This window comes from Lampetra fluviatilis, chromosome 27, assembly GCF_964198595.1.
Source record: "Lampetra fluviatilis chromosome 27, kcLamFluv1.1, whole genome shotgun sequence".
Taxonomy (NCBI): domain Eukaryota; kingdom Metazoa; phylum Chordata; class Hyperoartia; order Petromyzontiformes; family Petromyzontidae; genus Lampetra; species Lampetra fluviatilis.
In genome coordinates, this window is record NC_136301.1 from 12,953,915 (window position 1) to 13,098,093 (window position 144,179).

Sequence of the window (144,179 nt, forward strand, 5' to 3'; positions counted from 1 at the left end):
GAAACTTCCAATGGGCGGCCGATGGCGGGTCATAGAATTCTGCCATTTCAGCACAAGCGTCCTTAAGCGTCATTTTCTTACTCACCGGGATGGAGCGGAACACGGCCAAGGAAGCATCATCAAGCAGCGCTGGCAAGGTTTCCAATGCCTCCGATTCCGACCATCGCACAGATCGGAAGGCGGACTCGAACCGCCACGTGATAGCGTTCCAGTCACCACCGGCCACAAATTCTTTAATGGTCGGAAAGCGATGGCTCCGACCCCCGCTGTCGACCTTGGGCGGGCTTGCTCCCGCCACCCCCGCGGCGCGCGGCTTGTTTAAAATGGTGGCCGCAGGCGCAACACGAGGCTCGTTTAAAATGGTGGCCGCAGGCGCAACACGCGGTTTGTTTAAAATGGCGGCCGCAGGCGCAACACGCAGCTCGTTCAAAATGGCGGCTCCTTCCCGCGCAGCAGGCGTAGTGGCAGCTGTTCTGATGGCGACCCCCTGCTGGAGGCCAAGGTCGTCCGCGTACGGCCCCGTCTCTCGAGGTCGTCCCATAGTCACGGATGACGCGACCACCGTGAGGAGATTCAACATCACCGCCGGGAGAGATTCAATCTGGTCCGCAACATGTCGCCAACCCTCTTCGGCAGGCGGAGTGGCTTCCACGCCGGCACGTCCTGTCGGTGCGGCGCCGGGGAGAGCAGCAGGCGTGAGCAGCGGCACAGCTGCATCTTGTAGCTCGTCATCTCCGGTGTCAACGTCGGCGTCCATCAGCGGATCCGGTGAGTTCCTTTTCTTGAGGTGCTTGGACATCGTTGATGATGATCCAAGCGGTCTCAAAAATCACTTCTGACACCAGTGTAATAACTGATCCAGACACGACTTGACTTTTGGTGAGTTTATTCGGTTACTCCTTCCAGCCTTTCTCCGCTCCACACTCCCCACTCCTCTCTCCACTCCCAACCCGCTGCTGGCTGGCAGCATGAAGGGGAGAGGCAGAGAGGCTGCTACAACCGCCACGTGGCTTAGTTCGGACCACCCGTCTGCGTGGCCTCACCCGTTCAGACCCTGGCACGAAGACCACGTGTCCGCTCTCTCCACCCCTCTTATACCCTGGGTCACGTGATACCCCCAGCCAATCCACAGCCACCACGTTAGAACCTTCCAGGGCGCTGTTCAGCCCTCGGGGCTCTGCCCCTGGCTTGACTCCGCATTGGCTGTGGCTGAGCTGACAGCCCATCACCCACGCCCTGGTATATCGTCACATTACAAATATGCTATTATGCTTTACAGCTTCTTAAATTTATTTAGGAAAATTAACCAAAGCTTATGGATGCACAAATAGAAGCCTACACGAAAATCTTGGAAGACATTGAGACTACAAATCGAGTCTTTTTTTCCCTTGATGCACCTGCCAGTACTGGGAAGACCTTTTTTTCAAACTGCTCCTTGCTAAGGCTCGCCAGAGAGAGAGATAATTGCTCTAGCTGTGGTATCATCAGGGATTGCTGTGTAAGTCGATGTGTGTGTGTCAGTCGATGTGTCTGTTTCAGTCCATATGTGTGTGCGTTTAGGTCCATGTTTGTGTGTAAGTCGATATGTGTGTGTAAGTCCAAGTGTGCGTGTCAGTCCATGTGTGTGTGTCAGTCGCTGTGTGTGTGTTAGTCGATTTGTGTGCATGGCTCCATGTGAGTAAGTCACTGTGTGTGTGTCTATGTGTGTCAGTCAATGTGCGTGTGTACGTCAATGTGTGTGTGTAAGTCCATGTGTGTGCGTGGCTCCATGTGTGTGTCTTAGTCGATATGTGTGTGTGTGTGAAAGTCCATATGTGTGCTTTGGTCAATGTGTGTGTGAGTCGCTGTACGTGTGTACGTCGATTTGCGTGTGTAACTCGATGTGTGTGTAGTTAAAGTCGATGTCTTTGTGTGTGTGGCTCAATGTCTGTGTGTGTGTGTAGGTCGATGTGTGTGTCTGTCTTTTTCGCCCGGGCAACGCCGGGTCCTGACCGCTAGTAACATATAAAAATTAATGTTTAAAAATACTTTTTTTATTTTTTGGGATATAATATAGTATTGTCATCAGTATGACATAAGTATACCAAGTTTGCAGTCGATACCACATTGGGAAGTGGGTTAAAACTGAGTTACAAGATTTGAGGATACAACAACAGTGAGTTAAATAAAAGCGTGTAAAACATAATTATGACCGTCATTGTGGAGGATATAATCAAGCTAATCATGTCTCCTTCACTTATCCATCTCTCGACATAATACAGTTATTTTTTACACATCCCATCAGCCACCCTGCCTTCTTGATGTTCGTGTATCATTGGTTCAACACACGCACACCTCTGTACTGGTTTCAACATTCCGTGTCTCATTAGCAGGGTTGCACTCCCTTGAACCAATCCTGACCTGTTAGATAATTATAGGCAAGGCCTGATTTCCATATTCAGTGTCTCGTCAGCAATCAGGCTTGCTTGAACCAATCGTGGAAATGGACTGCCACATGTTTATAAGGGCCATCACTGGGGGTTCTCGTTTTACGCGGACCTCTATTGTGACGCACAACACAGGACACACTCGGGGCACACACGGGGAGCGCACACACACGGGGTACATACACACACGGGGTACACACACGGTACACACGGAGTACACACACACGGGGTACACACACACACGGTATACACACGGGGTACACACACACACGCGGGGTACACACAAGGTACACACGGGGTACACACACACGTGATACACACACACACGTGACACACACGCGGGGTACACACACGGTACACACGGGGTACACACACACACGGGGTACACACACACACGGGGTACACACACACACGGGGTACACACACACACGGTACACACACGTGACACACACGCGGGATACACACACGGTACACACGGGGTACACGCACACACGGGACACACACACACGGGGTACACACACACACGCGGGGTACACACACGGTATACACGGAGTACACACACACACGGGACACACACGCCTGAGTCCACGAGAAAGAGGAGGCGGGCCCTGCGCGTGGTCATTCAGTCTCGTGACGTCACGTCTCTAAACACGTGACGTCACGTCCCTAAACACGTGACGTCACGTCCGCCCGCACGCCATCGCTGCCGTGATGATGGCCGCGCTTCTGCGGGGACGCGGCGCCCGGGAGGAGGCAGAGGAGGAGGATGCGGGGGACGCCAACGGCGGATTCAGAACCCCCACGGCGGCCGAGTCCGCCCCGAACCCTTCCGCGCCAACGGCGGCTTCATCCGCGGCGTGGCGCGCCGAGAGCGTCGGGTTCACGGAGCAGCAGGGCGCGGGGGCCGCGGGGGCCGCGGGGGGCAGGAGTCGAAGGGCGGGTGAGGGGAGGGCACGAGTGTGAGGTGGTGGTAGTGGTCTGGGGGGCTTGTGGTGTATGTGAGGTGTGTGTGGGGTGTACGTAGGGGGTAAGGAGTAGTGTGTGTAGTGGGTGTGTTGTGTGTAGGGGGTTAGGAAGAGTGTGTGCGTGTGGCGTGTGTAGGGGTGAGGAGAACTGTACGTGTGGTTTGTGTGTAGGGGGTGTGTGAGGGTGTGTTTGAGGTGTGGACCTGTGTGTGTAGGGTGTGTGTAGTGCCCGGGGGTCAGCAGGCGTGTGTGGTGTATGTGTGGAGAGTGCACTGGTGTGCCGGGCTGTGCGCACGCCGGGCTGTGCGCACGCCGGGCTGTGCGCACGCCGGGCTGTGCGCACGCCGGGCTGTGCGCACGCCGGGCTGTGCGCACGCCGGGCTGTGCGCACGCCGGGCTGTGCGCACGCCGGGCTGTGCGCACGCCGGGCTGTGCGCACGCCGGGCTGTGCGCACGCCGGGCTGTGCGCACGCCGGGCTGTGCGCACGCCGGGCTGTGCGCACGCCGGGCTGTGCGCACGCCGGGCTGTGCGCACGCCGGGCTGTGCGCACGCCGGGCTGTGCGCACGCCGGGCTGTGCGCACGCCGGGCTGTGCGCACGCCGGGCTGTGCGCACGCCGGGCTGTGCGCACGCCGGGCTGTGCGCACGCCGGGCTGTGCGCACGCCGGGCTGTGCGCACGCCGGGCTGTGCGCACGCCGGGCTGTGCGCACGCCGGGCTGTGCGCACGCCGGGCTGTGCGCACGCCGGGCTGTGCGCACGCCGGGCTGTGCGCACGCCGGGCTGTGCGCACGCCGGGCTGTGCGCACGCCGGGCTGTGCGCACGCCGGGCTGTGCGCACGCCGGGCTGTGCGCACGCCGGGCTGTGCGCACGCCGGGCTGTGCGCACGCCGGGCTGTGCGCACGCCGGGCTGTGCGCACGCCGGGCTGTGCGCACGCCGGGCTGTGCGCCGAGTGTGGAGTGCACAAGGGTAAGGCAGATTGTGTGTGTGGTGTGTAAGGTTAAGTGTGCGTGAGATGTATGTATGGTGTATGTGGTGTGCGGTTTGTTTGGGAGGCATGTTGTGTGTGGAGTGTATGATGTGTGTGGTGTGTTATGTTCGTGGTGTCTGTGTGGAGTGAGGGGCGGTATTGTAGCGCTTAGCGTGCTGCGCTACGAACCCAGTAATCCAGAGTTCGATTCTCACTCACGTCCAACACCGGTGACATTCATTTTAATTGGTCATGGGCCTCGCCTCGGTCGACTCGGCCTCTGAGTAATTGGTGCAATGTCTAAACATCGCCACTAAGGAGACAAAGGCGGCCGGGCGTTGTGCTGGTTACCCCAACCCCTTTGCTGTTCCGGCATGCATAGGCGCTCACGAATTGGGCCTGTCCCAAAAGGGATCTTTAGTGTGTAGACTGTGGTGTGTATGGAGTGAGTGTTATGTATATCAACCGTATGGCGGGACCCCAGGGTCCCATAAGCCCCCGGCTCTCGCATAAACATAATGTAAACAAAAACTTTGCTCTTTTTCACCAATGGGTTTGAAGGATGGTGGCAAGTGTTGTTAAACTTTGCCTTTAAAACTTAAAACTACTTACCTGCAGTACCTCTATTTAAAAACACTATCGAAAAAATTATTTACACCCCTCAGTCAATTATCGTGTTTCTCAGTGTGGATTTGTGACCACACTTTGTAAACAGTACATAACATAGTACGCGTTTTCAATGCGCTGTTCATATTGTAACACGCGTTTATACCAATGTTACTCTACAGAGTAGTGGGTCGTTGCTCCTCTTATCCGCATTGATACGAGCGGTATGTGGGGACTTTGGCTTAACATAAAAAACCTATCTGCACAGATGCATACGGACAAGAGAAGTATTATCAAGCAGGAGGAATTAACGGTACAATGCATCTCATCTGTTAAATATCTGCAGGTAATAGGATTGTCATAGATTGATCCTGGCAGCAGACATTGGTAGGTCACAAATTATAATGAAGATAAGAGAGCTGTTTCACTGTGTTATGCATACTGTTATGACAAATAAAGGACTTAAGTCATGTAGGCAGTTTGAGCAACTTTGGATAAGACTTATGATCCTGCCCATACCCGAGCATGGAGTGCAGCATTCGTCCTCGCTACGCTTGGACAACAAGACACAGAATGATCCGTGTCAGGCGGGTCGCGGCGTTTATGTGCGCGGTGGTGGGACGGAGTCGCCAAAAATAAATTAATTACGATTTTGACTTCCGTTTATTCCGGACCCCGACGTCCCGCCATAAGGTTCATATGATGTAGATGGTGTGTGTGTTGTGTATAATGTATATGGCGTGTATGCATACAATGTGTGTATGTTGTGTGTGCGTGTTTATATTTGTGGATCGTAGAGTGTATGATGTATGTGATATGTATGCCATTTGTGGTGTGTATAGTTTATATATAGTGTGTGGTGTGTACGCTACGTGGAAGATGTACATGGTGTGTATCTGTATAGTGTATACAGTATGGGGTGTATGGTGGGTATGTCGTGCATGGTGTGTAATATATGATGTGTGTGAAGTGTCTTGTGTGGCTTGTGCATGCGGTGTGTATGTTAAATGTGGTGTGTGTGTGTATTTGGTTTGTGGTGCGTCTCATGTGTACATTGTATAGAGTGTGTGTGGTGTTTATTTTGTGTACAGTATTGTGTATGTTATGTGTAGTGTGTGGAGGATATTGTGTGTCTTATGTATGTTATGTGGTACATATGGAGTGTATCGTGTATGTGTTGTGTATGTTATATGTGGAGGGTATAGCATGTGTGTGTATTGTTTATGTGGTGTGTATGTTATATGTGGAGGGTATAATATGTGTATGTATTGTTTATGTGGTGTGTCTCGTGTATTTAGTGTCATGTATGTAGTGCATACACGTCGTGTGCCGCGTGTGTACAGTGTGGAGCGTACACGTGTGCCGCGTGTGTACAGTGTGGAGCGTACACGATGTGTGCCGCGTGCGCACGATGTGGCGTGTGCCCAGGTGTGCTGTGCTTCCTGGCGGAGGAGCTGGCACGTGGGTACCAGCTGGAGCGGAACGAGGCCTCGTACAGCGAGCGCAGGCAGCGCGTCTACACCTTCCTACGCATCCCGCGGGAGCTTGAGAAGGTGTGCGCCCTGTGTATGTGTGTGTAAGAGGGTGTGCGCACCGTGTGTGTGTAGATGTAAGAGGGTGCGCCCCACATATGTCGAGGTGTAAGACGGTGTGTTCGCCGTGTGGGTGTAGGTGAAAGAGGGTGTCCACCGTTTGTGTGTAGGTGAAAAAGGGTGTCCACCGTGTGTGTAGGTGTAAGAGAGGGTGCGCCCCGTGTGTTTGTAGGTTTAAGAGGGTGTGCGCCCCATGTGTGTAGGTGTAAGAGGGTGTATGCCCCCTTTTATTGTGTGTGGGAGAGGGTGTAAGAGGGTATGTGGTTGAAGACTGGTCCCAGCGTTGTCAAGGTCAGCCTCTTTTGAGGGGGCTCGTGAAATTGGAGGCAGCACAGAGCGCCAGGTAGAAAATATGCAGCTGGCCTGGAACAAGCCCCGTGGTGACATCATCGCTACTTAGCGGCAGCTCCTGTTGTTGTTGCTGCACCGTGTGTGAGAAGGTGTGCACACTCGCTGTGCATGTAGAGTGTGTATGTGCATATAGGTGTATGTTCTTGTCCGTGCGTGTCTCTCCGCGTGTGCAGCTCATGGCGTTTGGCTCGTGTCTTTGTCTTGACGCGTTCCTCTTCGTCTTCACGCTGCTGCCGCTGAGAATCGGCCTGGCACTGCTGAGGTTGTGCACCGTCCCGTGCCGGCCACATGGGTACCACCGCACATCATGCCGGACCATACAAAACCACCACACACCATCATATGCCACCCCATACACCACCTACACATCATTATGTATGTATGTTCAACTTTTTTCACACCACACGTAGCCAACTGTGCTATATTTCATATTCACCACACGCCATATTAACCGTTATCTCGAAAGACAAAGATCCCCCGTATAGGCTTAACAGACTCGAGGCAAATGCTGTTAGCGAGCACCTAAGAAGGCCGGCACGGCACACTTGGGGGTGGGTGGCCAGCACCACACCCGGCCTCCTTTGTCGTCCAAGTGGCAATGTTTACACATTGCACCAGGTACACATCAGAAGTTGAGTGTACCTGTTATTGGTTGTGAGGGGGAATGCAACTCGGGTCACTGGGTTCTTAGTGCAGAGCACTAACCGCTACACTTCCTCTCTCTACACCACCGCATACACTGCACCAAACACTGTACCATACAGGCCATCATACATCACCCACACATCACTATACATCACATGCCATATTCACCATTTTCCAGAAAGACAAGATCAATTGCTGTTAACGAGGACTTATGTATGCCGGCACGGCACACGAGGATGTAGGCGGCCAGCACTATGCACGGCCTTCTTTGTCTCCCCAGTACTGATGTTTACACACCGCACTAGATACCAATTTTAAGGCTCAGTTGACCTAGAGGAGGCTCAGGACCAGTTCAGATAATTATCAGTGAAGTTGGCTGTGAGTGGGAATCAAATTCAAGTCGCCGGATTTGTAGCACAGTGCGCTACCTGCTGTACCACCGGTCCCCACAATAATACACACAGTCATACCACCACAGCACACCATATACCATCACAAACCAGAATGCACCATACCCTACATCACACCACGGTGTGTGCGTGTGTGCATGTGTACGTGCGCAGGCGTAAGCGTTGGCTGGAGCCAGCACAGGTGTGCGATATACTCAAGGGAGTCATAATGGCCGGTTGCTACGTTTTGATGCAGCACATAGACTACTCGATGACATACCACCTCATCCGCGGGCAATCGGTCATCAAGCTCTACATCATCTACAACATGCTCGAGGTGCATGTGCACACCGCACACACTGTCACACACCACACCACCATACACACCCCATCATACACCGTCACACACTACACCACTATACACTGTCACACACCACACCATCATACACTGCACCACTATACGCCGTCACACACTAAACTACCATACATGCACCACACGTACCACAGCACCACCATACACTGTAACACACCACTAGAGGCCGACCGAAACTGAATTTCTGGCTTCGGCCGAAACAGAAACTATGCCGAAAGAGGCCATTTGTCAACTTTCGGCGCCGAAACCGAATTTCAGTCGGCCTCTAGCCGTGTCACAGACTCGCACACACACCAAAGCCTCCTCCTGCTGTGTGGAACCCATGTGGAGGAGGAGGTGGGGGTAGGATGGGGTGGTGGGAGGGTTGAATTGGATCATTGGAGGGGTGGGTGGGTTGATGTGTGTGTGGCTGGTGGGTGTATGAGCGAGTGAGTGTGCACGCGCGCGGCGCATATGCACACTGTTGGCATCAGCACGCTGCTATAATCTGCTCAGTCTGCTGTGCGTGCGCGCGTCTGTGCTGTGCGTGCGCCCGCGTGTGTGTGTGTGTGTTGTGTGTGCCTCGAGCTTGCCTGTGAGAGCCCAGCCTCTGAGCCGCTCAAACAAAAGTGCTCCTGGTGGACTGCTGCTGCTGATGCGAGTGCTGGCTACGCATGTGCTGCTGCTGCTCGTTAGTTTGGTGGTTTTGGGGGGGAAGTTATTTTTTTCTTATTCTTCTCCGTCGTCTGTCTTATCCCCCCTCACCCCCATCCTTGCTTGAGTGTGCACTGCTTGCGATCGCCGGAGAGAATGAGAAGCGTCTGCCATCAACCACCGCCGCCGCCGCTGCTGCCCGGAGTCGCATGCGCGTGCGCGCGTGTAGTTTAGAGGCCGACCGAAACAGAATTTCTGGTTTCGGACGAAACCGAAAGTAAACCGAAAGTTAAAAATGTACTTTCGGCCGAAACCGAAACTCTGCCGAAAAAGGCCATTTGCCAACTTTCGGCACCGAAACCGAAACCGAATTTTGGTCGGCTTCTACACACCACACTAGACCACAATACACTGCACCACCACACACCGTAACACACCACACATGCACCACACGTATCACCACACCACCTTACACTGTCCCGCACCATGCCACCATACACGCACCATACGTACCACCACACCACACGGATCACCACACCGCCATACACCACTCCGCTATACAGTCAGACACCGCACGACACTACCATACACGCACCACATGTATCACCACACGTATCACCACACCACCATAAACGCACCACACACCACCACACGTACCACCACACAACACGTACCACCACACCACCATACACTGTCACACACCACACCACCATACACGCACCACACGTACCTCTACACCATCATATACCACACCACCATACACTGTCACATACCATACTACCATACATGCACCACACCTACCACAACACCACCATACACCGCACTACCATACGCCGTCACACACCACACCACAATACGTGTAGTAGCATCGCGCTGGCTGCTGGCAGAAAAGGGGAACTGCGTCGTACGGCAGTCCTGACGTCAGCAGGCCAGGATATACACGATAGGGGGATCTAGGGGACACGTCACAGAAGGGGCCCACCAGGAACCCGCTAGTAGGTTCCAGAAAGGGGGCGTGGCCGGGGGCGTGGCCGGGGGCGGAGCGAGGCCACGCAGAGAGTGTAAGAGGGGCCCCTGTAGGGGACCTCGGGGCTGTTGTTGGAGTGGGATTCTTGTCGCGCTGCTGAAGTCCTTCGTCACCATTCTTCTCGTCGTCTTCACCATTCTTCTCGTCGTCGTCTCCGTCTCTACCATCTCGGGGTGCCACTAGTCATTCAGCCTACCAACTGTCCTGGCTGAGTGGCATCGCCAATAATAGATGGACTAAATATTAAGTGTGTTAATCCGGATGGTAATCATTAATAAAGAAGTGCCTCCAAGTCTTATCATCTCCATGTTAGTCACTACAGGTGCACCACACGTACCACCATACCACATGTACCAACACTTGGTGGTGAACTGCAGTGGTGGTGCACACCGGGTACACACTGAGTGCTGTGTGTAGGGAGTGGTGGCGTTGTGGTTAGCACACTGCGCTATTAACTTGGCGACCTGAGTTCAATTCCTGCGCATGGTCAAAACTAGTGACGGTTATCTGAACCGATGCTGGACCTCGCCTGGTTTGACCCAGCCTCAAATGGATTCCTGGTGCAGTGTGTAGTAAATATCGCCATTGGGGAGACAAATGCTACCGGGTGTGGTGCTGGCCACCCACGCCCTCTTGCACCGTCCCGGCCTTCGTAGGTGCTTGCTGACAGAACTTGCCCCGACAGTCTTAAAGGCTGCACGGGGGGTTGGGGGGGGTGGTCTTTGTCTTTGGTGGTGGTGAGTGCGGTGGGTGGTTGTTAGCGTAGCTCAAGCGATGATCCCGTTAGAGAGGAGATTGTCTCCGCGTGGCCACGGATCTCCTCTCCCTATCACCACGCAACACAGGGCCAGCGCTGGTGGGGAGCGGTGGCGCCGCGGTTAGTGTTCAGAGTGTGGGCTACACGGGATCCGTCTCTGTTGTGTCCGTGTGTAGGTGGCAGACCGCCTCTTCTCGTCGTTCGGCCAGGACATCCTGGACGCGCTCTACTGGACAGCGACGGAGCCACGTGCACCAACCCGCCACCGCCTGGGCCTCGTGCCTCACCTCTTCATGGCCGTGCTCTACGTCTGTATCCTTGCCCACCTCTTCGCCCACCTCTTCGCCCACCTCTTCGCCCACCTCTTCGCCCACCTCTTCGCCCACCTCTTCGCCCACCTCCTCAACCTCATGGTCAACAGCGTTTCAACACCATCAACCGTGTCATCAAACCTCATCAACATATCATCACTAACACCTTGGTAACACCTCCACATGGCTCTCGGTTATACCTCCTACACTTCTTTATCGACCTCGACCTCTCCACCACCACTACTGCCACCACTACCGTCATTAGCACCACCACTACCACCACCATCACCACTGCCATCACCGCCACCACTACTTCCATCACCACCACTACTGTCATGACTACCACCACTAGCATTGCCGACATCACCACCACCATTACCACCACTATCACCACTAGCACTACTACCATCACCGCTATCACCACCATCATCCTCGTCTTTGTTGCCACCATCTTTGTGACGGGGTAGGGGTGTTGGGGATGATCACGTCTCAATAACCCTTGACCCCTGACCTGCAACCTGGAAGTCCTGCACTCTATCCTGGTGCTGGTGCAGGCCACGACGCTGAACGTCGCCTTCAATTCCCACAACAAATCCCTACTCACCATCATGATGTCCAACAACGTACGGCAACACACGGGGGGACACACGGGTAGACACGGGTAGACACATGGGGGAACACACGGGGGGACACGCGGGGGTCACACGGGGGGACATGGGGAGACACACGGGGAGACACGGGGACACAAAGGAGGAGACCTAAAGAGGGTAACACAAAGGAGGAAACGCACAGGGAGAGACAGGATCACACAGTGTGCGTGCGTGTGTCTCTGTAGGAGTTGACACGTGCATATGTGTGTGTGTGAGTGCGTTTGCAGTTTGTGGAGCTCAAGGGAAGCGTGTTCAAGAAGTTTGAGAAGAACAACCTCTTCCAGATGTCTAACAGTGGTGAGTAGGTCCCAGCAGGGCCAGGCAGAGCCAAGCAAACGACACTGTCCCCGTGTAGGATGCAAAGGTTGGGCTTTGCATCCTACACGGGGACAGTGGGGTGAGGGGGGCGACAGCGATTAGTGCTCATCGCAAAGCCTGATAATCACGAGTAAGGAACCACATGAGATGCATGAGACTCACGTGGGATACGCAGTACAGACAAGTTACAGCGTACACACACAGTACACACGCAGCACGCACGCGGCACACATGCAATACACACACAGGACACACACCGCACACACATGGCAATGGAGAGACATGAACACTGAAATATAGGGATATAGGCACGTTGACACACAGCACACGCACATAGCTCGACATGGAGACACGTGGACATGTGTGGTGACACACACAACACGTGGGACTCACGTGGGGGACTCTGACCCCATCCCTCTTTCGCCTCCCAGACATCCGTGAGCGGTTCCACAATGCCGTGCTACTTTTGGTTGTCTGTCTGCGCAACATGGAACAGTTCTCTTGGAACCCGGGTGAGGCCATCATCTCCTCCACCTCAACAACATCAACAACATCATCACCAGCAGCAGCAACAACATCGCCACATCACCGCAATCGAGTCGTTTGAGATGCTTCTCATTTTGTTCTCACGTCTCCTGTGTTTCCGTGTCCCTCTCTCCCCACGTCCCCATGTCTCCCATGTCCCCATGTCTCCATGTCCCTCTCTCCCCACGGCCCCCTGTCTCCCATGTCCCCTTGTTTCCCGTGTCCCTCTCTCCCCACGTCCCCCTGTCTCCGTGTCCCCATGTCTCTGTGTCCCTCTCTCCCCACGTCCTCCTGTCTCCCATCTCTCCATGTCTCCGTGTCCCCTCTATCCCCACGCCCCCCTGTCTCCCATCTCCCCATGTCTCCGTGTCCCTCTCTCCCCACGTCCCCCTGTCTCCGTGTCTCCCCTGTCCCTCTCTCCCCACGTCACTGTGTCTGCCGCGTCCTCTTCTCTCCCATGTTTCCTGCATCCTCGTGTCTCCCGCATCTCCGTGTCTCCATGTCCCTCTCTCATGTCCCCGCGTCTCCCGTGTCTACGTGTCCCCCGTAGATCACCTGTGGGTGTTGGTCCCGGACGTCGCGATGGTCGTCGTTTCTGAGGTGGTGGTGGACTTTGTGAAGCACGCGTTCATCACCAAGTTCAACGACATCACCGACGAGGTGGCATCACCACCATCACTACCATCACCACCGTCCTGTCGTCTACGCTTCCAGTCTCCACTGTCCTTGTCTGTGCCTCCCTCGCTTTGCTGTGCCCAGTCTCACTCTCTCGCTCTGTCTCTCTTCTCGCTCCCCTTCACTGGAACCAACTCCCACTGCAGCATACAGAGCAATCATCTCCACTCACCTGCTTCTCTTTCTCGTCTCTTCTCCCCTAGCCCATCCTACTACTACGACCAGGCCTACCTCTACCCCGATCACTACCCCTATCACTACCCCAACCCCTGTCACTACCCCTACTGCAACCACTCCTTAACCACTCCCACCTATCCTGTCACCATAACTACAACACCACTTTGAATACCCCACTTTTTTTACCGATATCATCTTATGTACAATTTCATTATTGTTGTGCCTTGGATTAAGGTGTAGTATAAATCTATATAAGATAAGACCACCATCACCATCAACACTATCACTGCCATCACCATCATCACTGCTATCAGTTAATTGAATGTTAAATTCTCAGAACTGGAACTCATCCAAGTTCAGTGCGGATTCACAGTCATTGTAATCAGGGGTTTTAGAGCAGTCACTGGTGCCTCGGCTGAGGCTATCAACCCTTCATGAAACTGAGAGTGAGAGAAGGCTGTTGTAATTCATTGTTGGTGGTGAATATAATTATGTGGTGGCAGTGATGGCGATGATGGTGGTGATGGTGATGCCTATGATTTTTCAGGTGTACAGTGAGTACAGGGCGAGTTTGGCCTTTGACTTGGTGAGCAGCCGTCAGCGATATGTGAGTAACATCATCATCGTCATCATCACAACCATCATCACCATCACTATCACGACTACCTTTACCACCATCATTACCATCACTGCCTTCACCTTCACCATTGCTACCACCATTATCTTCCCCATCATTACTATCATTATCACCATTGGCACATCATCATTTTCACCAACGCTATTTTCACCACTTTTACTATCACCACTATCAGATCATCACTACCATTACTTCCATCCTCACCATTACCATCATCACCATCGTCGTCGTTGCCGTCATGTGGTGTATGTGGTGGGTATTGTATGTAGTGTGTATTGTATATGGTGTGTGTGGTGTGTAATGTTTGTGGTTTGTGTGGTGTTTAGGCTCACACTGATCACAGTGACTCAGTGTCTCGGCGAATGGGATTCATCCCTCTTCCTCTGGCAGTGGTGGTAAGACTTTCACACAGACTCACTCACACACAACAACAACAGCCCTCATTCGCCACTAAGTGATGGTGACATCAAGACAGCGCCTGTGCACCTTCACGCCACGTGAAGCGTCGAAGGCTCGCTCACAGGAGGTCATGGAAAAGACCCAGGTGCCATGGGTTGACTGAGATGACTGGCAGAGGGCACCACCTGTGCCTCGTACGGAGCCAATTTGTGCTGTGTTTTAGCCGCCGGGCACTCCGCTCGTTATGTGAGCGTTGCTCCTCTGCCCTCCGCTGTTGTTGGAGGGTGACTGTCCCCAACTTCCCAGTAGCGTCTTTTATGAGCCTCCTGCATAGAGGCCAATCTTGACACCGCTGGTAACAATCATTGGCAAGTCTACTCGGTTCCACATCCTCCTGTACTACATCAGCCCATCTCTTTTCTAGCTTATGCTGTGCCCGTTTAGCCCCCTCGATCCGGTCAAACGAAAGTTGCTTGGGAATGTGGTGGATGGGCATGCGGGCTACATGACCCAGCCAACACAGCCTTGCCTGCCGGAGAACCTCACTGATGGGACATTCTGGTTAAAGCCAGGATAGATCATAGGGAGGCCAGCCTGAATGTTTCTAACTGGTGCAGATATTCAAAGGGATCCATGTTTCGCAAGCATAGAGAAGGGAGGGCATAACTTTGGCCGAGAAGACCCGCAGCTTCGTGTGGAGTAATAGACCAGGTAGCGTCCACACAGCGTTACACTGATCAAAATATAATGCTGCTCGACTGATTCGGAGTAAGACCTCTGCTGCCAAACCAGAACGAGTCATGAGTACACTGCCCAGGTACAGAAACTTCTCCATTCTCTCCGCAGCTGTCCCATCACTCATGGGAGAGTGGAGGCGGTGGAGGCAAGTGCTTTGTTTTTGTGGGGCTGATGGTGAGGCCTTTCCAGGTTGTGTGGGGGAACGGAGTGCAGTAGTTGGCTCATCTAGCTACGAACCGAGTAACCCGCTTACGCCCGATAACAGCATAGAAGATCTGAACCATCCCTGCACCTCCCCTGGGTCGACTCGGCCTTAATTGAGTACCTGGTGAAGTGTGTGGGTGACAAAGGCGAACGGGCGTGGTGTTGGCCACCCACCCCCTCGTGTGCCGTGCCGGACTTCATAGGGGCTACTCACTAACAGCGCTTGCCCCAACAGTCTGCGTGGGCTACACGGGAGTCTTTGTCAGTGTGTGTACTGTGTGTGTGCTGTGTGTGTGCAGCTCATCCGTGTGGTGAGTAACTCGGTGAGGATTCAGGGAGCCCTGGCGTACGCCACCGCGCTGCTCATCTTCCTCGGGTACGCATAACGCACATTGTGTGATATGCGTGCCTGTTGTGTTTTGGGTTTTGTATGTGTGTTTGTCTTTGTTGTGTGTATGTGAGTTGTGTCTGTATTGTATGTGTACGTGTGTGTTGTGTATGTGTGTGTGTTATGTGTGTGTTACGTGTGTGTTACGGTAGTGTAGTGGCTAGCGCGCTGCGCTACGAACCCGGCGACCTGCGTTTGATACCTGGTCATGACCAACAATAGTGACGATTATCTAAACCAGTCCAGGGCCTCTCCTAGGTCTACTCAGCCTCAAATGAGAACTTAGTGTCATGTGTAAACATCGCCACTGGGGAGACAAAGTCGGCCGGGCGTGGTGCTGCCCACCCACCCCCTCATGCACCGTACCGGCCTTCATAGGTGCTCGCTAACAGCACTTGCCCCTACAGTCTGTTAAGACTATATGGCGGATCTTTGTTGTGTGTGTGTGTTGTATGTTGTGTGTGTTTTGTATGTATGTAGTGTTTGTGTGTGGTTTTTCTGTGTTGTATGTTGTGTGTGTTTTGTATGTATGCGTGTTGTGTCTGTGTTGTGTTTGTGTGTTGTATGTATGTGTGTTCTGTGTGTTTGTGTGTTGTGTTTGTGTGTTGTTTGTGTGTTGTATGTGTGTGTTGTATGTGTGTGTTGTATGTGTGTTGTGTTTGTGTGTTGTATGTTGTGTGTGTGTGCGGTGTGCAGGCTGCTGACCCTGAAGGTGCTCACGAGTGTGGTGCTGCTGGGGAAGTCGTGTCGCTATGTCCGCAGCGCCAAACTGGAGCACAAGCTCCGCACGCCATGCACCCCGCAGCGCACGCCACACCAGCAGCACCAGCAGCGGGGCACTCACCACGCCGACTCACCCGGTGAGACTCACCACATCACCTGATGAGACTCCTCATGCTGCCTTACCTGGTGATACTCACACCATCACCACCACCAGGGCCCTCACCACACCGCCTCACCTGGTGAGACTCCTCACACAATCCAGCCTGATTAAGACTCAGATGGATTGGAGGCAGGCCAGCCTAAATGTTTCTGACCAGCGAATTTATTCCATTAAGGGGTCCACGTTTCGCAAGCATAGAGAAGGGAGAGCATGGCTATGGCCGAGGAGACCCGAGGCTTCGTGTGGAGTCACACCAGGTCGCTCTACTGAATCGGAGTGAGACCTCTGCTGTCAAACCAGAGCTGGTCATAAGCACGTTGCCCAGGTATGGAAAACTCTCCACTCTCTCCACAACTGCCCCACCTCTTAGAGGCACGCTCCAGATTCAGCAGCAATGCCTCCAACTCCTCCTCTGAGTGAGCAGCAATCACCAAATCATCATCATACGTAAGATGGTTGACCAATAGGGAGCCATCCCTTGACCGCACCCGGGCATCGATCAGCATCTCATTGTATCTGTTCCAGATGGAGATTCCTCCGGTACAGCCATAGAAGGCTTCACGAACTACGTGGTCAAAAAACATGTTAAATAATGTGGGAGCCAGAGGGACATCACTGTCGCATTCCCAAGGTGAACAGGGAATGGCTTCGACTCCTGGCCACGTCGTTTTACCCGGGCCTGCCCGACCTTCATGAAGGTCCTTAATGATTGTCAAGAACTTTGAAAGCACCAACAACAACCCAGACTCACACGATCAAGGCACTCACGACATCACCTCACCTGATGAGACTCATACCACCACCACCAGGGCTCTCACCACACCGCCTCTCCCCATGTCTCACACGCTCTGTGTCTCCCCCTATGCCCCCCCCCAGGCCCAACGTCTCCGCCCCCCACCTCCTCCTCCGTGAGCCCCCCCCTCCCGTTCATGCGGGAGCCATCTCGGTCGCCCTCGTCCCCAGGCGAGTCCCAGGCTTGGGCCCGCTCCCCACGCACGTGCTCACGGGGGGCCGACAAGAGGAGGGCCGCCGGGGTCCAGGAGGGGTCCCCCAGGGGGGAGGGGGAGTCCCCTCAGGGGGGGGGTACCATGGAGACCCCCCACCGCAGGGAGGAGGAACCTAAGACTGACCTGCTGGAGATAGACCGCTTCACCATCTGTGGCAACCGCATAGACTAGCGATGGATAAATACACACACTTATACACGCACACATACACGCACACATACACACTCAGAGAAATACATACATACACATGTACACATACACGTGTGCACATATGCACACACAATTTGTGGCAACTGCAGACTAGCAGCGGATAAACACACATCATGCCTACACATACTCATATACACACATAGATAACTCAATACATACAATCTAGATTTGAAGTTTTCGTGACTGCAGGGATCCATACTCTTTGGTTCTTTCGGTAAAGTCATGTAGGTATAAAATAAATTAAATCACGACGTTTCGGGCGCAACACAAGCATCCGTCATTAGGTGGGACAACCACAGCAAGAAACAATTGCTGAAGTGGGCAAAAGGGCTGCTGTAACAAGAGGCTATATAGGTAAGAGAGGGGGGGGGAGGAGCCAGGGAGGAGAGACAAGAGAGGGGGTAGGGGGAGTGAAGAGCAGCTAGAAGGGATTAAAGGGCGAGCAACGACAAAATGTGGGGGGGGGGAAGTGGGCGGGGCTGGGAGTGGGAGGTTGAAGAGAAACTGGAGATGCGGATATGAAGGCAACACCATGAAGCATTTAAGGTTTTACCTGGTTAATAACATCCTTCCAATGATTGCTCAATTTGTATCCATCTTCTCGGTTGAAGTTATGTCTATGTTTATATATCTGGATGGCTTCATGAACAAACCTTTGATAGTAGCCCGAAGGTTTGCAGAGCACCTTGGTCTCGGAAAAAACTATATCATGAGAGCCCACAGCATTGTAGCAATGGTCAGCCACGTCGTGATTTAATTTATTTTATTTTATACCTACGTGACTTTACCAAAAGAACCAAAGAGTATCAATACATACACAATACAAAAACGCCCACCATTCGCCACTAAGTGGCGGTGACGTCACCGCTGTACCTGTGCCAGGCCAGGTGCATGCAACACATTCACACGCACACTAATACACAACTTTAAAGCGCTTCAGTGTGAGATTTTCATTTATTTATATATTGCCAATGCGAATCATCGTCATCGGAATGATCCTGTACATTTCTCCTGCTTAGACCGCACGGAAGAGAAACGTGTGGTGCCTGGGTGCGTGTGGGAACGTGGCCGCTCAGTCAGTATATGAGGGGGTCCCCAGGGGGATCGGTGAAAATGGGGTCCCTATGAAGGGTTCAGTGTGAAGGGGATACCTATGGGAGGGGTAGTCGATGGAAATGGGGGTGCCTAATGGAGAGGTCTGTATCGGGTCGCGGGGATCTCATCATCTGGCAAGACCCCTGTGTATGGTGCTGTGGGGGGTTAATCATGGTGACTGGGCAGGAGCTGTAGGTAGCGCTCTTTGTGGGGCTACTGGTGGCGCTACTCGTGGCGCTATCGGTAGTGGTGGTTGTGATTGTGGTGCTGTCATTGGGCCCAACCTCACCAGCAATAACTTCACCAGCACCGGCCTTACCATCAGTGTGGCTGGCAAGGGAAGTGAGACAGAGGCAGCAAGCGAATGCTAGTGAGTGTGAGCGAGTGTGGGGAGTGGTAGTGTCGCTGTTAGCACTGCACTTTGAACCCGGTGAACCAAGTGTGATTTACGCTCACAGACAACACCAGTGACGATTATTTGAATTGGTCCTGGGCCTCCCCTAGGTCGACTTAGTCTCAAATGAGTACCTTGTGCGGTGTGAACATTTCCACTGGGGAGACAAAGGCGGTCAGGCGTAGTGCTGGCCTCCCACCCCTTTGTGTCGTGGCAGCCTTCATAGGTGTTCACTAACAGCACTTGCCCCAAAAACACTGTTGAGGCCACATGGGGGATCTTTATTGTGAGCATGAGTGAATGAGTGTGAGCGAGCGTGAGTGAGACCGCGAGTTTATTTAACCGAAGCCTCTGTGTGTTAACTGCGGCAGAAATAAAAACACGAGATGGCATCAACGGTGTCTTATATCTCTCCTGTCATACCAGCACAGCACCACTGATGATGCTGGTGTCTGGTGGAGTTGGAGGAGATGAATTCATGAGTACTGCACACACGGATTGATTTCTCACTGAATATGTAACTAGCTGCTACGCACGGGTTGGTTAGAGTCTGCCACCTTGACAACTGTAGACCAAACCCGGACACGGTTCTCAACCCAGGTCTATCAAAACTGCAGTATCCTGTATTCCAGTCCGACACAATGTAATGCTGTGCAACACAAAACAGGTACCAAATCCCATTACAAATCAATTACTGCCGCCCGAACAACAATTCCACTTTTCCGGACTGTGGGTCAAACCCGGGCAGGTGGCTACCCCAATGGTTACAGCCTATATCAATGTTGGCCCAACGTTGGAATGTCGTGGTTTTTTATGTTTATTTTATTTTTATTACTGAAAGAACCAAGATCAAGTCTACGTTATAGACTGCCAGTACGCTCACTCGGGTTAAAAACCAGGCTACAGTCTATATCATAGACTGCCAGTACACTCACCGATGTTAAGAACTAGGCTACAGTCTACATTATAGACTGCCAGTACGCTCACCGAGGTTAAGAACCAGGCTACATTCTACATTATAGACTGCCAGTACACTCACCCAGCTTAATAACCATTGCTACAGTCTATATTATAGCCTGATGGTACACTCACCAAACGTAATAACCAGGCTACAGTCTACATTATAGACTGCCAGTACACTCACTCCGACTAAGAACCAGCCGACAGTCTAAATTAGTGTTATTTTTTATTCACTTTATTATTTTTCTATCTACGTGACTTTACCAATAGAACCAAAGAATACGTTCAGGGACGTGCGGTCAGGGGAGGCAGGGGAGGCAGAGCCTCACCTGTCATACTCCTGTAATAATCCTTCCAGAGACGGCTTCGGAATCGGTCCTTTTATTTCCACTCCACAATACACTTTGCTCACTCACTCTCCGTTGCTGGCAGACAACGGAGAGAGGACAGACTACGCACTGAGTCCCCACCGCGCACGTGGCAACCCCAGCCCCCGTCCGCGCGTGACCCTGCTCTTGTCAGTTTCAGTCTGCTCCCGATCGTTCCCCTCCACTCGCTCTTAATACCTTCGTCACGTGGTTCCCCCAGCCAATCGTACATTGACAGCTTCGACCATTCTCGATGGTTCCCTGTCAATCCCGGGACCACGCCCCTCATCCGGCTCCCCAATGGCTGGGGCCCCGAATGGCTAGGCCAATCACTCCTGATGACCTGTCGTGATGACGCATGGGCCATGGTCCCTATCTCAACCCTTATTGGCTACAAGCAGGACCGGCAAGCCAATCCCCACGTGAACCCTCTATGGCTGTTATTACACTCTAATGAAAATTTCTGTACGATTCCAATCATTTTTATAGTCAAAATCGCCAAATTTACGGAGCTCCACTGTAAATACAGGAAGGGACGAGAGGTGAGGCAGCACCGAGCTCAGTCTCCCCTCTGATTGCGCAACCCCTCGGTAACCCCTCAGTAACTGGATGGAGTGTGGGCAATAAGCACGTGCCTGTTACTATCTCAGTATGTCACCAATGTAATGTTTGTAGACCGCTTCATTTCATGTCCTCGCCTTCCATTCTCTAGGTAACTTATTTCACGTATGTGTATAAAGATATTTAGGCTCGTTAGTCTCGTCATGAAACTGCAATGAAAAAGCACCAGGGGAGGCAGCTATCACATCTGCCTCACTGAGGGGGATGTGTCTAACACGCCCCCTCAGTGAGGCCACGCCCCCCTTCTTGAGGTCACGCCCCCCTTTGTGTGAATCTGGCTCTGACACTAGCCAGTGCCTCCCCAGCCATTGACCTCACCACACGTCACTGAATACGTTGGAATGTGGTTTCCTTGGACTCCCCAGACAGGTCCCAGATGTAACTGACGGTGAACTCTGTTTCCTGTTTCAGAATCAGAATCTTTATACCGTTTACCCCCCCCCGCCTCCCATGTTGCCCAGACAACCAACGGCCCCTGCCGACACCCACATCAACAACAGCTGCCGTTCGCCACTAAGTGGCAGTCACCTCACCATGACGCTTGTGCCAGACCAGGTGCACTTTGAGGCCACGTGAAGTGTCGAAGGCCCATTGGTAGTAGGTCACGGGATAGACCCAACAGGTGCCATGGGTTGACTGACTGAGATGACTGGCAGCGCAACCCACAGCAACTCATGGCCCCTGGGCCTCAGCGGACATCGGTGGCACCTACACAAGCAGAATCTTGGCGGCCACGATTTATTTACACGGCCAATGTGAGTGCATTACTTTATAACCTCATGAACAAAGGTTACCAAGAAACTAGCAGTGTTTGCCACGTGAAGAAACTGGAACTGTTAAAGCAGTGGTGGTGGTCAACAGAGCACAAAGGCACTCCATAAATATAAAATAAGATATCACAACAAATGATAATAGACACCGACATCAGCAGACGGCAACAATCCCCGTTATGGCTGACAGAAAACTAATACAAATCCCCAACTGAGAAGAATTCAAATATTACAAACTCACCGACTTCCACAATATTTGGCGCTCGTGTAGTGACTGTCCTTGTCACTGTGTGGTGCTGGGACTTACGAAGTCACGGCCGGTAATGTCATTACGGGCAGCCCGGGTTGCGGGCTGCAGTACCAACACTAGCGGTGGTTGGGTGAGCGCTGGTTCGCGTGGAGGCACCGCGAGCAGCGTGCGGTGCCGGCTCCCAGTGAGGGAGCGAGAGCGAGCTTCAGCCAGCCAGGGTTACCCTGGGGCATGATACTCTGGATGACCTGTTGTCACGTGGCCGGACGATACTGGAGGGGGGCCACCGGTGGATGGGGGCCGAGGGGCGGTCACGTGGTCCCGAAGAGCTCTCGGGAACGTTCGAGAGGGAGCTCGAGAAGCCTGGAAGGTGGGCGGGGCTAAGGGCGGAGCCAGCCCCAGCCCGGGGGCACATAACGAGAGCCCCGTGAGGAGCTCGGGGTTCTTCAAGTGTTGGTGTTGGAAGATCCACGTGGGGGAGAAGAAGCCTCTAGCCACGCGGTCCGGGACCCAGCTCGTGGTCCGGACCGGGATAGCGAACCGTGTCTAGTTCTGCCGTAGCGTGGTTAGATGGGCATTTGAGATCCGAGCGTAGGTTGTGTAATGTTAAATACGTTTATGTGAATAAATAGTGTTGCTCCCAAGATGACGTCTGCGACTCAGTTGGACTCACTCCACTAGTAACTGGGTATGTCTGCAGAATATCACCGGGTTAAATCCATCACCAGGTGAGATCGCTGGTCGTGGCTTTCTCGTGGTGGATCGTGCAGTTGTGCCGGTGAAACCCCCAGAATGGCAGAAGATCCCAGTGCTTGGTGGACTGCCCACCACCGCACTAAAGCCAGCGCCACCTCAGGTGGTACCCACAAGGTTGCTCTTAAAAGGTCGCACTCATTACACACAAAGTGTTTGCCACAAATTAACAACAATACCTTGCTGATCTCGTCAAGGAGTATAAACAATCACGAGACCGGTCATCCTCGCAGCAGCTTTTGGCTAGCCCACAAACAAAGACGGTCACCGCACCACGCGTTTGCAGTTGCGCTTCTGTGGCCGTCTGGAACGCTCTTCCGAAGTTAGGAAGACAATAGAGCGATTCACTTTTCAATCCAAATTGAAAACTCATACGTTTAGAACTGATTTTTGGATTTAGTTTGTCGTCCTTTCCCCGCACCTCCGATTTGCGTGGTTGGCTACGCACTGTGCGAAATAAGTTCAACATACACACGTGAACTCACCATCATCATATACCCACCATCATCATATACCCACGATTATCATAACCACCAGCAGCACCATCATCATATACCCTGGAGCATCATCATCATATACCCACCATCAACATCATATATCCACCATCATCATAAACCCAGCAGCTGCCATTAGTCATTAAGTTGCCGTGTTAGGGGCGGGGCATTTAAACAAAACAGCTATCTCATGTGGAGCTCGAAGCAGGTCCGTAAGTCAAATGCCAAATATCATTGTGGCGGTCACGAAAATGATTTTCCAGCACATTCACCTTTACAAACTTTTTCTAGAATATTTGTCACGAGGACCTGAAGGGTTGATGAGCGACGGGGTTTTATCTTATCTTAATGTAATTTTTTGTCTGTCTGTCCGTCTGGCTGTCCGTGTATCCGTCTGTGGACGCAACTTTAGAAGGATTTGGCTCGCAAACCGTGGGGTTTACGGTTAAAAAAAGTAGCCAAGTACCACGCTATAAGCCCCGTGGTGAGCCAGCGCTATTCCGTTTCGCCATCCGTCAACTTTAAAGAAGCAATGTAGTGCAAATGTTTTTATTATGTAATTATTTCCTCACGCCGCTCCGCGAGCGCCAAAGCTGCCCGGGGTTGCCCCGAGCAACGCACACGCATCATCGGTGGAGGGGGGGGGGATTTTTCATTCGCGTTAAAAATGCAAAAAAAACACAAAAAGCTGAGGTAAATTCTTCACAGTGTTATGTCCTCTTCTCCCCCCATCCCAATGCGTGCAGTTACTACTATAGAGTCGGTAGATACTAATGTTATAGCGCTTAGATAGTATTATTGTAGCGTGGGTGGGGGGATGGTGGGGGGGTAGCGGCCCAGCCCCCAGCCTGTCAAGGTGCCACCTCGGCCGGCTGGGCAATTAGGTGAGGCCGGGGGCTCTGCACGGGACTAGGCATCACCACGGCAATGTTAAGTCAGTACTATTTTTTTGCTTCTTTCGCTAAACTCACATAGATAGAAAACTAATATTTAAAAAAATCTGTTTGGTAAAATTTAAATAATAATGTTTGTCTGTAAACAACTAATATTTTCAAATTAAGTTGGTAAATATTCAAATAATAATGTCTGCGTCTAAGTCCTTGTGTGCGTGTGAGTCGACTTGTGTGATTGCGACGATGTGTGTGTGTGTACGTCCGTGTGTGTGTATAAGTCGATGTGTGTGTGTGCAAGTCCATATGTGTGTGCGTGAGTCGATATGTGTGTGTCAGTCGATGTGTGTGTGTAAGTCGATCTGTTTGTGTGTGCGTCCATGTGTGTGTGTACGTTCATGTGTGTATGTGTAAGTTGATGTGTGCAGGTCGATGTGTGTGTGCGTGAGTCGATTTATGTATGTGTGTCAGTCGATGTGTGTGTGTGGTGTGTGTGTGTAAACAACTAACATTTAAAAATCAAGTTAGTCAATTTTTTAAAATATATTGTGTGCGTGTAAATAGATGTGTGTTTGTAAGTGGATGTGTGTGTGCGTCGGTCGATGTGTGTGTGTAAGTTCATGTGTGTGTGTGTGAGTCCATGTGTGTGTGCGATTCCATTAGTGTGTGTGTGCATTGATGTGGGTGTGTAAGTCGCTGTGTGTTTAAAGTCGATGTGTGTGCGTGGATCCATGTATGTATGTGTAAATCCATTTGTTTGTGTGTGTGTAAGTCGAGATCTGTGTGTGTGAGTCGATATGTGTGTGTGTGAGTCAATGTGTGCACGTAAGTCCATATGTGTGTGTGTAAGTCGATGTGTGTGCGTGTGTGAGTCACTGTGTGTGTAGTGATAGCAGGAACCACCACAGTGGCTATGCACTGCTACAGTTAAAGCAGGAATCCCCACAGTGGGTATGCACTGCTACAGTTAAAGCAGGTACCACTACAGTCAGTATGCACTGCTGTAGTGATAGCAGGTACCACCACAGTCAATATGCTCTGCTGTAGTGATAGCAGGTTCTACCACAGACAGTATGCACTTCTGCAGTGATAGCAGGTTCCTCCACAGTCGGTATGCAAAGCTGCAGTGATAGCAGGTACCACCACAATTGGTATGCACTGCTGTAGTGATAGTAGATACTGCTGTCGAGTTGGTAGATACTACTATAAAGTTAGTTGATACTAAAACAGTCAGTATATACCACTACGGTCAGTAAATACTGCTACAGTCAGTAGATACTACTGTAGTGACATTGGGGATGTCACTGTACGGTGCCGGCCCAGAAGGGTCGTGACGTTCGATGTTCCTACATCGTGGACAGCACCGTGTGGGTGGCTGTGTGTAATACCAGCCCTAGCGGGGCTTGGCGAGCACTGGGATAGTGGGGGCACCACGCACAACGTGTGGTGGGGGCTCCCACGAGGGGGAGGGGGTGAATGTCAGCCCAGGAGCAGGGTTGCCCCGGGCCATGGCACTCTGGTCGACCCCGTAGACTCGTGATCTGGAATGTCCATACAGGGGGCCCCAGGTGGGGGGACTCGGGGGTGATCACGTGTCCAGAGAGAGCTCTTGAAAAGGATCGAGAGGGAACGAGAATGTTCGGGAAGGCGGGGCCGAGGGTGGAGCGGCCCCGACCGGAGAGGGATATAAGGTGGATTCCTGAGAGGGACCGGGGTCTCTCTTCGTTCTACAAGCTGGAAGTTCCGCGTCTCAAGCTGGAAGCGCCTCGTCCTATGGGGGACCACGTGGCCAGAGACCCGAGCAAGGGACCGACCCTTCATAGCAGTAACTCCCCTGTATAGTGTAGTTAGCTGGGTGGTCACCACCCTAGGTTAAATCTGGTAAAGGGGCAGTTACCCCATTTGTGTTACAATAAAGGTGCTGCTATAAAGTTAGTAGTTACTACTATAGTCACTGGATACTACTATAAGGTCAGCAGATACTACTATACAGTTAGTAGTTACTACTATAGAGTCGGTAGATACTACTGTAGGGCCAGTAGATACTACTACAGTCAGTAGTTACTACTAGTCAGTAGATAGTACTGTAGGGCCAGTAGATACTACTACTATGGTCAGTCGTTACTACAGTCAGTGAATACTACTATACAGTCAGTAGCTACTACTGGCTCAGGAGATACTACTGTACAGTCAGCAGATACTACTGCAGAGTCAATAGATACTACTTACTCTGTTGTATGTAGGTGTGTCGGTATATATACCTACGCGGGGATTTCTGTTGGTGGAGAAATGGACAAACGGCCCACCGGGCTTTCACAATAGCTTAGTATATGTGTATGTATATGTAAGATTTTTAAGAGAAGTTTTGAAATTTATTTTTCGCCCGGTCAACGCCGGGTACTTCCCGTTAGTTTTATATATTAGGATGCAGAGTCGGTTGAATTCACCTGTGAAGGCCAGCGCGTACGTAGGTACCCCAAATAAACACAAAACATTCGGGTACCACAACATATTCGGAACCTTCAGTGGACGTATATTTTGTATGCATACATGTCCACATGATAAGCCACATCGTTGCGCTATCATTTGAGGCCAGGTTGCTACTGAAAAATAGGTTATTAGCTCAGTGGGCTTTACCTGTTAATATATAAAAATATAGTTTAGTTTGATTTGTATATATATTTTAAAGTGATTTGTTAACATACTCCTAGGTTTTTTCGGTAAAGTCACGTAGGTAAAATAAATAAAGAAATAATAGAAATTATAATAGAAGTAAAAAAATAAATCACGGCGTTTCGGAGGCAACACAAGTCTCCGTCATCAGGTGGGACCGTCACAGCTAAATTTACTATATCAAGTGAGGAAAAATCCAAGAGACAAGCCCTTAAATACAAGTTAAGGGGGGGGGGCTTATCTGAATGTGGTTGCCGGGGAGTGGCGGGGAGTGGCGGGGGGTGGCGGGAGGTGGCGGGGCTAAAAGGGGAACAAATGAGCACATCGGCTCAGGGTTGTGGCCGGTGTTAGCTGATAGTAAGCATAAAAGTACTGGTAAACGCTGGGGATGTCAACACTCGGTAAAGTAGAATATTACCTGTCAAATAAGATGGTACAAATATGTGTAGTTAAATCTATTTTTACATGGTTACTAACAGCCTAACGACAAAAACCAACAAGATCATCACGAGTGCGACTTCCCTAATCGACCCAACCTAACGTCCCTCTCTAAAACTCTCGGCTGCTAGACCTCCCAGACTCTATGGTCTTCCCAAGATCCATAAAGAAGGTGTGGGGGTCGCTAGCCCCCGAGATCCCTCCCTCGATAATGCTAACGGCCGGGCTAACATCATCAATCGCCCCCCCGCTGCTAAGCGAACCGCTGCTAGGTTCCTCACCCATGGTGTGGGAGCCGTCGCCCGAGGATTCCCCTCCACCGCGGGTCCGCGTAGCAGGCATGGTTAATTACGTACGCGCACACCCACACACAGCTCCACACGCGATACCCACTCTTGCGCCGCTTTGCGCCGCCCTGGCCGCTCACGTTACGATCGCGCACCTGGGGTACGCCGATTACGCACGCCGAGAGCTTACGCAAGTAACGAGCACACGTAAGCGGGGCACACGCCGACACAACGACTCAAGTTGCCGTCGCCGTGTGCGCGAGACAAACCGTACAACAATGCGCAGCCGATTACGCGCTCGAGCCGCGGGGTTGGGGGTCAGGGGCCCACCACCGCGCCGCACTTTACGCAAGTAACGAGCACACGCAAGCTCGCCCAAAGCTAACAGCTTCACTGCGCACCGCGGTTTCGCACACGCGAGCGGGGCGCACGCCGACACGACGACTCGTCCCCTCCCGCACTCGCGCGTGCACATCAACACAAGTATCGTACCAGGACGATTCTCCTCTCACACGGCTGCGTAGGCACGCCAACACACAAAAGTGCTCTCCCCGGGCGTTAACACACACACCTCCGTACCCGCACAATCGTACAGAGACCACGGCCTTTACGCATACAACGACCACACACCCGCGAATGCAGTGCACGCTAATACCACGTTCAAAAACACCCAACAACACGGTTTTGTTACTACGCTCGAGATTTTATTAGCCCTTGTTAACCCACCGAGCCACCCGTGTGTGTGTGCGGGCCAGCAAGGCGCTTCTAACCCACTCTCTGGTGGCGTGCAGCCCTATTCTATGCTGCGCTCTCTGTTAAACCGCTTTCCTACTCGTCCTTACCCCGAACTAACCCTCTCCTACGGATCCTACTCTCCGCTCTGAGGTGTTGTAAGGCGCGTAATACGATACCGTCTGTAGTTCTTGATGACCTTGCGGCGCTCAGATCGTCCTGCAGACAATCTAGCGGCTCGCCCGATGACTCCCTCGTCGCTGACTCCGTGTCAAAACTCCAGAAGAAGAGAGTTCCCTACTGCCCCTGCGTTTTCTTTTAAACTATTCACATCAAAGGCTAGGCGCCCCCGTCCCGACCGCCTTGGTCTCTCAACCAATCCTGAGCCTAGGATTTCCCGCTCTTTTGCGATCCCGCCGGCCTTTGACCTTTCGACCAATCAGTCGCCCCGGGTCCTGATCCCAGCTATCTGCCCTGCTGACCCGTGTTTGTGTTTGTGTTTGTATGCGTTTCTAACTGCGGGGCTCTCTGAGCTCGCCGTGGTCGTGCGATCTCAAATCCGCCCACGGCGCCGCAGTGTTACTTGGCCTGGGAAGGGTCCTGTCCAATTCCCTGGCCCTGAGAAACCGTGGGGTAACCCCCCGAGGGGGCCCTCGGGTGAAAACTCAGGGTAGGTGACCCGACCACGAGGCCCTACGTGGGTGCGGGTGCGTGCTTATGTGGGGGGGGTGATGGAGGGCAGTGCGGTGGTGGAAGCCGGGCGGCTCCCTGGCTCGGCAGAGCGGCCCCGTCGCTGTGGCACCACATAGCCCCCCGGGGTGTCAGTCCCCGTCCCGGGTTGACTGGAGCACCTCGCCTGGGTTGCCCCCACGAGGTATCGCCGCGGGGTCCGCGGGATTCGCCCGGCCCTTGTGGCTGGTCTCGGGGGTGGCGGCTCCGTCTCCTGGGGCTCCGGCGGTGGTCTCCTCCTCCATTCCAACGGCTCCCCTCGGCCTCTGGCACCTGCGGGCTGGGGAACAAACTCAGAGGCGGTGGGGTTTAAGGGTCGCCGTCCTCGTCGCCCCCGGCCCCGCCCGGGGCCCCTCGGAGCCCGGGGCTCCGTGGGGCCCATATACTGCGCGAGGCCCCCGGGCACGGGGGGTGGGGGGACCCCGGGGTTTCGGGGTACTTGTGTAGTGGCGATACGCGCTGGGGTAGCGATCAGGTGCCAGCGCGTCGGGATTGGATGTGTGTGTGGTGACGCGCGCTGACGGTGAGGGATCAGGGGTCAGCGCGGGATCGTGTGTTGTGTGGTGCTGATTGGCTGGGTGCCGGTGACGCGCTGGTGTGGGAGTGATCGGGTGGCAGCGCGGCGTGATTGGGTGATGAGTGGAAACACGCGCTGGGGGAAAGCGGATCGTAGAGATAGCGCGTCGTGATTGGTTCACTAAGGAGCGATGCTCACATCGAGGTCCGCATCCGCTCCGTCTCCCGGGAGGAGGGACTATATAAGGTGATGCGCACAGGCGCACGGGGAGAGTGTAACCAGCGAAGACTGAAGACGGAGAGGAAGAGACAGGGCCCTGCGGTACCCAGTCCCGCTGTCCTGTGAGGACCCGGACTCGGTGTAACCCAGAGGCGGAGTGTAGGGGGAGCATGCAGTGTCAGCATGCGGAGTGGGTAGCCAGAGAGCTAGAGTCTACACGAGACGAGTGATGTGTGTAGCCAGAGAGCTAGAGTCTACACGAGACGAGTGACGTGTGTAGCCAGAGAGCTAGAGTCTACACGAGATGAGTGGAGTGTGTAGCCAGAGGCATAGGGTCTACACGAGACGAGTGATGTGTGTAGCTAGAGGCCTAGAGTCTACACGAGTTAAGTAAAGAGTATAGCCAGAGGCAGAGAGTCTACACGAGTAAAGTGTGTCGTCGGAAGAATAGAGACCACACGTTGTATTGTGACAAGTCAAGATTTAATAAAAAGTGTGTTACCCGTCAAGAAGTTTCCTGCCGTCATTTCCGATACTTCACTTGGACGGCGGGGCTCCCCCCCTCGGGGGCTGCTCGCCACGGCTTCAGTCGGCGGATGTTGACCACCATCTCCCGGCCCCTCTCTCCTCCCTGAATCAGCACCGTCCATGGTGAGATCTGCCGTCTCACAATCCAGGGTCCTCGCCAGTAGGTGGTCAGCTTCCCCACCTGTCCGGCACCGACGCGGGGAGTGTACAGCCACACCTCGGAGCCCGCAGTGTAGAAGGGGGGCTCCATACGGGGTCGGGCGCCCTGCTCTTGCCGCTGGTGCGCGGCCTCTCCGTGCGGGTAGGCTCGGCCCCTGGCCCCTCGCAGGGTCTCCAGCAAGTGCTCCACGGGGTGGCTCCCTTCCTCCCGTTGCGGCGGAGGGACACCGAACAGCAGATCTGCGGGCAGGCGAGACTCGCGACCAAACATCATTAGGAACAGGGTCTGTCCTGTAGATGTGTGAACGGCGGTGGTGTAGGCGAACAGGGCATAGGGGAGGTGTTCGTCCCAGTCCTGTTGATTCACGGCTGCCATGCGTGTAAGCTTCCCGGCCAGAGTCTGGTTCATCCTCTCTACCATCCCGTTCGCCTGGGGGTGATACGTCGTGGTTCGGTCCTTCTGGATCCCGAACTCTTGGCACAGCGCCTGGAATAGTTCGGCCTCGAATTCACTACCCTGGTCGGTAATGACTCGTTCGGGGATCCCGCACTTAAGTACGTAGTTTTCCACGAAGGCCCGGGCCACTACGAGGGCTGTTTTATCCGGGATAGCCACCGCCACGAGGTAGCGGGTGAAGTACTCCACCTCTACGAGAATATATCGGTTGCCCCGGTGGGATTGTGGAAAGGGCCCCTGCAGGTCGATTCCGACCAACTGATTCGTCCGACTGACTCGGAACGGCCTCAGGGGTACCTGGTACCTCGCCGGCTTTTGCCCACACTGCTGACAGGCTCGGCAGCCCTGCACCCAGGCGGCCACATCTTGCGCCAATTTAGGCCAGAGATACTGGCGACGCAGAGTCTCACGGGTGCGCCGTTCCCCATCATGGCCCCCGAGCGGGTGGTCGTGTACCAGTCGTAGTAGTTGGGGTCGCACATGGGCGGGAACGCAGATGCACCCCGGCTGCCCAGCGTCGGCCAGTTCCCTCACCACCCCGTTTTCTACACACAACCGGGCATACAAACCGCTCCAGGGCCCTGGTAGTGCATCCTTCTTCTCTCGCAGTGTCGCCTCCACCGCCGCCAGATCCGGATCCCGCTGGTGGGTTTGTCGCAGCTGCTCGTCGTCCAAGCCCGGGAAGGCGCAGCCGACATCCTCTTGGATCCGCCCGGTTGGGGTGGGATGATCCGTCTGTCCCCGGGCTCCTTCTGCAGGGGTTCCTGCGGCGCACACCGCACTCTCTCTTGGGGGGGGAAGTTTAGTTTCCGCGCGCTCCTTGGGTTCTGCTGCCTGGCGGCAGCGTCCCCCCGTGAAACACGGGCAGGCGTCTCCCTCCCTCGTCTCAGCGCGCACCGCGGGCCGTCTTGACAAGGCGTCCGCGTTCGCGTGTGTCCGCCCCGCTCGGTACTCGATCTGCAGGTTGTACTCCTGCAGCTGCGCCAGCCATCGAGCCATCTGCCCCTGCGGTTCCTTGAATGTAAGGAGGAACTGCAGTGCATAATGATCGGTGCGCACACGACATCTCCTGCCATACAAGTACGGTCGGAACTGTTTACACGCGAAAATCACGGCATACAGTTCCTGACGGGTTACGAATAGTTCAGCTCGGCCCCGCTCAGGGTCCGACTGGCGTACGCGATGACCCGCTCCGTCCCACCCTGCACTTGCGACAGCACCGCGCCCAGCCCACTGCTGCAGGCGTCAGTGTCCAGAATAAAATCGGTGGTGAAATCTGGGAAAGCCAAGGTGGGGGTGTGGGTGAGGTGGTCTTTGAGTGTGGTGAAAGCCGTCTGACAGGCCTCCGACCACTGATAGGGGTTCTTAGGGGAGGTGAGTTGGGTGAGGGGGCGTGCAATCTCACTGAATCCCTTTACAAATCGACGGTAATAAGTGGCGAGTCCCAAGAATGACCTGATCTCCGTCAGGTTCCTCGGCCGCGGCCAATCCACTACGGCACGCACCTTCTCGGGATCGGTGCTCACCCTTGCCTCGCTGACTCGGTGTCCGAGGTACCCCACCTCGCGCTGCGCAATGTAACACTTACGCGGCTTGAGCTTGAGATGGGCTGCTCGCAGTCGCTGGAATACTTCCTGCAGCCTGGACCAGTGTTCGGACAGCGACCTACTGAACACTATTACGTCGTCCAGGTAAATCAGGCACTGTTCCCACTGTAAGCCCCCCATCACCAACTCCATCAACCGCTGGAACGTCGCGGGCGCGTTAGTGAGTCCGAACGGCAACACTCGAAACTCAAACAGGCCCATCGGGGTGGTGAATGCTGTTTTTGGCCGATCCTCCTCCGTCATCTCCACCTGCCAGTAACCGGACGCCAGATCGAGGGTGGAAAAATACCGCGCTCCTGCGAGACTGTCGAAGGTGTCGTCGATGCGGGGTATGGGGAAGGCATCGCCGAGCGTGACTGCATTTAGTTTACGGTAATCGACGCAGAACCGGGTTGACCCATCCTTTTTCGTTACTAGTACCACTGGGGCTGACCAGGGGCTCGCCGAGGGCTGAATTATGTTATCGCGTAGCATATCCGTGACTGCCTCTTTGATATGGGTCCATTCAGGCGCGCCCACTCGGTATGCGGGGAGTTTGATGGGTCGGGCTGCACCTGTGTCAATTTGGTGCTTGACCAGGTCGGTCCGGCCCACGTCCGAATCGTGCTCACTGAACACGTCGGCGTACTCCCGCAATAACCCGCGCAGCTGATCGGCCTCCCCCTTAGGTAAGGCTGCCCAAGGCACATGTAACGCATCCTGCAGTGGAACAATCTCGGCTCGGGGGGTCGGGCCGACCCGCCAGGCTAGATCCTGGCTGTCCTCGGGGCGGCCAGGGTCCTCCGCCCAGAGTGCGAACACCGAGTCGTTCGAGTGGCGAGCGTGCAGGGGGTGTACGGTGGCTACCGGGGTGCGTCGTCGTATCATTGCCGGGGTACTGTGTGGGTTAAACACACGTATAAACAGCCGGCCCCCATCTGCGTTTACCAGTGTGGCTGACCCTACCACCCCGTATCGCGATGCCAACTCCGGGTGAGGAGTCAGCATTACCTCGCCCGATGGTCGGTGGGTTGGGTCGGTGGAGAGGGTTGCCACTGGCACCAGCATCTCGGCGAGAGGTCCAATGGTGACGGCCGACACCAGCGTAGCGGCCACGGGTGTGAAGCGTGGGCGATTCGGCTCCTGTCCTAGGAACGGAATCCGCTCCCCGCTGCCCTCCTCCGTAGCGCATCGTTGCCGGGGCTGTACGTTAAGTCCCAACTTTTCCAGGAGGTCCGTTCTTGCAATGCACTCGTGGCACAACACACTCGACACGTAGAATTCCTGTGTGCACACCTGGTTTCCTAGACGGACCTCGAGGGAGACCTTCCCCAGCAACCCCATCCCGGCTCCGCTTGCCGTGTGCAGCACGCGATCCGGGGCCTGCAGACAGCCCACGTCCACCCCGAGCATGCTGCAGTGCGCGGCGCTCATGAGAGAGGCCACGGCGCCCGTGTCCAGTAGGATCCGGGTGCGCTGCCCGTTCACCTGGCCTTCCACCAGCGACGTGGCTCCCGTTATCCCTGCCACCAGCTCCCGCAGCCAATCGCCCGAGGTCCCCGCGCCCTTGGGTGTTGTCGTTGTAACCTGTTTATGGATCACTCGCTCGCCATTATTCTCATTATCGTCTATTTGTATCGGGACCGCGTCGATTGCACCCCTAGTTGGTCCGCTCACTAGGAGGCGTTGGAGTTTAACCCCCCACGCCTGCCTAGCTCGGGTAATTTCAGGACAGTCTCTCACTAGATGCCCTCGGCGATCGCACATATAACATGCCCGGGGAGGGGGGGCGGCTCCGTAGTGGGCCCCCTGCCCACTCCCTCCCCCCCCATTACGCCGCTGTCCACCCTCCGCCTCTAGTCGGGCTACCCTCCCAGATAACCCTCCCACCGTGGCGCGTAGGTCCCCCATTTCGGATCGGATGGTCTCAACGGAGGATTGCAGTTGGGTCATATTTTTATTCGTTTCCTCGCGTACCTGGGTTACCCTCTCACCTACTTGGTTTACCTTGTTGTCTATCTGGGTTACCTGGCCGGAGACATCCTTTATACCCGTTTGTATACCGGCAACCCATCCCGGGATTGTTTCGTGGGACACTGGAGGCTCTCTTTCCCGGCCCCTTACCGTCCTCGCGAGCTCCTGTTCCTCCTCCTCGTCTTCCGAGAGCAGGCTCGCAATGGCGCGCTCTCGTCCCAGCCCCCGGAGCTGCGCGCGTTCGCTGTGAATTCTTTCACACTTACGTGCGCGCTCGACAAGGGCGTTAAAGGGAAGACGTGGGCAGCTCATGTCTGGCTGCCACCACGCCGTGCGAGACAGGTACCGCTGGATTTTCTCGGCGGCCAGTTCCTCAATAACATCAGTTGCGTACCCCGGGCGTGCGATCTTTGTTAACTCGCGCACATCCTCGGCGTAATCACGTAGATCCTCGCCAGGTTGACGATGGCGCGCCTCTAAGGCCGATTTTGCTTCCTCCTCGTCACGCGTGCCAAAACGCTGATCGAGTCGGCGCATCAGCTCCTCTAGCTGTTGTCTGTCCGCTCGCGGGTAACGCTTCTACAAAATCGGCTGCCCGCCCATCAAGATTCATATTAAGTTGACGTACTGCCTGCGCGTCCGTCCATCCATTAATTTCCTTGGCCCCTAAGAGATTGCGGGCGAATGCCTTCCACGAAGGGGCCCCCCGGCCGGTAAATATTAGTCTTATTTTAGCGTGAGGTAACGCGGGGGTCCGTACCGCTTCTGACACCAATCTGTGGGGGTCGCTAGCCCCCGAGATCCCTCCCTCGATAATGCTAACGGCCGGGCTAACATCATCAATCGCCCCCCCGCTGCTAAGCGAACCGCTGCTAGGTTCCTCACCCATGGTGTGGGAGCCGTCGCCCGAGGATTCCCCTCCACCGCGGGTCCGCGTAGCAGGCATGGTTAATTACGTACGCGCACACCCACACACAGCTCCACACGCGATACCCACTCTTGCGCCGCTCTGCGCCGCGCTGGCCGCTCACGTTACGATCGCGCACCTGGGGTACGCCGATTACGCACGCCGAGAGCTTACGCAAGTAACGAGCACACGTAAGCGGGGCACACGCCGACACAACGACTCAAGTTGCCACCGCCGTGCGCGCGAGACAAACCGTACAACAATGCGCAGCCGATTACGCGCTCGAGCCGCGGGGTTGGGGGTCAGGGGCCCACCACCGCGCCGCACTTTACGCAAGTAACGAGCACACGCAAGCGGGGCACACGCCGACACAACGACTCAAGCCGCCGCCGCCGTGCGCGCGAGACAAACCGTACAACAATGCGCAGCCGATTACGCGCTCGAGCCGCAGGGTTGGGGGTCAGGGGCCCACCACCGCGCCACACTTTACGCAAGTAACGAGCACACGCAAGCGGGGCACACGCCGACACAACGACTCAAGCCGCCGCCGCCGTGCGCGCGAGACAAACCGTTCAACAATGCGCAGCCGATTACGCGCTCGAGCCGCGGGGTTGGGGGTCAGGGGCCCACCACCGCGCCGCACTTTACGCAAGTAACGTGCACACGCAAGCTCGCCCAAAGCTAACAGCTTCACTGCGCACCGCGGTTTCGCACACGCGAGCGGGGCGCACGCCGACACGACGACTCGTCCCCTCCCGCACTCGCGCGTGCACGTCAACACAAGTATCGTACCAGGACGATTCTCCTCTCACACGGCTGCGTAGGCACGCCAACACACAAAAGTGCTCTCCCCGGGCGTTAACACACACACCTCCGTACCCGCACAATCGTACAGAGACCACGGCCTTTACGCATACAACGACCACACACCCGCGAATGCAGTGCACGCTAATACCACGTTCAAAAACACCCAACAACACGGTTTTGTTACTACGCTCGAGATTTTATTAGCTCTTGTTAACCCACCGAGCCACCCGTGTGTGTGTGCGGGCCAGCAAGGCGCTTCTAACCCACTCTCTGGTGGCGTGCAGCCCTATTCTATGCTGCGCTCTCTGTTAAACCGCTTTCCTACTCGTCCTTACCCCGAACTAACCCTCTCCTACGGATCCTACTCTCCGCTCTGAGGTGTTGTAAGGCGCGTAATACGATACCGTCTGTAGTTCTTGGTGACCTTGCGGCGCTCAGATCGTCCTGCAGACAATCTAGCGGCTCGCCCGATGACTCCCTCGTCGCTGACTCCGTGTCAAAACTCCAGAAGAAGAGTGTTCCCTACTGCCCCTGCGTTTTCTTTTAAACTATTCACATCAAAGGCTAGGCGCCCCCGTCCCGACCGCCTTGGTCTCTCGACCAATCCTGAGCCTAGGATTTCCCGCTCTTTTGCGATCCCGCCGGCCTTTGACCTTTCGACCAATCAGTCGCCCCGGGTCCTGATCCCAGCTATCTGCCCTGCTGACCCGTGTTTGTGTTTGTATGCGTTTCTAACTGCGGGGCTCTCTGAGCTCGCCGTGGTCGTGCGATCTCAAATCCGCCCACGGCGCCGCAGTGTTACTTGGCCTGGGAAGGGTCCTGTCCAATTCCCTGGCCCTGAGAAACCGTGGGGTAACCCCCCGAGGGGGCCCTCGGGTGAAAACTCAGGGTAGGTGACCCGACCACGAGGCCCTACGTGGGTGCGGGTGCGTGCTTATGTGGGGGGGGTGATGGGGGGCAGTGCGGTGGTGGAAGCCGGGCGGCTCCCTGGCTCGGCAGAGCGGCCCCGTCGCTGTGGCACCACAAAGGCACCCCGCTACGACCCATCGTGTCGACGATTAACTCCCCTACCTACAAACTAGCCCGTTTTCTATCAGATACTCTACTTCCCTTCACAGGCAAGACCTCTTCGGCAGTACTCAACTCAACCCAATTGGTCTCTTTGGTCAAGGACATGGTACTATCTCCTGACAATATCTTCGTCAGTTTTGATATGGTATCTCTGTTTACCAAAGTTCCAGTGCCTGACACCCTAACAATAATTGAGTACTTGGTCCAACATGGATTGAATTCAGATGTACCTGCGCTGGTCAGGCATTGCCTGACCAACACTTATTTTACCTGGAATGGCACCTTCTACAAACAGAATGAGGGTACCCCTATGGGCTCCCCCTTGTCACAAGTGATAGCCAATGTGTTCATGGAAAAGTTTGAATAAGATGCCATCCAGACGTCCACCCTACGTCCTTCCCTGTGGAAGAGGTATGTAGATGACACTTTCGTCATTTTGCCACATGGCCTCTCAGCATTGAACCATTTTCTGGACCACATCAATTCCAAACACCCATCCATCAGATTCACCATGGAAGTGGAGAAAGATGGCAAACTACCATTATTAGATGTTCTGTTTGAGAGGAGACCTGATGGATCCTTGGGACATTCTGTCTACAGGAAAACCACCCACACAGATTCCTACTTGAAACCTTATTCCCACCACTACCCAGCTCAAAATAATTATCTCATCAAAACACTATACCACAGAGCTCATGGCATATCTGACCAACACCACCTGGCCAGTGAATGAAAACATGTACATTGGGCCCTAAAGATGAACGGATACTCTGACCGCACTATTCGCCAAGCTGTTTCTCCCACCATACAGAAACAACCACTTGAAACTCCGATCAAAACTATCACGTTACCATACATATGTAGGGGTGTTAGAGAAAGAGCCGTTATGCATGGCAGCTTATGGGAAACAAACACAGTGGGCGGGGCTATGTGAGTGCACGGGGGGGGTGCTCTCAACGACGTCCGCACCAGGCAGCCCGGGGCCCCACCCCTCAGCGGGGGTTGAGTATAAAGGGGGATGTGTCAGAGGGCTCGGGGCAGAATGTTAAAGCTAAACCAGTGAAGACCGAAGATCGTCTAGCTAGAGCCCTGGACTCCCCTGGGTCGCCGCCCTTGTCAGGGCCGCGCAGGACCGAGCCAGCGGCGTGGTCCCGAGAACCAGAGCTAGTGCTCTGGGACTCCGGGTACCGTAGCCCGACTTACCAGTGTCGGGCCAGACAGCCTCCCCTAGCCCGTTAGTGGAGGACTAGGAGGTAGGTCAGAGATAGCTAGCAGTGTATTCCCAGCTAGCCGGGTGAGGGGGCCGATACCCCCTCCAGTGTTGTATGTCCGCGGTTGTGACAACTGTTGCGGAATAAATACGTGTGCCTCAACCCCGGCGTCCAAGAGTCCTCAACGGTATTACACATAGTAGGCGTGACCAAAAATATCTCCAAAATTATAAACAAATATAAGATCCAAGTCCGATTCAGTACAGTTCATAAAATCCGTGATCTAATCCCATCTGTTAAAGATGTCATTCCTGACTTGCAATACCCTGGAGTCTATAAATTGATTTGCATCTGTGGTGATGGTTACATTGGGGAAACGAAACTTCACGTCTCCGATCGTGTCCGCGAGCATAAGTTAGATCTGAAACATGGCAAAATTGAGTCTTCCGCCATTGCCGATCATTGCTACAACACTGTGGGCTCTCATGGTATTGTCTTTGCCGAGACCAAGGTACTCTGCAAACCTTCTGGCTACCATCAAAGGTTTGTACACGAAGCCATCCAGATATAAAAACACAGACATAACTTCAACCGTGATGATGGGTACAAACTGAGTAATCATTGGAAAGATGTTATTAACCATGTAAAAATAGATTTAACTACACATATTTGTACCATCTTATTTGACAGGTAATATTCTACTTTACCGAGTGTTGAAATCCCTAGCGTTTACCAGTACTTTTATGCTTACTATCAGCTAACACCGGCCACAACCCTGAGCCGATGTGCTCATTTGTTCCCCTTTTAGCCCCGCCACCTCCCGCCACTCCCCGGCAACCACATTCAGATAAGCCCCTTCCCCCCCTCCCCCCTTAACTTGTATTTAAGGGCTTGTCTCTTGGATTTTTCCTCACTTGATACAGTAAATTTAGCTGTGACGGTCCCACCTGATGACGGAGACTTGTGTTGCCTCCGAAACGTCGTGATTTATTATTTTACTTCTATTATAAATTCTATTATTTCTTTATTTATTTTTACTTTTTTACCTACGTGACTTTACCGAAAAAACCTAAGAGTATGAATCTATGCAGTCACGAAAGTTTCAAATCCTGATTTGTTAACCTTTCAAAACTTGCACTCCTATCGTGTTTTATATTGTTTCTTGTTGTAACGTTCTGACCCCGTGCCGCCACTGGACATCTGTCAAAAAGGGCTTTATAGCTCATCGGATTCCTCCAGTGTAAATAAATGATTATGATACTGTATACACTAATCCATGGATTTGCCGTGCAGTATACATGCAACAGTAATGCAATAATAAAAACGTTCTGAAACAAGGCAAAGGAGCTGTCAGGGCCGACTGTTTCTGGCCTTTTTAAGATGTCGAGACGACGAACTCAGCCTTCATTTCGACTCCAAACTTCCCTTAGCAACCGTTGTTAGGGCCCCGTGGGGCTACCCCCTAGCAACCGTTGCTGGGGCCCCCGTGGGCCATCCCATAGCAACGGTTGATGTGGGTCCAGGGGGGTTCCGCCTTGGGAAACAGGAACCGGAAGCCGGAGCCGCCACCTTTAACCCGGAGCCGCTTCTCCGCGCGTGCGAACCGCTCCCGCGTGTTCAGGAATCTCCGTCTCCTCGTCTCCGCGTGTCCCCGCGTGTCTCCGCGTGTCCCCGCGTTATCTCCGCGTCTCTCCGCGTGTCCCCACCTCTCTCCGCGCCTCTCCGCGTGTCCCCGTCTCTCTCCGCGTGTCCCCGTCTCTCTCCGCGTGTCCCCGTCTCTCTCCGTGTTATCCCCGCGTGTCTCCCGGGTGTCTCCGTCATGGCGGGGGAGGTGGTGGTGGACGCGCTGCCCTACTTCGACCAGGGCTACGACGCGCCGGGTGTCCGCGAGGCGGTGAGGTTGGGGGGGGTGTGACGTGTCTGGTGTGAGGTGTGCAGTGAGTATTGACGCGGTGTGTAGTGTGGGTGGAGAGTTTTGACGCGGTGTGGTGTGTGTGGTAAGTATTGATGTCGTGTGTGTGTGTGCGGTGCGTGTGGCGAGTATTGACGTGGTGTGTGTGTGGTGAGTATTGATGTCGTGATTGTGCGGTGTGTGTGGTGAGTATTTATGTCGTGTGTGTGTGCGGTGTGTGTGCGGTGCGTGTGGCGAGTATTGACGTGGTGTGTGTGTGGTGAGTATTGATGTCGTGTGTGTGTGGTGTGTGTGGTGAGTATTGCCGTGGTGTGTGTGTGGTGTGTGCGGTGAGTATTGACGCGGGGAGTATGTGGTGTGTGTGGTGAGTATTGATGTCGTGTGTGGGTGGTGAGTATTGATGTCGTGTGTGTATGGTGAGTATTGATGTGGTGCGTGTGCGGTGCGTGTGGTGAGTATTGATGTGGGTGCGGTTCGTGTGGTGAGTATTGATGTGGTGCGTGTGCGGTGTGTATGGTGAGTATTGACGTGGTGTGTGTGCGGTGTGTGTGGTGAGTATTGACGCGGTGTGTGTGGCGAGTATGGAGGTGGTGTGTGCGGTGAGTATTGACGTGGTGTGTGTGGTGTGCGGTGTGTGTGGTGAGTATTGACGTGGTGTGTGTGTGTGGTGAGTATTGACGTGGTGTGTGTGCGGTGTGTGTGGTGAGTATTGACGCGGTGTGTGTGGCGAGTATGGAGGTGGTGTGTGCGGTGAGTATTGACGTGGTGTGTGTGGTGTGCGGTGTGTGTGGTGAGTATTGACGTGGTGTGTGTGTGGTGAATATTGACGTGGAATGTGTGCGGCGTGTGCGGTGTGTGGTGAGTATTAACGTGGTGTGCGTGGTGTGTGTGGTTAGTATTGACGTGGTGTGTGTGGTATGGACGTGGTGTGTGTGCGGTGTTCGGTGAGTATTGACGTGCGTTGTGTGTGGCGAGTATTGATGCGGTGTGTGCGGTTCTGTCGCAGGCCGCTGCGCTCGTGGAGGAGGAGACGCGGCGATACCGCCCGACCAAGAACTACCTGAGCTGCCTCCCCCCTCCTGAGCTGAGCGCATTCGAGGTGATACCTCCAATGACCACACCTCACCACCAACCCCTCTCCACACCTCAGCACTCACCGCACACACCTCGCCTCGCCACACCTCAGCACTCACCGCTAGTCCTCACTGTGTGTCACCGTGCTCACCACACTCACAACACTACACTCAGGTCACCACACAACACAATGCCAAGCAGACTCAGAAGTCAGTTACCAGAGTAAATCACCGATTGAGCTCTACCGCTCTTTTTCAAGGGTGACTCGGCCAGCAGACAGACCCGACAGCAGCAAGTGTTGCAAATTAATAAATAAACATCTCAAATACTAAAAAGATACAAATAAAGTAATTATAACAAGATGTTACAAATCACTTCCAGTAGTCCCTCTGTTAACGTTTTTAATCCGTTCCATGAAAACTACTGTTAACTGAAATAACTGGTAATCGAATTAACATATAAGTTGAAAAATAAGTAAAAATCACTGAGTCTGCAAGAGAGCTGTTTCCACTGCCAAAAAATAAAACATAATTTAAGCAAAGCCAGTAAAAGTTTAAACGCTCATAAATAGGTGTCGCTTATTGGCTGAGAGCATGCCTCAGCCCCACTTACGAGTGCTCGGATTGGCCGAAATTGACGCCGGTGCATAACGTAAACATACCGTGAGTCAATATTTTAACGTCAGTTGAAACCATGGGAGGTCCTATGGGAGACGAAATGTTCACCGAAAAACCATTAACCGAAACCGTATTCATTTTAAATGTAATATCACCTCCGCTGAAGGGGGTATCAAACATTGTACACTAAAATAAAATGTAAGACAATAATGTTTAAGTAAAAGCCATGAGAAAATAGTGAGGCTTACACTCCCTTATAAACACCGCCAGTAAGGCATTCCAGATCCTTGGGGTAACCGATGCCACTGATCACCGAGGGACGACTGTGTTCATTCCAGTGACGTGCAGTGAGGTCAATGGCTGGGGAGGCACTGGCTCGTGTCAGAGCCAGATTCACACACTGAGGGGGGCGTGTCTTCACTGAGGGGGGCGTGGCCTCACTGAGGGGGGCGTGTTAGACACTTCCCCCTCAGTGAGGCAGATGTGAGAGCTGCCTCACCTGGTGCTTTTTCATTGCAGTTTCACGACGAGACCAGCGAGCCTAATTTTCTTTATACACATATACATGAAATAAGTTACCTGGAGTATGGAAGGCAAGGACATGAAATGAAGGGGTCTACAAACATTACATTGGTGACATACTGAGATAGTAACAGGCACGCGCTTATTGCGCGCGCTCCATCCAGTTACTGAGGGGTTGCGCAATCAGAGGGGAGGCTGAGCTCGTCGCTGCCTCACCTCTCATCTCTTCCTGTATTTGCAGTGGAGCTCCGTAAATTTGGCGATTTTGACTATAAAAATGATTGGAATCGTACAGAAATTTTAATTGGAGTATGACAGGTGAGGCTCTGCCTCCCCTGCCTCCCCTGACCGCACGTCCCTGAACGTATTCTTTGGTTCTATTGGTAAAGTCACGTAGATAGAAAAATAATAATAAAGTGAATAAAAAATAAAAATAACACTAATGTAGACTGTCGGCTGGTTCTTAATCGGAGTGAGTGTACTGGCAGTCTATAATGTAGACTGTAGCCTGGTTATTACGTTTGGTGAGTGTACCATCAGTCTATAATGTAGACTGTAGCAATGGTTATTAAGCTGGGTGAGTGTACTGGCAGTCTATAATGTAGACTGTAGCCTGGTTCTTAACCTCGGTGAGCGTACTGGCAGTCTATAATGTAGACTTAATCTTGGTTCTTTCAGTAATAAAAAATAAAATAAACATAAAAAAACCACGACATTCCAACGTTGGGCCAACATTGGTATAGGCTGTAACCATTGGGGTAGCCACCTGCCCGGGTTTGATCCACACAGTCCGGAAAAGTGGAATTGTTGTTCGTGCAGCAGTAATTGATTTGTAATGGGATTTGGTACCTGTTTTGTGTTGTACAGCATTACATTGTGTCGGACTGGATTACAGGATACTGCAGTTTTGATAGACCTGGGTTGAGAACCATGTCCGGGTTTGGTCTACAGTTGTCAAGGTGGTAGACTAACTAACCCGTGAGACCAGCGAGCCTAAATATCTTTATACACATATACGTGAAATAAGTTACCTGGAGTATGGAAGGCGAGGACATGAAATGAAGGGGTCTACAAACATTACATTGGTGACATACTGAGATAGTAACAGGCACGCGCTTATTGCGCGCGGTCCATCCAGTTACTGAGGGGTTGCGCAATCAGAGGGGAGGCTGAGCTCGTCGCTGCCTCACCTCTCGCCTCTTCCTGTATTTTCAGCGGAGCTCTGCAAATTTGGCGATTTTGACTATAAAAATGATTGGAATCGTACAGAAATGACATTTATGACACAGATCAGTGGAAAAATCTGCATATTTATTTTATTTATTCTTTTTTTTTAGTAACAACTATTTTCATTGAAGTATGACAGGTGAGGCTCTGCCTCCCCTGACCGCACGTCCCTGGTCCATTCACACTTGTTTGTATTGTGGTGATCCCGAGAGAAGACACCAGTTGTTTCCAACACTTTAGAGCAGCAGCTACATGAAACACTTTTGAGTGTCTTCTTCCTTGTACGCGCAGCGTGATGTCTGTCGTGGTTATGGCACCTGCTGTGCTTCTGTCAGCGAGCCTTCGATACTTCACATGACCTCAAAGTGCACCTAGCCTGGCCCGGGCACCGTGGTAACGTCACCGCCACTTAACGACGATTGTTGTATGGTATATGATGTGTTTGAACATTCCACGTAGCTACCCGCAGTTGTTCCCTGCTGTTTCTGGAGGAACCCCAAGGGAGGGGGCAGGGGAGTTCAGTCTTCTGGCACCGCTAAACTAGGTTCAGCCAAGAGATGTGAAAGGTGCCGCCCCCCCTGAGGCCACATGCACAAGCTTGGTTTGATCCTTTGGTCGTTTAGTTGAAGGCGGAGGGGTTACCAGACCCTCACACACGTCCAGAGCCACTGTTGGCCTTACCATCAGCCCCACCGAAACAAAGCACCTGCTTGTCATGCCATACAAGGCTTTTGGGTCTTTGTCCCCGTTCTCTATGCGTTGAAGGAACATCTGTGCCATTTTGAAACATTCAGGCTGGCCTGTCTACGGTCCATCTTGGTTTCAATCGGACTGAATTGGGTAATGAGCTAACAGATTCTTGAAAGATCTGAACATCATCCATCAGTGAGTTCCTCCAGCAGGCGAGGTTGCGTTGGCTGGGTAATGTAGCCTACATGCCCAGCCACCACATGTCCAAGCGGATTCTGATTGGCCAGATAGAGGGGCACTAATCGAGCATGGCACGGGCTAGAAAAAGAGATGGGCTGATGCGGTACTGGAGGATGTAGAGCTGAGTAGAATTGCCGATGACTAGTACCAGCAGTGTCAAGATTGCCCTCTGTGGAGGAGGCTCGTGAAGGATGGTACTGGACATTTGAAGGCAGTCACCCTCCAGCAACAGCAGAGGGCAGAGGAGTGACGCTCACTAGCGGTGGTGTGTTGTGGTGTGTGATGGCGAGTAGACGGAGATCATGCGTAATGAGTTCGAGCGTCTGGCTGCCCGACAACCCATGGAGCTTCTGAGCATGAAGAGGTGACTTCATAAACGCCATCATCAACGCCATCATCAACGCTATCATCAACGCCATCATCAACACCACCATCGTCAACAACACCATCACAGTACCATTATCATCACCATAACCACCATCATCATCATGACCGTCATCATTATCATCATCATCATCGCCTTCATCACCACCACCATCAACACTGTAACCACCATCTCTTTGTGTCCCCATGTATCCGCGCTTCCCCCCACGTGTCCCTGTGTGTGTTCCCGCACGTGTATATCCTGCGTGTCCTTGCGCGTGTCCCCACTTATCCCAACGTGTCCCCACGTGTCTTCCCACACGTCCCCGTTTGCCCCCGCGTGTTCCAGGTACGAGCTGCCCCAGCCCCTGGCGGGCCAGCGGAACGACGTGTCGGCGTGGCAGGACAGCGTCGCCAACTCGTGCGCACAGCTGGAGCACCAGGCCGAGCGCATCCTCAACCTCACGCTGCTCGGCTCGCACGGCACAAACGCGTGGCGCGCGCACACGCAGTACGCTCACAGTGCATGTACACAGTATACGGGACACACGCAGTACGCTCACAGTGCATGTACACAGTATACGGGACACACGCAGTACGCTCACAGTGCATGTACACAGTATACGGGACACACGCAGTACGCTCACAGTGCATGTACACAGTATACGGGAAACACGCAGTACGCTCACAGTGCATGTACACAGTATACAGGACACACGCAGTACGCTCACAGTACACATACACAGTATACGGGACACACGCAGTACGCTCACAGTGCATGTACACAGTATACGGGACACACGCAGTACGCTCAGTGCACGTACACAGTATACGGGACACACGCAGTACGCTCACAGTGCACGTACACAGTATACGGGACACACGTAGTACGCTCACAGTGCACGTACACAGTATACGGGACACACGCAGTACGCTCACAGTGCACGTACACAGTATACGGGACACACGCAGTACGCTCACAGTGCACTTACACAGTATACGGGACACACGCAGTACGCTCACAGTGCACTTACACAGTATACGGGACACACGAAGTACACTCACAGTGCACGTACACAGTATACGGGACACACGCAGTACGCTCACAGTGCACGTACACAGTATACGGGACACACGCAGTACGCTCAGTGCACGTACACAGTATACGGGACACACGCAGTACGCTCACAGTGCACGTACACAGTATACGGGACAGACGCAGTACGCTCACAGTGCATGTACACAGTATACGGGACACACGCAGTACGCTCAGTGCACGTACACAGTATACGGGACACACGCAGTACGCTCACAGTGCACGTACACAGTATACGGGACACACGTAGTACGCTCACAGTGCACGTACACAGTATACGGGACACACGCAGTACGCTCACAGTGCACGTACACAGTATACGGGACACACGCAGTACGCTCACAGTGCACTTACACAGTATACGGGACACACGCAGTACGCTCACAGTGCACTTACACAGTATACGGGACACACGAAGTACACTCACAGTGCACGTACACAGTATACGGGACACACGCAGTACGCTCACAGTGCACGTACACAGTATACGGGACACACGCAGTACGCTCAGTGCACGTACACAGTATACGGGACACACGCAGTACGCTCACAGTGCACGTACACAGTATACGGGACAGACGCAGTACGCTCACAGTGCACGTACACAGTATACGGGACACACGCAGTACGCTCACAGTGCACGTACACAGTATACGGGACACACGCAGTACGCTCACAGTGCACGTACACAGTATACGGGACACACGAAGTACACTCACAGTGCACGTACACAGTATACGGGACACACGCAGTACGCTCACAGTGCACGTACACAGTATACGGGACACACGCAGTACGCTCACAGTGCACGTACACAGTATACGGGACACACGCAGTACGCTCAGTGCACGTACACAGTATACGGGACACACGCAGTACGCTCACAGTGCATGTGCACAGTATACGGGACACACGCAGTACGCTCACAGTGCATGTACACAGTATACGGGACACACGCAGTACGCTCACAATGCACGTACACAGTATACGGGACACACGCAGTACGCTCACAGTGCACGTACACAGTATAAGGGACACACGCAGTACGCTCAGTGCATGTACACAGTATACGGGACACACGCAGTACGCTCACAGTGCATGTACACAGTATACGGGACACACGCAGTACGCTCACAGTGCACGTACACAGTATACGGGATACACGCAGTACGCTCACAGTGCATGTACACAGTATACGGGACACGCAGTACGCTCACAGTGCACGTACACAGTATACGGGATACACGCAGTACGCTCACAGTGCATGTACACAGTATACGGGACACGCAGTACGCTCACAGTGCACGTACACAGTATACGGGATACACGCAGTACGCTCACAGTGCATGTACACAGTATACGGGACACACGCAGTACGTTCACAGTGCACGTACACAGTATACGGGACACACGCAGTACGCTCAGTGCATGTACACAGTATACGGGACACACGCAGTACGCTCACAGTGCACGTACACAGTATACGGGACACACGCAGTACGCTCACAGTGCATGTACACAGTATACGGGACACACGCAGTACGCTCACAGTGCACGTACACAGTATACGGGACACACGCAGTACGCTTACAGTGCATGTACACAGTATACGGGACACACGCAGTACGCTCACAGTGCACGTACACAGTATACGGGACACACGCAGTACGCTCACAGTGCATGTACACAGTATACGGGACACACGCAGTACGCTCACAGTGCACGTACACAGTATACGGGACACACGCAGTACGCTCAGTGCATGTACACAGTATACGGGACACGCAGTTCGTATTAATTACACAGTATGACTGCAGTACACATACACAGTAAGCATGGCACCAACACGTGGCGCGCACACGCAATATGTGTGCAGTACACATACACAGTATGCACGCAGTACGCACACGGCACCAACGCATAGTGCGCACACAGTACGCACACAGTACGCATGCAGTATATAAACTGGACATGCACGCAGTATACACACACGCATTACTAAGTACACACATAAGATACACAGTATATAAATGCAGTACGCAGTACACACGGCCCCAACGTGTAGCACACTCATGCAGTATACGCAGCACTCGCGTAGTACGCACGTGCAGTACAGAACGAGGTGTGTGGTGTGTGTACACGGTCTGGTATGTGTACAAAGGGTGTGACTGGGATGTGACTTGGGTGTGCAGTGCGTGGTACATGCTGGGGTGTCTGGTGTGTTTTAGGTTTCTGTCTCAAATGGCTGAGCAAGCACAGAAGGAGCTGCAGAAACTGAGGTCAGTAGTTAGGGTAACATATTTACATCGCGTGTGTTTACACCTGTGTGTGTAGGTAGCGGATAGTGCTGCAGCAGGTAGTGCGCTGCGCTACGAACCCGACGACCCGAGTTCGATTCTCACTCACTCTCGATTATCTGAATCGGTCCTGGGCCTTCCCTAAATTGACTTGGCCTCAGATGAGTACCTGGTGCGATGTGTAAACATTTCCACTGGGGAGACAAAGGTGGCCGAGCGTGGTGCTGGTCACCCATCCCTTTGTGTGCCGTGTCCTTGATAGGTACTCGTGAACAGCACTTGCCCCAACAGTCAGTGTAGGCTACACGGGGGATCTTTGACTGTGTGTTCATGAACCCATGTGTGTGAGCAGGAAGGACATCCAGGACATAAACTGGCAACGCAAGAGCGAGCAGCTGAGCACCGGGGTGGAGCTACGGAGGATGGAGACACAGTACAACTTGCCCATCACCACACCCTCACCACAACTCGCCATACCCTCACCACACCCACACCAAAAGCCATCCTTACCCACACCTCACACATCTGGTGGTTGTTCTTGAGGTGGTTGTGCCGTGGCTTCTAGTGGTTCGTGCTAAGTGGTTTATTGTTGTTGCCGACAGTTCATGTGGTCACTGGCGGAGCCAGTTGGGGGGAGGTGGGGTGGCATGTTGCCCCCCGAATGATCCGATCGAAATTATAGATTTCGATCGGATCATTGGGGTTTATTAGTAATAAATCGGCATTTTGCGACCCCCACTGTCACTGTGTAGCATATTACGTGCCAGGGACTCTATGAGATGATAGGACAGTAGTCGAGTCCATAATTGGCAATAAGTAACGGCAAAGCAGTTATAAGTGACTCAGAATTGTGCGCAGTTGCGTATACAGGGCACGACTTTACTGAAGGCATTCACCTTCAGCGAGCGCGATGCCGATCACACCCCGCGGTTCGAATTCGACCCTCGATCGATGGCTGCGCCATCGCCGCACACGCGTCGAATAAAAAGCAAGGGACAAGTCCTTACTAACAACTCCTCTATCATTTTTCATTGCTGGAGGGGTTGTCCCCCCTACCTGAAAATCCTGGCTCCGCTATTGGTTGTGGTGGTTGTTGCTGATGATGGTGGTTACTGATGGTGGTTGTAGTGGTTACTGATGGTGATTGTTGCTGATGGTGTTGTGGTGGTGCAGGTGGGCGACCCTGGTGAGCAAGAATTATGAGATTGAGCGAGCGGTGCTGCAGCTTGAGGCGGAGGTCGCCTCGCTCAAACAAAAACAACCACAACAAGCACCGCAACAAGCACCGCAACAAGCACCGCAACAAGCACCGCAACAAGCACCGCAGCCAGCACCGCAACCACAAGGCGAGGAGGAAGAGGAGAAGATGGCACCCTGACCCCTTCATGACAACCACGCTCATACACCATGGCAACCAAGCAACACCCACACACGACCCACTGTGTCTGTGATAACCATGCAACACCCTGTCACCGTGGCACGTGCACAACACCGAGATGTCACTGTGACCAGACAAAGTGCACACACCCTGTTGTCACCATAATAATCGCACATCACCTCGATGTCTCCATGACAACCACACAACACCCACATACCGTTGTCACTGTGGCAACCACGCAACACCCCAAAATTACCGCACAGCCACACATCAACCATCATGGGGCGGTCCCCCCCCCCCTTGCCATCACGCCGTCACCGCACCAGAATAAACACTGTGACACTCATCGAGTTCTCTCCAGATTTTATTGTGGTCGCGGTCGGCATCAAACGTGTCTCTGGTCACGGCCACCATGAACCTCCAACCAATGTCCGACGTTTCTTTGTGCATGTTGGGAGCTCGACGAGACATGGGGGACGCGGCCGTCCGCTTGGCGCAAGTTTGGGCATCCAGTCGCCACGCACATCACCTTCCCCGGCAAGGTCACGCTGATGTGCGAGTGTTTGGCTAGCAGAGAACCGTAGCAGCAGTCGCCATTCCCCACCAAGTAGCAGTGACATCACCATAGCGGTTGTGCCAGGCTAGGTGTACCTTGAGGCTACCAAAGTATTGAGGGCTCGGTGGTAGGTCTCCAGACAGTCCTGGGTGCCATGGGTTGACAGATGACTGGCAGGTGTGCCCTACTGCGCCAACTTGCTGAGTTTTATCCGCCTGGCGTGTCACTCGTTGTGAGCGTTGCTTGTCTGTCCTCCACTGTTCTTGGAGGGCGACTGCTTCCAACTCCCCAGTAGCGTCATTCAGGAACCTGCTCCACAGAGGCTGATCTTGAGACTACTGGTACCAGTCATCGGCAAATCCATTCAACTGTATATCCTCCAGTACCGCATCAGCCCCCTCATCTGGCCAAACAAGCTATTTGGGCATGTGGTGGCTGGGCATGGAGGCTACGTGACCCAGCCAAGGCAGCCTTGCCTGCCGGAGGAGCTCACTGACGGGACTGTCCAGATCTTTCAAGGATCTGTGAACTCGCACAATCCAGTGTGCTTAAACCCAGGATAGATCATAAGCAGGTCAGCCTGAATGTTTATAACCGGCACAGATGTTCATTCAAAGGGATCCATGTTTTGCAACCATAGAGAGGGGAGGGCATAACTGTCTGAGAAGACCTACAGCTAAGTGTGGAGTGATAGACCAGGTTGATTCCACACAGTGTTACACAGCTGATGAAAAGAGAATGTCGCTCAACGGATGTGTAGCAAGATCTCTGCTGCAAAACCAGAATTAGTCATAAGCACACTGTGTATGAAAACGTTTCCACAACTGCCCCATCATGGGGAGTGGAGTAGGTGGAGTGTTTGACGAAACAAAATACCCAGGAAGGTGCTTTGTTGGGCTGATGGCAATGCCCCCCACCTTTTAGTAGCACGCTCCAGGTTCAGCAGCAGAGCGTCCAACTCCAACAAGTCAATCGCAATTACCAGTTCATCAGCATACATTACATTGTTGATTACACCTGGGCATCGATCAGCCTCCCATTGTATCTGTACCTGATGGAAATTCCTCTGGTACAGCCATGTAAAGCGTCTGGAACTATTTGGTCACAGATGTTAAATAGTGTACACAGCCATACTCACACTTATCAAAGACCCCCAAAGTATTTAACTCGCTGTTGGGGCAAGTGCTGTTAGGAGAGCACCCATTAAGGCCAGCATGGCACACGAGGAGGTGGGTGTCCCGGCTGCCTTTGTCTTCTCAGTGGTGTTGTTTATACACCGCACCAGGTACTCATTTAATGACGAGTTGACCTAGGGGAGGCCCAGGACTGGTTAAAATATTTGCCACTCATTCGTCATGAGCGGGAATTAAACTCTGGTCACCGGGTTCATAGTGCAGTGTGCAAACCAGTCCCACCACTCCCCACACCTCGCACACTAATTTATGTACATTTACAGAGATATAAATAAGTGCTAATTAATTACAAGGGCAATAATGATAAGGAAATGGTTTCGGGTTAATTCAAAATATATTTGTCACACTTGATTATTCTGATTCATGTGTGTTTAGTTATAGATCTGTAGATTCTATACGACATTCTGCAAGTGTATTACAATTTGGAAGCATTGATTCAGTTCAAGCAGACTGGACCGGTTTCGACATGCAGTGTCTCATCAGCAGAGCCAGGCTCGCTTGAACCAATGCTGGTGATCTGCCGGATGTTTATAGGCACGGACCCTCTTTGTTAGACGTGGGCCCTATTTCTACGCAGAACACTGTAGTACACACAGTGATAACTATTGATTCCTTTACCTTGCAGATTAACTTCACTGTCGATTCTTCACTCGGCCAATGGCAACTGAAAAATCACTACATCTAACCTTAACTCATTATCACCATCGTCGCCATCTCACAGAGTCCTCTCACTGCCGATCCTCGGCAAGTGATCCTCGGTGAGCCTAGATGACCGACGGGCCCGGATAATCCTGCGACCCGCACCAAAACTCAGCTGGCTGCGGAATCTCCAGCAACCAGCAGGACTCCCCTACATCATCCTCATCACCACCACCACCATGGTCGTCGTCGTTGCTGCCATCATCACGGTGGTGGAGCGGCGCGGTGGACTGCGGGGGGAGGAGGCCGCGCCCCGGCGTGGCAGTGGCCGGCACGAGCGGGCGGTAGTAGTGGCAGTCGCGGCCCGTGTCCGGGGAGTAGGGGGGCGCCAGGATGTCGAGGAAGGCGGCCGGGCCACCGACGGCGTCCACGCGGTGCAGGTTGCCACGGTGTGGCGTGAGCAGGCGGCAGGGCGCCAGCGCGGAGAGGCGCTGCTGCCCGCGGTAGCGCGACGCTCGCACGAGGGGCCGCTGCCATGCGCGCAGCGGCGGCTGTGGGGGGGGGGGGGCACAGCGCGAAATGTGAAGTCTCAACGAGTCACAGCACCGCACAGAGGATGTCACCCATTGCCATTAGCTTCAATGCTGCACTTTGTTTGTTTTCTGTTGTCATCGTGGTGGCCCGGGTCACCCTTGCGAATGCGACTCCTGTCCTGGTTTCTCGAATTCTCACCGGGTTACACAGCGCGGATTTGAATGAAAGTCACCGTTGACCAAGACACCGATCACGCGCTTATGGGTCTCTGTGCGAGTCTGCGTCTCAAAACTCTGGGGCTCCATCATTCTCAGGCAGCATGCCGGGTACCTACCACGAATCGTCCCGTGGCTCACTTACACACTCACCTCCCTCCCTCCCCAACTCACCCACTCACCTCCCTCACCCACTCACCTCCCACCAACTTCCCTCACCCATTCACCTCCCTCCCTCACCACTCACCTCCCTCACCACTCACCTCCCTCACCACTCACCTCCCTCCCTCACCACTCACCTCCCTCACCACTCACCTCCCTCACCCACTCACTCACCTCCCTCCCTCCCTCACCCACTCACTCCCCTCCCTCACTCACTCACCACTCACCTCCCTCACCACTCACCTCCCCCACCACTCACCTCCCTCACCCCTCACCTCCCTCCCTCACCACTCACCTCCCTCGCTCACCACTCACCTCCCTCCCTCACCACTCACCTCCCTCACCACTCACCTCCCTCACCACTCTCCTCCCTCCCTCACCACTCACCTCCCTCCCTCACCCACTCACTCACCTCCCTCCCTCACCCACTCACTCACCTCCCTCCCTCACCACTCACCTCCCTCACCACTCACCACTCACCTCCCTCCCTACTCACCTCCCTCACCACTCACCTCCCTCCCTCACCACTCACCTCCCTCACCACTCACCTCCCTCCCTCACCACTCACCTCCCTCCCTCACCACTCACCTCCCTCACCACTCACCTCCCTCACCACTCACCTCCCTCCCTCACCACTCACCTCCCTCGCTCACCACTCACCTCCCTCACCACTCACCTCCCTCCCTCACCACTCACCTCCCTCCCTCACCACTCACCTCCCTCACCACTCGCCTCCCTCACCACTCACCTCCCTCCCTCACCACTCACCTCCCTCCCTCACCACTCACCTCCCTCACCACTCACCTCCCTCACCACTCACCTCCCTCCCTCACCACTCACCACTCACCTCCCTCACCACTCACCTCCCTCACCACTCACCTCCCTCACCACTCACCTCCCTCACCACTCACCTCCCTCACCACTCACCTCCTCACCACTCACCTCCCTCCCTCACCACTCACCTCCCTCCCTCACCCACTCACTCACCTCCCTCCGTCCCTCCCTCACCACTCACCTCCCTCACTCACCACTCACCTCCCTCACCACTCACCTCCCTCACCACTCACCTCCCTCACCACTCACCTCCCTCCCTCACCACTCACCTCCCTCCCTCACCACTCACCTCCCTCACCACTCACCTCCCTCCCTCACCACTCACCTCCCTCACCACTCACCTCCCTCACCACTCACCTCCCTCCTCACCACTCACCTCCCTCCCTCACCACTCACCTCCCTCCCTCACCACTCACCTCCCTCACCACTCACCTCCCTCACCACTCACCTCCCTCACCACTCACCTCCCTCACTCACCTCCCTCACTCACCTCCCTCACTCACCTCCCTCACCACTCACCTCCCTCACCACTCACCTCCCTCCCTCACCACTCACCTCGCTCACCACTCACCTCCCTCACCACTCACCTCCCTCACCACTCACCTCCCTCACCACTCACCTCCTCACCACTCACCTCCCGCTCACCTCCCTCTCCCGCTCACCTCCCTCACCACTCACCTCCCTCCCTCACCACTCACCTCCCTCCCTCACCACTCACCTCCCTCACCACTCACCTCCCTCCCTCACCCACTCACTCACCTCCCTCCCTCACACCACTCACCTCCCTCACTCACCACTCACCTCCCTCACCACTCACCTCCCTCACCACTCACCTCCCTCACCACTCACCTCCCTCCCTCACCACTCACCTCCCTCACCACTCACCTCCCTCACCACTCACCTCCCCTCACCACTCACCTCCCTCCCTCACCACTCACCTCCCTCACCACTCACCTCCCTCCCTCACCACTCACCTCCCTCCCTCACCACTCACCTCCCTCACCACTCACCTCCCTCCCTCACCACTCACCTCCCTCCCTCACCACTCACCTCCCTCACCACTCACCTCCCTCCCTCACCACTCACCTCCCTCACCACTCACCTCTCTCCCTCACCACTCACCTCCCTCACCACTCACCTCCCTCACTCACCTCCCTCACCACTCACCTCCCTCACCACTCACCTCCCTCCCTCACCACTCACCTCCCTCACCACTCACCTCCCTCACCACTCACCTCGCTCACCACTCACCTCCCTCACCACTCACCTCCCTCACCACTCACCTCCCTCACCACTCACCTCCCGCTCACCTCCCTCTCCCGCTCACCTCCCTCACCACTCACCTCCCTCCCTCACCACTCACCTCCCTCCCTCACCACTCACCTTCCTCACCACTCACCTCCCTCCCTCACCACTCACCTCCCTCCCTCACCACTCACCTCCCTCACCACTCACCTCCCTCACCACTCACCTCCCTCACCACTCACCTCCCTCCCTCACCACTCACCTCCCTCCCTCACCACTCACCTCCCTCACCACTCACCTCCCTCCCTCACCACTCACCTCCCTCACCACTCACCTCCCTCCCTCACCACTCACCTCCCTCACCACTCACCTCCCTCCCTCACCACTCACCTCCCTCCCTCACCACTCACCTCCCTCACCACTCACCTCCCTCACCACTCACCTCCCTCACCACTCACCTCCCTCACCACTCACCTCCCTCCCTCACCACTCACCTCCCTCCCTCACCACTCACCTCCCTCACCACTCACCTCCCTCCCTCACCACTCACCTCCCTCCCTCACCACTCACCTCCCTCACCACTCGCCTCCCTCACCACTCACCTCCCTCCCTCACCACTCACCTCCCTCCCTCACCACTCACCTCCCTCACCACTCACCTCCCTCACCACTCACCTCCCTCCCTCACCACTCACCTCCCTCACCACTCACCTCCCTCACCACTCACCTCCCTCACTCACCACTCACCTCCCTCACCACTCACCTCCCTCACCACTCACCTCCCTCACCACTCACCTCCCTCCCTCACCACTCACCTCCCTCCCTCACCCACTCACTCACCTCCCTCCGTCCCTCCCTCACCACTCACCTCCCTCACTCACCACTCACCTCCCTCACCACTCACCTCCCTCACCACTCACCTCCCTCACCACTCACCTCCCTCCCTCACCACTCACCTCCCTCCCTCACCACTCACCTCCCTCACCACTCACCTCCCTCCCTCACCACTCACCTCCCTCACCACTCACCTCCCTCACCACTCACTTCCTCCCTCACCACTCACCTCCCTCCCTCACCACTCACCTCCCTCCCTCACCACTCACCTCCCTCACCACTCACCTCCCTCAACACTCACCTCCCTCACCACTCACCTCCCTCCCTCACCACTCACCTCCCTCACCACTCACCTCCCTCACTCACCTCCCTCACTCACCTCCCTCACTCACCTCCCTCACCACTCACCTCCCTCACCACTCACCTCCCTCCCTCACCACTCACCTCGCTCACCACTCACCTCCCTCACCACTCACCTCCCTCACCACTCACCTCCCTCACCACTCACCTCCCTCACCACTCACCTCCCGCTCACCTCCCTCTCCCGCTCACCTCCCTCACCACTCACCTCCCTCCCTCACCACTCACCTCCCTCACCACTCACCTCCCTCCCTCACCACTCACCTCCCTCACCACTCACCTCCCTCACCACTCACCTCCCTCCCTCACCACTCACCTCCCTCCCTCACCCACTCACTCACCTCCCTCCCTCACCACTCACCTCCCTCACTCACCACTCACCTCCCTCACCACTCACCTCCCTCACCACTCACCTCCCTCACCACTCACCTCCCTCCCTCACCACTCACCTCCCTCACCACTCACCTCCCTCACCACTCACCTCCCTCACCACTCACCTCCCTCCCTCACCACTCACCTCCCTCACCACTCACCTCCCTCCCTCACCACTCACCTCCCTCCCTCACCACTCACCTCCCTCACCACTCACCTCCCTCCCTCACCACTCACCTCCCTCCCTCACCACTCACCTCCCTCACCACTCACCTCCCTCCCTCACTCACTCACCTCCCTCACCACTCACCTCTCTCCCTCACCACTCACCTCCCTCACCACTCACCTCCCTCACTCACCACTCACCTCCCTCACCACTCACCTCCCTCACCACTCACCTCCCTCCCTCACCACTCACCTCCCTCACCACTCACCTCCCTCACCACTCACCTCGCTCACCACTCACCTCCCTCACCACTCACCTCCCTCACCACTCACCTCCCTCACCACTCACCTCCCGCTCACCTCCCTCTCCCGCTCACCTCCCTCACCACTCACCTCCCTCCCTCACCACTCACCTCCCTCCCTCACCACTCACCTTCCTCACCACTCACCTCCCTCCCTCACCACTCACCTCCCTCCCTCACCACTCACCTCCCTCACCACTCACCTCCCTCACCACTCACCTCCCTCACCACTCACCTCCCTCCCTCACCACTCACCTCCCTCCCTCACCACTCACCTCCCTCACCACTCACCTCCCTCCCTCACCACTCACCTCCCTCACCACTCACCTCCCTCCCTCACCACTCACCTCCCTCACCACTCACCTCCCTCCCTCACCACTCACCTCCCTCACCACTCACCTCCCTCCCCACTCACCTCCCTCACCACTCACCTCCCTCCCTCACCACTCACCTCCCTCACCACTCACCTCGCTCACCACTCACCTCCCTCACCACTCACCTCCCTCACCACTCACCTCCCTCACCACTCACCTCCCGCTCACCTCCCTCTCCTGCTCACCTCCCTCACCACTCACCTCCCTCCCTCACCACTCACCTCCCTCCCTCACCACTCACCTCCCTCACCACTCACCTCCCTCCCTCACCACTCACCTCCCTCCCTCACCACTCACCTCCCTCACCACTCACCTCCCTCACCACTCACCTCCCTCCCTCACCACTCACCTCCCTCCCTCACCCACTCACTCACCTCCCTCCCTCCCTCACCACTCACCTCCCTCACTCACCACTCACCTCCCTCACCACTCACCTCCCTCACCACTCACCTCCCTCACCACTCACCTCCCTCACCACTCACCTCCCTCACCACTCACCTCCCTCCCTCACCACTCACCTCCCTCCCTCACCACTCACCTCCCTCCCTCACCACTCACCTCCCTCCCTCACCACTCACCACTCACCTCCCTCCCCCACCACTCACCTCCCTCACCACTCACCTCCCTCACCACTCACCTCCCTCACCACTCACCTCCCTCACTCACCACTCACCTCCCTCACCACTCACCTCCCTCACCACTCACCTCCCTCGCTCACCACTCACCTCCCTCACCACTCACCTCCCTCACCACTCACCTCCCTCCCTCACCACTCACCTCCCTCACCACTCACCTCCCTCACCACTCACCTCCCTCACCACTCACCTCCCTCACCACCCACCTCCCTCACCACTCACCTCCCTCCCTCACCACTCACCTCCCTCACCACTCACCTCCCTCACTCACCTCCCTCACCACTCACCTCCCTCCCTCACCACTCACCTCCCTCCCTCACCACTCACCTCGCTCACCACTCACCTCCCTCACCACTCACCTCCCTCACCACTCACCTCCCGCTCACCTCCCTCTCCCGCTCACCTCCCTCACCACTCACCTCCCTCCCTCACCACTCACCTCCCTCACCACTCACCTCCCTCCCTCACCACTCACCTCCCTCCCTCACCACTCACCTCCCTCACCACTCACCTCCCTCACCACTCACCTCCCTCCCTCACCACTCACCTCCCTCCCTCACCCACTCACTCACCTCCCTCCCTCCTCACCACTCACCTCCCTCACTCACCACTCACCTCCCTCACCACTCACCTCCCTCACCACTCACCTCCCTCACCACTCACCTCCCTCCCTCACCACTCACCTCCCTCACCACTCACCTCCCTCACCACTCACCTCCCTCCCTCACCACTCACCTCCCTCACCACTCACCTCCCTCCCTCACCACTCACCTCCCTCCCTCACCACTCACCTCCCTCACCACTCACCTCCCTCACCACTCACCTCCCTCCCTCCCTCACCACTCACCTCCCTCACCACTCACCTCCCTCCCTCACCACTCACCTCCCTCACCACTCACCTCCCTCCCTCACCACTCACCTCCCTCACCACTCACCTCCCTCACTCACCCACTCACCTCCCTCACCACTCACCTCCCTCACCACTCACCTCCCTCACCACTCACCTCCCTCACCACTCACCTCGCTCACCACTCACCTCCCTCACCACTCACCTCCCTCACCACTCACCTCCCGCTCACCTCCCTCTCCCGCTCACCTCCCTCACCACTCACCTCCCTCCCTCACCACTCACCTCCCTCCCTCACCACTCACCTTCCTCACCACTCACCTCCCTCCCTCACCACTCACCTCCCTCCCTCACCACTCACCTCCCTCACCACTCACCTCCCTCCCTCACCACTCACCTCCCTCCCTCACCACTCACCTCCCTCACCACTCACCTCCCTCCCTCACCACTCACCTCCCTCACCACTCACCTCCCTCACCACTCACCTCCCTCCCTCACCACTCACCTCCCTCACCACTCACCTCCCTCCCCACTCACCTCCCTCACCACTCACCTCCCTCCCTCACCACTCACCTCCCTCACCACTCACCTCCCTCACCACTCACCTCGCTCACCACTCACCTCCCTCACCACTCACCTCCCTCACCACTCACCTCCCTCACCACTCACCTCCCGCTCACCTCCCTCTCCCGCTCACCTCCCTCACCACTCACCTCCCTCCCTCACCACTCACCTCCCTCCCTCACCACTCACCTCCCTCAACACTCACCTCCCTCACCACTCACCTCCCTCCCTCACCACTCACCTCCCTCCCTCACCACTCACCTCCCTCACCACTCACCTCCCTCACCACTCACCTCCCTCCCTCACCACTCACCTCCCTCCCTCACCACTCACCTCCCTCCCTCACCCACTCACTCACCTCCCTCCCTCCCTCACCACTCACCTCCCTCACTCACCACTCACCTCCCTCACCACTCACCTCCCTCACCACTCACCTCCCTCACCACTCACCTCCCTCCCTCACCACTCACCTCCCTCCCTCACCACTCACCTCCCTCCCTCACCACTCACCTCCCTCCCTCACCACTCACCTCCCTCACCACTCACCTCCCTCACCACTCACCTCCCTCCCTCACCACTCACCTCCCTCCCTCACCCACTCACTCACCTCCCTCACCACTCACCTCCCTCACTCACCACTCACCTCCCTCACCACTCACCTCCCTCACCACTCACCTCCCTCACCACTCACCTCCCTCACCACTCACCTCCCTCCCTCACCACTCACCTCCCTCCCTCACCACTCACCTCCCTCCCTCACCACTCACCTCCCTCCCTCACCACTCACCTCCCTCACCACTCACCTCCCTCACCACTCACCACTCACCTCCCTCCCCCACCACTCACCTCCCTCACCACTCACCTCCCTCCCTCACCACTCACCTCCCTCACCACTCACCTCCCTCACCACTCACCACTCACCTCCCTCCCCCACCACTCACCTCCCTCCCTACTCACCTCCCTCACCACTCACCTCCCTTACCACTCACCTCCCTCCCTCACCCCGCCCTGTGATCCCCTCCCCACTGCCGCTCAACCCCTCAACTCGAGGACCCCGGGAGGACCCCGGGAGGACCCCATCCACAGCCTCCAGCACTGCCCGCGGGCCCCCTCTGCGAGCCGCCCCGCGGGGGGCCGGCGGGGCCCCCTTTGTCTTCCCCCCGCGCCCCGCGCGGTCGTCACCTTGAACTCGGGTGGCGCGGGGTCCGCGGCGGCGCGGCTCCCCGCGGGCTCCCGACGGGGCCCCCGGTCCCACTCGCTGAGCCGCAGCTCCCCGTAGAGGACCTTGAGCAGGCCGTGCATGCCCGGGTGGTCGTGCAGCGGGATCGAGGCCCCCGCCCGCAGCACGAAGATCCCCATGGAGAAGTGGACCCCCTCGGCGATCTCCATGTAGCTCACGGGGGGTGGCCCGAACCCCCCGGACATCGAGTACCCGCCGCCGTCGTCCTCATCCTCATCGACTCCGTCTCCTCCCTTCCCGGGCGCCACGTTCACGTCCTCGGGCCGCACCGCGTCCAGGAGGGCGCGCAGGGCCGCGAGGTTCTCGGCGAAGGCCGCGGGGTCCGAGCCCCGGGCCGCCGCCGCCCCCCCCGAGGGTTTGCTGAAGGTTCTCAGCGCCTGCCGGAAGATCCCCTTCACCGCGCTGCCCGCCATGGCCGCCACGACTCCCAACTCCTCCTCCTCCTCGCCGCCGCCTCCTCCTCCTCGCCGCCTGCTGCTGCTGCCCGCCATGCGAGCTGCAGGACGGGGTCGGCTGGGGGGGGGGGCGTGTGACCCCCGTGTCGCCATGTTGGGTAGGGAGACAACAGCGCTCGTGCCATGCCGGCGGGTGCACAGAGCACCCGGCGTGGCACAGAGCACCCGGCGTGGCGGTTGTTGTTGAAGTGGCGTCTCCCTCGCCCAGTGTTCCGGTGGATTTACGTGACCAGTGGGACAACTGGCGAGGTCGCAAGAGTGAGTGGATGGATGGGTGAGTGAGTGAGTTCGTGAGTGAGTTGAGTTGGTGAGTGATTGGGTGGGTTGATGAGTAGGTAGGTGAGTTGAGTTGGTGAGTGATTGGGTGGGTTGATGAGTGGGTAGGTGAGTGGTGTAAATGCTCGAGTGGGTGAGTTTGAGTGGTCGAGTATAGCGAGACGAGAACCCGAGAGAGACAGTGACCCTGCTGCCAGTCGAGGCGTGGTGTTCCCCCTCAAGCCCACTCAACTACAGCACTCAACCGAGTGAGGTTAAAATAAGAATAGGCTTTATATTCTTGGGTTTTTTCGGTAAAGTCACGTAGGTAAAAAATTTAAATTAATAAAAGTAAAAAAAATCACGACGTTTCGGAGGCAACACAAGCTTCCGTCTTCAGGTGGAACCGTCACAGCCCGACAGCTGTATCAAGTAAATGAGAGATTACAAGAGATACCACTCCGTATATATAATGGTTGAGGGGGGTGGCCAGGATCGGCTCACTTTTCATTATTATGGTAAGGTGCGGCTTGAGACTATGAATAGACTACATAACAAATGACTGAGCCTTTATTATGGAGAGGTGCGGTTTGTGACTACGCCTAGCCTACATAACAAAATGCTGCAAATGAGACCGAGCCTCTGCCATGTAGATGGTAAAAGCACAAAAGCAGGTCAGGAAAAAAACAGCCTCCTGCTATGTTGTTTGGTGGGTAAAACTTATTGCAGGAAACCAGTGTGTGAAAAAAGAAGCTAAACCTGGTAAAACAAAACTGGCTGTCTATCAGTAACCTGTAATAGTTGTCTGTCAAATAAGATGGTCCAAATAAGTGTAGTTAAATCTTTTTTTCATGGTTAATCACATCTTTCCAATGATTACTCAGTTTGTAACCATCATCACGGTTGAAATTATGTCTGTGTTTGTATATATTTGTATGGTTTCGTGACAAACCTTTGATGGAAAAAACCTAAGAATATGAATCCTTGCAGTCACCAAAGCTTCAAATCTAGAAAGAATAGACTGTATCCTTTCTGACAATAAAACAGGTGTTAAGATGTTCGAACACCAAATAGATCCCTTTTGCAAGGCATCAAGTGTTAATTAACCACACTAACTTGTGGCAAAACATGAAAACATGCTCTAATAAAAATATAATAGATCACGACTGTTTGATCGCAACACAAGCAATCGTCTTCAGGTGAGAGAGAGAGAAATCTGATGAGACACGGTCTTATATAGGCCTGAGATGGGTGCATCAAGGTCGGTGGGTGGAGCTAGAGATGGTCCAACCACAGATGCTGGGGCAGTGGACACCCAGCCTGTCAATACAAAGACATCCAACCTAGTAATGCAACTCAGAGTCAGTTAACATCGGTAGAAAGGATGGAAACATAGCAAGTTAATACTTTACCTGGTTAATCACGTCCTTCCAATGGTTGCTCAATTTGTACCTATCTTCTCGGTTGAAGTTGTGTCTGTGTTTATATATCTGGATGGCTTCATGAACAAATCTGTGATGATAGCCAGTGGGTTTGCAGAGTACCTTCGTCTTGGATAAATCAATATCGCGTGAGCCCACAGCGTGTACTTAATTCAGCTCATTTGGTTTCTCTAATTAAAGACATCTCACTATCTCCAGGCGATTTGCTTGTTAGTTTCGATGTGGTCTCTCTTTTCACCAAAGTTCTTGTGCCTGACACCATTGCAATCATTCAAGATTTGGTCCAACAAGGACTGAATGCTGATGAACCAACCCTGGTGAACCTATCTACGTGGCTTTACCGACAGACCCAAGAATATGCAGTCCTTACCTATTAACAAATGATAGCTCAACAAAGTGGCGTATCATCATGTGGACACTTATACTGGAAGGAACGAAGTGGACCAGACCACCAATAGATTAATGTGTCCGTCCGTCCATCCGTCTGTCCGATAATGTGTCCGTCTGTCCGACAAGATGGCCGCCCGCTCCCCCTGCGATCTGTGAACTAAACAAGATGGCCGTCGCTTCCAGCTCCTCACGGCGAAACTTTAAACTTCGCTTCAAATTTACTTTACTGAAACGCAGCACGTTTTTTTAACACAGAGACAAGATACATTTATTAACACAGAGACGAGATACATTTAATCGCCTTATTTGTGCACGAAAAGCACGGCGCGAGGCCTAGTGCGGCAGGCTTTGCGAGGCCTACTGCAGAAAAGGCATCGCGAGGCCTACTGCAGAGAAGGCTTCGCGAGGCCTACTGCAGGGAAGGCTTCGCGAGGCCTACTGCAGAGAAGGCTTCGCGAGGCCTAGTGCAGAAGGCTTCGCTAGGTCTACTGCAGAGAAGGCTTCGCGAGGCCTACTGCAGAGAAGGCTTTGCGAGGCCTAGTGCAGAAGGCTTCGCGAGGCTTACTGCAGGAGGCTTCGCGAGGCCTAGTGCAGGAGGCTTCGCGAGGCCTACTGCGACAGGCTTCGCGAGGCCTACTGCGACAGGCTTCGCGAGGCCGTCCGTCTGTCCGACAAGATGGCCGCCCGCTCCCCCTGCGATCCGTGAACTAAATGAACTAAACAAGATGGCCGTCGCATCCGGCGCAGCCAATGACATTGCCTGTTGCAATCCTTGCTCTGTGGGCGTGCGAGTCAGTGGGGAGGGGGGTGTGGACGTCATCGCTCACCCCCCATGCACAAATCATTTTCTTTTTAACTCCTCTATACCCGGTCGATATCCCTGTACCGGTATTAGTATTATTCCTACCAGCCCACCCCGCAGGGTCCTGTTAGCAGCCAAATACCGGCAGAACATCTGGGCAGTTCACCGGTTCAAGATAGGCTGGCTCTGCTGGTGAGAAGTTGAATGTCGAACCCGGTGCAGTTGTGCCGCTGATGAGAGGCACTCCCAGCAGGAAGGATGTGGAGCGGGTGATGGGATGGGTAAAGCATCGCCTGTGTGTGTGAAAACGCGTGCGTGTGATGCAGGTGTTGTCTGCTATTGTCAAATAATAATCTATCCAGGGGAGCCACTCCGTGTGACCCTGTTTCAGGAGGGTCCTGCCGCCGCTACAATAGGGTTTTTATTTGTAAGATGTGCTCAGCTAATTCACGTGGGGTGGATACCCACGCCAAGCGCAGCAGCGATCCATCTCCATACAGATGGAAACAGATGGCAATGAGACCACGGTCTGTACTGCCGTCTCTTGGCGAGCCACGGCAAGGCAGGTTGCGCAACATCTGCGTGTGGTCCACCGACTCCTCGCTTGCATTACACAGGCGTGCATAGCCACCACCCCGCTCGGGATTCATCTCCATGACTCACGAAGAAGGCCCCCAGCCCGAAACGTCACAGTTCCCTCCCTCGCCAAGATGGCGGCGGAGGAGTCGCACTGGTGACGTCACGGGGTGGGCGACCCGCGAGGGGCGGGACAGAGTCACCTCCCGACCCCCCGGGTCGATTAATGGCATCGATCAAGACCCGTGAGCTCGGTTCAGGATTCGCGCCGCTATCGCAATGCGACTGGAACGTTTCCCCCCCCCGCCCAGCGGTGATTAATCGATTCGTGCATCGCTGCGAGATTGACTCCGCTAGGATCGATTCCCGCGGAGTCGGTGCGTGGCGGCTTCCGATCCAATCCCGTCCACACTTTTACCTCGATTACGATTCCATCCGGGGTTTGGAGTCTACCCCCCCCCCCTCTGTGTTGCCGCAGGCGCTGTGGGCGCTGTGGGCGGGAAGGCGCCGCGGGTAGCGGCGTTCCCACACTGACGATTACACGACAAACTGAATCGGATCGCATAAAGCGGATCCGGATCCCTGCGAGAAGGAACCGCGGACCGTGGACTCTGGATCGTGGAGAAAAAGAAGTGATGGTGGTCAAGTCGGTGGTGATGATGTAAGTGGTGGTGTAGGTGGTGATGTAGGCGGTGGTGGTGATGGTGATGATGTAAGTGGCGGTGTAGGTGGTGGTGATGATGTAGGTGGTGATGGTTATGTAGGTGGTGGTGATGTAGGTGGTGGTGGTGGTGATGTAGGTGGTGGTGATGTAGGTGATGGTGATGTAAGTGGTGGTGTAGGTGGTGGTGATGTAGGTGGTGGTAATGTAGGTGGTGATGTAGGTGGTGGTGATGTAGGTGGTAATGTAGGTGGTGGTAGTGATGTAGGTGGTGGTGGTAGTGATGTATGTGGTGGTGGTGATGTAGGTGGTGGTGATGTAGGTGGTGGTGATGTAGGTGGTGGTGATATCGGTGGTGATGTAGGTGGTGGTGGTGATGTAGGTGGTGGTGATGTAGGTGGTGGTGATGTAAGTGGTGGTGATGCAGGTGGTGGTGATGTAAGTGGTGGTGATGCAGGTGGTGGTGATGCAGGTGGTGGTGATGCAGGTGGTGGTGATGCAGGTGGTGGTGATGCAGGTGGTGGTGATGCAGGTGGTGGTGATGTAGGTGGTGATGTAGGTGGTGATGTAGGTGGTGTTGTAGGTGGGGATGTAGGTGGTGATGTAGGTGGTGGTAGTGATGTATGTGGTGGTGGTGATGTATGTGGTGGTGGTGGTGGTGATGTAGGTGGTGATGTAGGTGGTGGTGGTGATGTAGGTGGTGGTGATGTAGGTGGTGGTGATGTAGGTGGTGGTGATGTAAGTGGTGGTGATGTAAGTGGTGGTGATGTATGTGGTGGTGATGTAGGTGGTGGTGGTGATGTAGGTGGTGATGGTGATGTAGGTGGTGGTGATGTAGGTGGTGGTGATGTAAGTGGTGGTGATGTAAGTGGTGGTGATGTAAGTGGTGGTGATGTAAGTGGTGGTGATGTATGTGGTGGTGGTGATGTAGGTGATGGTGATGTAAGTGGTGGTGATGTAAGTGGTGGTGATGTAAGTGGTGGTGATGTAGGTGGTGGTGGTGATGTAGGTGGTGGTGGTGATGTAGGTGGTGGTGGTGATGTAGGTGGTGGTGGTGATGTAGGTGGTCGTGGTGATGTAGGTGGTCGTGGTGATGTAGGTGGTGATGTAGGTGGTGGTGGTAGTGATGTATGTGGTGGTGGTGATGTAGGTGGTGGTGATGTAGGTGGTGGTGGTGTTGTAGGTGGTGGTGATGTAGGTGGTGGTGGTGATGTAGGTGGTGGTGGTGATGTAGGTGGTGGTGGTGATGTAGGTGGTGGTGGTGATGTAGGTGGTGGTGGTGATGTAGGTGGTGGTGGTGATGTAGGTGGTGGTGATGTAAGTGGTGGTGATGTAGGTGGTGGTGATGTAGGTGGTGGTGATGTAGGTGGTGGTGATGTAAGTGGTGGTGGTGATGTAGGTGGTGGTGGTGATGTAGGTGGTGGTGATTTAGGTGGTGGTGATGTAGGTGGTGGTGGTGATGTAGGTGGTGGTGATGATGTAGGTGATGGTGATGTAAGTGGTGGTGATGTAGATGGTGGTGATGTAAGTGGTGGTGATGTAGGTGGTGGTGATATAAGTGGTGGTGGTGGTGGTGATGTAGGTGGTGGCGGTGATGTAAGTGGTGGTGATGTAGGTGGTGGTGATGTAGGTGGTGGTGATGTAGGTGGTGGTGATGATGTAGGTGGTGGTGATGTAAGTGGTGGTGATGTAGGTGGTGGTGATGTAATTGGTGGTGGTGATGTAGGTGGTGGTGATGTAGGTGGTGATGTAAGTGGTGGTGGTGATGTAGGTGGTGGTGATGTAGGTGGTGGTGATGTAGGTGGTGGTGGTGGTGGTGATGTAGGTGGTGGTGATGTAAGTGATGGTTATGTAAGTGATGGTGATGTAGGTGGCGGTGATGTAGGTGGTGGTGAGATTGAGGTAGGTGATGGTGATGTAGGTGGTGGTGATGCTGTAGGTGGTGATGGTGGTAATGGAGTGATGTGGTACAAGAGGATGTGAAGCCGAGTGGACTTGCCAAAGACTGGTACCAGCGGTGTCAAGATCGGCCTCTGTGGAGGAGGCTCGTGAAGGACGCTACTGGGCAGTTGGAGGCAGTCGCCCTCCAACAACAACGGAGGGCGGAGGAGCGACGCTCACAACGAGCGGAGCGCCAGGTGGCTCGAATTCGGTTGGCACAGTAGTGGGTACAGCTGGTGCATCGGCCACTCATCTGTCAGTCAACCCATGGCACCTGCTGAATCTGTCCCGTGACCTCCTGTCGGCAACCTTCGACACTTCACCTGGCCTCAAAGTGCATGTAGCCTGGCACGGGCGCCGTAGTGACGTCACCGTCACTTCGTGGAAAATGGCGGTTTTTGGTATTGGTGATGAGGCGATGAATCACGTCATAGTGACGATGGTGGTGATGTAAATGAGGGTGATGTAAGTGATTGTGGTGATGATGTAGATGATGGTGGTGATAAGGTGATGATGATGATAAGATGATGGTGGTGATATAGTTGGTGATGGTGTTGATTTTGCTGTTAATGTAAGTGATGTGGTTGGTGATGTCGGATTTTGCTGTTAATATAAGTGATGTGGTTGGTGATGTAGGTGGTGGTGATTTAGGTGGTGATGTAGGTGGTGGTAGTGATGTAGGTGGTGGTGGTGGTGATGTATGTGGTGGTGATGTAGGTGGTGGTGGTGATGTAGGTGGTGATGTAGGTGGTGGTGGTGATGTAGGTGGTGGTGGTGATGTAGGTGGTGGTGGTGATGTAGGTGGTGGTGATGTAGGTGGTGGTGGTGGTGATGTAGGTGGTGATGTAGGTGTTGGTGGTGATGCAGGTGGTGGTGATGTAGGTGGTGATGTAGGTGGTGATGTAGGTGGTGATGTAGGTGGTGGTGATGTAGGTGGTGGTGGTGATGTAAGTGGTGGTGATGTAGGTGGTGGTGATGTAAGTGGTGGTGATGTAAGTGGTGGTGATGTAGGTGGTGGTGATGTAGGTGGTGGTGATGTAGGTGGTGGTGATGTAGGTGGTGGTGATGTAGGTGGTGGTGATGTAGGTGGTGGTGATGTAAGTGGTGGTGATGTAAGTGGTGGTGATGTAAGTGGTGGTGATGTAGGTGGTGGTGATGTAGGTGGTGGTGATGTAGGTGGTGGTGATGTAAGTGGTGGTGATGTAGGTGGTGGTGATGTAGGTGGTGGTGATGTAGGTGGTGGTGATGTAGGTGGTGGTGATGTAAGTGGTGTTGGTGATGTAAGTGGTGGTGATGTAGGTGGTGGTGATGTAAGTGGTGGTGGTGATGTAAGTGGTGGTGGTGATGTAGGTGATGGTGGTGATGTAAGTGGTGGTGATGTAGGTGGTGGTGATGTAGGTGGTGATGTAGGTGGTGGTGGTGATGGTGATGTAGGTGGTGGTGATGTAAGTGATGGTGATGTAGGTGGTGGTGATGTAGGTGGTGGTGAGATTGAGGTAGGTGATGGTGATGTAGGTGGTGGTGATGCTGTAGGTGGTAATGGAGTGATGTGGTACAAGAGGATGTGAAGCCGAGTGGACTTGCCGAAGACTGGTACCAGCGGTGTCAAGATCGGCCTCTGTGGAGGAGGCTCGTGAAGGACGCTACTGGGCAGTTGGAGGCAGTCGCCCTCCAACAACAACGGAGGGCGGAGGAGCGACGCTCACAACGAGCGGAGCGCCGGGTGGCTCGAATTCGGTTGGCACAGTAGTGGGTACAGCTGGTGCATCGGCCACTCATCTGTCAGTCAATCCATGGCACCTGCTGAATCTGTCCCGTGACCTCCTGTCGGCAACCTTCGAGACTTCACCTGGCCTCAAAGTGCATGTAGCCTGGCACGGGCGCCGTAGTGACGTCACCGTCACTTTGTGGAAAATGGCGGTTTTTGGTATTGGTGATGAGGCGATGATTCACGTCATGGTGACGATGGTGGTGATGTAAATGAGGGTGATGTAAGTGATTGTGGTGATGATGTAGATGATGGTGTTGATAAGGTGATGATGATGATGATAAGATGATGGTGGTGATATAGTTGGTGATGGTGTTGATTTTGCTGTTAATGTAAGTGATGTGGTTGGTGATGTCGGATTTTGCTGTTAATGTAAGTGATGTGGTTGGTGATGTAGGTGGTGGTGATTTAGGTGGTGATGTAGGTGGTGGTGGTAGTGATGTAGGTGGTGGTGGTAGTGATGTATGTGGTGGTGGTGATGTAGGTGGTGGTGGTGATGTAGGTGGTGATGTAGGTGGTGGTGGTGATGTAAGTGGTGGTGATGTAGGTGGTGGTGATGTAAGTGGTGGTGATGTAAGTGGTGGTGATGTAGGTGGTGGTGATGTAGGTGGTGGTGATGTAGGTGGTGGTGATGTAAGTGGTGGTGATGTAGGTGGTGGTGATGTAGGTGGTGGTGATGTAAGTGGTGGTGATGTAATTGGTGGTTATGTAAGTGGTGGTGATGTAAGTGGTGGTGATGTAGGTGGTGGTGGTGATGTAGGTGGTGGTGGTGATGTAGGTGGTGGTGATGATGTAGGTGGTGGTGATGATGTAGGTGATGGTGATGTAGGTGGTGGTGATGTAGGTGGTGTTGATGATGTAGGTGATGGTGATGTAAGTGGTGGTGATGTAAGTGGTGGTGATGTAAGTGGTGGTGATGTAAGTGGTGGTGGTGATGTAGGTGGTGGTGGTGATGTAGGTGGTGATGTAGGTGGTGGTGGTGATGTAGGTGGTGGTGGTGATGTAGGTGGTGGTGGTGATGTAGGTGGTGGTGGTGATGTAGGTGGTGGTGGTGATGTAGGTGGTGGTGGTGATGTAGGTGGTGGTGGTGATGTAGGTGGTGGTGGTGGTGGTGATGTAGGTGGTGGTGATGTAGGTGGTGGTGGTGATGTAGGTGGTGATGTAGGTGGTGGTGGTGATGTAGGTGGTGGTGATGTAGGTGGTGGTGATGTAGGTGGTGGTGGTAGTGATGTATGTGGTGGTGGTGATGTAGGTGGTGGTGATGTAAGCGGTGGTGGTGATGTAGGTGGTGGTGGTGATGTAGGTGGTGGTGATCTAAGTGGTGGTGATGTAGGTGGTGGTGATGTAGGTGGTGGTGATATAAGTGGTGGTGGTGATGTAGGTGGTGGTGGTGATGTAGGTGGTGGTGGTGATGTAGGTGGTGGTGGTGATGTAGGTGGTGGTGGTGATGTAGGTGGTGGTGATGTAGGTGGTGGTGATGTAGGTGGTGGTGATATAAGTGGTGGTGGTGATGTAGGTGGTGATGTAGGTGGTGATGGTGATGTAAGTGGTGGTGATGTAGGTGGTGGTGATGTAGGTGGTGGTGGTGATGTAGGTGGTGGTGATGTAAGTGGTGGTGATGTAGGTGGTGGTGATATAAGTGGTGGTGGTGATGTAGGTGGTGATGTAGGTGGTGATGTAGGTGGTGATGGTGATGTAAGTGGTGGTGATGTAGGTGGTGGTGATGTAAGTGGTGGTGATATAGGTGGTGGTGATATAAGTGGTGGTGGTGATATAGGTGGTGGTGATATAAGTGGTGGTGGTGATGTAGGTGGTGGTGATGATGTAGGTGGTGGTGATGTAAGTGGTGGTGATGTAGGTGGTGGTGATGTAATTGGTGGTGGTGATGTAATTGGTGGTGGTGATGTAGGTGGTGGTGGTGATGGTGATGTAGGTGGTGGTGATGTAAGTGATGGTGATGTAGGTGATGGTGATGTAGGTGGTGGTGATGCTGTAGGTGGTTATGGTGGTAATGGAGTGATGTGGTACAAGAGGATGTGAAGCCGAGTGGACTTGCCGAAGACTGGTACCAGCGGTATCAAGATCGGCCTCTGTGGAGGAGGCTCGTGAAGGACGCTACTGGGCAGTTGGAGGCAGTCGCCCTCCAACAACAACGGAGGGCGGAGGAGCGACAATCACAACGAGCGGAGCGCCGGGTGGCTCGAATTCGGTTGGCACAGTAGTGGGTACAGCTGGTGCATCGGCCACTCATCTGTCAGTCAATCCATGGCACCTGCTGAATCTGTCCCGTGACCTCCTGTCGGCAACCTTCGACACTTCACCTGGCCTCAAAGTGCATGTAGCCTGGCACGGGCGCCGTAGTGACGTCACCGTCACTTTGTGGAAAATGGCGGTTTTTGGTATTGGTGATGAGGCGATGATTCACGTCATGGTGACGATGGTGGTGATGTAAATGAGGGTGATGTAAGTGATTGTGGTGATGATGTAGATGATGGTGGTGATAAGGTGATGATGATGATGATGATGATAAGATGATGGTGGTGATATAGTTGGTGATGGTGTTGATTTTGCTGTTAATGTAAGTGATGTGGTTGGTGATGTCGGATTTTGCTGTTAATGTAAGTGATGTGGTTGGTGATGTAGGTGGTGGTAATTTAGGTGGTGATGTAGGTGGTGGTGGTGATGTAGGTGGTGGTGGTGATGTAAGTGGTGGTGATGTAGGTGGTGGTGGTGATGTAGGTGGTGGTGGTGATGTAGGTGGTGGTGATGTAGGTGGTGGTGATGTAGGTGGTGATGTAGGTGTTGGTGGTGATGTAGGTGGTGGTGATGCAGGTGGTGGTGATGCAGGTGGTGATGTAGGTGGTGATGTAGGTGGTGATGTAGGTGGTGATGTAGGTGGTGATGTAGGTGGTGATGTAGGTGGAGATGTAGGTGGTGATGTAGGTGGTGGTGGTGATGTATGTGGTGGTGGTGATGTAGGTGGTGGTGGTGATGTAGGTGGTGATGTAGGTGGTGGTGGTGATGTAGGTGGTGGTGATGTAAGTGGTGGTGATGTAGGTGGTGGTGATGTAGGTGGTGGTGATGTAGGTGGTGGTGATGTAGGTGGTGGTGATGTAAGTGGTGGTGATGTAGGTGGTAGTGATGTAGGTGGTGATGGTGATGTAGGTGGTGGTGATGTAGGTGGTGGTGATGTAGGTGGTGTTGGTGATGTAGGTGATGGTGATGTAAGTGGTGGTGATGTAAGTGGTGGTGATGTAAGTGGTGGTGATGTAAGTGGTGGTGGTGATGTAGGTGGTGATGTAGGTGGTGGTGGTGATGTAGGTGGTGGTGATGTAGGTGGTGGTGATGTAGGTGGTGGTGGTAGTGATGTATATGGTGGTGGTGATGTAGGTGGTGGTGATGTAAGCGGTGGTGGTGATGTAGGTGGTGGTGGTGATGTAGGTGGTGGTGATCTAAGTGGTGGTGATGTAGGTGGTGGTGATGTAGGTGGTGGTGATATAAGTGGTGGTGGTGATGTAGGTGGTGGTGGTGATGTAGGTGGTGGTGGTGATGTAGGTGGTGGTGGTGATGTAGGTGGTGGTGATGTAGGTGGTGGTGATGTAGGTGGTGGTGATGTAGGTGGTGGTGATATAAGTGGTGGTGGTGATGTAGGTGGTGATGTAAGTGGTGGTGATGTAGGTGGTGGTGGTGATGTAGGTGGTGGTGGTGATGTAGGTGGTGGTGATGTAAGTGGTGGTGATGTAGGTGGTGGTGATATAAGTGGTGGTGGTGATGTAGGTGGTGATGTAGGTGGTGATGTAGGTGGTGATGGTGATGTAAGTGGTGGTGATGTAGGTGGTGGTGATGTAGGTGGTGGTGATGTAGGTGGTGATGTAGGTGGTGGTGGTGATGTAGGTGGTGATGTAGGTGGTGGTGGTGATGTAGGTGTTGGTGATGTAGGTGGTGGTGGTAGTGATGTATGTGGTGGTGGTGATGTAGGTGGTGGTGATGTAAGCGGTGGTGGTGATGTAGGTGGTGATGTAGGTGGTGGTGGTGATGTAGGTGGTGGTGGTGATGTAGGTGGTGGTGGTGATGTAGGTGGTGGTGATCTAAGTGGTGGTGATGTAGGTGGTGGTGATGTAGGTGGTGGTGATATAAGTGGTGGTGGTGATGTAGGTGGTGATGTAGGTGGTGATGGTGATGTAAGTGGTGGTGATGTAGGTGGTGGTGATATAAGTGGTGGTGGTGATGTAGGTGGTGATGGTGATGTAAGTGGTGGTGATGTAGGTGGTGGTGATGTAAGTGGTGATATAAGTGGTGGTGATGTAGGTGGTGGTGATGTAGGTGGTGGTGAGATTGAGGTAGGTGGTGATGCTGTAGGTGGTGGTGATGCTGTAGGTGGTAATGGAGTGATGTGGTACAAGAGGATGTGAAGCCGAGTGGACTTGCCGAAGACTGGTACCAGCGGTGTCAAGATCGGCCTCTGTGGAGGAGGCTCGTGAAGGACGCTACTGGGCAGTTGGAGGCAGTCGCCCTCCAACAACAACGGAGGGCGGAGGAGCGACGCTCACAACGAGCGGAGCGCCGGGTGGCTCGAATTCGGTTGGCACAGTAGTGGGTACAGCTGGTGCATCGGCCACTCATCTGTCAGTCAATCCATGGCACCTGCTGAATCTGTCCCGTGACCTCCTGTCGGCAACCTTCGACACTTCACCTGGCCTCAGAGTGCATGTAGCCTGGCACGGGCGCCGTAGTGACGTCACCGTCACTTTGTGGAAAATGGCGGTTTTGGTATTGGTGATGAGGCGATGATTCACGTCTTGGTGACGATGGTGGTGATGTAAATGAGGGTGATGTAAGTGATTGTGGTGATGATGTAGATGATGGTGGTGATAAGGTGATGATGATGATAAGATGATGGTGGTGATATAGTTGGTGATGGTGTTGATTTTGCTGTTAATGTAAGTGATGTGGTTGGTGATGTCGGATTTTGCTGTTAATGTAAGTGATGTGGTTGGTGATGTAGGTGGTGGTAATTTAGGTGGTGATGTAGGTGGTGGTGGTGATGTAGGTGGTGGTGGTGATGTAAGTGGTGGTGATGTAGGTGGTGGTGGTGATGTAGGTGGTGGTGGTGATGTAGGTGGTGGTGGTGATGTAGGTGGTGGTGGTGATGTAGGTGGTGATGTAGGTGGTGGTGGTGATGTAGGTGGTGATGTAGGTGTTGGTGGTGATGTAGGTGGTGGTGGTTATGCAGGTGGTGGTGATGCAGGTGGTGATGTAGGTGGTGATGTAGGTGGTGATGTAGGTGGTGATGTAGGTGGTGATGTAGGTGGTGATGTAGGTGGTGGTGGTGATGTATGTGGTGGTGGTGATGTAGGTGGTGGTGGTGATGTAGGTGGTGATGTAGGTGGTGGTGGTGATGTAGGTGGTGGTGATTGTTAGTGGTGGTGATGTAAGTGGTGGTGATGTAGGTGGTGGTGATGTAAGTGGTGGTGATGTAGGTGGTGGTGATGTAAGTGGTGGTGATGTAGGTGGTGGTGATGTAGGTGGTGGTGATGTAGGTGGTGGTGATGTAAGTGGTGGTGATGTAAGCGGTGGTGATGTAAGTGGTGGTGATGTAGGTGGTGGTGATGTAGGTGATGGTGATGTAGGTGGTGGTGATGTAGGTGGTGTTGATGATGTAGGTGATGGTGATGTAAGTGGTGGTGATGTAAGTGGTGGTGATGTAGGTGGTGGTGATGTTGGTGGTGGTGATGTAGGTGGTGATGTAGGTGGTGGTGGTGATGTAGGTGGTGGTGATGTAAGTGGTGGTGATGTAAGTGGTGGTGATGTAAGAGGTGGTGGTGATGATGTAGGTGGTGGTGGTGATGTAGGTGGTGGTGATGTAGGTGGTGATGTAGGTGGTGGTGGTGATGGTGATGTAGGTGGTGGTGATGTAAGTGATGGTGATGTAAGTGATGATGATGTAGGTGGTGGTGATGTAGGTGGTGGTGAGATTGAGGTAGGTGATGGTGATGTAGGTGGTGGTGATGCTGTAGGTGGTAATGGAGTGATGTGGTACAAGAGGATGTGAAGCCGAGTGGACTTGCCGAAGACTGGTACCAGCGGTGTCAAGATCGGCCTCTGTGGAGGAGGCTCGTGAAGGACGCTACTGGGCAGTTGGAGGCAGTCGCCCTCCAACAACAACGGAGGGCGGAGGAGCGACGCTCACAACGAGCGGAGCGCCGGGTGGCTCGAATTCGGTTGGCACAGTAGTGGGTACAGCTGGTGCATCGGCCACTCATCTGTCAGTCAATCTATGGCACCTGCTGAATCTGTCCCGTGACCTCCTGTCGGCAACCTTCGACACTTCACCTGGCCTCAAAGTGCATGTAGCCTGGCACGGGCGCCGTAGTGACGTCACCGTCACTTTGTGGAAAATGGCGGTTTTTGGTATTGGTGATGAGGCGATGATTCACGTCATGGTGACGATGGTGGTGATGTAAATGAGGGTGATGTAAGTGATTGTGGTGATGATGTAGATGATGGTGGTGATAAGGTGATGATGATGATGATAAGATGATGGTGGTGATATGGTTGGTGATGGTGTTGATTTTGCTGTTAATGTAAGTGATGTGGTTGGTGATGTCGGATTTTGCTGTTAATGTAAGTGATGTGGTTGGTGATGTAGGTGGTGGTAATTTAGGTGGTAATTTAGGTGGTGATGTAGGTGGTGGTGATTTAGGTGGTGATGTAGGTGGTGGTGGTAGTGATGTAGGTGGTGGTGGTGATGTAGGTGGTGGTGGTGATGTAGGTGGTGATGTAGGTGGTGGTGGTGATGTAGGTGGTGGTGATGTAAGTGGTGGTGATGTAGGTGGTGGTGATGTAGGTGGTGGTGATGTAGGTGGTGGTGATGTAGGTGGTGGTGATGTAAGTGGTGGTGATGTAGGTGGTTGTGATGTAGGTGGTGGTGGTGATGTAGGTGGTGGTGATGATGTAGGTGATGGTGATGTAGGTGGTGGTGATGTAGGTGGTGTTGATGATGTAAGTGGTGGTGATGTAGGTGGTGGTGATGTAAGTGGTGGTGATGTAAGTGGTGGTGGTGATGTAGGTGGTGGTGGTGATGTAGGTGGTGATGTAGGTGGTGGTGGTGATGTAGGTGGTGGTGATGTAAGTGGTGGTGGTGATGTAAGTGGTGGTGATGTAGGTGGTGGTGGTGATGTAGGTGGTGGTGATGTAAGTGGTGGTGATGTAGGTGGTGGTGATGTAGGTGGTGGTGGTGATGTAGGTGGTGATGTAGGTGGTGATGTAGGTGGTGGTGGTGATGTAGGTGGTGGTGGTGATGTAGGTGGTGGTGATGTAAGCGGTGGTGATGTAGGTGGTGATGTAGGTGGTGGTGGTGATGTAGGTGGTGGTGATGTAGGTGGTGGTGATGTAGGTGGTGGTGGTGATGTAGGTGGTGGTGATGTAGGTGGTGGTGGTGATGTAGGTGGTGGTGGTGATGTAGGTGGTGGTGATGTAGGTGGTGGTGATATAAGTGGTGGTGGTGATGTAGGTGGTGATGTAGGTGGTGATGGTGATTTAAGTGGTGGTGATGTAAGTGGTGGTGATGTAAGTGGTGGTGATGTAGGTGGTGGTGATATAAGTGGTGGTGGTGATGTTGGTGGTGATGTAGGTGGTGGTGGTGATGTAGGTGGTGGTGATGTAAGTGGTGGTGATGTAGGTGGTGGTGATATAAGTGGTGGTGGTGATGTAGGTGGTGATGTAGGTGGTGATGGTGATGTAAGTGGTGGTGATGTAGGTGGTGGTGATGTAGGTGGTGGTGATGTAGGTGGTGGTGATATAAGTGGTGGTGGTGGTGATGTAGGTGGTGATGTAGGTGGTGGTGATGTAGGTGGTGGTGGTGATGTAAGTGGTGGTGATGTAGGTGGTGGTGGTGATAGTGATGTAGGTGGTGGTGATGTAGGTGGTGGTGATGTAGGTGATGGTGATGTAGGTGGTGGTGATGCTGTAGGTGGTTATGGTGGTAATGGAGTGATGTGGTACAAGAGGATGTGAAGCCGAGTGGACTTGCCGAAGACTGGTACCAGCGGTATCAAGATCGGCCTCTGTGGAGGAGGCTCGTGAAGGACGCTACTGGGCAGTTGGAGGCAGTCGCCCTCCAACAACAACGGAGGGCGGAGGAGCGACGCTCACAACGAGCGGAGCGCCGGGTGGCTCGAATTCGGTTGGCACAGTAGTGGGTACAGCTGGTGCATCGGCCACTCATCTGTCAGTCAATCCATGGCACCTGCTGAATCTGTCCCGTGACCTCCTGTCGGCAACCTTCGACACTTCACCTGGCCTCAAAGTGCATGTAGCCTGGCACGGGCGCCGTAGTGACGTCACCGTCACTTCGTGGAAAATGGCGGTTTTTGGTATTGGTGATGAGGCGATGATTCACGTCATGGTGACGATGGTGGTGATGTAAATGAGGGTGATGTAAGTGATTGTGGTGATGATGTAGATGATGGTGGTGATAAGGTGATGATGATGATGATGATAAGATGATGGTGGTGATATAGTTGGTGATGGTGTTGATTTTGCTGTTAATGTAAGTGATGTGGTTGGTGATGTCGGATTTTGCTGTTAAATGTAAGTGATGTGGTTGGTGATGTCGGTGGAGGTGATGTATGTGCTGATGATGTTGGTATCATTGCTGATGTTGCAGGTATCTTAGTGTTGTGATGTTGCTAGTGATGTTAATTTCTGTGATGTGCGTGGTGATGTAGGTGATACCGGAGGTGATGACATCAGCGCACAACTGCAGACTCCAGATCCCACATAGCGTCTTCTGCGGATAGAGTGTCTGGTTCAGAACAATTCACCCGATCTACACAGATCATCTGTTCTGGACAGAACATCCCTTCTGGACCGAATGATCGGTCCGGATAAAATGTACGATCCAGCTGGCTCACCGGTCCGCTCACCGGTCCGCTCACCACCAAACTCACCGATCAGCTCACCAGCCTGCCACACGGCTGGCTCACCCGTCCACTCGGCTGGCTCACCCGTCCACTCGGCTGGCTCACCTGTCCACTCGGCTCGCATCGTAGTAAGCTCCCCGGCCAAACCACCAGCAGTCCACTCGCCAGTCGGCCTGCCGGTGAGCTCGCCGGCTCGCGAAAGTGATGAGGAGGCAGCGGTGGCGCCGTGGCCGGACGAGGAGCGGCGCCGAGTGCTTTTTGCGGCGTTCAAGGCGGCGCGCGCCGTGAACCCGGCCGACTGGGACGGGCGGCTGAGATTCTGGCGCGAGCGCGTGGTGGGCGAGGCGCGGGCGAGCGGCGACGCGGCGCTGTCGCTGGCACGGCTGCAGCACCGCTACGCCGACCCGCGGCCGCCCCTCGGCCTCACCACCGTGCTGCGCGAGATGATGCGGTGAGCGGCCGGAAAGCGGCGGCGACGGCGGCGAGATGTGGTGGTGGTGGGGATGGTGATGTTGGTGATAGGTGGTGGTGGGGATAGTGATGATGGTGGAGGTTTTGAAGGTGGTGGTGTAGGTATACACCCTATGTGTGTTGTTTGTGAGCTGTACACACTATACGTGTTGTGTGTGTGTGTGTGCGCTGTACACACTCTGCGTGTTGTGTGTAGTGTATATGTGGTGTAATCATGCAGTCTGTTCTCAAGGACAATGACCTCTCTTGCATTTGGAGCCGGTAATCATTCGGCACCTCACACGTTCCTTATCATTGGTTCCTGTGAGTTCGCGTGTAATCACACGGTCGTTAGGTTTGGTTCCTGTGAGTTTGCGTGTGGCTTAGCAGGACTGGCATTTGAACAACACAGAGATCACATCACGGCCAGTGGGCTGCTATACATTTCCACGTGATATTCCATTTATTTTGGGCAATCATTTGCAGGCAGGTCGCTTCTGAAAAAGAGCTACGTAGCTCAGTGGGCCTTACCTGGTAAAATAAAAGTTTAGTTTAGTTCACTCTGCGTTATGTGGGCTGTATAAATACTATTTGTGGTGTGTGTGGTGTACACACTATGTGGCGTGTGCGGTGTGCAGGGAGGGGGCACTGGTACGCGAGTCGGAGATGGGGGGGGGCGCGGGGCATGGCTGGTTGTGGGGGGCTGGGCGCCTGGCCCTCACTCCGCTGAGGTGGGCGCGCGACTCGTTGCTCGGCGGCCGCGGTGACGTGATCGCTCCCGACGAGTGCCTCATTCTGCCCAGCGTCGTCGAGGTAGCTGTCGTAATAACATCGGTGCATTTGCAGTGTGATGTCATGCATCACGATGTGTGTTACCAGGTGTGGTGTTGAGTCTGGTTGTTCTGGTTGTGAGTGTGGTGGTATTATGACGAGTGTGTTTGAGCGCAGTTGAGTGGTTGTGAGTGGTTGTGTTATGACGAGCGTGGTTGTGAGTTTGGTTGCGAGGGTGGTTGTGTTATCACGAGGGTGGCTGTGTGCATGGTTGCAGGAGGCGGTGAGTGCGGTGCTGGCTTGGCGTGCTGGCCGGCCCCACGCTGCTGCGGTCGCTGTGAGGTTGAGCGCCGTGATTGAGGCGGCCGTCTGGCCAAATGAGGCGACGCTGTGCATGGCTCTCCGAGTCCTGCAGCAACGGCAGCAGCTCACCACACTCACCATTGACGGCGTGGAGGTCAGGAACTCCTCACCACACAGCTCCCCACGCAGCTCCCCACACAGCTCCCCACACAGCTCACAGACAGCTCACCATAGTAACCACGCACTTTGTACATTCACTACTTATTACACTCGCCACTCAATCAGCACGGTCACCATCTACCATATAGAGGCGAGCAAAGCCTCATCACTTCACCTGGCTGTTGTGGCGGTCATGATTGATGTGGTTGTGATTGTTGTGCTCGTGTAAGCGTGTGCGTTCGTGATGGTTGCAGTTGTTGTGGTTGTTGTGGCTGTGGTGTAGGTAGTGAAGTTTGCGGCGCCAGGCGCGGTGCACGCACCACCGCTGTCTCCTGTGGACGTCGGCGTCATGAAGCTGGAGATGGCGCAGGGGCTGCTGGGAGCGCGGGCTCACGCTCAGAGACAGAGAGCGCACACGTGAGTACAACAACAACAACAACCGCCATTCGCCACTAAGTGGCGGTGACGTCACCATGACGCTTGTGCCAGGCTATGTGCACGTTGAGGTAGGAGGTCACAGGGCAGACCCAGGTGCCACGGGTCGACTGACTGAAATGACTGGCTGATGCACCACCTGTGCCCCCTACTGTTCAACTTGCTGTGCTTTAGCCACCCGGTGCTCTGCTCGTTGGTGTCAGCATCGCTCCTCCCCCCTCCGTTGTTGTTGGAGGACGACTGCCTCAAACTACCCAGCAGTGTCCTTCACGAGCCTCCTCCACAGAGGCCGATCTTGACACCGCAGATACCAGCTCCAAATCCTCCTGTACCACATCACTCTCTCGCCCGTGCCGCACCCGTTTAGCCCCCTCTATCCGGCCGAACAAAAGCTGTTTAGGCATGCTACATGACCCAGCCAATGCAGCCTTGCCTGCCGGAGTAGCTCACCGATGGGACTTTGTCCAGATCTTTCACGGATTTGTGAGGTCCTCACACAATCCAGCTTGGTTAAACCCAGGATGGATCGTAGGCAGGCCAGCCTAAATGTTTCTAACCGGTGAAGATGTTCCATTAGGGGGGGTCCATGTTTCGCAAGCGTAGAGAAGGGTGGGAATGAACTCCTCCTCTGAGTGAGCGGCAATTACCAGATCATGGGCATACATAATGTGGTTGACCAATAGGGAGCCATCCCTTGACCGCACCCAGGCATCGAGCAGCCTCCCATTGTAATTACTTTGGTACAGCCATCAAAGGCTTCACGAACTACGTGGTCGAAAAATATTTTAAATTATTTGTGAGCCAGAGGACATCCCTGTCGCACTCCAAGGTGAACAGGGAATGGCTCCGACTCCCAGCCACGTAGTTTTATCCGGGCCCGCTCACCATCATGAAGGTCCTTAATGATCGTGAGCAGAGGGTCAGGGACTCCGAAAGCACGAAGAATAACCCAGAGCCCAGGCTTACTGATGGTATCATAGGCCTTGACCAGGTCAATAAAGCAAAGATGTAGGTCTTGTTGGAATTACTTACACCTCTTCTGTAGCAGACGGACAGAAAATATGGCATCTGTGCAGGACCGCCCTTTCCTGAAACCGCGTTGGGGCTCCGCAAGCCTCTCCTCAGCGTGCCTGGCAAGGCGATGTTGAATAATCCTTGCCAGGATCTTTCCCGGCACACTGAGGAGTGAGATGCCCCTGTAGTTGTAAGTCTGTGCGGTCCTCCTTCTTAAAGAGGGGACCACCAGGGCATCCTTCCAATCCTGCGGAACCCGTCCAGTGGTCCAGACTGTTGTTATGATGTCTTGTAGGGCAGTCTGTGCACAAACGCCACCCTCTCTCAGTATTTCGCTTCGGAGATCATCTCTGCCCAGTGCCTTTCCTCGTCTCAGACTCTGGATCGCCTTTAGTATTTCCTCAACAGATGGCACCTCAGCCAGCCACTCACAGGGGTTGACTCCTTCCAATATTTGAGACACCGCAGCCTCAGCAGGGTTAGCCCCACTTTGTCCCATGATGTTTTCCATGCCGAGGGATTTCCCCTCCCCCAGGACTTCACAGAAATGCTCAGCAAATCTGGGGGTCGGAGATTGGATCATCGTTTTTTCCCCTAATGATGGTAATAGGTGTGGTGCTGCAGGTTACTTTTTTGCTGGAGTTAAATAGTGATTTGTGATCACGGGCCATTGAGGCAGACTCCATCTCTTCTGCAACACGTGACCACCACCCATCCTTGCAGCACCTCAAAGCTCTTCGAACCTCTGAGCGAAGGTTGCGGTAAGCCTCCTCATTCTGACGTGGGATGCTGTAGACGATGAGAGTGGGCCTGTCGCTTTTTCTCAGCCAGCCTGAACACCTCCTCTGTCAGCCAGGGTCTCTGGGGAGGTCTGGACCGTGTACCCAAAGCAGCCATTGCAGCTGCATGAGCCACAGTCCTAAACCTTGCCCATTTCCCCGATGATTAAATTCTCGCTTGCAACTTTCATCAGCTAGCTGAGACCAGGCGACCTTGGGTTTGAATGGGGTCCTGGGTTTACACCCACCACCGGAGTGGAAGAATGGCAGGCGCATCTTACAGATGACAAGTCGATGGTCAGTGAGCAGATCAGCTCCACGGTAGGTCCTGGTGTCAAGGACATGGGCCCGTATCCGCTGTTCCGTCACTGCGTAGTCCAGCAGATGTTCTTGTTTGGACCCGGCATGCATCCATGATGTTGTGTGGATGCGCCGATGCCGGAACAGCGTGTTGGTAATTACAAGCCCATAGGCTGCACAAAAATCTAGCAGCCTCCTACTGTTGTTATTGAGGTGATCTGGCCCATGCCTTCCAATCACTCCAGACCAGATGCCAGCATCATGACCAACTCGGGCATTGAAGTCGCCCAACAGGATGACTCTATCCCGAGGGGCTACTTTAGCTAGCACCTGTGACAGGAGGTCATAGAAGCCATCTGACTCATCGGCCTTGCCTGCATCTCTCCACGGATGTTCGTCTTCAGTGGGGGCATGAGTAACCACAACCTCCACTCCTCGCCTCCGGTTGATGGGAAGGCGAGCCCAAAGTAGTTTGGGGCTTACCGCTTCCGACACCTCACCGCCACGCTCCCACACCGCCACGCCCCCTTCGTTCTTTTGTTCAGAAGCAGAGCCACTCCCTGTTTTTTTTGTAGTCTCCTGCCCCGAGTAGAGGACTGTCCACCCCTCATGGTGACAGGAGCCAGAGCTGGTCCACCGGACCTCCTGAATACCACAGAGATCCAGGCGGTACCGGTCCAGCTCCCGACAGAGGAGTTGCAGCCTCTCGTTCGAACATTCCACGTGGCCACCCTCAGTGGTTTTTAGTTGTTTCTGGAGGAGCCCCGAGGGTAAATATTCAATCTCCTGGCTCCGCCATGTGGGGTTTGGCCAGGAGACGTCATAGACGCCTGTGGAGGGGTTACCAGCCCCCCGCACCTGTCCAGAGCTCCCATTTGGCCGCTGTGGTGGTTACAAACGCCATGAAGGGAATGGTCAATCGAAATTGGCCCTCTCCCTACTGCACTGTCCACCACAGCGTTTCCGTCTGGCACCACGAGGAGGTAGGGGGTTGTTTTTGCCGAGTACACACACGTGTACAAGTACAAAGACAAAGATCACAGCACATGTCGGGGTGGGCAGCCAACATCACGCCTGACCTCCTTTGTCTCCCTAGTGGCAATGTTTACACATCGCACCAGGTACTCATTTGAGGCTGAGTCGACCTAGGGCAGGGGTCGGCAACCAAAATAACAAGAAGAGCCATTTCTTTCCAATTCGGTACAAAATTCAGTATTTCAAGAGCCGCAATGCATCTGAGTACATACTGTACATACGTACATATTGTCAAGAAGCAGCCCGTAAAGAGCCGCATGCGGCTCCGGAGCCGTAGGTTGCCGACCCCTGACCTAGGGGAAGCCCAGGACTGGTTCAGATAATCATCACTGTTGTTAGCCATGAGGATGAATCGAACCTAGGTCGGCAGGTTCGTAGCGAAGCACGCAAACCGCTACACTATCGCTGCCCACACACACGTGTGTACATACACAAATGTGCTTGCACACGTGTGTGTGCTCGTACACACGTGCGTACACACGTGCATACATGCACACACACGTACACACACGTACACACAACAAAAACAACCGCCATTCATCACTAAGTGGCGGTGAAGTCGCTACGATGCTTGTTCGAGGCTATGTGCACTTTAAGGCCCCATGAAGTGTCGAACGCCCGCTGGCAGAAGGTCACGGGACAGACCCAGGTGCCATGGGTTGATTGACTGAGATGACTAGCCAATGCACCACCTGTGCTCCCTACTATTCCAACTTGCTGTGTTTTATCTGCCCAGCATTCTGCTCATTGTCATGAGCGATGCTCCTCTGCCCTCCGTTGTTGCTGAAAGGCGACTGCCTCCAACTGCCTTGTAGCGTCCTTCACCTCGCCTGACTTGTGCAGCTCACTGACGGGACTGTCGAAATCTTTCAAGGATTTGTAGATCTTTAGACAATTTAGTCTGGTTAAACCCAGGATGGATTGTACACAAGCCAGCCTGAATGTTTCAAACCAGTGTAGATGTCCCTTTTAAAGGGGTACATTTTTTGCAAGCATAGTGAAGGGAGGGTATAGCTGTGGCCGAAAATACTCGGAGCTTCATATGGTGTGACAGTATTACACAGCTGATGAAAAGATAAGGCTGATCGTCTGATTTGGAGACCTGCAGCCAAACCAGAACTAGGTAAGAAAACTTCACTCTTTCCACAACTGCCCATCACGCATGGGGAGTTGAGAAGATGGAGAATATGATGACATAAAATACCCAGGCTGGTGCTTAGTTTTGTTTAGCACGCTTCAAGTTCAGCAGTAGTCTACAACTCCTCTGATTGAGCAGCAATTACCAGATCATTGGCATACATAACATGGTTGCCCAATAGTGAGCTATCTCCTGACCACACCTGGGCATCGATCATTGCATCTGCTGTACCAGATAGAAATGCCTGTGGTACATCCATGGAAGGCTTCATGAACTACGTGGTCGAAAAATATGTTAATAGTGTAGAGGCCATAGGACATCCTTGTCGCACCCCAAGGTGAACAGGGAATGGCTCGACTCCCAGGCACGCGCACACACACACACCACACACACGGTATGTGCACACATACACACGGAGCAAAGGTTATCGTGGTTTAGTAATTGTTTTGGTGGTTGTTGTGGTTGTTGTGGTGGCTGTGGTTGAGTCGCTGTTTCTCCACAGGCTGAAGGAGGATGCTAGGGCCCACGTGCGGGAGGGAAGCAAGCGCCAGGTACATTCACTCACTGTCATTCGCTCCGTCATTTATTCACTTTCATTCATTCAGCATCCTTTAAAAAAATACAAAGAAAAATCCTATGTAACCTTGTGCCGGAGGCTCCAGGAAGAACGACACCTCAGACATCTAGCTGAACCCCATTTGACGGAGCCAGAAATGATAGGAAATGATTGGCCGTGTGGAATGTTGGAAGGCTAACTTTGAAGGAGAGGAGAGGCTGCAATTCGTCTGTACCTGAGCAGTGTGCTGGTGACATACTCCGGTTTGGCAGTGGAGGTCTCATTCCAAATAATTTGAGCGGCATAAATTTTCAACAGCTGTATGACAGTGTGTGGAAGCTACTTGGTCTATCACACCATACGAAGCTCCAGGAGTTTTTCAGCCACAGTTATGACCTCCCTTCTCTATACTTGGAGCCCTTTAAAGGAACATTTGCACTGGTTTGAAAATTGCTAGCCTGACTACGATCTATCCTGGGTTTAACCAAGCTGGATTGTGTGAAGAGCTCACAAATCCTTGAAAGATCTGGACAAAGTCCCATCGGTGATCTCCTCTGGCAGGCAAGGCTACGTTGGCTGGGTCATGTAGCCCACATGCCCAGCCACCACATGCCTAAACAGCTTTTGTTTGGCCGGATAAAGGGGGTTAAACGGGCGCAGGACGGGCTTGATAAGAGATGGAATGATGTGGTATAGGAGGACGTGGAGCTGTGTAGACATGCCAATGACTGGTACCATTGGTGTCAAGATTGGCCTCTGTGGAGGAGGCTCGTGAAGAACGCTACTGGGCAGTTGGAGGCAGTCGCCCTCTAGCAACAACGGAGGGCAGAGGAGCGACGCTCACAACAACGAGCGGAGCGCGGGGTGGCTAAAGCACAGCAAGTTGGCACGGTAGCGGGCACAGGTGGTTCATCGACCAGTCACCTCAGTCAGTCGACCCGCGGCACCTGGGTTTGCCCCGTGACCTCTTGCCAGCGGGCGTTCCACACTTCATGTGGCCTCAACGTGCACATAGCCTGGCACAATCGCCTTAGGTGACGTCACCGCCACTTAGTGGTGAATGGTGGTTGTTGTTGTTGTTGTTGTCGTGTAGTACCTGGTGCGGTGTGTAAACATCGCCACTCGCGTGACTAAGGCGGCCGAGCGTGGTGCTGGCTACCCAGCCCCTTGCGTGCTGTGCCGGCCTTCATAGGATCTTTGTCTGTGTGTAGGCACTGCGTTGCCTCCGTGCGTGTAAGCGCGTGCAGCAGCAGCTCGAGCGCGTTGAGCAGCAGCAGGAGTCGCTGGAGCATCTCCTGGAGAGCGTGCACGCGGCACACACCGACGCCATGGTACATGGTACACTATACATGCACCTAGCCTGGCACAAGCACTTGGGCAAATACGGCTGATGTTAAATGTACAACGACAACAACCGCCATCTGCCACTAAGTGGCGGTGACATCACCACGGCGCTTGTGCAAGGCTATGTGCACGTTAAGGCCGCGTGAAGTGTCAAACACCTGCTGACAGGAGGTCACGGGACAGACCCAGGTGCCATGAGTCAACTGACTGAGATGTTGAATGTACACCACACATACACCACACACGCACTTGCAACACACACACACAACACAAAGATCCCCCTTATAGCCTTAACAAACTGTTGGGGCAAGTGCTGTTAGTAAGCACTTATGAAGGCCGGGACAGCACATGAGGGGGTGGGTGGCCAGCACCACGCCCGCCCGCCTTTGTCTCTTTAACAGAAAGGAGGTCCAGGACCGGTTCAGATAATCGTCACTGGCTATGGCCATGAGCGGGAATCGAACTCGGGTCACTGGGTTCATAGTGCAGCGTGCTAACTGCTATACTACTGTTCTCCACACACACCACACACACGTGTAATGACCGAGGCAACAGACCACTTTCCAGACCCAAGCGTATGCGCGAACAGAGAGTCAGGAAATAAACCAAGGCCTCCGATTGGTGCAGGGCGGTCTCAAAAATGATTGGTCAGGAGACGAGATTCAAAGAGATTAGAGGGGAGATTCAAATGTAAAAGGCGGGAAGCGAAGGGTGACTGTAGAGGCGACAGTTGACAACCGTTGGAGGAAGATGAGGGGCATAGGGTGAGCAAAGTTTCCAGAGAGGGGGTTGGGGAATTGTAAAAGCGGGGGACGGCGTAAGGGGAGGAGACGTTCGGAGAGAGGACGAAATTTAAGTATCACAAACAAGCCCGGGCCTAGAGATAGGGTTGTGTCCAAATAAAGGCTCCTAGTAAGGCACAATGTGTGTCGGGGTCTTTACACATGTGTAATGCGGGCGTAAGCGACCTTCCGGAGGTGACGTCACGGGGGGTGGAGTCATGTGACGTGGGGGTAAGGTTCGGGGCTTTAAGCGGGTAAACCGGAAGGGGAAGGCAGTCGGGGTGTGAGCGGAAAAGAGTGAGGCCACGCGGGCAAGTGTGGAGAAGGGGGGGCGCCGACGGCGATCGGGAGCCAACCCCGAAGATAAGAGCAAGCTGCGGAGTGGTGTGCAGCTGGGGAGGAGACAGCCAGGAGGGCTGCGAGTTAGAGGCAGCGGTGTGGCTGCCAGGAGGAGCTGCGGAGAGAGAGAGAGAGGGGGCTGCTTGATAGAGGCAGCGGTGTGGCTGCCAGGAGGAGCTGCGGAGGGAGAGAGAGAGCAAGAAGCTGTGAGAGCTGCGGAGGGAGAAGAGCAGCAGAGAGTACAGCCAAGGGGGGCTGTGTGAGAGAAACAGCAGCGGAGCTGCTGTTGGGGATCGGGCCGACATTGGAGTCAGCACCGTGGAGAAGCTACAGAGTAAAGACAGCCGTGTGGGTGTACAGCACGAACCGAATAATAAAGGACACTGAGCCAGACATCGTGGTCCAGTCGTTTATTACACTGGTGTCGGAAGTGCAACGGCATGTCGAAACAAGTGAGGAAGAAAGTTAATCCGGCGCCTGCATCGGCTTCTTCGTCCGACGACGACGAACTCCCTCCAACCACGGATCCTGTTGGGGTGGTGGAGGAGAGCCAGGCTGAGGCGACCACGGGAACGGGTGTGGAGGATGTTGGCGCGGTGGCGGGTCCGTCGACATCATCAGACGCGGATCAACGATGGCAAGCGATGGCGGTACAACTGGAGGCACTTCAGGACGTCCTGGCGCATCTATGCCATCTCGTCGCGCCAGGGACGATGGATGATGCAAGTGGTGCTCCGCGGGCCGCCACGTTGCCTGTCCTGCCGCCGCCATTGCCCACGCGGCAAGAGGCCGCCATTTTGCGCGCTCCGTGGCGCCAAACCGCCATCTTGGCCACGCCGCGGGCCGACGCCATTTTGAATTTGCCATCACAACCACCACCATTGGAAGACGGCGGGAAGAGGAGTCGGAGTCGCCACCTTACAACAGTTAAAGAATTTTCCGTCGGTGGGGACTGGAGCGCGTTCGCCTGCCGCTTCTTGGCGGCGGTACGCACAGCAAGATGGACCGATGCGGAGGCTTTGGAGGTGTTGCCGACTCTTCTGGACGACGAATCTGTCCGATTCTTCCGTTCCATAGCGACCGATAAGAAGGCAACTTTATGTGGTGTTTTTCAAGAAATGGCCGATGCTTATGAGCCACCAGATGATGCGCATCGGCGATTCGCTCAACGACAACGAGCACCAGAGGAGTCGCCCGTGGCGTTCAGGGGTGCGGTGCTGGAGCTGGCCATGGCAGCTTATCCTGAGACACCACAGGACCTGCTTGAGCCTCTCATATTAGGGAAAATGTTGGAGTTGTCTCGGGATCTAGGGATCCCCATGCCTGTGTGTGGGCATGAGAAGCTAACTTCCCGGATGGCTGCTAAGTGTCTCGATGCGCAATTCAACCTCCGTCGCTGGAAACAAGTGACGGCGTGGACGGGGGGGCCCGTCAAAGAAGGGGATGCGCTGGGGTGGGACCCTGCGCAGGCCGTCTATGTTCCGGATGACCGGGGCCCTCAACAACTGACGGCCGCCTCCGCTCCATGGACGGGACGCGGCGGGCCGAGACCGCGCGCGATGCTACCAGAACGGGGCCGTCAGGAGGCGAGGCCTGCGCTTCGGCGCAACGAGGCCGAATGTTTCCGCTGCGGGCGTAGGGGCCACTACGCCAGAGACTGCTGGGCCCGCTTCCCGGCTCCGCCGCAGCAGGAGGCCTCGGCACCGGTCAAGTCGGCTAAAGATCCTCCGAAACAGGCATGTCGGCACGCACCAGACACTCGGCAAGGCTTTCCACCTCACCCACCACCTGTGTTGCGCGATCCTATTGTTGTTGTTAAAGAAAGGCCATCGACGGGGCCTTGTCATTCAGTTACGCAGTGGCGCAAATTGGCACGGAGAGTTGTCGCGGCCGCTACGGGTTCGTCCACTGTACCGGGGTCCATACAAGGTGTGGACGTGCGCATTTTGGTCGACTCGGGGGCGTCTGCGACTATTATATCGGATGTCATTTTCCATCTGTTGGGCATTCCGTCGGGGGCTGTGCGTCCGGTTTATGGGTCGTGCGTCGCTGCGAACGGGGGTAGCATGGGCATCGTGGGTCAGGTGGATGCTAAGATATCTATTGGGGATGTGTCGGCCTCGGGTGTTGTGTTGATATCGAGATCTTTGGCGGTTCCTTGTTTGTTAGGCACCGATTTTTTGGCTAAGATGCCCATTTTGATCAAAATCAATGAGAATTGTATTGAACTGCCGGGGGGCCGTCAAATCTCGTTTCTGCCGTCGCCCTGGGGGCGACCTGCTTCGGCCGTACAAGTGCAGGCGCTGTCCGTCGCATCTGTGGACATTCCACCTGGTACACAGATGCTTATACCCTTGCGGTATCGGAAGCCCCTGCCTGATCGGCTAGGAGCAGTAGGGGTCTTGTTGTCACCGTCCGCCACGATAACAACCGGGTTGGCGTTAGTGGGGGCACAGACCATCGTCCGGCCGGATCAATTACCGTTTTTACAGGTGCTTAATGCGGGGGGAGAAAACGTCCGTGTCCCGGCCGGTACGGTTGTGGCACATGCCACTACGGCGTTTGCGACCCATGATTGTCCACATAGCCGGGGAGTTGTTGCTGGGGTTTCCGAGCCAAGGAGTTCGGATGATCGTTGGGTTGCTCAATTATGTGACGAAAATTCTTCCCTGTCCATGGAGCAACGTGGTGCGCTGCGTAAATTGTTGTTGACATATTCCGATGTGTTCAGCTCCGATGATTTGGATTTGGGCCGCACTTCCTTGCTTTACCATCACATTGAGACGGGCGATGCTGCCCCTATTCGATTAAATTCGCATCGGATGAGTCCTGCGGAGCGAGAACACGTACGGGGGGCAGTGGAAGACATGTTGGCTGCGGACATTATATCGCCATCTAACAGCCCATGGGGCGCTCCAGTCGTCTTGGTTAAGAAGAAGGATGGCAAATTGCGATTTTGTGTTGATTTCCGCAAATTGAATAAGATATCGGTGGCAGATGCGTACCCCCTGCCGCGTATGGATGACTCCCTCGACGCATTGTCGGGGGCTAAGTTCTTTTCCACACTGGACCTCTCTTCGGGATTTTGGCAGCTTCCCCTTGACGAGTCCTCACGGGAGAAAACCGCTTTCCGTACGCCGCAGGGGTTATTTCAATTCAACTGTCTCCCGATGGGATTGAATGCGGCCCCTGCTACATTTCAAAGATTGATGGAGCTCGTTTTGACGGGGTTGCAGTGGGAGACATGTCTTATATATTTGGACGATATCATTGTCTTCAGCCGCACATTCGATGAACATTTGACGCGGCTGGAGACAGTGTTCACGAGGATGCGTTCTGCCAAATTGAAATTCAAACCAAAGAAATGTCACCTACTGCAACGGTCCGTCCGCTATTTGGGGCACATTGTGAGCGCTGAGGGAGTGTCCACGGATCCGGAAAAGACGGCGTGCGTCCGGGATTGGCCGACTCCGGCCACCGTGGGGGATGTTCGGCGGTTTTTGGGATTTGCCTCGTATTACCGAAGATTCGTGCCGGGTTTTGCGACGATTGCGAGGCCTTTGCATCTCCTTACGGGTAAAGGACGGAAGTTTGGTTGGGGACAGCCGGAGGAGGCGGCCTTTCGGAGTCTGCGTGATCTATTGGCCACGGCCCCAACATTGGATTATCCCGATTTCGATCACCCATTCATTCTTGATACGGACGCGAGTGACACAGGTATTGGGGCGGTGTTGTCACAGTCTAAAGGGGGTGTAGAGCGTGTCGTGGCGTATGGTAGCCGAGTCTTGTCTCCTGCGGAAACCCGCTACTGTGTCACTCGCAGAGAACTATTGGCGGTTGTTTTTTTCCTACGGCAATTTCGACCATACCTCTACGGTCGTTCTTTTATTGTGCGTACGGATCATGCGGCCTTGCAATATGCCCTTAAAATTGACCAGCCATCCGGACAGTTGGCACGTTGGTTGGACACGCTACAGGAATTTTCCTTCCAAATTCAACATCGGAAGGGTGTGCGCCATGCGAACGCTGACGCACTTTCCAGATTACCGCGGCGCGCCCCTTGTAAATGTGAGTCGGGGACGCATAGGTGTTCGCCGATTCCAAACCCCCCTCAGCCGCTCACGTTGGCCGTCGAGAAGTCGGACACTCCGATGGAACCGGGACCGGCTGACGGGGTTTTGAATCTGCCGCGGTCTGTCTGGATCCGGGAACAGATGATGGATGAGTCATTGGTGTCCTTGCGGAAGCGGTCTGCTAAGGACAATGGGAGTCCGAGTACGGCTGTGGGGCCGCAAACCGCTCTCCGAGATGGTCTGCTTATGTGGCGGGAGGGGTTCCAGGAACGTTGGCGCCTGGTGGTACCAACGTCCTTGCGGTTCGAGTTGATTAGAACCCTCCATTGTGACACTCTCTTACATTTAGGGGTGCAGAAGACCTTGTTGACGTTGCAACGTCATTATTTTTGGCACGGCATGGCGACAGATGTCGTAGGGCACGTGCGCGCGTGCCCTGCGTGTGCACAACGTAAGCCGCCGAAACATCCTTACGTGCCGCCTCTCCAGTCGATTCAGGTGTCTCGAGTCAATGAATTGGTGGCACTGGACATATTGGGACCTTTTCCACCATCGGCGAGGGGTAATAAATATTTGCTGGTAGGGGTTGAGTACCTCTCCCGTTGGCCGATGGCCTGGCCGTTGCCTGATCAGTCGGCCGCGGCCATTACCGACGCCTTTTTGTTTGGGTATATTATGGATAAGGGGGCGCCTGAGAGACTCCTCACGGACCAGGGCAGGAATTTCTCTTCTAAATTATTGGCGGAAGTGTGCGCGGGCCTTGGGACTAAGAAAGTACGGACATCCCCATACCATCCGCAGACGGATGGTATGGTTGAACGGCTGAACAGGACATTGTCTGCCATGCTTTGCCATACCGTGAGTGAACAACAATCAGATTGGGATCTGCACATCCCCGGGGTGCTTTCGGCGTACAGGATGACGCCTCATGCGGCTACGGGATATTCGCCGTTTTACCTTATGTATGGTCGGGAAAACGTGCCGCCGGTGGATGTGCAATTGGGAACTGGGGTGAAGGGACCTCGGAAACCACTTCCTGAATACATTCAGGACACGGTTCGCCGAGTCACGGAGGCGCGGGAGAATGCCCGCGTGGCTACGGCCAAAGCCCAGGCCCGGAACGAGCGATATGCGCGACGGTCTGAGGGGGAGTGCCCTTGGAAGGTTGGGGACCTAGCCTGGCTTCATTGTCCACAGGTACGTCCGGGGACCTCGCCGAAATTGCACAAACCCTGGCATGGTCCCGTACGCCTCATTGCGGTTCCCAACCCACAGACAGCACGCGTCCAGATTGGGTCTCGTCGCTGGGTTGTGCATACGTCGCGCTTGAAACCATATGTTGCTCCCTTACATGATGCGTCATCCCCCAATGTTGCCTTGCCGGGGTCTGTTGCTGCTGACTCTCCCCTGCCTGCGTCCATTGATTTTGCTAGAGCGCCTGTCGTACCTGTTCCAGACAGGCCGGCCGTGACATTGCGGGGGACGAGGGGCCCTGCTCGGAGGACGCCTGCCAGGTCTGCGGGACCTTCGAGCCCTGCAGCCCTTCCGACCCAGCTGCGGGCACGGTCACAGGACAAGCCCAAGACTAACTCTTTAGAGACACGGGACGGGGGTGGACTTCCAGCTGCGACAGGGGGATTACCCCCTGTCGTTCCTCGACTTTCATCGCGTTCCCGTTCTGCGAGTGGGCCGCCGACCGTCCGGGACGGGCCGGCGACCCGCACACGTTCCAAATCGCTTACGTTTCGTTGAGTGTTGTTGTCTTGTTATTTTCTTCTTACAGTTGTATTTATTGCATGCTTTTGTACGATCGTTGATGTTGATTGCGTTGTTGTTGTTCTTGCTGTTACATTATATGCTTAGTGTCCTTTAGGGGGGGAAGCTCGGTTCGCCGCATTACGATTTGCTATTGGTCAGCCGAGGTCGGCTGGGATTTTTCTACGGGGGAGGGTGGTGTAATGCGGGCGTAAGCGACCTTCCGGAGGTGACGTCACGGGGGGTGGAGTCATGTGACGTGGGGGTAAGGTTCGGGGCTTTAAGCGGGTAAACCGGAAGGGGAAGGCAGTCGGGGTGTGAGCGGAAAAGAGTGAGGCCACGCGGGCAAGTGTGGAGAAGGGGGGGCGCCGACGGCGATCGGGAGCCAACCCCGAAGATAAGAGCAAGCTGCGGAGTGGTGTGCAGCTGGGGAGGAGACAGCCAGGAGGGCTGCGAGTTAGAGGCAGCGGTGTGGCTGCCAGGAGGAGCTGCGGAGAGAGAGAGAGAGGGGGCTGCTTGATAGAGGCAGCGGTGTGGCTGCCAGGAGGAGCTGCGGAGGGAGAGAGAGAGAGCAAGAAGCTGTGAGAGCTGCGGAGGGAGAAGAGCAGCAGAGAGTACAGCCAAGGGGGGCTGTGTGAGAGAAACAGCAGCGGAGCTGCTGTTGGGGATCGGGCCGACATTGGAGTCAGCACCGTGGAGAAGCTACAGAGTAAAGACAGCCGTGTGGGTGTACAGCACGAACCGAATAATAAAGGACACTGAGCCAGACATCGTGGTCCAGTCGTTTATTACACATGCAACAAAACACACACATGCAACACTAACACATGCCATACACCGTATACACACCACCACAACAACTTGTATATTCATGCAAGTCCGTGTCTCCATTTTCCTCCATGTGTCCCCGTGTCTCACCGTATGGACCCGTATCTTTGTACGTCCCCTTGTATCTCCGTGCCTCCCCATGTCCGCGTGTCTCCCTGCGTCTCCCTGTGTGTCGTGCATTCCTGTGTATCTCAATATCTCCCCGTTTCCGTGCATATCTCCATGTCTCCCCCTGCATCCTCGTGCGTCCGCGTGTCTGCCTCTGTTTCTCCGTGTGTCCCCGTGTCTCCAGGTGATCCAGGCTTTTCAGGCTGGCAAGGCTGCTCTGCACAAAGTGTTACAGTCGGGCCCTGACACAGATGCGGTGGACGCCCTAATGGACGAGATCCAGCAGGCAAGGACCTTCCCTCGTTCACTCACCCACTCACCCACTTTGCCCACTCACTCACCCGGTTGCTCAATCACTGGCACACTCACCCACTCACCAAATCACCTGCTCACTCACTCACTTACTCACCCACAGATATAATCAGAATATTTTTTTACTAGCGGGAAGTACCCGGCGTTGCCCAGGCAAAAAAGACACACGCACACATTGACTTACACACAGACATCGACCCACACACATACAAACACATCGACTTACACACACATGGACTCACACAAGGACTTAGACACAATAATAATTAGATTAATATTCACCAAGTAAATTTAGAAATATTAGTTGTGTGCACACAAACATGATTAGCGTAATATTTGAAAGGTGATTATTTAAATAAAATGTTTCTATCAACGTGAGTTTAGCAAAAGAAGCAGGAAAAAAGTACTTAACATAGCCGTTGTGAGGCCTAGTCCCGTGCAGAGCTCCCGGCCTCGCCTAGATTGCCCAGCCGGCCGAGGTGGTACCTTGGCAGGCTGGGGCTGGGCTGCTACCCCTCACCCCCCCCCAGCCATGATCCCCCCGCCCACTGTGCAGTAATATGTACGGCCTAAAGTGCTAACATCTACCGACCGTATAGTAATAACTGCACGCATCAGGGTGGGGGAGGGGAGAAGAGGACATCACACTGTGGAAGAATTTACCGGAGCGTTTTGTGTATTTTTAGCATTTTTTATGCGAAAGAAAATGTCCCCCTCACCCCCACTGAACGTGTGTCACTTGGTAGGGGCCGTCCCCCCCACCGAAGGCGTGTGAGTTGGTATGGTCTAGTGCGCAGAATACATGAATAAATAACAATAAATCGCACAAAATCACTCATTCAACTAATTCAAAGTTGAGGGCTGGGAAAAAGGAATAGCGCTTGCTCACCGCGGGGCTTACGACATGGTACCTGGCTATTTTTTTAAATGTAAACCCCACCGTTTGAAAGCCAAATCCTTCGCAAGCGTGCGAACACACAGACAGACAGACAAAAAATGACATTTATATATAAGACTAGCGGGAAGTACCCGGAGTTGCCCTAGCGAAAGAGACACACACATCGACTTGCACACACAGACATTGATCCACACACACATCGACTCACACACACACACACATCGACTTACGCAGCAATCCCCGATGATGCCACAGCTAGAGCAATTTTCTCCCTCTGGCGAACCTTAGCGAGGAGCAGGTTGAGAACAAAGGTCTTCCCAGTACCGCCAGGTGCATCAAGGAAAAAAATTACTAATTTTTTTGTCTCAATGTTTTCCAAGATTTTCGTGTAGGCTTCTCTTTGTGCATCCATCAGCTTTGGTTCATTTTTCTCAATACATTTAAGAAGCTCTAAACAATCATAGGATATTTCACGTAGGATCTCTTGAGCAAGGGGATGCATATTGTCCCTGTAGGGTGTTGGTAGTCCCATAGATGTGCGAGGTCTTTTCCACCAATGGAGTGCAGTTTCTCCTCAAGGAGGGTGAGAGGGCCTGTTTGAAGATGACATCAGAAAAGTTGACGTGGAGGTTTGCATTTTCTCGTTAAGCTCTGTGGAGGATGTTCTCACTCATGCCCTCTTTGTATATTTGCCAGAGTCCCATGGGGTTAGATGGGCTGCAAACTTGAAGATTTATGCAGAAGAGCAATCTCAGTTGGGAAGGGGACTGACTAACAGAAGCTTCTGTCATAGCTTTATCAAGATGCTGATCATCCTCAAGAATTCCACGAAGATTGCAAGCTTCCCTGTATGTTTGATAGACAACTCCTTCCACTGTTTTGAGGTCTTGGAAAGACTTGGGCCATTTGACAACATGGAGAAGCATTCGGAGAAAGTAGCACTCCTGATTGTTGGGATGAACTGTGTAGACTCTTCGTAAGGCATCAGATTCACCGTGAGCAGCATGTTGCTTCCATTTTTTTTAGCACTCGATGTATAGTAGGAGGGAACTTCATGGTTGAGCAGGTTGGCAGCAAATGGGTCACTTTGGCACAAAACAAAGAACGCCATCAGGGTGGTATCTTGTGGAGCCAGCGCCTGTTGGTGGGCATTTCCTTCAGTGAAGTAGATGCGTTGACCATTTTCAAGGTGAACTGCCAAAAGGATGAGTGTGGGGGAACGCTCATGGATGGGGAAGCGAAGAATTCTCCAAATGGCCTCATTGCTGCTGATGTATCTTCTTTGGGCAACATGTTGAACCTCATCCACACTTTGCCGCATTGTTTTGTAAGGCAAAGACAGCCATGTCAGAACCTTTGTTGATGTATTGGCAAACATATTTGATGGCTTTCACGGAATTGCAGAATTGCACATTAAAGTGGGCCTCGAAGATCTTGCACAGAAGAGGGCAGTAGGGAACGATCCACCGGTTGTCAACCTTAATTTGAGAGTTAGCGGCAGTTCTGAGCGCTGTTTCAAATCCACCATGCTCAGTATTTCTGTGACGATATAGTGGATAGCCATCATGGGCCGACTGAGTGTCTTTCAAGAAGTTTTGTGGATACTTCTTGGTACACCTGCGGTCTTGCATACATGGCGAATTTGTATTGAACTGCCCATATGGGCCATGGACCATTTGGTTGCAGACCACATAAAAAAGGGCAGTGTCTTGATGGGGGTCAGGTAGCTCAGCACTGATAAATGTGTCAATGTGACTTGCATGAATTTTTTTGTACATTATAGAGCAGCAGTACGCACACTTAAGTTAATAAGCAGGCTACAGTCTAGATTATAGACTGGCAGTGCGCTGACTCAATGACATAAGCATTGCTACAGTCGACATAATAAGCTGGCAATACGATCAGCAGCTTAAAAAGCAGAATACAGTCTACATGAAAGACTGCCAGTACACTGAGCGAGGTAAAGAGATTAGCAAAGTTAGCTATGTACAGTGGGAACGAAGTTCAACATACATACTACCACTCCCCACACACACACACGCATATACTCACTCTCTCACACACTCACAAACACACAAAACATACTCTTTGGTTTTTTTGGTAAAGTCACGTATAAAGATAAAATAATAAATTAAATAATAGCATACGACGTTTCGATTGCAACACAAGCAATCATCAGGTATAAATGAAATAGCAACAAAAATCTAACCAGAAAACTATAGACAGACATATAAGCAGACAGATATCACCAAGATACATAGAGAGAGAGTAACACATAGGCACAGAGAGGGAGATCGTCTCTGTGGCGAGGCCTTAAATAGACAGAGGGGGGGGCGGGGGCGGAGAGAGGCAGGGGTTAGAGAAAAAATGTAACACAAAACATACCCGTACACTTTAGTGCTCTCACTCAGACCACCCTGATTAACACACTGGTGGGTGTATTAACTGTATAAATACCATGCGCCGCCTGCTTCACAGTGAACGTTAAAGATCCCCTGACGTCATTCACAAGAGTATGCTGTTGTGTGCTGGAGTCACGGTCAAAATGTTCTAAATTCGAAAAGTTACTGCACAAATCGCGCAATTGGGATCACATGCGGTCGCGAGCATCGCGCCTTCCTAGCAGCATAATGCCAGGTGCTGAGTCACCTTGTGCCACACAGGGCCAGATGACACTTGGGGTACAAGTGTGTTGATGGGATGCAAGTCGCTCATTGCATGTGAAGGAGGGCGGTTCCATAACAAACTCACGAGCGTGATTATCTTGTGTGTGTGCGTACGTGTGTGTGCGTACGTATGTGTGTGAACATGTGTGTGTACGTGTGTGTGTACGTGGACGTGTCCGGCAAAAACAGCCCCCTACCTCCTCGTGGTGCCGGACGGCAACGCTGTGGTGGGCAGTGCCGTGGGGGGAGGGCCAATTTAGATTGGCCCTTTCCTTCATGGCGTTTGTAACCACCACAGCGACCAAATGGGGGCTCTGGACGGGTGCGAGGGGCTGGTAACCCCTCCACCTTCAATTAACTATCACTAAACAACGAGTTAAAAAATGTATTAAGCTTGTGCTGGAGGCTCCGGGGGGACAGGTGTCTATGACTTCTCCTGGCCAAACCTCATTTGGCAGAGCCAGGAGACTGAATGCTCACCATCGGGGCCCCTCCAGAAACAACAAAAAGCCACTACGGATGGCCACGTGGAATGTTCGAATGCTCACTGAGGGGTGGACAGTCCTGTCCTCGGGGGAAGGAGACTGCCAAACAACAGGGAGTGGCTCTTCTTCTGAACAAAAGAATGAAGGGGGCATGGGAGCGTGGCGGTGAGGTGTGGGAAGCTGTAAGCCCCAGGCTACTTTGGGCTCGCCTTCCCATCAACCAGAGATGAGGAGTTGTGGTCGTGGTTACTTATGCCTCCACCGAAGACGAACATCCGTGGAGAGATGCAGGCAAGGCCAATGAGTCAGATGCCTTCTATGACCTCCTGTCACAGGTGCTGGCTAAAGTGGCCCCTCGGGATAGAGCCATCTTGTTGGGTGACTTTATGCCCAAGTTGGTCATGATGCTAACACCTGGTCTGGAGTGATTGGAAGACATGGGCCAGATCAGCCCATGGGCTTGTAATTGCCAACACGCTGTTCCGGCATCGGCGCATCCACACAACATCATGGATGCATGCCGAGTCCAAGCAAGAACATCTGCTGGACTACGTAGTGACGGAACAGCGGATGTGGGCCCATGTCCTTGGCACCAGCACCTACCGTGGAGTTGATCTGCTCACTGACCATTGACTTGTCATCTATAAGATGCGCCTGACATTCTTCCACTCCGGTGGTGGGTGTACACCCAGGACCCCATTCAAACCCATAGTGGCATGGTCTCGGCTAGCTGATGAAAATTGGAAGTGAGAATTTAATCATCACTTGTGGCTGGGGTTGGTATCGTCCCCCACTCCTGATGTCGAGGGGACATGGGCAAGGTTTAGGACTGTGGCTCATGCAGCTGCAATGGCTGCTTTGGGTACATCGTCCAGACCTCCCCAGAGACCCTGGCTGACAGAGGAGGTGTTCAGGCTGGCTGAGAAAAAGCAACAGGCCCACTCTCATTGTCTACAGCATCCCACGTCAGAGAATGAGGAGGCTTATCGCAGTCTTCACTCGGAGGTTCGAAGAGCCGTGAGGCGATGCAAGTACGGTTGGTGGTCGCGGGTTGCTGAGGAGATGGAGTTTGCCTCAATGGCCCGCGATCACAAATCGCTCTTTAACTTCATTAAAAAAGTAACCTGCAGCGCCACACCTATTACCATCATTAGGGGAAAGAATGGTGATCCAATCTCCGACCGCCAGGAACAGGTTTGCAGATTTCCTGAGAATTTCTGTGAGGTCCTGGGGGAGGGGAAATGCCTTGTCATGGAAAACACAAAGTGGGGATGACCCTGCTGAGACTGTGGTGCCTCAAATATTGGAAGAAGTCACCCCCTGTGAGTGGCTGGCTGAGGTGCCATCTGTTGAGGAAGTACTAAAGGTGATCCAGAGTCTGAGACCAGGAAAGGCTTCGGGCAGAGATGATCTCCCAAGCGAAATGCTGAGGGACGGTGGTGTTTGTGCACAGAAGCTTGGCGAGGGCGGAGCTCGGCTAGGACCCGGAAATCCGCTTGTAAGTGTAAATGTAAGCTCGGCGAGGGCCCGATGACTGGTACCAGCGGTGTCAAGATCGGTCTTTGTGGAGGAGGCTCGTGAAGGACGCTGCTGGGCTGTTGGAGGCAGTCGACCCTCCAACAACAACAGAGGGCGGAGGAGTGATGCTGACACCAACGAGCGGAGCGCCGGGTGGCTAAAGCACAGCAAGTTGAACAGTAGGGGGCACAGGTGGTGCATCAGCCAGTCATCTCAGTCAGTCGACCCGTGGCACCTGGGTCTGCCTCGTGACCTCCTGCCTCAACGCGCACATAGCCTGGCACAAGCGTCGTGGTGACGTCACCGCCACTTAGTGGCGAATGGCGGTTGTTGTTGTACGTGTACGTCTGTATGAGTGGGGAGCGGTCATGTAGTGGTTAGCGCGCTGCGCTACGAACCTGGCATACCGAATTTGATTCCCGCTCGCAGCCAACACCAGTGACTATTATCTGAACCGGTCCTGGGCTCTCGTAGGTCGACTCAGCCTCAAATGAGTACCTGGTGAGATGTGTAAACATCGCCACTGAGGACACAAAGGCGACCGGGCGTGGTGCTGGCAACCCACCCCCTCGTGTGCTGTTTCGGTCTTCATAGGTGCTCGCCAACAACACTTGCCCCAACAGTCTCATCAGCCTATATGGGGGATCTTTGTCATTGTACGTGCACGTCTGTGTGTGCAGCTCAAAGAGGAGCAGGAAGATGTGAGTCATGCGATTTCTCAAGACATATCTGGAACAGGTAACACGCACACACACAGACATGTTTGCACACAGCAAAGACAAAGACACCCCCGTATAGCCTTAACTAACTGTTGGGGCGAGTGTTGTTAGCGAGCACCTATGAAGGCTGGTACCGCACACACACCTACACGATTACACACCTAGAATCCTAGATGTACACAAAGACACCCACACAGAAATGCACAACAACAACAGCCGCCATTTGCCACTAAGTGACGGTGACGTCACCATGGCGCCTTTGCCAGGCCAGATGCACTTTGAGGCCACGTGAGGTGTCGAAGGCTCACTAACAGGAGGTCACGGGACAGACCCAGGTCCAATGGTTTGACTGACTGAGATGACTGGCTGATGCACCAGCTGGGCCCCCTCTGTTTTTGCTGGAGTGTCGCTCCTCTGCTCTCTGATGTTGTTGGAGGGCGACTGCCTCCAACTGCCCAGTAGCCTCCTTCACGAGCCACTTCCTCCATAGAAGTGCACCCGCACATATACACACATACACGCACACCTATACTTTTACACACACAAACACCTACTCTTCCTGTTTGTCTCCTTGTATTCCCACATCTCCCTGTCTCCCCGTGTCCCTCTGTGGCCCTGTGCTGTCCCCCACACCCATGCCCCCCCCATGCACCACCCTGTGCCCATCCCCCCGTGCCCCTCCCTGTAGACGACTTGGAGCTGGAGGAGGAGCTGTCAGCACTATTGCTGCTGGATGAGGCACCCCCCACCGCCTCCTCGACGCTCCTGCCGGAGTTACCGAGAGTTCCCCAGGCCAGCCCCGATTGCCACGGTGAGCTGCGGTGACACGTCACATGACAGGAAAAGTAACATCTTAGGTCAGGAAGCGGTAGGGTGGCGGCACAGGGGTAACACTTGTGCTTCAGCAAACGGTGCCTCGGTTGAATTCCTGACTAGGGTGCTTCCTCTCTGCGTGGAGTTTGTTCTCCCCCCTGTTGTACAGAGTGAGTCTGTGCATGTGATTGTGTGTCTATCCATGTGCGTTTACCTGTGCGGGGAACAGTTGCGCATTGGTTAGCGTGCAGCGCTACCAACCCGGTGACACGAGTTCTATTCCCTCTCACGGCCAATAAGATTATCTGATCTGGTCCTGGGCCTCCCTTGGGTTGACTGAGCCTCAAATGAGTACCTCGTGTGGTGTGCCACTGGGGAGACAAAGGCAGTCAGGCGTGGTGCTGGCCACATACTTCCTGGTGTGCTATGCCAGCCTTCATAAGTGCTTGCTAACAGCACTTGTCCCAAAAGTTTTAATTGTTGTATGGAGGACCTGTGTATATGCGTGTGTATGTGAGAGTGCGTGTCGAGTTTGTATGTTCTCTCCTCGTTCTGCGCCGCAGTGGCGAGATTTTAACTACCTCGCCTGATATACAAGAGGTCGCGGGTTCGATCCCGACCCTGACGCCTGTATATTTGGAATTTGCATGTTTTCTCCCCATGTAGGTTTTTCTTTGTGTCCTCTGGTTTTTCCCTCCACATTTAGAAAGATGCGTTTAGAGTATTTGGCTGCCTTACCGAGTAAAATAAAAAATAGTTTAGTTAGTGAGTGCAATTATATTGCTAAATCATATCCCCAATGATGAACCAAAAATAATGCACAACATTGCCACCTACTTCGAAAACTTGGCAGGATCCTCCTGAAATATTTCCTAATAATAGCGTCATAGCAGTAATAATGAGAATAAGTGGCGTCGCATGACAGAAAGTGGTGCTGTGTGACAGGAAGTGATGTCGCAGGTCGCATGTCGGAGTGGCTCCTGAGCGACGTGGAGCTGGACCTGTCGCGGCTCCAGATCCACGGCGACGTGGCCCGTAGCCACGGCAACATCACAGGTAGATGGCGACACAACATTGTCAGCACCGTTTCCAGTGACACTGGTACGGTGTGTGTGGGAGCAGTGATGCAGTGGTTAGCGCGCTGCATTATAAACCCGGCGGCCCGAGTCGAATCACGTTCGCAGCCGACACCAGTGACGATTATCTGAACCGGTCCTGGGCCTTCCCTAGGTCGTCTCAGCCTCAAATGAGTACCTGGTGCGGTGTGTAAACATCGCCACTGAGGAGACAAAGGCGGCCGGGCATGGTGCTGGCCACCCACCCCTGCGTGTGCCGTGCCAGCCTTCATAGGTGCTCTCTAACAGCACTTGCTCCAAAAATCTGTTCAGACTAAACGGGGGATATTTGTCTTTGTGTGTGTGTGCGCGTGTCTCTGTACATGTCAGGATTGCAGGCGAGCGACCGTCAGACTTCCGTCATGGATGCCCTGTGACCTCCGCCCTTGCTTCATTTTGTTTCTGCGTCTCCCCGTCACGGAGCGGTGCACCACGGGGGGTGCCTGCACCCTCTGGCCCTCCCAAGGCCCCGCGTCTCACGGCCCCCAGATGACGGGGGGCTCGATCACTCTGTGCCTCTCCTCGTGCTGAGCACGGCCGCAAAGGCCCACTGCGGCAAGCCACCAGCGGCAAGCGGCACTGCCAGAAGGCACGATAGATCATCGTACCTGCCTCTTTATTGAAGTGCCACTCCACAGGAGAATGCAGTCCCGGCAGCTGCGAGAGTTTGAGTACGAGACTCGCACACACCCCGTTGTAATCCGGATTGTGCTACTTTTGGCCTCGCATCATCGCTAAAACAAAGGATTCTCTTTGGAAATCTCGCAGAGCTGCAGGGGAGTAGACCCCCCTCACAAATAGAGAGTGGCCCTGTGGAAGCAGATACAACGGAGCTACATCCGAGAGCCTTTTCTTCATGTGGCACTCTGGTCCACACACAGTAGAGGGCAACACCGTTTTGGTGACCCAGGTGGCTCTTGCAAGAGAGAACTCTATCTAACCCCCCTGTCTCGCCCGGGTCAAACAAAATCAACCTGACTTGACCTTGCTGCCCACTCTGCCACAGAGAGGCAGTGTCCGTTGTGTGGCAGTCAAACCGTAAAGGTTTATATTTACGGGATCTAACCCAGATAACCTATATTATAGATGATATTAGTCGCGAAACCCTACGTGGGAAACAGAGCTGGAATTCAGCTAAATTGAGTGCAGAGCCGCACTTGTTTTCTGTGTGTGCAGTGATTGGTAATCGGGCCAAGGTCGAGGGTTGCCACCTGTCCTGGTTCTTCCAGAGATGTCCTGTGTTTGAGGCAGCTGCTGAACAGTGAGCTACGAGAGAAGAGAGCTGTGAGTGATCATCCTGCGTCTCCCTCCGTCACTCAAGCCGGATTCGACTCAACTGGAGCTCGCCAGTGACATGAGTACTCGGCACTTGGGTTTTCCCTTGATGTCCTCCAGGTCACTTCTAGACTCGAGCAGGCCGCGCATGTGACCAGTAGTATCCACAACCATGACAAGAGGGTGTAAGACTGTTGAATTTAGACTGGGTTTAAGACCACGTTTGTTGAATTTAGACCAGGTTTAAGACTGTTCAATTGAAATCGGATGAAAGGGCTTGTTTGTTCATGTTAGAGCAGGTTTAAAACTATGTTGATGTTAGACCGGGGTTAAGACTGCGTTTAAATCGTATTTATTGGACGAGGCTGGGTTTCAAGATGAAGCTGACGAATGTTTGAGGCCAGATGAACTGAAAACCAGGTTTAAGACTGTTCAATGAGATCCTGATTGAGGTGAGGGCTTGCTGTGGGCAGGGTTTAATACCAGGTGTAAACCTGTGGTTCGGACGGGTTTCACGGGATCCTGGGTTAGACTGGGATTATGTTGCGGTGTTGCACTTTAAATAAAAGCCAATAGTTTGATCACAGCATCGGTTATTGTGATCATACGGTGGCCACTGATACACTCCAATTAGCAACCATTGACCTACATCCTGCGCCGGGTTCTCCAGAAACTTTTAAAATCACTGAACATGTTTAATATTAATCCCTCTGTGCTTTGTGGGAACCCTGCTACCCCCACATGGCCACGCTGCCACTATTTCATCACTATCAGGAGCACCAATATCTGTGGGGGAGGCTAGAAGCACGATCCTGCAGATGGTGTGGAAGGCAGGCTCATTCTGAGATTAGTTTTAGCAGCTGGGGTTCGAGCTGTGTTCTTGCGACACGGCAGCCATGAGAGGGCTAACTGTATCTGCAGATATGCTTTCCGTGCCTCACAGCAATAACTTGGCTACGAGTGCTTAAAGGGCAGTGACCAGCACCTCTCCACACTTGTGCCTCGAGCACTTGCGCCTCGAGCACTTGCGCACAATGGATGAGGAGTGCACACTCTGGCGCCTTTCCTCCTCGTGAGAGGGAGGAGAGAGCGTGGAGATTTCGGAATTTTGGCGCCAAGTGAAAGCCGTGAGCGATAATGGCTACAGCAACGCAAGGCAGGTCCCCGGCGTTCCGAAGGATGCGGTGGTGATGCAAGCCCCTAACGGCGGGGCTGCTCAAAAGGAGCAGCCCAGGGACCGGCACAGCACCCTTGCACAAAACACAGCACCCCGGGAAGCGGAAAGACCCGGGTGAATCGAGGCCAAAGGCCCGTAAACTTCCCGGTGGGGCCGTGGGGTAGCCGATCGCTAAAACCGGCAGCGTCCAGACACCACTTTGCGTCAGCGCCATGAGGAATCGCCTCCCCAAGTGAACTGGGGGAAACAAAAATGGTCGGAACCATCGTGCCATCAATGCCTGCCTCACCCAGTGATGGCCCCGGAGGCAGTGGGCACAGCGAGAAGTGCCCTTGGGCCCAGAACCATTAGAAGGGCAACGGTTAAAAGGGAAGCTTTGCCGTGCAGGAGGGCATGCAAGCCAGTGCCGAGTAGCTCGGACGAGGAAGCAGTGGGAGAGTCGTGTGTCTTCAAAGAAGACCTTGAGGACAGTGAGGAGGTCTCTGAGCTACAGAGCCTGGGCTGAATCTGACCACGGGGTGGCCCAGGGAAGCTGCACATAGACGGTCCGGTTTTGACATGGCCAGAAGCCTGTTGTGTCTCACGTTGGAGGGGGCCTCCTCGGGAGGTCCCCGAGAAGGCACTGCCTGCGTCTGACCCCTCGGGATGGGGCAGGAGAAAATACCGGGAAGGGAAAGAGCCCCAGGGTGGAGGAGGATTACTCGGGGGATTAGCCTTTGCCACTGAAGGAGGATGGAGAATGTTCCTCCTCGGGCAAATCAAGCTTTGAGAGATATGTAACTTTCGCGAGGCATTCAGTTTTGCACAGGGACACCGTCAAAACATGGATGAAAAAGCTGATAACTAGTATGGAGGTGATGGCGCCCAACCGCTGAGGAGAAAAGTCACCTGTGTCGGTGGTCAGAGGTTGTGACCGACACGCTCTGCATCCCCCCGCGCTCCTTCCCCTCAGTCACCCGTAGGGAGGGGACACGATGAACCCGCTGCCAAGAATGCTCCAGCCCGCTGTGGGTAACTTTGCGTGTCCTTGGCTGGCATTGGCTACCTTATAGTAATGCTTTGCGTTGGATGTATTTGTCCCATTAATCTCGTTTGTAGATGTAGGAGTCATGTACGTGACCTGCCCGACAGCTGGCCTGGTTATGTCGTCACGAGTTACGTCACTGATGAAAATGGCGGTGTGGTAGTCACGCCCTGCTTAATATAGTAGTTCCTAGGTTAACGGTGACATCGGTTAACAGATTTCCAGTTAACGTTTCGCCTCACATCGGAACTCCCATGGTTTCAACTAACGTTACATTTTTGATTAATGGTATGTTTACGTTATGCACGCGGGCGCCAATTTCGGCCAATCCGAGCGCTCGTAAGTGGACTGAACCATGCCCTCAGCCAATCAGCGACGCCCATTTATGAGAGTTTAGACCTCGATTGGCTTTCTTTACATTATGTTTTCTGTTTTAGTCGTGGCAACAGCTCTCTTGCAGACTCATGTAATTCCTATATTCGATTAACAGTTATATCGGTTAGCAGCAGTTTTCATGGAAGGGATTAAACGTGTTAACCGAGGGACTACTGTATTCACAATTGTCATCGATGTAAAGTTCCTGGAGTGCCCAGCACAGGAGGAAGTTCAATGGCTGCGAGTCATATCGTGTCGATGACCATTTATGACAACCAGATTCAACGCAATTCCGAAAACCTCGTTTTACTCGGAACGCTAAACGCGGCGCCACTGCTCCCCACCAGCGCTGGTCCCATGCCGCGCGGTGACACCGAGAGAAGATCTGTAGTCACGCGGAGACAATCTCCTCTCTAACGGGATCATTGCTCGAGCCACGCTAACAGCCACACACCGCACCCACCATCTCCAAAGACAAGGATCCCCCCGTGTAGCCTTGAACAAACTATTGGGATAATTGCTGTTGGCAAGCATATTCTTAGGTATTTTTTCGGTAAAGTCACGTAGGTAAAACATCAAAATTAATGAAAATAAAATAAAAACAAAAATCACGACGTTTCGGAGGCAACACAAGTCTCCGTCATCAGGTGGGACCGTCACAGCCGAATTAGCTGCATCAAGTGAGGCAATGATTCAAGATGTAATCCCTTATAAGCAAGTTGAAGAGGGGAGGAGAGGGGGGGGGGGGCTCATCAAAATGTGGTAGCCAATGAATGGAACGTATCGGGAGGGAGGGGGGCGGGGCTCAAAGACAGCACGGAGTGCTAAGTACAACGCATCGGGAGGGGGAGGGGGGGCCAAAAAAAGAAGAACGACGGCTTGGACGCGGTTGCTGCTGCACACGCCAACACAATGGACAGAGAGGGGGAGGGGAGGCCTGATACACATGATAGACAAAAGAACGAAAATGCCCATGTTTATACCAATGCTGGCTGAACAATGAAGAGAGTACTGTTAAACAACTGGGGATGTTAACACTCGGTAAAGTAAAGTAAAATAGTGCCTGTCAGATAAGATGGTCCAAAAAAGTGTAATTAAGTCTTTTTTGCGTGGTTGATAACATATTTCCAATGATTACTAAGTTTGTACCCATCATCACGGTTGAAATTATGTCTGTGTTTGTATATTTGTATGGCTTCGTGTACAAACCTTTGATGGTAGCCGGGAGGTTTGCAGAGAACCTTGGTCTTGGAAAAGACAATTTCATGAGAGCCCACCGAGTTGTAGCAATGATCGGCAACGGCAGAAGTATCAGTTCTGCCGTGTTTTAGATCTGACTTGTGCTTGCGGACACGATCAGAAACATGACGTTTCGTTTCTCCAATGTAGCAATCATCACAAATGCAACTCAATTTGTAGACTCCAGGATACTGTAAGTCAGGAACGACATCCTTCACAGATGGAATCAGATCACGGATTTTATGCACTGTACTGAATCGGACTTGGATCTTATGTTTGTTTAGAATTTTGGAGATCTTTTTGGTCACGCCTGCTATGTATGGTAACGTGATGGTTTTGGTCGGAGTTTCATGTGGCTGTTTCTGTGTGGTGGGAGAGACAGCTTGGCGAGCACCTATGGCGAGCACCTATGAAGACCACACGGTGATTGGTGGCCAACACCACGCCCATGTTTACACCCCACACCAGGTACACATTTGAAGCTGAGGAGGCCCAATACCAGTTGAGATAACCCCCACCACAATCACAACACACATACCCTCCAACACTAACACGACTACCACAGTCTAATCTCTACAGCCATGCTAGCAACCGCAACCAACCTGCCGTGGCCTGATGGCTCACAAGGCATCCCAAACACAACTACAACCACCACCACAATTGCAACCACCCTCCCAGCCTGGGTGCTAGAGGTCATGGGTGGTAGTGGTGTTGATAATGGTGGTGATATGGGCAGTGGTGGTGATGAGGGTGCTGGTGTTAATAGTGGTGGTTTGATGGTGGTGGTTGTGGTTTGATAGTGGTGATGATGGGTGGTTGTGGTGATGGTTAGTTGTGGTGGTTATGGGTTGTGGTGGTTGTGGTAGTGATTGGTGGTTCCGGAAGCCCTGTCCCCTATCCCTGACCCTGCCCCGGATGTAGGGGTCAGAACCTGGGTTGTCACCTGGACCCTGGCCTCTGCTCACGGAAGGAGGGCAGGAGAGTGAGCCGGCTTTTATGTTCCTGCGGGACCGGTTTGAGTAGTAATCGGATGAGCGCGTTCCACTCGGGGATCACTCCTGATCCCCCCACTCCCCGCAATCCCCTCAATCCCCCCACAGGGCGGCGGAAGGTGAGTGTGTACGTGACTGTGTGCCTACGAGGTTATGCGTGTGACGATGTCATTATGTATGTGTACGTGGGTATGTGTGTGTACGTGACTGTGTGTCACTGTGTGTCCGTGGCTGTGGGGAGCGGTGGTAAAGCGGTTAGCGCGCTGTGCTACGAACCCGACGACTCGAGTTCGATTCCCGCTCACGGCCAACACCGGCGACGATTATTTGAACCGGTCCTGGGCCTCCTCGAGGTCGACTCTGCCTCAAATTAGTACCTGGTGCGGTGTGTAAACATCGCCACTAGGGAGACAAAGGCGGTCGGGTCTGGTGCTGGCCCTCGCCCCCTCGTGTACTGTTCCGGTCTTAATAGGTGCTACTCGTTCACAGCACTTGCCCCATCAGTCTATTAAAGGCTATACTGGAGATATTTGTCTTTGTGTGCACCTGTGTGTGTGCGTGAGCTTGCCCGTGTGAGCTGAGCTCTCCCCGTCTCACTCCCCGCGCTGCTCCTCACCGGAGCCATGCTCTCCTTCCCTTCTCCCGCTCTCCTCCTCAGCCTCATCCTCCTCATCCTCATCTCCAGCTCCAGCATCATCACAGGTAAGAGAACTTTGGAGCAGGGGACCAGGAGATCTGGGATCTCTAACCAGGGAGAATCTGGGACATCGAAACCTGGGGCCAGGGGAGCTGAGATCATGAGATATGGAACAAAGATCCGTTCAGTACTATTCTTCACAAATAAATGCAGTTGTGCTTTACCCATCCCATCAGCTACACGTCCTTCTGGGAGTGCATCATTTCAACAGCAGCGGTGCAGTACCAGCAACACTGGACCGGTTCCGACATTCAGTGTCTCATGAGCAGAGTTAGGAGCCAGGAGATGTGGAGATAAATGAGATGTGAAGTTTGAACCTTGGAACAGGGACAGGAGGAGGCATGGGTGATGGTCGTGTGGTCATTGTGATGGTCACGGTGTGTTGCTACTAATGTGATGGTGACCTGTGAAGTTGATGGTGTGATGGGGATATTGACGATTGTAATCACGATGATGTGATGATGGTAATGGTGTGATGACGGTTATGATGTGATGCTGATTTTGGTATTGATGTAATGCTGGTGTTGTGATGCTGATGATGTGATGCTGATATGATGTGGCTGCTATGATACTGGAGTAGTGATGTTGATGTGATGCTGATTATGTGATGATATTGATGATGTGATGTTGCTGATGATAATTATTTTGATGTTGAAATTGCTCATTTTAGTGATGAAGATGTTGCTGATATTGTTCATGTCGTGTACTGATGATGCAGTGATGATTATGTGAATTCTGATTATGTAAATGATGATGATGTGATGTTGAAATTATGTTATGAAACTGATGTGATGTTGATGAGATGCTGCTGATATTGCTGATGCTGTTGTGATGATGATGCTGTGATGTTAATGATGTATTCCTGATGTTGTGATGGATGATGCAGATGTTGTGATGATGTTGTGATGCGAATGTTGTGATAGTGGTGATGTGATGATGATGTAATGATTATGCTGTGATGTGATACCGATGTTGTGATGTTGATGACCACTTTGTGATGCCAATGTTATGATGCGCATAAGGTGATGCCGATGTTGTAATGCTGCTGTTGTAATGCTGATGTGATGCAGATGTTGTGATGCGGATGTTGTAATGCTGAAGATGCTGTGATGTCGCAGTGGCTGGGATCCAGTGCTACGCATGTGTGGGCCTCTCGGAGCGGCAGTGCAACGCGCAGGGGGTCACGGCGTGCCCCCCACACTCCGACACGTGTGCCACCTTCATCGGGGGGCCCTCCACACGTGAGTAACATCACCACCACCACGAACATCACCATCATCACCACCATTATCATTACCACCATCAACATCACCTCTCTATCACCAACATCATCATCATCAGGATCATCACCGCCACTATCACTACCATCACCATCACGACCATTAACATCACTACCATCACTACCACCGAAAACATTACTTCCGTGTTTGGGAGCCGGGTATACTGGATGTGGTGTGCCACTTGCAGTGTAATTTTGCACTCATCCCCGTGCCAGTCACTCGCCGCTGTCACCTCCACCTATCAACGACATGTGGCGATACTGAGACACGGATGTCCCATACACGGTGTTAGGGGAAGTGCTGTCAGTGAGCCCCAATGAAGGCCGCCACGGCGCACCTATGAGTGGATGGTGTGGCCAGCACCATGCCAGGCCACCTTTAGCTCGCCAGTTTTGATGCTCCCTCCACATCGCGCCGGCTTCTCTCGCAGTTTGTGCCACGTGCGGACGCATAACGCGGGCCGTCGCCTGGCTGCAGGGCATCTTTTATTTTATTTATGTAGATAATGCCCACTGAGCTACTCTATAGCTATCACAAATTATAGCTCAACGAAGTGGCTGATCACGTGGAAATATATAGCGGCCAAATACTCTAAACGAATTTTTCTACAGACTCATAGAGACCCACATATACCCAGAGACCCATCCAGCCCCACAGAGACCCATACACATGGAGACCTATAGAGATTCAGAGACTCATGTTGGCTATGTACGGTGCAAAATAAGTTCAGCATACATATAAAACCACAGATGTTAACTACCTCGCCCGGTATGCAAGAGGTCGTAGGTTTGATCCCAACCCTGATGTCTGTATATTTGGAGTTTCCGTGTCTCTCTCTCTTTTCCCGTGGTCGCGTGGATTTTTCTCTGGGTCATTCGGCTTTCCCTCCACATTTAGAATCAAGATCACGCATTTAGAATATTTGGTTACTGCTATACATTTCCACACAATAAGCCACTTCATTGAGCTATCATTTGTCACTTCTGAAAAATAACTATATAGCACAGTGGGCCTTACCTGGTAAAATAAAATAAAGTAGTTATGGTGAGAGTAAAAAAGGGAGAGGCTTTTAAAGCCCGGACACTCCTCCTCACACATGGCCAGACCCCCCCAGAGACCCTGGCTGAAGGAAGAGGTGTTCCGGCCGAGAGCGGTGCGGCGATGCAAGGATGAGTGGTGGGTGCGGGTTGCTGAGGAAATGGAATCTGCCTCAGTAGCCCCCAATCATAAATCACTCTTTTTTTACATCAAAAAAATTACTTCCAGCGCCTGACCAATCACCTTCCTTAAGGGAAAAAATGGTCATCTGATCCCCCAGGAATTGGTCTGCAGGTTTGCAGAGTATTTCTATGTAGTCTTGGGGAAGGGGACGACCCTACTGTTAGGCTTCGGCAAGGTAAGGTAAAAGTTAAAAGGTAAAAACAACGAGCCTACCTTTACCCTACCTTTTACCTTACCACAATACAATCACTCTACCCTTACATTTTACCCTTTAGCAGGTAAGGTACAAGATAAAAGGGTAAAAAGCAACGAGTCTACCTTTACCCTACCTTTTACCATTACCCCATACAAATTACCCGATTACAGGGTAATTACTAGGGATCTACTACACATGAACAAGGTTGATAACGGTAAATGCTAGGTAGAGCGCTTTAATCATATAGAATACTCTCGATGATTCCAATTTTACACGCTTTCTTTTAACTCACTCTGTCGTTGTTGTCGTTATTGTTGTTGTTGTATCCTCAAATCTTGAAACTCAATTTTTACCCACTTCCTAATGTGGTATCGACTGCAAACTTGGTATACTTAGGTCATGCAGATGATAATACTATATTCTATCATAAAAAAAATCTATATTTATAAACAATATTTTTTACATGTTATGTTTCGGCTTGGGTCTAATTGTCCACGCTCAACTGACGTTGGCTGTAAATCACCACGGTCCCTTACGTTGTGGCAAGCTTCGGGGCCACTTCCTGGAGTCGTGGAGTTCTGTCATTACTCGCACATTTCATAAAAGCGTGATTTTAATCAAGTTTGTTTTAATATTACTTATTAAATGTAGGCCACGGACTGCGCCACGGACTGCGCCAAGGAGCTTTTAGCTGTAAACAAGGTACCGTATTTACCGGGTAATACTTTGCGCTATCTTTACCCTACCGGGTAATTCTTCCGAGCTACTTTTACCTTACCCCTTGGCATGTCGACATCTTTACCCTTTACCTACTGTGGCTGGAGTGCCTCAAATATTGGCAGGCGTAGCCAGCCTTGTGAATGGCTGGATGAGGAAGTGCAAGAGCCGATCCAGAGTCTGAGACCAGGAAAAGCGCTGGGCAGAGATAATCTCCATTGCGAAATGCTGAGGGAGATTGGTGTCTGTGTACAAGCTGCCCTACATGACATCATCACAACTGTCTAGACCATAGGACAGGTTCTGCAGGATTATAAGGATGCCCTGGTGGTCCCCCTCTTTAAGGAGGACCGCACAGACTTTAACAACTACAGGGACATCTCACTCCTCAGTGTGCCGGGAAAGGTCCTGGCAAGGATTATTCAACATCGCCTTTCCAGGCACGCTGAGGAGAGGCTTGCGGAGCTCCAATGTGGTTTCAGACCAAGGCGGTCCTGCACGGATGTCATATTGTCTGTCCGTCTGCTACAGTAGAGGCGTAGGGAATTCCAACAAGACCTACATCTATACTTTATTGAACTCGTCAAAGCCTATTATACCATCAACAGGCCAGGGCTCTGGGCACTTCTTCGTTCTTTCGGAGTCCCTGATTCTCTAATTACAATTTTTAAGGGCCTCTATAATGGTGGGCAGGCCCGGGTAAAACTACGTGGCCAGCAGTCAGATCCATTCCCTTTTACTCACCTTGGGGTAGGACAGATATGTTCTTTGGCTCCCAGATTATTTAACATAATATTTGACCACGTAGTCTTAGAAGTTTTCATGGTTATACCGGAGGAATTTCCATCTGGTACAGACACAATGAGAGGCTGATCGATGCCCGGGTGCGGTCAATGGATGGCTCCCTATTGGCCAATCATATTGCTGATAATCTGGTGTTTGCTGCTCACTCAAAGGAGAAGTTGGAGGCGTTGCTGCTGAACCTGAATAGATGGGGTCTTTCCATGAGCCCCATCAAAACTAAGCACCTCCCTACCCCTCAACTCTCCATTGGCAATGGAGCAGTTGTGGAGAGAGTGGATAGTTTCCCATTCCTGGGTATTGTGCTTATAACCAGCTCCGGTTTAACAGCAGGAGATCTCACTCTGAATCAGTCGGGTGGCATTGTCTTTTTATCGGCTCCGTCATGCTGTGTGAAAGCTACCTTGTTTGTCGCTCAACACTAAGCTTCGGGTCTTCTCGGCCACAGTGATGCTTTCCCTTCTCTATGCTTGTGAAATGTGGACCCCTCTAATGGAACATCTGCGCCGGTTAGAAACAGTCAGACTGACCTGCCTACGATCCATCCTGGGTTCAATCAAGCTGGATTGTGTGAGGAGCTCACAAAACCTTGACATATTTGTAGTGGTGTACATAGTGTGTATATAGCGTTGTACCGGTGGAAAAGAGGTACTGCAGATGCGGGACCTCTCCCGAGCACCGGTGTGCATCCGTGAGGGGTTGGGCCCCCAGGGGGCATGGTCCGTGCGCCAGTGGGGAGAGGCCGTGTGAGGACATGGTACTCCCGGTGAACACGGGCAGGGCACGTGACCGGACGAGGGGATAACGGGGGCCAGGGGGCATGTGACGGGCCATGTGACCAGATCCCCGACTCTACCAGAAAGATCTGGAAAGGGGGCATGGCCAAGGGCGGAGCCTGGCCATGCCAGGGTCGATAAAAAGGCGAGTCACGCGGATGCTCAGGGCTCGTCTCTGGGAATGGATTCAGCGGGCGACGTCCACGATCCCCTGCTGCAGCGTGGACCTGACAGCACGTGGCTCTCTGGATCCGAGCGGGTAGACGAATGGTTGTGAATAGCCGTGGTGGTCACCGAATATAGTTATCCCGTCAGTGGTTACGAAGTTACCCGGGGTGGTTACCGCCGTATATAGTCTCGCTATTGAGTGGTTATGTGTTAGCCCGTGGTGGTCAACACCCTAAGTAGTTATGCAGTGGAAGTTGTGTTGTTCAAGGAATAAACCTGTTGCCTCCAAGTCTCGGCATGTGTCTTAATAGAACCCACTACATATTTGTGCACATTCCCATCAGTGAGCTCCTCCGGCAGGCAAGGCTGCATTGGTTTGAGGCATGTAGCCCAAATGCCCAGCTACCGCATGCCCTAGCAGCTTCTGTTTGGCCAGATAGAAGGGGCTAAACGGACACGACACGGGCTGGAGAAGAGATGTACTGATGCAGTATAGGAGGATGTGGAGCTGGGTGGACTTGCCGAAGACTGGTACCAGTGGTGTCATGCTCTATGGAGGAGGCTCGTGAAGGGCACTACTTGTCAGTTGGAGGCGGTTGCCTTCCAACAATGGAGGGCAGAGAAGCAACGAGCGGAGCGCCAGGTGGATAAAATTCAGCAGGTTGGCACAGTAGGGGGCACAGCTGGTGCATCTGCCAGTCATCTCAGTCAGTCAAACCATGGCACCTGGGTCTGTACCGTGACCTGTCAACGTGCCTTCGACACTTCACGTGGCCTAAACGTGCACCTGGCCTGGCACAGGAGCCGTGGTGACGTCACCGCCACTTAATGGCGAATGGCGGGTGTTGTTGTGTACATGTGATGGTGTATTAGTGGAGCGGTAGTGTAGCTGTTAGTACACTGCGCTACGAACCCAGCGACGCGGGTTCGATTTCCGCTCATGGCACCACCAGTGACAATCTGAACTGGTCCTGGGCCTCCCCTATGTCAACTGAGCCTCAAATGAGAACCTGGTGCGATGTGTAAAAAAATTAACCCGTAAAAACAAAGTTTTTCACTATAAATCCTTTATATGCGTGGCGGCTAGAGTCCTCTCGTCCTCTGGCTTGAGATGGCTGCCACCTATGGGTCAGATGATTGCCTGCCACCATTAAGCAATTGGTAATTAAATAGAATTTTTTTTTTCCAAAAAAGTGTAAAATTTTGGATTTATTTCCCCACGAAAATACATTGTCACGCACAACGAGTCTGTGTGCAAAATGTCAGCTCGATTGGATCACGGGAAGTGGGTTAAAACACGACCGAAAGATTTGCACGGTCGTAAGCGCGCAAGCAAGCAAGTTAACTTAATATAAAGGATTTAAAAACATTCCCACTAGGGAGACAATGGGCACCACCAGTGACGATGATTTGAACCGGTCCTGGGCCTCCCCTATGTCAACTGAGCCTCAAATGAGAAACTGGTGCGATGTGTAAAAAACATTCCCACTAGGGAGACAAAGGTGGCCGGGCGTGGTGCTGGCCACCCACCCCCTTGTGTGTGGTGCCGGCCTTCATAGGTGCTCGCTAACAGCACTTGCCCCAACAGTCTGTTCAGGATATACGGGGGATCTTTGTCTTTGAGAGTAAAAATGTCAAAATAACATCAGCTCGGTGGCATATACATTTAAAGAATGCAAAACATTCGCTCGATTTCCTTTATAAAACACACGCACCCCACACAAAGATCTCCCCATACAGCCTTTGACAGACTTTTAACGGCCAGAACGACACACAAGGGGGGTGGCCAACATCACGCCCGGCCGCCTTTGTATCCCCAATGGGGATGTTTACAGACCGCACCAGGTACTCATTTGAGGATGAGTCGATTTAGGGGAGGCCCAGGACCGGTTCAGATAATCGTCACTGGTGTTGTTCGTGAGCAGGAATCGAACTCGGGTGACTGGATTCGTAGCACAGCGCGCTCACCGCTCCACTACCCCTCCCTACCGCTCTCGCACAAAGGCATACACACACAGGCGCGCACATACAGGCACACACACAGGCACACACAGACGGGCATACATGCACACACAGGCACACACATGCACACGTACACAGGAAAACACACAGGCACATACACACACGCGTTTTCTCCTTGCACAGGTTCCATCTGAAACTCGCGCCAGCCCCAAACACAAACAAACAGAGAGCACAGAGCTCCCGTGTTCCCACGTGCTCATTCTCCTCAACATCTCCCACCTCCCCCTCCAACTCTCCCCTCTACCTCCTCCTAATTCACCTCCTCCCCCCCCTCCCCCTCAATCTCTCCCTCCTCCCCCTCTCTCTCCCCTCCACCTCCTAATTCACCTCCTCCCCTCCTCCACCTCCCATTCCACATCCAACTCGTCATCCTCCACCACGTCTCCCTCATCTTCCTCCTGCTGCTGCTCCAACCCATCCTCTTCCTCCACCTCCTCCTCCACTACCTTCTCCACCTTCTTCTCCAGCCCCTCCTCCTCCCCCTCCCTCTCTCCTCCTCTTTCATCACAGCGTCAACATGAGACCATTCACCTGCATGGACCATACTGCCCTTACGTCTCAGCGAGCAAATACACGCGCCTCCTCTGGGTGTGTGGTGCTTGTAGAAGGGCAGATGATGGGATATGTGGTGGGTATATGGTATGATGTTATGTATATGGTATGATACGTATTCTACTGTGTGCATGGCGTATATGGTTTTATGCTGTGTGGTGTGATGCTGTTCGCCTGATCGCGTGTGTATGCTGATACGTGTATGTTGTATACGTGTATGGTGTGGCGTGCTGCCGTGGCGTGCTGCCGTGTGGCGTACTGCCACGTGGTGTGCTGTTGTAACACCATGTGGTGTAATAACGTTGTGGTGTGATGCGGTGTGGTGTGCTGGTGTGTGCGTGTTGACAATTATCTGAACGGGTCCTGGGCCTCCCCTAGGTCAACTCAGCCTCAAATGAGTACCTGGTGCAGTGTGTAAACATCGCCACTGGGGTGACAAAAGGCGTGTGATGTGACACCGTGTGGTGTGACACTGTATGGCATCGGCGCATCCACACAACATCATGGATGCATGCCGGGTCCAAGCAAGAACATCTGCTAGACTACATAGTGGCAGAACAGCAGATGCGGGCCCATGTCCTTGACACCAGGACCTACCGTGGAGCTGATCTGCCCACTTACCATCGACTTGTCATCTGTAAGATGCGCCTGCCATTCTTCCATTCCGGTGGTGGGTGTACACCCAGGACCCCATTCAAGCCCATAGTGGCCTGGTCTCAGCTAGCTAATGGCATTGTCCCCCACTCCTGATGTCGAGGGGAAATGGGCGAGGTTTAGGACTGTGGCTCATGCAGCTGCATTGGCTGCATTGGGTACACAGTCCAGACCTCCCCAGAGACCCTGGCTGACAAGCCCACTCTCATCGTCTACAGCATCCCAAATCAGAGAATGAGGAAACTTACCGCAGCCTTCGCTCGGAGGTTCAGAGAGCCGTGAGGTGTTGCAAGGATGGGTGATGGTCGCGGGTTGCTGCGGAGATGGAATCTGCCTCAGTGGCCCGCGATCACAAATCGCTCTTTAATTCCATCAAAAAAGTAACTTGCAGCGCCACACTTACTACCATCATTAGGGGAAAGAACGGTGATCCAATCTCCAACCCCCAGGAACAGGTTTGCAGATTTGCTGAGCACTTCTGTGAGGTTCTGGGGGAGGGGAAATCCCTCAGCCTGGAAAACATCATGGGGCAAAGTGGGGATGACCCTGCTGAGCCTGCGTTGCCTCTGATTGTAGGAATAAGTCACCCCCTGTGAGTGGCTGGCTGAGGTGCCATCTGTTGAGTAAGTACTGAAGGCGATCCAGAGTCTGAGACCAGGAAAGGCACCGGGCAGAGATGATCTCCCAAGCAAAATGCTGAATGAAGGTGGCGTTTGTGCACAGACTGTCCTACATGACATCATAACAGTCTGGACCACTGGACGGGTTCCGAAGGATTGGAAGGATGCCCTGGTGGTTCCCCTCTTTAAGAAGGGGGACTGCACCGACTGTAACAACTACAGGGGCATCTCACTCCTCAGTGTGCCGGGAATGGTCCTGGCAAGGATTATTCAACATCGCCTTGCCAGGCACCCTGAGGAGAGGCTTGCAGAGCCCCAATGTGGTTTCAGGAAAGGGCGGTCCTGCACAGATGCCATATTTTTTGTCTGTCTGTTACAGCAAAGGTGTAGGGAATTCCAACAAGAGCTGCATTTCTGCTTTATTGACCTGGTCAAGGCCTATGATACTATCAGTTGGCCTGGGCTCTGGGTTGTTCTTCGTGCTGTTGGAGTCTCCGACTCCCGCCTCACGATCATTAAGGACCTTCATGATGGTAAAACTATGTGGCCGGGAGTGGGAGCCATTCCCTGTTAACCTTGGGGTGCGACAGGGATGTCGTCTGGCTCCCACATTACTTAACATCTATTTTGACCACGTAGTTCGTGAAGCCTTTAATTGCTGTACCGGAGGAATTTCCATCTGGTACAGGTGTAGTGGCATAGCACTGGCTGCTGACAGAAAAAGAGATCTGCGGCATACAGCAGTTCTGACGTCACCAGGCCAGGATATACACGAGAGGATCTAGGGGAAAGTCACAGAAGGGGCCCACCAGGAACCCGCTAGTAGGTTCCAGAAAGGGGGCGTGGCCGGGGGTGAAGTTAGGCCACGCAGAGAGTGTAAGAGGGGCCCCTGTAGGAGACCTCGGGGCTGTTGTTGGAGTGGGATCCTTGTCGCGCTGCTGAAGTCCTTCGTCACCATTCTTCTCGTCGTCTTCACCATTCTTCTCGTCATCGTCTCCGTCTCTACCATCTTGGGGTGCTACTAGTCATTCAGCCTACCAACTGTCCTGGCTGAGTAGTGTCGCCAATAATAGATGGACTAAATATTAAGTGTGTTAACCCTGATGGTACTTGTTAATAAAAAAGTGCCTCCAAATCTTATTGTCTACAAGTTAGCCACTACACAGATACAATGGGAGGCTGATCGATGCCCTGGTGCGGTCAAGGGATGGCTCCCTATTGGTCAACCATGTTATGTATGCCGATGATCTGGTAATTGCTGCTCACTCAGAGGAGGAGTTGGAGGCGCTGCTGCTGAACCAGGAGCGTGCCACTAAGAGGTGGGGCCTTACCATCAGCCCCACCAAAACTAAGCACCTGCCTGGGTATTTTATACCATAGGACACTCCACACCCACAACTCCCAATTGGTGATGGGGCAGTTGTGGAGAGAGTGGAGAGTTTCCCATACCTGGGCAGTGTGCTCATGACTGGTTCCGGTTTGACAGCAGAGGTCACACTCCGAATCAGTCGAGCGGCATTATCTTTTCATCGGTTGCATAACGCTGTGTGGAAGCTACCTGGTCTGTCACTCCACACTAAGCTTCGGGTCTTCTCAGCCACAGTCATGCCCTCCCTTCTCTACGCTTGTGAAACGTGGACCCCCCTAATGGAACATCTTCGCCAGTTGTAAACATTTAGGCTGGCCTACCTATGATCCATTCTGGGTTTAACCAGGCTGGCTTGTGTGAGGAACTCGCAAATCATTTAAAGATTTGGGCAAAGTCCCATCGGTGTGCTCCTCCGGTAGGCAAGGCTGCGTTGGCTGGGCCATGTAGCCCGCATGCCTAGCCACCGCATGCCTAAACAGCTTCTGTTCGGCCGGATAGAGGGTGCTAAACAGGCACTGAACGTGCTGGAGAAGAGATGGAGTGATGTGATACAGGAGGATGTGGAGCTGAGTGGACTTGCCAATGACTGGAACCAGCGGTGCCAAGATCGACCTCTGGAGGAGGCTCGTGAAGACGCTACTGGTCAGTTGGAGACAGTTGCCCTCTAACAACAACGGAGGGCAGAGGAGCGATGCTCACAACAACGAGCAGAGTGCCGGGTGGCTAAAGCACGGCAAGTTGGCACAGTAGGGGGCACAGGTGGCGCATCGGCCACTCATCTCAGTCAGTTGACCCGTGGCACCGGGGTCTGCCCCATGACCTCCTGCCAGCGGGCGTTCGACACTTCACGTGGTAGCCTCAAGGTGCACATGGCCTGGCACAAGCGCCGTGGTGACGTCACCGCCACTTAGTGGCGAATGGCGGTTGTTGTTGTGACACTGTTTGGTGTGACACTTCCGTTTGGTGTGACCCCGCGTGATGTGTAGTGTGACACTGCGTAACATGTGGTGTGACAGTGCCGTGGGGTGTGACACCACGTGATGTGTAGTGTGACACTGCCGTGGGGTGTGACTGCCGTGTGGTGTGACACTGCTGTGCGGAGTGCAGGAGGTGTAATGAAGATGTGCTCCATGCGCGTGCTCTGCCGTGCTGCCGAGTCAGCCCCCCCCGCGGGGGTGCGCGTCCACTGCTGCCACGGCGACCGCTGCAATGAGAAATCTGGGGGGCACGGCCTTCCCCGCGCGGGACCGGTCACGTGGCTACCCCCCCTCCTCTTCCTCCTCGTTCTCCTGTTGGGGGTCGCTACCTAGGTCATGGGATGACAGGGAAACCAACTCACACCAATGCACTCAATAACACTCACAAACACACATTAATACACTCACTCACGAATACACACTCACGAACACTCAGTAATACACATACTTACTCATACATGCACTCACTAAGACGCGCACTAATCCACACACTCAATAACACTCACTCACACTAATGCATTCACACACTAACACTCACTAATACACACACCTCACACTGATAGCAATACCAATACCCGCCATTCCCCACTAAGTGATATTGACGTCAACACGGTGCCTGTGCCAGGCCAGGTGCAATTTGAGGACACGTGAAGTGTCGAAGGCTTGCTGACAGGAGGTCTCGGGAGAGACCCAGGTGCCATGGGTTGGCTGTACCCCCTACTGTGCTAACTGCCTCCAACTGTCCAGTAGCGTCCTTCACGAGCCTCCACAGAGGCCGATCTTGACACCCCTGGTACTCGTCGTCAGCAAGTCCAATTAGCTCCACATCTTCTTGTACCACATCACTCCATCTCTTCTCTACCCGGTGCCGCAACTGTTTAGCCCCCTCTATCCAGCCGAACAAAAGCCGTTTAGGCATGCGGTGGCTGGGCATGCAGGCTACATGACTCAGCCAACGCAGCCTTGCCTGCCAAAGGAGCTCACTGATAGGACTTTGTCCAGAACTTTCAAGGATTTGTGAGCTCTTCACACAATCTAGCCTGGGCAAACCAAATGATGAATCGTAGGCAGGCCAGCCTAAATATTCCTGACCGGTGATAATGTTTGTAAGCAGAGAGAAGAGATGGCATGACCGTGGCCAAGAAGACCCGAAGCTTCGTGAGGAGCGACAGACCAGGTAGCTTCCACACAGCGTTATGCAGCCCAAGAAAAGATAATGCTACTCGATTGATCCACTCTCTACACAACTGTCCCATCACAAATGGGGAGTTGAGGGGGTGGGGTGTTTGATGGCACAAAATACCCAGGGAGGTGTTTAGTTTTGGTGGGGCTGATGGTAAGGCCCCACCTTTTAGTGGCATGCTTCAGGTTCAGCAGCAGCACCTCCAACTCCTCTTCTGAGTGAGCAGTAATCACCAGATTATCAGAAAACATAACATGGCATTGATCAGCCTCCCATTGTATCTGTACCTGATGGAGATTCCTCCGGTACAGCCATAGAAGGTTTCATGAACTATGTGATCGAAAAATATGTTAAATCATGTGGGAGCCAGAGGACATCCTTGTGGAACCCCAAGGCAAACAGGGAATGGCTCCGACTCCCAGCCACGTAGTTTTACCAGAGCCTGCCCACCATCATGAAGGTCCTTAATGATTGTGAGTCAGGGACTCGGAAAGCACGAAAAACAACCCAGAGCTCAGGCCTACTGATGGTGTCATAGGCCTTGACCAGGTCAATAAAGCAGAGATGTAGGTCTTCTTGGAATTCCCTACACCTCTGCTGTACCATATAGCATCTGTGCAGGACTGCCCTGGCCTGAACCACATTGGGGCTCCGCAAGCCTCTCCTCAGAGTGCCTGGCAAGGCGATGTTGTATAATCCTTACTCTTTGGTTCTTTCGGTAAAGTCACGTAGGTATAAAATATAATCCTTGCTAGGACCTTTCCCGGCACACTGAGGAGGTAGATGCCCCTGTAGTTGTTACAGTCTGTGCGGTCCACCTTATTAAAGAGGAGGACTATTAGGGTATCCTTCAAATCCAGCGGAACCCGTCCAGTGGTCCAGGATGTTATTATGATGTCATATAGGGCAGTCTGCGGACAAACGCCACCCTCCCTCAGCATTTAACTTGGGAGATCATCTCTGCCCGGCGCTTTCCTGGTCTTAGACTCTGAAACGACTTCTGTACTTCCTCAACAGATGGCACTTCAGCCAGCCAGTCACAGGAGGTGACTACTTACAATATTTGAGGCACAACAGCCGCAGCAGGGTGATCCACACTTTGTACCATGATGTTTTCTAGGCTGAGGAATTTCCCCTCCCCCAAGACCTCACATAAATGTTTAGAACATCTGCAAACCTGTTCTTGGGGGTCGGAGATTGGATAAGCTTTCTTCCCCCTAATGATGGTGATAGGTGTGGTGCTACAAGTTACTTTTCTGTTGGAGTTAAAGAGTATGCTTTTGGTCTTTCGGTAAAGTCACGTAGATAGGTTCAAATAAAATATAAAATAAAAAATAAAAACTACGCCGTTTAAATCACAACACAAGCGATCGCTTGTTTTGTGATTGAAACGTAGTATTTGTAATTTTTTTTGTTATTTTCTTTGAACCAATCTACGTAACTTTACTGAAAGACCAAAAGAATATGAATCCATCTCCTCAGCAACCCGTGAACACCACCCACCCTTACAGCACCGCACGGCTCTCCGAACCTCTGAGCGACGGCTGCAGTAAGCCTCCTCATTCTCCGACGTGGGATGCTGTCGATGGTGGGAGTGGGCCTGTCACTTTTTCTTAGCCATCCAGAACACCTCTATCAGCCAGGGCTTCTGGGGAGGTTTTCACTGTGTACCCAAAGCAGCCATTGCAGCTGCATGAGCCACAGTCCTAAACCTCGCCCATTTCCCCTTGGCATCAGGAGGAGGGTTTGACGATGCCAACCCCAGCTGCAAGTGATGATGAAATTCTGGCTTGCTACTTTCATCAGCTAACTGAGACCAGGCCACTGCAGGTTTGTATGGGGTTCTAGATATACACCCATTACTGGAGTGAAAGAATGGTAGGCGCATCTTCAGTGGCCAGATCAGCTCCAAAGTAGGTCCTAGTGTCAAGGACATGGGCCCGTATCCATTGTTTCATCACTATAAAGTCCAGTTCTTACTTGTGTAGAGGAGTAAAATGGGAACGTGACGTCATGTGTGCCGTTCAGTGCGATGACGTCACGTCTCCTAGAGTACTTAAGGGAGACCCCGTGAGGAAAGCGGGGTCACTGTGGGAACGGGTAGAGTACAAAGGGTGAAGAGGGAACCAGGGGTAGAGAGGGATCGAGTAGTGAGTCTGGGGAGAAGCCGGTGGTAGCCGATAGAGGTCCTCTCTCTCCGGTCGGTGGAGTCGGCAGAGTCCCCGATCCGACACGAGAGAGAGAGACCGGAGCTAGCCGGGCAGGGACCAGGACTCAGTGCAGGAACCCTAGCCCCTGGGAGTTGTGTACCCTTGTGTGTATTTGTGAAGTCTTTAATAAACCCTTGGCGAAAGCCCATAACTTACCTCCGAGTGCGTCCGTGGGAACCCCTCAACACTTGGACCCGGCATGCATCCGTGAAGTTGTGTAGATGCGCCGATGCTGGAACAGCGTGTTGGTAACTACAAGCTCATGGGCTGTACAGAAGTCTAACAGCCTCCTACTGTTATTGAGCTCATCTGGCCCATGCCTTCCAATCACTCCAGCCCAGGTGCCAGCATCATGACCGACTCGGACATTAAAGTCACCCAACAGAATGACGCTATCCTGAGGGGCCACTGTAGCTAGCACCTGTGACAGGTCATAGAAAGCACGTGACTCATCGGCCTTCCCTGCATCCCTTCACTGATGTTCATCTTCGGTGGGGGCATAAGTAGCCACCACCATTACTCCTCGCCTCGGATTGATGGGAAGGCCAGCCCACAGCTTCCCACACACCTTACTGCCACGCTCCCACGCCCCGTTCGTTCTTTTGTACAAAAGAAGAGCTATCCCCTGTAGTTTGGCAGCCACCTGCCTCGAGTAGAGGACGTTCCATCCCTCATGGTGACTGGAGCCATAACCAGTCCACTGGGCCTCTTGAATACCGCAGAGATCCAAGCGGTACCGGTCCAGCTCCTGACAAAGGAGTGGCAGCCTCTCCTCCGCAGTGAGCGTTCAAACATTACACGTGGCCAATTGCCACGAGGGGAATGGCCAATTTAGAATTGGTCCACCCCCCATGGCGCTGCTCACCACAGCGTTACTGTCACTCACCCCAATACAATCACGAAGACTCACACTAATACAAACATTCACTAACACTCACACTCTCAAGAATACTTACATTAACACTCACGGTAATACACACACTCACTAACACTCTCACTCACCCACCCACTAACAGTGGCTAACAGTCACACTAATACACGCACTCCCTAACACTCACCCACTAACTTATACTGCAGATCAGTCAATCACACAGTCACTCACTCAGAAGCTTAGTCACTCACTCAGTCACTCACTCATCAGCTTAGTCACTCACCCAGTCACTCACTCAGCAGCTTAGTCACTCACCCAGTCACTCAGCAGCTTATTCACTCACCAAGTCACTCAGCAGCTTAGTCACCCAGTCACTCACTCAGTAGCTTAATCACTCACCAAGTCACTCAACAGCTTAGTCACTCACCCAGTCACTCACCCAGTCACTCAGTCACTCACTCAGCAGTTTAGTCACTCACCCAGTCACTCACCCAGTCACTCACTCAGCAGCTTAGTCACTCACTCAGTCACTCACCCTGTCACTCACTCAGCAGCTTAGTCACTCACCCAGTCACTCACTCAGCAGCTTAGTCACTCACCCAGTCACTCACTCAGCAGCTTAGTCACTCACTCAGTCACTCACCCAGTCACTCACCCAGCAGCTTAGTCACTCACTCAGTCACTCACTCAGCAGCTTAGTCACTCACTCAGTCACTCACTCAGTAGCTTAGTCACTCACTCAGTCACTCACTCAGCAGCTTAGTCACTCACTCAGTCACTCACCCAGTCACTCACTCAGCAACTTAGTCACTCACTCAGTCACTCACTCAGCAGCTTACTCACTCACCCAGTCACTCACTCAGCAGCTTAGTCACTCACCCAGTCACTCACTCAGTAGCTTAGTCACTCACTCATTCACTCACTCAGCAGCTTAGTCACTCACTCAGTCACTCACTCAGTAGCTTAGTCACTCACTCAGTCACTCACTCAGTAGCTTAGTCACTCACTCAGTCACTCACCCAGTCACTCACTCAGCAGCTTAGTCACTCACTCAGTCACTCACTCAGCAGCTTACTCACTCACCCAGTCACTCACTCAGCAGCTTAGTCACTCACTCAGTCACTCACTCAGTAGCTTAGTCACTCACTCATTCACTCACTCAGCAGCTTAGTCACTCACCCAGTCACTCACTGAGCAGCTTAGTCACTCACTCAGTCACTCACTCAGTAGCTTAGTCACTCACTCAGTCACTCACTCAGCAGCTTAGTCACTCACCCAGTCACTCACCCAGTCACTCAGCAGCTTAGTCACTCACCCAGTCACTCACTCAGCAGCTTAGTCACTCACTCAGTCACTCACTCAGCAGCTTAGTCACTCACTCAGTCACTCACTCAGTAGCTTAGTCACTCACCCAGTCACTCACTCAGCAGCTTAGTCACTCAATCAGTCACTCACCCAGTCACTCACTCAGCAGCTTAGTCACTCACCGAGTCACTCACTCAGCAGCTTAGTCACTCACCCAGTCACTCACTCAGCAGCTTAGTCACTCACCCAGTCACTCACTCAGCAGCTTAGTCACTCAATCAGTCACTCACCCAGTCACTCAGCAGCTTAGTCACTCACCCAGTCACTCACTCAGCAGCTTAGTCACTCACTCAGTCACTCACCCAGTCACTCACTCAGCAGCTTAGTCACTCACTCAGTCACTCACTCAGCAGCTTAGTCACTCACTCAGTCACTCACACAGTCACTCACTCAGTAGCTTAGTCACTCACTTAGTCACTCACTCAGCAGCTTAGTCACTCACCCAGTCACTCACTCAGCAGCTTAGTCACTCACTCAGTAACTCACTCAGTCACTCACCCAGTCACTCACTCAGTCATTCACTCAGCAGCTTAGTCACTCACCCAGTCACTCACTCAGCAGCTTAGTCACTCACTCAGTCACTCACTCAGCAGCTTAGTCACTCACCCAGTCACTCACTCAGCAGCTTAGTCACTCACTCATTCACTCACTCAGCAGCTTAGTCACTCACCCAGTCACTCACTCAGCAGCTCAGTCACTCACTCAGTCACTCACTCAGTAGCTTATTCACTCACTCAGTCACTCACCCAGTCACTCACTCAGCAGCTTAGTCACTCACCCAGTCACTCACCCAGTCACTCACTCAGCAGCTTAGTCACTCACCCAGTCACTCACTCAGCAGCTTAGTCACTCACTCAGTCACTCACTCAGCAGCTTAGTCACTCACTCAGTCACTCACTCAGTAGCTTAGTCACTCACCCAGTCACTCACTCAGCAGCTTAGTCACTCAATCAGTCACTCACCCAGTCACTCACTCAGCAGCTTAGTCACTCACCCAGTCACTCACTCAGCAGCTTAGTCACTCACCCAGTCACTCACTCAGCAGCTTAGTCACTCACTCAGTCACTCACCCAGTCACTCACTCAGCAGCTTAGTCACTCACTCAGTCACTCACTCAGCAGCTTAGTCACTCACCCAGTCACTCACACAGTCACTCACTCAGTAGCTTAGTCACTCACTCAGTCACTCACTCAGCAGCTTAGTCACTCACCCAGTCACTCACTCAGCAGCTTAGTCACTCACTCAGTCACTCACTCAGTCACTCACCCAGTCACTCACTCAGTCATTCACTCAGCAGCTTAGTCACTCACCCAGTCACTCACTCAGCAGCTTAGTCACTCACTCAGTCACTCACTCAGTAGCTTAGTCACTCACTCAGTCACTCACTCAGCAGCTTAGTCACTCACCCAGTCACTCGCCCAGTCACTCAGCAGCTTAGTCACTCACCCAGTCACTCACTCAGCAGCTTAGTCACTCACTCAGTCACTCACTCAGCAGCTTAGTCACTCACTCAGTCACTCACTCAGTAGCTTAGTCACTCACCCAGTCACTCACTCAGCAGCTTAGTCACTCAATCAGTCACTCACCCAGTCACTCACTCAGCAGCTTAGTCACTCACCGAGTCACTCACTCAGCAGCTTAGTCACTCACCCAGTCACTCACTCAGCAGCTTAGTCACTCACTCAGTCACTCACTCAGCAGCTTAGTCACTCACTCAGTCACTCACTCAGTAGCTTAGTCACTCACCCAGTCACTCACTCAGCAGCTTAGTCACTCAATCAGTCACTCACCCAGTCACTCACTCAGCAGCTTAGTCACTCACCGAGTCACTCACTCAGCAGCTTAGTCACTCACCCAGTCACTCACTCAGCAGCTTAGTCACTCACCCAGTCACTCACTCAGCAGCTTAGTCACTCAATCAGTCACTCACCCAGTCACTCAGCAGCTTAGTCACTCACCCAGTCACTCACTCAGCAGCTTAGTCACTCACTCAGTCACTCACCCAGTCACTCACTCAGCAGCTTAGTCACTCACTCAGTCACTCACTCAGCAGCTTAGTCACTCACTCAGTCACTCACACAGTCACTCACTCAGTAGCTTAGTCACTCACTTAGTCACTCACTCAGCAGCTTAGTCACTCACCCAGTCACTCACTCAGCAGCTTAGTCACTCACTCAGTAACTCACTCAGTCACTCACCCAGTCACTCACTCAGTCATTCACTCAGCAGCTTAGTCACTCACCCAGTCACTCACTCAGCAGCTTAGTCACTCACTCAGTCACTCACTCAGCAGCTTAGTCACTCACCCAGTCACTCACTCAGCAGCTTAGTCACTCACTCATTCACTCACTCAGCAGCTTAGTCACTCACCCAGTCACTCACTCAGCAGCTCAGTCACTCACTCAGTCACTCACTCAGTAGCTTATTCACTCACTCAGTCACTCACCCAGTCACTCACTCAGCAGCTTAGTCACTCACCCAGTCACTCACCCAGTCACTCACTCAGCAGCTTAGTCACTCACCCAGTCACTCACTCAGCAGCTTAGTCACTCACTCAGTCACTCACTCAGCAGCTTAGTCACTCACTCAGTCACTCACTCAGTAGCTTAGTCACTCACCCAGTCACTCACTCAGCAGCTTAGTCACTCAATCAGTCACTCACCCAGTCACTCACTCAGCAGCTTAGTCACTCACCCAGTCACTCACTCAGCAGCTTAGTCACTCACCCAGTCACTCACTCAGCAGCTTAGTCACTCACTCAGTCACTCACCCAGTCACTCACTCAGCAGCTTAGTCACTCACTCAGTCACTCACTCAGCAGCTTAGTCACTCACCCAGTCACTCACACAGTCACTCACTCAGTAGCTTAGTCACTCACTCAGTCACTCACTCAGCAGCTTAGTCACTCACCCAGTCACTCACTCAGCAGCTTAGTCACTCACTCAGTCACTCACTCAGTCACTCACCCAGTCACTCACTCAGTCATTCACTCAGCAGCTTAGTCACTCACCCAGTCACTCACTCAGCAGCTTAGTCACTCACTCAGTCACTCACTCAGTCACCCACCCAGTCACCCACCCAGTCACTCACTCAGTCACCCACCCAGTCACCCACTCAGTCACTCACCCAGTCACTCACTCAGTAGCTTCATAGTCACCAACTTACAATAATTGTAATGAACGAGGGCATCGCTGTCAGAGTCGTTATCCCCACGTGACTATAACTGCAGATTGTGCTCAATCTCGGGATGTGTGGTCTGTCGCTGATGCTCATCTGTCGGGTGATGGAATGCACCGCTCCACTGCTGGATGAAGAAAGCCTCCCCACGCCTCTCACTGTGTTGCTTGGCCATACTACACCACGCCGGTCAACATGGATTGGGAAAGGACCGGAGATAATTGCAGTTAATATGAAGCTCCGTTTCTAATTCATTGTTGGTGATTGGTGAAAGAGGACATGGATATTAATGGCAATTGGTGGTAATTTAATAACGGCGGATTTTATTGGGCGGTGATGGTGACGAGTGACAATGGGCCATGGTGACGAGTGACAACGGGCCATGGTGAGTGGGCGGCGCTGAGATCGGAGGCGCAGTGCGCCGCTTGGGCCTGGACAGGGTCCACCGCGGTGCATGCCAGGTGCTACAGGCTGCTGCTGCTGTGGGGGGGGGGGGGCTAAGGCAGTGCAGCTACTCCCATTGTTGTCATGCAGTCTGTTCTACAATCACGCGGTAGTTGCGTTCTTGAAGAACGCCGCGTTGTGGAAAAATCGCGTTATAATTTTATCTCTTTTTCGTCTATGTATAAAAGGTAAATGTGTGAATGTGTGTGTCTGTTCGAAATGTTTAGTATACTTCCCGACATGCAACAAACGTGAAATTTCGCACGTGGGTAGCTTCCAGACTGTTCACAATGCAATAATGGATATATTTTGTACGGCAAGTGAGCGATGACGTCACATCTGTGATGTCACAGCGTCACGCAGTGTGCCTGCTGACGTCACGCACCCCCCACCCTCCGCGTTGGCCGTGTGTCCCGCACAAATGCGCGGCTTTTGGGGGGGGGGGGAGGGAAATAATGGATATAATAGACTAGGACTAAGCTTTTAATTTCCGTGCGAAGAACGGGTCCACCTGCTAGTTTTATAAAGAGAGGAGGTAGAGCACATCGAGGCGCGTCCGCAGGGCCGCACAAGCATCCAGCAGCATCCCACCCTGTGGGAGGCAGCCGTACCACCGCTGATTCCCACTCGCTTGACGTCGTTCTGTTCACCCCGATCGCGTTATAGCCAATTCGCATCCGCGTTATATAAAAAGAGGTGTTTCCTACAATATTCATCGCGTTATATCCATTTAGCGTTATGAAAACACGCGTTGTAGGAGAATGGGCTGCACTCTGTCCTGGTGAAGTATGGTCAACGAACTCTGCACAAACCCGCGCTGACCAGTCTGGTGAAGTATGGTCAACAAACTCTGCACAAACCCGCGCTGACCAGTCTGGTGAAGTATGGTCAACGAACCCTGCACAAACCCGCGCTGACCAGTCTGGTGAAGAATGGTCAACGAACCCTGCACAAACCCGCGCGACGTCTGGAGTCGTTTCCCATTGACAGTGGTGGTGGTGGTGGTAGTTGCTCACTAAATCGGTGTTCGTGTTAATTGTGTGGTAATGGTCATCGTCTGTTGTTTCGATGTGGCTGTGGTCATCGTGAAAGAGTTGATGGCGGCGCTTCGCATCGCGTTCCTGGAGGTGGGGGAGGGGCTCCGGGGGGAGGGGGTGAGCTGATCACGTGACACGCGCCCACAACAACACGCGCCGTGAGCCCAACACGTGGTGAGCACCTGGACCACAGCCCCCAGCCCCACAGCACCACCACACCACCCCCCATCAGCTCCCACCTCACCACAGTCCCAACCCCACTACCTCACTTCAGCCCCCACCACACCACCCCCATCAGCTCCCACCTCACCACAGCCCCCACCCCCCATCAGCCTCCTCCCCCGCCCTGTGTGGATTGCACCAGGGGGAGGCCACGTGGAGGTGGAGGGGACGGGGTTGGGGTTCGGGCAACTCGGGGAGATCTCCAAGACCCCCTCCTCACACTCGATTTGAAGCTTTCGTGACTGCAGGAATGACCACAACACGAGGACACGGAGAGTTGCTCTCTCCTTGATCTCCTATTGCAGCTCCATCTCTTCAGCTACTCTCTTTCTCTCTTGCTCTCTCTCTCCATCGCTCTCGCAACCTCCCTTCCTCAACCTCCTGCACCTCTCCTCCCGTGACCCCCTTCCTCCTCCCTCTCTTCTCCATCCACCTCCTCCTCTCCACCCTCTTCTCTACCTCTCTCGTCCCGCCGCCTCCTCTCCTGCATCTCTCCTCCCATATCGATCATTCCATCCTCCCTCTCGTCCAAACCACCCCTCCTCTCCTCCCTCCTCCCCGGTCGCTCTCTCCCTCACGCCTCCTCCAAGGAGATCCCTTGGCTCACCGCGCGTCTCCCCACTCTGCCGATCCCCACCTCACCCGCGTTCCGCTCTCACTTCTTCACCTCGTGGGCTGCGGTGAAGTCAGCGTGCACACTGGAAGTGTAGGTGAGTGTGTAGGTGAGTGTGTGTGTGGGGAGTAGTGGTTAGCGTGGTGCGATGTGCAAACATCTCTACGAGGGAGACAAATGCGACCAGGCGTGGTGCTGAACATCCACCCTGTGTGCTATGCCGGCCTTCATAGGTGCTCACTAACAGCACTTGCCCCAACAGTCTGTTAAAGGCTATACGGGGGATCTTTGTATTGTCTAGTGTGGCTTAGTGAGAGTGTGACTGTGGGTGAGCTAGTTGTAGATACAATGGGAGGCTGATCGATGCCTCGAGGGATGGCTCCCAATTAGTCAACCATGTTACGTATGCCGATGATCTGGTGATTGCTGCTTACTCAGAGGTGGAGTTGGAGGCGCTACTGCTGAACCTGGAGCATCCCACTAAGAGGTGGGGCCTTCTCATTAGCCCCGCATAAACCTGCTTGGGTATGTGTCATCAAACAATCCAACCCCTCTACTCCCCATGAGTGATGGGGCAGTTGTGGAGAGAGTGAAGAAGTTGCCTTACCAAGGCGGTGTGCTTATGACCATCTCCGGTTTGGCAGCAGAGTTCTCACTCTGAATCAGTCAAGCGGCATGATCTTTTCCTCAGCTGCGTAACGCTGTGTGGACGTTTCTTGACTTGTCGCTCCACACGTGGCAATGTCCCAGTGGGCACGTGAAGTGATTCATAAATTTGTGAAATTATATCATATATGAATAATCACGTATGAAGCTGTCAATATATAATAAGTACAATACAATTTTAATCCATATGGTAACCTCCAAAGATATAAAATACCTTTCTAAACTCATTGAACGTAAGCAATGTGGTTTCCAAGAGTAACCAGCGAACGCGAACAAATTACATCATTCGTGCAGAGCGTCCGTTGAATTTTTTTTATTTGCTTGCGGGTACTAGCTAGTTAGGATACCTCACAAAATGGACAGTGGGTTACAATATTAATGTTCATTTTTCATACATTTATTTCTCAGAACCATTTTGAGTCCTTCAAAGGGGGTACATTCGGTTGAAACTAAATTTCAACAAGGGGAGTACAGAGTAGCCAATACAAGGTTGAGAACCACTGCTTCAAAGGAACATCTGTGTCGGTTTGAAAATTTCAGGCTGGCCTGCCCATGATTAATTTTTGGTTTAATCAGACTGGATTGTGTGAGGAGCACATAGATCCTTAGAATACCTGGATACAGTCCCATCGGAGAGCTCTTCCTGCAGGCGAGGCTGTGTTGGCTGGGTCATGTAGCCCACATGCCCAACCACTGCATGTTCTGTTTGGCTGGATAGACAGGGGTAAACGGACATGGCACCGGCTGGAAAAGAGATGGACTGATACGGTAAATGAGGATGTGGAGCTGAGTGGACTTTTCGATGACTGGTACCAGCGGTGCCAAGAAAGACCTCTGGAGTAGGCTTGTGATGGAAACCACTGGGCAGGTGGAGGCAGTCGCCCTCCAACAATAGCGGAGGGCAGAGGAGCAATGCTCACAACAACGAGCAGAACGCCAGACGGCTGATACATAGCAAGTAGGCACAGTAGTGGCACAGGTGGTGCGCCTGTTCGGTGACCTAACAATGAGCCGTTGACAATTCACATGGCTTCATAGTGCGCCGAAATTGGCACAAGCGCTGTGGTGACGTCACCGCTGCTTAGTGTTGTTGTTGGTGAGAGTGAAGGCCATGTGGGCGCCTGGGTTTGGACTCCCACCAGGATCACCGTGTCCCTGTGGTCAGCTCGTGCGTGACTGTTCACTGTGCCTTCATGTTTTCTGTACCATGCCCACCCACTACCAGCCCCCACTCTGCCCGTCACCCCTTAATATGACCCTCACTGGGGGTCGCCCTGACTCCACCAATAACCTCAGCTGTGAACCACTGACTTCATAAGTGACCAGTTCAACATCAATCACATCAGCACCTCCACACACACACAGAAAAATACATTGGCACCACCATCACTGCCAACATCACCATCACTGTCCAAGCCAAAAACATCACCGCCATCACAATATCGTCACAATATCGCCATTTTTTTCTAGATTTGAAGCTTTCGTGACTGCAAGGAGTCATATTCTTATGTTTTTTTCGGTAAAGTCACGTAGGTAAAAAATTAAAATTAATAAAAGTAAAACACACGATAGCTGTATCAAGAGAAATTCCAAGAAAACAGTCCTTGTATATATACTGGTTGAGGGTGGGAGGAGCCAAGGTAGGCCCTGAATATTATTTTTGTGAGGTTCTGTGCGGCTGAAGCACGCTGTTAGGAATGAGTCTTTGTTGTGTAGAATGGTTGAACTGGGAGGTTCTAATAGTTGTTCAGGTGCGGCTGATGTAAAGGTGCGGCTGCTGTGAATGGGACTGAGCCTTTGTTATGTAGATGAAACAGCACTTTGTTACTTTGCTGGGATTAATTCTAGATTTGCCAAATATGTGTGGTAAAACTTAAAGTAGGAAAACCAGTGTGTGAAAAAAGAAGAAGAAACTATACGGTAACTGAAGAATAGTGCCTGTCAAATAAGATGGTCCAAATATGTGTAGTTAAATCTTTTTTTCCAAGCTGGGAGAGCTGTAGCAGGACATCGTGACCCGTGGGTGAAGGATACAAACAGGACTTGACTGAGGAGGCCTTGTCTGTAATAGAGGAGTGGGACGTGGGGGTGAAATGGATGTTTATGCCGTGAATGAAGTCTCAGAGCCGACCTCGACCCTTAACACGGGTTTAGGCCTCGCATTTTAACTGCACACTAGAAATATCTAACTCGAACCCTAAACTAGGCCTAACTCTACCTCTAACCCAATCCTACCTCGAACCCTAAATGAAACATAACTCCTAACCCAGTCCTAACCATAACGCAGTATCAACTCTCACCCTAACCCCTATCCCTGATCCTTGATTCATTGCTCAGTTCCCAGCCACAACCCTACCCCTACTCTACCCCTAACCCATGCCTGTCTCTCACACGCTCCCTAACAATACCGCTAACCCAGCCACAACCCTACCCCTAACCCAGGCCTGCCTTTCACCGTCTCCCGACTAATAACGCTAACGCAGTCACAACCCTACCCCTAACCCACGCCTACCTCTCACCCTCTCCCAACCAATACCTCAAATGCAGCCACAACCCTCCCCCATTGTACCTCGACCCATCACCCTCCCCAGGTGTCTAACTATTCTTTGTCTTTCCTCTAGGCTTACGATTCCTTTGTGCTGCAGCTAAACTCACCGGAACTCACCTGCGCACGGCCCTGCTCTCCCTGACCCTCCTTGCTCTTCTCCTGGCCAGAACCCCGTATACTTTGGATCTCAGTCCACTTGGGCACCAACTCCCTTTACTAGTGGTGTGGGGGCCCAAGGCAGGGACATGGGGATTCCTCAGTGGCTGGTGCTAGTGTTGTTGGGGTGCGTGGGGGTCACAATGAAGTCAGACCGCGCTGGGGACCCCGCAGGGTCCCAGGTCCCTTTGCCCTGGTCTGAAGGACCCAAGGGGTCCTGGAGTGGCAAAATAGCGGCCGTGGTGGAACACAACAACAACAAGACCGTGTCCATTGAACTCTTAAACAACAACAACCAGACTGTTTCTAGAAGGCTGTTAATGAACAACACAACTACGACCAGCAAGCCTATGAGCCATAAACGCTCAGCCCGCAAGAAGAACCAAAGTAATTTATCTAGCAGACTCACGAACAACAACAAGCAGGTCGACATGCACAGGCTCGGGAGGACAGCCATGGGCAGTGACAAAAAAAGAAGAGCCAGAAACAACGGCACAACCAGCGCAACACGCACCACGACTACACACAGCCAAGGGCCACCTGGCACCCATAACCAGAACTCTAAAACAACCACCACCACCAACCACAACTCTAAAACCCCCACCACCACCAACCACAACTCTAAAACACCCACAACTACCACCACCAACCACAACGCTAAAACACCCACAACTACCACCACCAACCACAACTCTAAAAGACCCAGCACCACCAACCACAACTCTAAAACACCCACAACTACCACTACCAACCACAACTCTAAAAGACCCACCAAACACAACTCTAAAACCCCCACCACTACCAACCACAACACTAAAACCCCCACCACCACCAACCTTAAAACACCCACGACTACCAACCACAACTCTAACCCACCCCCCACCACCTCCCACAACTCTAAAACACCCACAACCACCACCAACAGCCACAACTCTAAAACACCCACAACCACCACCAACAGCCACAACTCTAAAATCCCCACCACCGCCAACCACAACTCAAAAACACCCACAACCACCACCAACCACAACTCTAAAACACCCACAACCACCACCAACAGCCACAACTCTAAAACACCCACCACTACAACAGTCAAGCACAAGGCACGCATAAACAAACCAGCTGCAAACCCCAACAAGAAACACAACACTACCACACGCAGCAACAATAAAACTCGCATTAGCCACAACAACAACAAACAAAGCACCACTCAAACAACCATTAATAATGGCCGAACCACCACCAACAACCACAAAAACGCCACCACCAACACTCACAGTAAAACTACTGCCACTGCTAGTCACAACCACCACGACCACCGCCATAACCACCACCACAGCACGGACAGCGTCATAACTGGACCGAACCATCACTTGAATGGGTCTCAACGCAACAGGACCAGATCAGCACCATCATCCGCCTCATCATCAGTCGCAGCGGCATCGTCACTAGAACCATCAGCAGAGCCGTGGAGAGGCGGGGGTGGGGGGCTCCAGGAGCGACGGGGGGCCCAGGACGAAAGGGCCGTGACCGCAATGATCCCCCTAAGCCAGAATGGCCGCCGGCGAGAGAGAACCCTCCATCCAGCCACGCTACTCGCGAGGTACGTGGAGCATACAACATCATCAACATCAACAGTGTCGTCACAAACTTCATCATCAACACTGCCATCAGCATTAACTTCATCATCAATACTGCCATAATCATCACTGCCATTGGCATCAACTTCATGTATATATGTATGTTGTATGTATGTTTAGCGTTTTTTAGCACCGTACATAGCCAACTGTACTAATCAGAGGTGCGGGGGAAGGATAACAAACTCAACACAAAAATAATTTTTAAAGAAATGGGGTGTCCATCTAGATTTAAAAGTGCATAGCTCTTCCGAATATCAGAAGGTAGAGTGTTCAAGATGGCTGCAGAAGTGCATCTTAAAACGTGCGATGCAGTGACGCAGGCTTTGTTCTATGGTTAGCCAAAAGCCGCTGTGAAGATTACCGGAGTTCGCGTGATTGTTTATGCTCCTTGACTAGATCAGCAAGGTATTGTGGTTCATTTGTGGCAAGCACTTTGTGCATAATGAGTGCAACCTGATAATATATTCGTTTGGCAACCAGATGCCATTTCAGCTCAGCGAGTACTGGACGGACATCATCGGATTTTGAGTACCCATCAAGACACGTGCCAAAGAATTTGTACACGCTGCAGCTTCGTAATGTTTATGCCAGACGTCTCGTAGAGTAGTGAGTTTCAATAATTGAGCTTTGTAGAGTCTATGCTACACACCACCCTGTTGGCTTTGTCACTACTCAATAGTGGTCGAATGTGTCATTGAGTCCTGATATTAAAATTGCAGGACCTGACTATATTTTGCACGTGGTGATCAAACGACATATTCTGGTTGGGTATGTACCTTCAAACAGCAAAAAAGACCTGGGTTTCAAACAGAAAGAGAACAAATAATAGATTTCATCAGACACATGGCAAAGAATAGAGGAAATGAAACAACTGAAAGCTAAGCTACTGAACACAAAGTCACAGAGGATCCAGGAAAAGATCCGGTTGGCCTACAAGAGCAGAGACAAGGAGGTAAAGAGGGGCGTCAGGAGAGACACAAGCGCTTTTGTGAAGGACATGGCAAACAAAGCCGATAGAGTTGCAGCCATTGTCGATATGGTTACTTTGTACAGGATTATTAAACGTTTGCGGCAAAAAACAACCAATTAGCCCCTGTCAAGGACCAAAATGGAAATAATATCACTGCTGAGCGTGAACAAGCATTAAGATGGGTCCAACATTTCCTAGAGGTACTCAACCATCATGATCCAGAACAACCGGCTAACCCTACAACAACTGACAATGTCCTCAACATCAACTCACCTGACATGGCTGCACCACATAATCTGTGGTGACTTGAAGTGTCCCGGACTAACTGGTGCTTGTGATAAAATCAACAGCGAGTTTGCCAAGAGCATTGACAGTCACAGTTGAACCCAGCACGTCAGCGACGCAACATGTCGCTTGGGAAAATGTACTGGATCACATCTTCATATCCGCCAATGCTGTAACTGTGACCAACGTTATCGAAGATGTGGGTATTTCAGATCACAGTCTCATCATGAGCAAAGTGGTATTACCGATGACTCGCCCACCTGTCACAACGATATTATACAGAGACTGGAAACAACTGGACCATGATGATTTCTATCAGAAGATCTGGTCATCATCGGCGTGTCTGAATCATGCATATACGGCCAATTAATTTACAGCTCAATTAGGAAATTGCATCACTGCTGTTCTTGATGAACTCGTACCCATATATTATCAGAGTATGTTTTTTGCTTGCATTTTGACCACAAGTATTGTGGTTAATGCAGACATGATTCCTTGTAAAAAGTTTCAGTTTGGTGTTTTAACATCTTAACACCTGTTTTGTTGCCAGATAAAAAGGGGAAACCCCTATTCTCAGTTAATGAGTCGCTTTATGACTTTCACGCAGGTGTCTTCATGGTGAATCAGTGCGATACCACCATGCAGGCTACTGGTGCCAGGCTTCCCACAACGGTGCTTATGCACAACAGCGTATCCCTTCGATGCAGCCTCATGCTTAATTACGTCTTGTGAGTCGTCATATGTCCAGGTTTCTGTAACAGCCAATATGTGGAGTCCACACTCGTTGATCAGATCCTGGATGAGCGCCGTCTTGTTGACGATGGGGCGTGCATTGGCCAATCCAAAGTTGAGGAATCCTGGTTCAGGGTTTGGCTCGATACCCGACATTAGCAGCAGTACAGCGATGAATACGCTCCTTTGTGGCCGTGTGGATGTAGGGCAGAAGCAGAACCGACCAGATCTGCAGCACAACGATGTACAACGCATTGCAATAAGTGATGAACACGGCTGGGTAGGGGTCAGCATTTCCACAGCAGATCGTAGCAAAGTGGGTGCGGAACTCAACTAGTTTGTGTGCTGTATGTGTACTGCGTGTATACTATGTGTGTACTGCGTGTGTACTCTGTACTGCGTGGTGTGTGCTGCGTGTGTACTATGTGCACTGTAAATGTACTGTGTGTGCTGCGTGTGTACTGTTTGCATCAGGTATGTACTGTGTGTGCTGCATGTTTACTGTGTGTGCCGCGTATGTACTGTGTGTGTGATGCGTGTGTACTGTGTGTGTGATGCGTGTGTACTGTGTGTGTGCTACCAGCTGCCCCGAATTGTGCAACACGGCGCGCTGCCCCCTGCTGCCCCCCTCGGGCTGCCCCCAGGGAGAGGTGTGGGACCCGTGTGGCTGCTGCCATCAGTGCGGCCTCCCCGAGGGGACCCTGTGCCTCCCAGCGGCCTGGGATCCCTGCGGAAGGGGACTCGTGTGCAGGGCCGGTACGTCACGGGGGTACATGTGGGTATACGTGGGAGCAGACAGGGATACACTCTGGGTTTAAAAAGGTTGAAAGGTTTATTAGAAATGCTATATCACCCCCACTCAAGGGGGAATCACAACATTGCACAGTCTCAAAAGATACAATCTGGTGAAAACGATAAAACACAGTATAGTTAAGAAAATGCAATGAGAAAGCAGTGAGTCCCACATTCCGTCCGGCAAGCACATCGACCGCAGTGGAATGAGGGACCAACCAGGCCCATAGACATGCACGTCCAAGACTGTGCGGAGCTTTATAGGCTAAAATAGCGAGCTTGTACTGGATGTGAATGCTTACTGGAACTCGGTGCAGATCGTGGAGAGTGGGAGCTGCGCCTCAGCATTCGAGCTGCTGAAGCTTCACTGGCTGAAGCTTATGCACGAGGACAGATGGAAGCTCTGCATAAAGGATATTGCCATAGTCTAGGCATAGCGATACAAAGGCATGGGTTGATTATACAAGGTCATGAGCTGCCAACAGGCATGCAGGAACTAATTGACGAGGTACAACATTGTTGATGGCAGAGCATCAGAGTAAACAATCATGCTTCTCAACTTGCTTGACAGTGGTGCCCCAAAATGGGAATAAATAGATCCAGCCATATCAAACCGAGTAGGTTCCATGAGCCCCTTGGACCGGATCCAATGAAGCTCGGATCCACTACACCATCTGAGAGGGGTATGAGTACCTCTCATGACGAAACCCTGAATCACCCCATCATCAGCCCATGAGGGGGGAAAGAAAGCTAAGTTCCCCATTCTGTTACCGCCTGAGTGAAGATGAGGTCCAGTGTGTGGCTGTGATCATGAGTTGCACCACACATAGACTGGGTGAAACCCATGGACCCCATGGTGCCCAATAGATCTATGGCAAGTTAATCCGTGGAATCATCGACCCAAGAGTTGAAATTTCCCAGCACAATAGTACAGGGGAATTGCAAACTTAGCGGGGAGATTACCTGGATAAATTATGCACAGCATCGCTCCTGTAGCCATGTGGCCTTTACGCAAGGATGAGATACATGCCATGACTCCCGTTTGTAGCAGAATGCACGGTCTGATACTCAAACGACCTGACCTTAGATCCAGGATGGATGGTACAGATCAGATCAGACTTAAAAAATATGGCTACACCCTCGCCTCTCTTACTATCTGGTCAAGGTTGATCACAACCCTCGCGCAGCCAAGGTGGGGGCATCCCACAGCAATTGTGTCGCACACTAATGGGGCGTAAACAATGCAGAGCTGACCTTGCATTCAGAAGCACGATGGCAAGGGCGGGCTCCTGAACATCCCGAGTGACCATAGGTTGCAGCACAACATTACGCTGGATAGGAATATTAACCAGGGAGCAAGTCCGATGGGCTTCGATGCCCGCTTTCCTATACCTGGGTACCTGCTCGATCCCCTGAGTGGAGAGCTGCAGGGCCGGCTCTGCCCAAGCCGCTGGGACCCAGAGATGCAAGCACCTCGACAGGCTGCCTCTGCCATGACAGTCCGGGGAATCTTTCCTGGGAGGCAGGGGAGGGGGCTCCTGATGAAGGTACCTGAATGAAACAAGTGCGGAGGGAATGATAGCTCTAAACACACAGGGGAGGAAGAAAAGAAACACTCTGAACAAGCCTCCAAAACCACTAACAGCACCCAATCTCAAATAGACAAATACAGACGAAGGTGAATAGGCCCTAGCCCTGGCTCTTCCTGGCATCTGGGAGGCCATAATTGAGTGTCGTTGTTGCAGGTGTGATAGTTTATACTGCGATTGTCGATGAGGTGACCGATTGGGGAAACTTAGACTGAGAAAAGGACCCACGACGAACCCCTGATGGACATCTGCAGTGGATGTTACTTTGACGTAGGTACAGTCTGTCGGAGAGATACGATATAAGCCACTGAAGAGCTGTGCCGATTTATAGTGTCAAAGGCAGCATATGTCGAGGCTGACTAGGGAATGAATGAAAGTTAAAATGTAATCGCTAATCGTGAGTGGGCTGGGCGAAGGCAGACAAAGAGGGCAGATATTAGGGGCTCAAGTGAAGTGCTATTTGAATTCTGACAAATGCGAGGCACTCTGGACGTTTGGAGATGGTTTATAAGTTGGTGCTGGGGCAGTGGTTTGCTGGGTCCTCAGGGTTTAGAGATAGGTTTCATTAGCAGAAGAGTCACTCGGCTCAATTTAAGTGATGAATGGATAACACTGACGGGAATGAGGCACGAGTAAAAGGAGAGGCCATAATTGCAAGTTTGTCAGCACAGTGCACCATGGCACTGTCTGGTAATAGATCCAGAAGAGTTTATTATATTAATAATAATATGTTATATAGTGTCAGTCGTGCGAACGCATCTCACAACGCTGAAGATTAGATGAGAACTTCTTGGGGTGTAACGGTGAGAGGGCTTTTCGAGTGAGGGAAGTAAAGGGGAATGGCTGGTGGTTGATCTTTACAGCTGAAAGATGCACGCTGATGGTGGAGGTGATGCTAGCTCGCTAGAATTTGAGAGCAAGTGAAGATTCGGCCAGGTGATGGCACGCGGTCTCTACTTCGCTGTGATGGAAGATGGCGCGAAGTGCGGACCGCAGTTGATGTGGGCGGTTGACTGCAGAGAACAGTGTTTACGATTGTGTGAAGTGCACGAGGGCTGTGATGAGCTTGCTGATGGTTGCTTTTCAGTCGAGAGATGTGGCTGGCTTCGAGCCTGGGGCATAGGTAGACGGCCTCCGGTCGGCGACTGCTGTGTTTAGATGCAACAGCTGCGGTCGAGAGCCGCGGTTGTCACGAGAGGGGAGCCGGTCGGCGACGCGTTTGATGGGTACTGAAGTCTCAATGATGTGTTTCAGGCTAAGGTCCAGTTGATTGGCGCGGATTGTTGTGTCGGATGATGATACCTCTCTTTCTTGTATGCCCCCCCATCCACTGACCTCCCCCTCTCCCCGTATGCACCCCCCCCCCCGCCACCTTCCCACCCAGGCTCATCGCGGCGTGTTGGGCATAGCGCTGGTGGTGGAGGTGCACGCCCCCCCCGAGCGTGGTGCGTGTGTGCGGCGACCCCCCACTCGGCAGTGTGTGGCAGCGACGGCGTGACGTACCGCAGCGAGTGCGCGCTCTTCGCGGCGCGCTCGCACAGCGCCCACCAGGGACTCCCTTCCATCATTGCGCTCCAGCGGGGGGCCTGCGACCCAGGTGGGAGGGGGTCTGGGAGGGGTGTGGGGAGTGGGGGTGCAGGGGGGGATGTTTTATGACAGGAAAGCGTGTTTACAGGTGAGTGGGTAGGTGAGTGGGTGGACAAACGAGTGAACTCGTGTTCGTCTAAAGAGTTAACCAGTGAATGAGTGGGCAGGTATGTGGGTGGATAGATGAGTGGACAGCTGAGTGAGTGGGCAGGTGTGTGAGTGAATAGAGTGGGCAGGTGAGTGAGTGGGCAGTTGAGTGACTGGACAGATGAGTGAGTGGGCAGGTGTCTGAGTGGATACAGTGGGCAGGTGAGTAAATGGACAGGTGTGTAAGTTAATAGAGTGGGCAGGTGAGTGAGTGGGTGGGGTGAGGACTGGGATGAGGAGTGGGGTGAGGTGAGGAGTGGGGTGAGGCGTGCTGTGTGGACGCAAGGAAAATTATTCCTGTAAACGTAGCTGCGTGCTCCCGTGATCTGTTTTACCCTGGGTATAATACGTTCCACACAGACGGATTTAGGAATTCACGACCGCAATGGTACCTGCCTCTGTGGGGTGATGCACACCTGTGATTCGGCACGTTGAAGGCAAGGTTTGGTGTTTCACACAGAGATCGCCATGCTCCCAAACTCGCCGAGCTGCAAGGAGGTGGTGGCCAGGAGATGGCAGTGCATCAAGCGAATTCATAAATCGATCTGTGTAGACCCCCAGTGCCCCCCCCCCCCCCGCCTCGTATACATCGCGGTGATGGGTTTTCTCCGGGTTCTCAAATTTCCTCCTCCCACAGGAAGCCGAACTCTCATTAAAAATGACGAGCTCATG

At 53.1% G+C, this 144,179-nt stretch overlaps 4 protein-coding genes across 7 annotated transcripts; 3 read left to right on the forward strand and 1 right to left on the reverse strand.

Annotated features, from left to right (window-relative positions):
* The first annotated feature begins 3,087 nt into the window (after positions 1 to 3,087).
* TAPT1 (transmembrane anterior posterior transformation 1) lies at positions 3,088 to 19,737 on the forward strand. Its single transcript, XM_078869284.1, has 14 exons — positions 3,088 to 3,366; positions 6,396 to 6,520; positions 7,084 to 7,202; positions 8,119 to 8,281; positions 10,911 to 11,046; positions 11,571 to 11,668; positions 11,923 to 11,992; positions 12,445 to 12,525; positions 13,089 to 13,198; positions 13,938 to 13,997; positions 14,354 to 14,422; positions 15,668 to 15,744; positions 16,453 to 16,616; positions 17,516 to 19,737. Exons 1-14 carry the CDS (start codon positions 3,138 to 3,140, stop codon positions 17,815 to 17,817), a joined length of 1,803 nt encoding a protein of 600 aa, XP_078725410.1. The 5' UTR covers positions 3,088 to 3,137; the 3' UTR covers positions 17,818 to 19,737.
* Positions 19,738 to 40,135: 20,398 nt separating this feature from the next.
* BCAS2 (BCAS2 pre-mRNA processing factor) lies at positions 40,136 to 50,508 on the forward strand. Its single transcript, XM_078869285.1, has 7 exons — positions 40,136 to 40,640; positions 41,665 to 41,757; positions 45,322 to 45,392; positions 45,741 to 45,902; positions 48,716 to 48,766; positions 49,137 to 49,217; positions 49,958 to 50,508. Exons 1-7 carry the CDS (start codon positions 40,566 to 40,568, stop codon positions 50,160 to 50,162), a joined length of 738 nt encoding a protein of 245 aa, XP_078725411.1. The 5' UTR covers positions 40,136 to 40,565; the 3' UTR covers positions 50,163 to 50,508.
* Positions 50,509 to 50,514: 6 nt separating this feature from the next.
* Positions 50,515 to 61,812, reverse strand: ADO (2-aminoethanethiol dioxygenase). Its single transcript, XM_078869291.1, is given in 3 exon segments — positions 50,515 to 53,101; positions 61,175 to 61,752; positions 61,755 to 61,812. Coding segments are annotated over 3 exon segments (1,062 nt in total). The 3' UTR covers positions 50,515 to 52,675.
* Position 61,813: 1 nt separating this feature from the next.
* LOC144942418 (charged multivesicular body protein 7-like) lies at positions 61,814 to 105,211 on the forward strand. Of its 4 annotated transcripts, none has more exons than XM_078869289.1 (13): positions 61,814 to 61,945; positions 65,631 to 65,813; positions 78,252 to 78,897; positions 79,535 to 79,709; positions 79,945 to 80,124; positions 80,413 to 80,546; positions 85,333 to 85,381; positions 86,598 to 86,717; positions 94,800 to 94,901; positions 101,175 to 101,232; positions 101,902 to 102,024; positions 102,972 to 103,082; positions 103,472 to 105,210. In XM_078869289.1, exons 3-13 carry the CDS (start codon positions 78,398 to 78,400, stop codon positions 103,516 to 103,518), a joined length of 1,599 nt encoding a protein of 532 aa, XP_078725415.1. In that variant the 5' UTR covers positions 61,814 to 61,945; positions 65,631 to 65,813; positions 78,252 to 78,397; the 3' UTR covers positions 103,519 to 105,210. The 4 variants fall into 4 exon arrangements, with proteins under 4 accessions (XP_078725415.1, XP_078725416.1, XP_078725413.1 ...); XM_078869290.1 differs by having other exon boundaries at positions 61,876 to 61,961; positions 102,987 to 103,082; positions 103,472 to 105,211; XM_078869287.1 differs by having other exon boundaries at positions 61,876 to 61,961.
* Positions 105,212 to 144,179: the final 38,968 nt, after the last annotated feature.

Coding starts and splice junctions, on each gene's coding strand:
- TAPT1 (XM_078869284.1), top strand. CDS start 3,138: ATGATGGCCGCGCTTCTGCGGGGACGCGGCGCCCGGGAGGAGGCAGAG. Junction 8,282..10,910: donor TCATCTACAACATGCTCGAG/GTGCATGTGCAC, acceptor GTCCGTGTGTAG/GTGGCAGACCGCCTCTTCTC. Junction 14,423..15,667: donor CTCTTCCTCTGGCAGTGGTG/GTAAGACTTTCA, acceptor GTGTGTGTGCAG/CTCATCCGTGTGGTGAGTAA.
- BCAS2 (XM_078869285.1), top strand. CDS start 40,566: ATGGCGGGGGAGGTGGTGGTGGACGCGCTGCCCTACTTCGACCAGGGC. Junction 41,758..45,321: donor CTGAGCTGAGCGCATTCGAG/GTGATACCTCCA, acceptor GATGGCGAGTAG/ACGGAGATCATGCGTAATGA. Junction 45,393..45,740: donor GAGCTTCTGAGCATGAAGAG/GTGACTTCATAA, acceptor CGCGTGTTCCAG/GTACGAGCTGCCCCAGCCCC.
- LOC144942418 (XM_078869289.1), top strand. CDS start 78,398: ATGATCGGTCCGGATAAAATGTACGATCCAGCTGGCTCACCGGTCCGC. Junction 94,902..101,174: donor TAATGGACGAGATCCAGCAG/GCAAGGACCTTC, acceptor CTGTGTGTGCAG/CTCAAAGAGGAGCAGGAAGA. Junction 102,025..102,971: donor GGCCAGCCCCGATTGCCACG/GTGAGCTGCGGT, acceptor GCTGTGTGACAG/GAAGTGATGTCGCAGGTCGC.